This window comes from Populus trichocarpa, chromosome 1 (genome assembly GCF_000002775.5).
Source record: "Populus trichocarpa isolate Nisqually-1 chromosome 1, P.trichocarpa_v4.1, whole genome shotgun sequence".
Classification (NCBI taxonomy): Eukaryota; Viridiplantae; Streptophyta; class Magnoliopsida; order Malpighiales; family Salicaceae; genus Populus; species Populus trichocarpa.
Window position 1 is genome coordinate 46,423,188 of NC_037285.2, and position 133,642 is coordinate 46,556,829.

At 34.5% G+C, this 133,642-nt stretch overlaps 13 protein-coding genes across 16 annotated transcripts; 8 read left to right on the top strand and 5 right to left on the bottom strand.

Moving 5' to 3' along the window:
• Positions 1-4,209: 4,209 nt before the first annotated feature.
• On the bottom strand, positions 4,210-5,534 carry LOC18095756 (uncharacterized protein At4g26485). The gene is made up of 3 exons (XM_006370399.3): positions 5,108-5,534; positions 4,830-5,028; positions 4,210-4,648 (listed from the first exon to the last, which is right to left on the bottom strand). Exons 1-3 carry the CDS (start codon positions 5,289-5,291, stop codon positions 4,369-4,371), a joined length of 663 nt encoding a protein of 220 aa, XP_006370461.1. The 5' UTR covers positions 5,292-5,534; the 3' UTR covers positions 4,210-4,368.
• A 1,880-nt stretch (positions 5,535-7,414) lies between these two features.
• On the bottom strand, positions 7,415-9,513 carry LOC18095757 (uncharacterized protein At4g26485). Its single transcript, XM_024607650.1, has 3 exons — positions 8,465-9,513; positions 8,100-8,304; positions 7,415-7,812 (listed from the first exon to the last, which is right to left on the bottom strand). The coding sequence occupies exons 1-3, from the start codon at positions 9,006-9,008 to the stop codon at positions 7,656-7,658; spliced, it is 906 nt and encodes a 301-aa protein (XP_024463418.1). The 5' UTR covers positions 9,009-9,513; the 3' UTR covers positions 7,415-7,655.
• A 24,239-nt stretch (positions 9,514-33,752) lies between these two features.
• LOC18095758 (uncharacterized) lies at positions 33,753-41,425 on the top strand. Its single transcript, XM_006370401.3, has 9 exons — positions 33,753-35,082; positions 36,416-36,545; positions 36,633-37,120; positions 37,867-37,947; positions 38,069-38,173; positions 39,246-39,359; positions 39,435-39,518; positions 39,704-39,775; positions 40,781-41,425. Exons 1-9 carry the CDS (start codon positions 34,762-34,764, stop codon positions 41,048-41,050), a joined length of 1,665 nt encoding a protein of 554 aa, XP_006370463.3. The 5' UTR covers positions 33,753-34,761; the 3' UTR covers positions 41,051-41,425.
• Positions 41,426-41,956: 531 nt separating this feature from the next.
• On the bottom strand, positions 41,957-45,470 carry LOC18095759 (cold-responsive protein kinase 1). Its single transcript, XM_024593748.2, has 7 exons — positions 45,283-45,470; positions 44,446-44,605; positions 44,123-44,238; positions 43,795-44,005; positions 43,275-43,518; positions 42,756-42,906; positions 41,957-42,517 (listed from the first exon to the last, which is right to left on the bottom strand). The coding sequence occupies exons 2-7, from the start codon at positions 44,522-44,524 to the stop codon at positions 42,128-42,130; spliced, it is 1,191 nt and encodes a 396-aa protein (XP_024449516.1). The 5' UTR covers positions 44,525-44,605; positions 45,283-45,470; the 3' UTR covers positions 41,957-42,127.
• A 2,538-nt stretch (positions 45,471-48,008) lies between these two features.
• Positions 48,009-54,816, top strand: LOC18095760 (uncharacterized). Of its 2 annotated transcripts, XM_052456411.1 has the most exons (10): positions 48,009-48,217; positions 48,324-48,423; positions 48,811-48,991; positions 49,522-49,594; positions 49,693-49,869; positions 50,180-50,277; positions 50,489-50,577; positions 50,678-50,851; positions 52,638-52,747; positions 54,551-54,816. In XM_052456411.1, exons 1-10 carry the CDS (start codon positions 48,097-48,099, stop codon positions 54,586-54,588), a joined length of 1,161 nt encoding a protein of 386 aa, XP_052312371.1. In that variant the 5' UTR covers positions 48,009-48,096; the 3' UTR covers positions 54,589-54,816. The 2 variants fall into 2 exon arrangements, with proteins under 2 accessions (XP_052312371.1, XP_024449518.1); XM_024593750.2 differs by lacking the exon at positions 54,551-54,816 and having other exon boundaries at positions 48,011-48,217; positions 52,638-53,007.
• On the top strand, positions 54,686-56,980 carry LOC18095761 (photosystem II 10 kDa polypeptide, chloroplastic). The gene is made up of 4 exons (XM_006370404.3): positions 54,686-54,985; positions 55,690-55,748; positions 56,465-56,573; positions 56,716-56,980. The coding sequence occupies exons 1-4, from the start codon at positions 54,835-54,837 to the stop codon at positions 56,808-56,810; spliced, it is 414 nt and encodes a 137-aa protein (XP_006370466.1). The 5' UTR covers positions 54,686-54,834; the 3' UTR covers positions 56,811-56,980.
• A 501-nt stretch (positions 56,981-57,481) lies between these two features.
• LOC18095762 (photosystem II 10 kDa polypeptide, chloroplastic) lies at positions 57,482-59,476 on the top strand. The gene is made up of 5 exons (XM_006370405.3): positions 57,482-57,772; positions 58,274-58,332; positions 58,846-58,901; positions 59,036-59,088; positions 59,230-59,476. Exons 1-5 carry the CDS (start codon positions 57,610-57,612, stop codon positions 59,322-59,324), a joined length of 426 nt encoding a protein of 141 aa, XP_006370467.1. The 5' UTR covers positions 57,482-57,609; the 3' UTR covers positions 59,325-59,476.
• Positions 59,382-63,808, bottom strand: LOC18095763 (DNA repair protein recA homolog 1, chloroplastic). Its single transcript, XM_006370406.3, has 13 exons — positions 63,414-63,808; positions 62,899-62,990; positions 62,583-62,658; positions 62,013-62,075; positions 61,739-61,868; positions 61,509-61,594; positions 61,295-61,420; positions 61,062-61,166; positions 60,891-60,947; positions 60,519-60,581; positions 60,360-60,436; positions 60,155-60,227; positions 59,382-59,916 (listed from the first exon to the last, which is right to left on the bottom strand). The coding sequence occupies exons 1-13, from the start codon at positions 63,642-63,644 to the stop codon at positions 59,812-59,814; spliced, it is 1,284 nt and encodes a 427-aa protein (XP_006370468.1). The 5' UTR covers positions 63,645-63,808; the 3' UTR covers positions 59,382-59,811.
• Positions 63,809-64,296: 488 nt separating this feature from the next.
• Positions 64,297-66,698, top strand: LOC18095764 (DNA polymerase zeta processivity subunit). 2 transcript variants are annotated; one of them, XM_024605932.2, is made up of 6 exons: positions 64,297-64,516; positions 64,675-64,724; positions 64,832-64,903; positions 65,000-65,112; positions 65,815-66,004; positions 66,182-66,698. In XM_024605932.2, the coding sequence occupies exons 2-6, from the start codon at positions 64,694-64,696 to the stop codon at positions 66,397-66,399; spliced, it is 624 nt and encodes a 207-aa protein (XP_024461700.1). In that variant the 5' UTR covers positions 64,297-64,516; positions 64,675-64,693; the 3' UTR covers positions 66,400-66,698. The 2 variants fall into 2 exon arrangements, with proteins under 2 accessions (XP_024461700.1, XP_006370469.1); XM_006370407.3 differs by having other exon boundaries at positions 64,300-64,516; positions 64,690-64,724.
• A 1,529-nt stretch (positions 66,699-68,227) lies between these two features.
• Positions 68,228-69,677, top strand: LOC18095765 (protein WHAT'S THIS FACTOR 1 homolog, chloroplastic). Its single transcript, XM_006370408.3, has one exon. The coding sequence runs from the start codon at positions 68,384-68,386 to the stop codon at positions 69,617-69,619; it is 1,236 nt and encodes a 411-aa protein (XP_006370470.2). The 5' UTR covers positions 68,228-68,383; the 3' UTR covers positions 69,620-69,677.
• A 19,020-nt stretch (positions 69,678-88,697) lies between these two features.
• LOC18095766 (probable BOI-related E3 ubiquitin-protein ligase 3) lies at positions 88,698-90,360 on the bottom strand. Its single transcript, XM_006370409.3, has 3 exons — positions 89,935-90,360; positions 89,492-89,843; positions 88,698-89,362 (listed from the first exon to the last, which is right to left on the bottom strand). Exons 1-3 carry the CDS (start codon positions 89,988-89,990, stop codon positions 88,757-88,759), a joined length of 1,014 nt encoding a protein of 337 aa, XP_006370471.1. The 5' UTR covers positions 89,991-90,360; the 3' UTR covers positions 88,698-88,756.
• A 9,885-nt stretch (positions 90,361-100,245) lies between these two features.
• LOC112328660 (protein CYSTEINE-RICH TRANSMEMBRANE MODULE 6) lies at positions 100,246-101,480 on the top strand. The gene is made up of 3 exons (XM_024608567.2): positions 100,246-100,452; positions 100,561-100,717; positions 101,161-101,480. The coding sequence occupies exons 1-3, from the start codon at positions 100,422-100,424 to the stop codon at positions 101,204-101,206; spliced, it is 234 nt and encodes a 77-aa protein (XP_024464335.1). The 5' UTR covers positions 100,246-100,421; the 3' UTR covers positions 101,207-101,480.
• A 20,232-nt stretch (positions 101,481-121,712) lies between these two features.
• LOC18095768 (protein CYSTEINE-RICH TRANSMEMBRANE MODULE 6) lies at positions 121,713-123,099 on the top strand. Of its 2 annotated transcripts, XM_052449988.1 has the most exons (4): positions 121,713-121,920; positions 122,027-122,089; positions 122,159-122,252; positions 122,799-123,099. In XM_052449988.1, exons 1-4 carry the CDS (start codon positions 121,890-121,892, stop codon positions 122,839-122,841), a joined length of 231 nt encoding a protein of 76 aa, XP_052305948.1. In that variant the 5' UTR covers positions 121,713-121,889; the 3' UTR covers positions 122,842-123,099. The 2 variants fall into 2 exon arrangements, with proteins under 2 accessions (XP_052305948.1, XP_006370473.2); XM_006370411.3 differs by having other exon boundaries at positions 121,715-121,920; positions 122,027-122,252.
• Positions 123,100-133,642: the final 10,543 nt, after the last annotated feature.

Consider the following 133,642-nt stretch of genomic DNA (forward strand, 5'->3'; position numbering starts at 1 on the left):
ATAGGAGTTTTTAATGTTGATTGGAAAGAAGTTTGTTTGAGTGCCAATACTATTGTAGAAAATGATTATGTTCTGTGGCATAAAAGGTTGGGGCATTTTAATTATGCAACCTTGAAAAGGATGGCTGATTTGCAAATGGCCTCTGGTTTATCAAAAATACAACGAAATGACATTTGTGAAGCCTGTCAGTTAGGAAAGTAGACCAGAAGTGTTTTTCCTGAAAATACTTTTAGATCTTCATTAAAACTCTAGTTAGTACACACAGATGTGTGTGGCCCTATGCAAAATAAAGCTTTAAATGGTTCAAAGTACTTTCTACTATTTATTGATGACTATAGTAGGTTTAGTTGGGTTTATTTTCTTAAATTTGAGGTTAATGTGTTTGCTAAGTTTGTGAAATTTAAGACAGCAGTTGAGCTAGAAACAAGAAACAAACTAAAGATGTTGAGGTCTAACAATGGGACTGAGTATACCTCTAGACAATTTGAGGGTTATTTGGTGAAGAAAAGGATCAAACATCAACTGACAGTGCCTTATACTCCACAATAGAATGGGGTTAGTGAGAGGAGAAACAGAACATTAATAGAGATGGAAAGATGTTTGTTGTATGAGAAGAAAATGCCATTAAAATTCTAGGCTAATGCAATGAACACAACATCCTACCTTCTAAATCGCATGGCCACAATAGTTTTGGCAGATTAAACTCCCTATAAAATATGGTATGGTTTTAAACTCAATGTTAATCATTTAAAAGTTTTTGGTAACCCTTGTTATGTTTTGAAACCTGAAGTAAAGAGGAGAAAACTAGGTCAAAAAGTAAATGTAGGAATTCTTATAAGATGTAGCACTCAATCTAAGACCTATAAAATCTATGATCTGAAATTTAACAAGGTGGTGATTGCTAGAAATGGAAAAGTTGTAGAAAATGTTACATGGAACTAGGAAAATGCTTTAATCGAAGGGCCAAAACAGAAGCAATAAATTGAAATGGATGTTGTAGAGGATGATGATGTCAATGAAAAACCAGCGAAGGGGACAAGGTCTTTAGCTAATAATTATAATACGTGTTGCTGAAATAAAACCAGCATATTTTGAAGAAATAATCAATTCACAAGTTTGGAAAGCAGCAATGAAGGAGGAGCTCACTATGATCGAAAAAAATGAAACCTAGATATTGATAGACAGACCAATTCACAAGAAGGTAATAGGTGTGAAGTGGATTTTTAAAACTAAAATTAAATGGAAATGGAAATATCAACAAATACAAAGCAAGGCTTGTAGTAAAATGGTATTCACGGGAACCAGGTATTGATTTCATTGACACTTTTGCTCCAATGTCTAGGCTTAATACAATAAAACTTTTACTTGCTTTAGCAGCTCAAAGTGGTTGGATGTCAAATCTGCATTTTTGAATGGCATTTTAAATGAAGAAATATATGATGAACAACCTAATGGTTTTGAAAAAAAGATTACAACAAATAATGTGTATTTGCTAAAGGTTTTGTATGGACTTAAACAGGCTCCTAGCCTGGTATAGTAGATTAGATAGTCACCTCTTAAGCTTAGGCTTTGAAAGGAGTATGAATAAAGGAACTTTGTATGTGAAGTATGTTGGTAAACATAAACCGATTGTGTTAGTATATATAGATGATTTATTTATCACAAGTGACAAGGAGTAACTTGTAGAAGAGTTTAAAAGGCAACATGAAGGATAAGTTTGAGATGAATGAACTTGGTTTGTTGACATATTTTTTAGGCATGGAGATAACTCGGTCTATATATGATTATTTTTATGTCAAAAGATGTTCACTTTGAAGCTACTAAATAAGTTTGCTATGGAAAATTGCAAACTAGTTAATACTCCTATGGCATTAGGAGAGAAGTTAAAAAAGGACTCTAGAGCTTAAAAACAAATGGTAAAGTCTATAGAAGTTTAGTTGGCAGCTTGTTATATTTAATTCCTACACATCCAGATATTGTGTTTGTTGTCAATTACCTCTCTAGATTCATACAAAGTCCAAGTCAAATTCACTTTGTGGCAGTCAAGAGGGTTTTAAGATATCTGAAAGGGATCGTGGAGTTTGGCATACATTTTGTGAAATCTAGTTCTATTAAACTTGTTGATTTTCCTAGCAGTGACTGGGCTGGAATTGATGATGAAATGATAAGCAATTAAAGATATTGTTTTACTATAGGAGGAAGTGTTTTTTATTAGAACTCAAAGAAGCAATCAATGAGTGCATTTTCTATTACAGAGGTAGAGTGCATAGCAGGATATGTGACAGCAAAGCAATTAGTAGACTTGGCTTTTAGCTAATGATAGATTTGAAGCTACGAGGAAAAGGATTGAAATGTGTAGCTCAACCATAAGACATTGTGGAATTTCTCCAGTCATGTAATTATAACAAAGACCCAAAATTGTTAGACTGCTCACGTTGCAGAATGACACAGGAATCTCTCCGGTGAGCCTGTTGATGGCAAGTGAGAGAAATTTGATGGAGGATGGTAGAACTGGGATTGACCCTTCTAACAAGTTGGATGTGAGATCAAGGAAGATCAATGAATCCAATGGTTGACTAGAAACTGGAACTTCAATTCCATTAAGAGAATTGTTGGACAAATTCAAGTGAACCAAACTTTGTAATTGCCAAATCCATTTCGGCACTTGGCCATGGATTTTGTTGTTAGAAAGGTCTAGCTCAACCAACCCACCTAGGTTTCGGAGAAAACTCGGGATTTCTCTAATATTGCAATTGACAAGATTTAGTCTTTTAAGGTAGGAGAGGTCAAGGATGTCACTCGAATTAACAAGATCAGAAAAGCTGTAACCACTGATGTTAAGGGCCAATCACATGTGCTGTGACTTCATGGAAGGTAACACCTTCCCAGGTGCAACAAGCAGTGTGAGGCTTCCATGAGGGAATCCAAGGGACTGACACGAACAGTGGATTCTGGTATTGCTGCAGATAAATCCCTTTTCAGTTGGAGCAAGGCTGTTTTCTCAATATTGAAGCATTGTTGGCTTAAAAGAGGGTAAAAAGAAGCTTGTGACAAGGATGTAAAAGTAGAATTTTGTGGAGATAAAAAGAACAAGAATAGAAGACAGCATGCTATTCTGCAATATCTCTTCATTTTGGGGGATGAAATTATATCCTGGCGTCTGAAGTAATGAATCAGCTTAGACTTTAGCATTAAAATAACTGAAATAAACAAATTAATGGTAAATAAAGTAGCTTCCCAAGAGTATAACATGTACCTGAAGAGTTCTCAATCATGCCCTTAATTACTGCATCCCTTTATCCCAAGATGTTACCAATGGAAACTCCCACAGGCCCCCCACATCCATATCCAACAGCTTGGAATTGCCTAGCAATAACAACTCTGGTCCTTCTGATTGATTTTGCACAGCTTGGAATTGCCTAGCAATGGCAACTCTGGTCCTTTTTGCAGTACGTAGGTTTCTATTTTCTTTCTATATAGAACCAAAATTTTGTCAGTGAGTTCCAAACTTCCAATATAAAGATGTTTATTTTGTTTCCCTTCGGTAGTAGCTCAAAGACCTTTATTTTCTAACTTTAGTTCCAACTCATCTTGATTTTCAAGTCAAGTACAATCAAGATTACAGTATCTAGCATGAACTTTATGGTTCATGTCCATTATCCAGTACGCTAGAAATGGACAAAATGTTTGATAAATACAAGGTTTGAAATAATTAGAAGCAACCCCGCGAAAGAGCATGCATATATGCTATGACCATAATGTCCCTGACCCTCTTTTATTAATGTATATCCAAATATGTTTGCATATTCCAAGCCTTCCACGGTATAGCTCAGAAAAACCTTGCTCATGAATCAACATTAAACGAGAGCTACCGGACAGCAGAGGACGTTCATGATGTTGTTTGTATCATTGTCGGTGGGTGTAGTACTCAGCAATCAGAGAAGCTTGAAATTTAATTACCAAGTAAATCAGCCTATTCATTTGTATGAAGCTTGGCATAGAAATCTTGAAAGACTTTCTGACCGTCCCCAGTTGTTCAGCTTTGATTACAATAGTTAGGTTCTGTTCTGGGATTCTGGTTTCAGTTGGTAGCTTGGTATATACCCTGTACCTGGGACTTGCAACGATTCCAAAGAAAATAGAAATTAGGGTTACTAAGTCTAACATCAAAGACCACCCTGCCGTGGAGTATTCAAATATTCAGCATGCTAGATAGAAACAAAATATTTCATTGATGCCATATCATTACATGTATAGGAGAATATCATGCAGTTTGGTCATTAACACCAGGAATGTCGGTAGCTTCTCTGCCATGCAGGCAGGGGACAGGGCATGAATTTGGGTTTCAGTGCCTGTTTTGGTCCTATCTCAAGTAATATTCCTGGAAAATTTGAAGGTACAGCTGTTTCCAGCTGAAAAGGTCTGATCAGCTCTAGGCCCGGATCCTCTTTTATTACTGAATCCTGGATAATCAGCTTTCTTGAACCTAACTTTCTCAACCAAGCGCAGACCAGCATCCTCTGCTAATCTCTCTATCTCCCACTTACTGTACGGCTCTGTGGTTTTATGGGTCACATGAATTTCTCCATTCACTTCCAACATGTCATGAGCACTCCCCAGGAAGCCCTTCACCAACCTTTGATGTTTTCTAAGAAGAGAAAATACATGTTATTGACACAGTTAAATCTAAGAATACTTGCCAGTCTTGCATTTAATCTAGTAGTTCACAATAACTACTATGATACAGCAGACAGGAGAGAGGTATCTCAAGTTCAAATCCTGCCACCTTGAGAACAAAAAACATCAAATGATTTTTTATCTGAACTTACTCGATTTGGCGAATATTTGATTCACTCCTTTTGAGAGCTGTAGCAGGAAAATTAAAGACTATCCTGTCAAACAATTTCTGATTCAGTAGAGGATGCTTGCTCATAGTATGTGCATCTACTTCATGCATTACGAGACATCCAAGATCCTCCAGCTCTCTTAAGTTTGTTGCAGCTTTTGAATACTTCAGCATCATGGTCTCTTTTGTTTATTTGTAACAGGATTTATCAGAACGCAAATCCAAGAAATAATAGATCATATAGACGCTAGTAAATATTACCTTTGGAGTAGAGAGAAGTGGCTACCATGTTTACAGCAGAACCAAAGGCTTTTCCCATGCAAGCAGCAAAAGAAAAATCACCTTCTCCTACCAGTAGTATTTTCTGAGAACTGCTGTAATGCTTTATCCATTTCTCTTTATTTTTTATACTGAGTACTTCCATTTGTCTCTCTAAACCATCCATAGCTATTTGGCACTAAGAGATTTTGTTTAGAGGGTTTGAGAAGAGATGAATAAACAGAGAGCAGCAACAAGAGATTAAAAGTAAATGGAAACTCCTTGCTTTGTAGCTGGAATCTATACTTCATGATGATAAAAGGGCCATGAGGGATACTTTTTCTCATGGAAATTTAGATCTCGATATTCGTTTGCAATGATACCATTACTGGTCCCTTTATGAAATCAAATCAGTAGATAGCACCAATAGCAGCCTTGAGAGTTGAATAGTAGCAGCTACCCACGCAAAAGAAAAGGAAGGAAACAAGAAAAAAGAAAAGGCAAAAGTAGGCTGCCTTGTTGTTCTGCAATGAATGGTGAAGTACAAACAGAAATAGACCTTGGATAACCTTAGATAAAGGGAAAGGGAAAACAAAAGAAGTGTGAAAACCTGTTCAACATCCCTAGAAAGATTGAGACCGAACAGAAATGTGAAATCACATTGGACGAAGTAATGTTAAAATGAAGCTTAAGCCGAGTATTTATGGAACCAACGAGCCACCTTAGAGAAAGAGGTTTACAAGCACAAGGGATGCAAAATCAGCCCAGCATCAACCTCTACAAATTTCTCAATTTCCCACTTGCTAAATGGATCTTTAGTCTTGTGGGTCACCTGAATTTCTCCTTTCTCCACCAAAATGTCAAATGCAAGAATCAGGAATCCCTTCACTAACCTTTGATAACTCCTAAAATAGATGCACAGTTATTAATTAGCACTTTAACTTATATTAATTAAAGGCCAAAAACTTGCCCATGTGCGTTGTTATGAGTACAAGAAAAAGACAGGTGTGCAGTTCTAGCCCTCTGTACATTCATTTTTTATGTTGGTAACGAAAAAGAGGCTCAAAAACCAGATCTCTCAGGGAAAATGGGGCATGGATGCCAGTTGAACTACAAGCACATTGCCTTGCCCTTCTACTTTAAAAACCAAAAGAAAAACCTGAATTGGCCTAATTAATTAAGGTATATTAGTTCTTCTAGCTCAACATAAGAATTTCAGCCATTGGAAATGATATTGAAAATTGATTCGAGAAGAATATTTTGGTAAGATTAGCAGTTTAGCACTACTCAAAAAGAATATATGGAAGTATATATCTTACTGTTGTAAAACATTGGAGCAGGTAGGAAGGGAAGCATGGTGGAAACAACTCTCGTATCATATCATATTACGCTCTTTAGAGAGGAAGTCTCATGAACTTGGACTTAGGACTTGAACTTAGATTACAATACTCTCTATGCATTTACTTGGACTGACTACCTACCTTATTTATATTACCTTCATAATATATATAGAGGAGGGGCAACCGTGTTAGCAGCGGAACCGAAGGCTTTAGCCAAACAAGCAGCAAAAGAAAAATCACCTTCTCCCATTAGAAGGAAGTATTTAATGAGCACTGCTATAATAATGCTTTGCACATTTCTCTTCTTTGTTGTTGTCTGTACTAAGCATTTCCTTCTCGCTTTCTATATTATCCATTCTTATTTGAACTTCATTCCCTTGAAAATGGCTACTTCTATATATGTGGCCTTCAATAATCTCCTCTTTTAGCATGAAAATATGCTACTACTAACTAAAACATCTTATCAGGCACCATCCTCACCCTTTGGATGATGATATTTGTGATCCATAGAGAGTTCTGTTTCAAATTGGTTTTCGTCCAGGGTAGTGTGAAGGGTTTTATTGTCGCCTAGTTTTCTGGCCTCTTCTAAAAAATGGTGATGGGACAATATATATAGTGATGTTTGCAAACAAATTTGACAGTATGATGAGATGCAATTGTATGTGAGATGATTCCTCAGAAAATGCTAAAATTGCGAGTAAGAATTTATTTGGACTTAATTAAAATTCTGGAATTTGTAGATATATTAGACTGTTTTTACACACTCAAATGTCTAACAAGAGAAATCTCAGTCACTTTGTGACCTCTTGCTTCATTATTATTTCCCTCAGAAATCAATTCAGACTACATGATTCCATATTAATGAGTAAAACCTGATTCAAGAAGATCACCTAACCATTGAAACCAGAAAACATGAGACTGCAACTGTCAAGAACATCAAGGTGATGCAGGAGCTAGAAATGCAGTAACTTTCATATAATTAGGGTAAGGGCAAGGATTTGTTTTATTTAGAATTTTGCTAGTATTTAAAAGGGATAATTTTATAAAGAGTTCATTCTACCACTCAGCTACCTTTTGTCTTTTCTCTTCTAGCCTTGTGACCTCCCAAATTTAAAAGTACAGCAATCTCCCACAGGAAAACTATCGTCCGCCCTGTCCCCTTCCCCTCTCTTATTACAATATCCTGGAAAGTCCCATCTAAAGAACTCGGACTATTCAATCAAGCACAAACCAACATCCTCTGCTAGTTTCTCAATCTCCCACCTATCAAATGGATGAGCAGTCTTGTGGGTCACGTGAGCTTCTCCATTCTTCGACAGCATATCATTTGCACTCCTCAGGAAGCCTTTCACTAACTTTTGGTGAGACCTGAAAGTCGTAGAAATACATCATTAATGACACAAGGCGTTACCAAACTCTCATGGGTATTGGATATCAACGAGGTCAGATAGTTTAAGCATACGATACATGCAATTGTGAATCCCGCTTTTGACATGCTCATGTGTTAGCACATGCTATTTAGTTAACCTAGCTAGTACGTGGACAATATCAAGTTCCCACAAGAGTTGATATCTTTTTCTATCATATTAATCGGCATTGCTAGGGACGACAAATCCCAATGGAGGCAAGCTAAAAATGCAAGGTAGCTTGCTTACTCAATCAGGCGGATATCATGTTCACGGTATAAATAGTGAAAACCCGCATGAGGAAAGTTGAAGACTATCCTGTCAAACCATTGCTCATGGAGGAGAGGATGGCAGCCCATTGTATGTGCATTTACTTCATGCAGAATTGTGCATCCAAGGTCCTTCAGCTTTTTCAGATTTTCTGCAGCTCTTGAATAGGTGGCCACTAGACATTCTTTTATTGGCATGGTCAAAACAAAACATTACAAATCAGATGCATATCTAAAATATTTCAAAGCAATGGAACATTTAAGATTAAAAGAATTCAATTTGGACTCTAGATTGGCTTGAAATATTGCAAGAACATAGCTAGTGTACCTAACTGTTACATGTACCTTTTGAGTCCAGAGAAGTTGCAACCATGCTAGCAGCAGACCCAAAGGCTTTACCTAAGCATGCAGCAAAAGAAAAATCCCCTTCTCCGACTAGTAGTATTTTTTGATGGCTGCTATAATGTGTTATCCATTTCTCTTTCTCTTCTTCTACTGTTAGCCTTTCCATTGAACCCTCTTTGCTAACTCTTTCTATTTCCCCTTCTGTGCTAACAGTTGCCATTTGGCTTTTTTGTGATATCTCCAATTGATTCTCTGCACCAACTATATTTTCCAATTGGCCCTCTGTACCGACCATTTCCAATTGGTTTTCTGAGCTAACCGCTTCCAACTGTTTTTCTGAGATAGCCATTTCCAACTGGTTTTCAGAGCTAGCCATTTCCAGCTGTTTTTCTGAGCAAGCCATTTCCACCTGGTTTTCAGAGCTAGCCATTTCCAGCTGTTTTTCTGAGCAAGCCATTTCGAACTGGTTTTCAGAGTTAGCCATTTCCAGCTGTTTTTCTGAGCAAGCCATTTCCAACTGGTTTTCTACGCCAACCATTTCCATTTGACCTTTTTTTTACCTTCGAAAATGGTTATCCTCCCCGCAGAGTAAAAGAGATCAGAGGGATGAGATACCTATCCTCACTGTTGAATGCAGGATATATACACACACACACACATAAATGAGGGATTTAGGTCTCCTTGTTTTCTGCCCCAGTAAACCATGGCTTTTCAACTTTCATCAAGGTTCATGCATGGTAGCTAGAACGTTGGACCATTTATTGGATTTGCCATTAGCTCCCAAATTTAGTGGGAGGGTATTAAGCTTGAATTGAATGCTAATTAATTCGGTACCTATAGATTCACTCAAATAAAAAATCTATTGCAATTGCATTGACTAGTAAAATCTATTGCAATTGCATTGACTCTTGTCAATTGCTAATTCATGAAAGTTAGGCCAAAAAAACATAGATTAATCCAAGGAGAAATTCATATCACTCAGAGTTAAGTTCAGTAGTCATTGATCTATATCGGAAAACATTCCTGGCAAATTGGAAGGTACAGCAGTTTCCAGCAGAAAAGGTTTGAATTTGATCAGCTCCAAGTCCAGTAGTCAGCTTTCTTGAACTAAACTTTCTCAACCACACAAATGAATTTGTCTATTGCTTTCCAACATGTCATGGGCACTCCCCACGAAATCCTGCATCTAGCTTTCCTTGAAAGGAAACAATAATCTCTCGAACTGTTCATTCCAGGTCTGTGTAGTACATTAATCAGGAGATTGCAGTTGCAATTTCTTCTTGAAGACTCCTCTGGGACAAATACAACATCCATTATAAAGTGGAAGCCAGTTGTCCATCCATATGTAAAGCTGTGCTCCATTTCCCACTGTGCGGCACATTGTTCATCATTAAACCTGTCCTTCACCATATATATGCCACTTCAGGCAAAGCTTAGACATTGACCAAATTTAGCATCCATGAAAGAGCTATTTGAGAATAACAAACTTTCAGAATTTCAGCCACCAAAGAATTTTCATTCTACAATAACCTCCAACCATGTTTTTTGAGGATTGCTTGATTGAAAGCATTGAAATTCCTGAAACCCAACACTCCTATGCTCTTTGATGCACAAAGCTTTTCCCAAGCTACCCCATTATTTTCTATTATCTTACTATTTATCCCCTCCGGAAATGGCTTGAAAGCATGTCTATCTCGGAAAAAAGACTTTGTGCCTTAACTTGTTCTATATGGAGTCAGTAAGTAGTAATTATGTAGCCTTAACTTGTTCTATGTAGAGTCACCGAAGAGTTTAATTATGACTGCTGCTATAATGCACGAAGTAGATAATCATATTAAAGAAAGCCATGGTTTACTTGGTCCTTGACATAGAACTCCATATGTTTTCGTCAAAGGTGGTGTCAGGGGCGGGCCTACAGCATGTCTTGTAGGTGATCATGGCACCCCGAAAGAGTTCAAATTTTTTTGGTTATGCTATCTTTGTTTTCAATGCCATGTTCAAGACATTGTCCCTAACGAAGGCCCAACTGGGAAAAAAGAATTTCAAGCTTGAAAAATAAAAGAAAAAAAATATTAAAATTTGTCAGAAACATCAAGCTCTCAACAAAAATATTCAAGCTTGAAATTATGCAAATCACACCATTTTAGTTCTATAAAGGAAAGAAAAATGGCATTGCAATTAGTTTGTCAGTCACGAGGCTCATGCATTCAGAAAAGTTTCCGTTGTTCTAATTCTCCAGTATAGCTATAATCAACTGCTTGTTTTCTTCCAAGTATTGCATGAATCATAAACAATCACCATCTTAAAATTATAATCAAATTTTCATTTTCATTTCTCACAGTTTTGAATTAGGCATTGGCTATTTGATGCAAGCGAAAGCTGTAAACAGCAAAACTAAAAAAAATATGGGAATTTTAATGAGCGAAAAGGGCTATTGATGTGAACCCCAAGTTTGCAGGTTTTATTTTCTCTAGAATAACAATGATAAAGTTTGTCTCCTTATGAGATATAAAAAGCCTTAAATACATCAGAAACTCTATCTCAACTAAAAAACAAGTTAAACATAGCAAAACAACAAAAGAACACGGGAATTTTAATAAGCAAAAGACACTGCTGATGTGAACCCCAAGTTCACAGGTTTTATTTTCTCTAGAATAACAATGATAAAGTCTATCTTCTTAGGAGGTTTAAAAAGCCTTGAATAAATCAGAAACCCTACCTCAATTAGAAAACAAAAATAAGAATAAGAGATTACAGAAACTGTCAAAATCAAGGCCCGTGGTGAGATTTTCAAAATCTAAAGATCTGATGTTCAGAGTAGCGATTCCATAACTATTTCAAGGAAAATGGCCTCTGTAAACTCCTGTAAAATTTGAGCATGATCAAAAGTTATGGTTCTTTTGAGCCGTTACTCTGGTTTAACATGACTAAACTTCATTTTGAACCTAGACATGTCTCACAGGTCCATAAATATCTCTGCTAGGCCATTCACATGATCTATTTGGGAAAATCATCATCTAGTTATGGCAAACTCACACATGACTGCTTAGAATCATCTGTTATCATAAGTCCAACTACATCACTATTCCATCATAAACCATCACGTGAGTTAGTAATAGCAATTAGTGCATCCATGCTGCATAATAATAAATTTTAATGGGCACATGTTTCAATGTAAGTTACTAATTCACAATTACAATGAAATCCTTTGCAAAAGATTAAAACCAGATCAAAAAAACACTCATGTTGAATTCTTATTAACGAGTTTTGTTTTTGTCCTATAGGCTTGAAGTCCAAGCTTAGGCTTGGGATAAGATTGTTAATCTCCTAGTTCTATCAATTTAATCCATCCTTTTTTAGTGGACTTGGGATAAGATTGTTAATCTCCTAGTTCTATCAATTTAATCCATCCTTTTTTAGTGGAGCGGCTCGTAGATCATGCTTGTTATTTGCAAAAGGTCTTCTTTTATACATTTAGGGAATCTTCGACGATTAAATTAGTGTCAGTTCAGAGAGAGATCAATTATACTTTTGAGAAAAAAAAACTTTTTAGAATAGATTTGTCATTGTAAAATAGAGAGAAGAAAATTGAACCTACTTGAAGGTTATCCTTTTCCCTTTTTATAGCCCCTCTGGTCCCTCTCTTTGTTTAAGGGGAAAAGGTTGGCTATTAGCAAAATATCTTCGTCTTGTCAAGATAAAAATATCTTATGTATTAGGATAAGATATTCTTGTCTAGTCAGGGTATAAATATCTCTAACTCGTCAAAATAAAATATCTTTGACTCATCAAGATAAAAATATCTCTGACTTATTAAGGTAAAATATCTCTGATACACGGTCCCATCAGGAAGCTTAAGATTCTTTTAGAGTTAAAGAGAGTATGGGTCTAGCGTCGATGGGTCTAGTAGATTATCGAACTCATAGACGCTGGAAGATGGTGGGTTTGGCAGCTCGCCATACTCATACATGTATAAGCTCAACCCTTGACCAAGCCTAGAGATAATAGGTCTAGCAACTTGTCACATCTGCATACACCTAGGCCTAGCGCTTATCCGAGCCTGGATATGGTGGGTATGGCAGCTCGCTAAAACCATACACGTTCAGGCTCAGCGCTTAGTTGAGCCCATAGTTAATGGATCTAGCAACTCCCTAGACCAATACACATTCGGGCTCAGAGCTTGGCTGAGCCCCATAGATGGTAAGTCTAGCAACTCGCCAGACTCATACATGTCTAGGCTCCATGCTTGGCTGAGCCAAGAGATGGTGGGTCCAACAACTCATTAGACTCATACATGTTTGGGCTCAGCTTTTGACTAAAACCAAAGATGATGGGTTCGGTAGCTCGCCAAACACATACATGTTTGGGCAATGTTTGAGTCATAACCCTCATTTTGGCTAAACTTTTAAAAGACAATCTCACACAAATAAAATAAAATAAAAAAATAATGTTGTCAACCCATCAATAGCCCCTCAAATCTTTGGGTACATCATACATTAAGATTTTGAAAAGCCTTTGTCAACAACAAATGATATCCTTTTTATCTTCTTCATGCTAGGTTTGGCGCTAGCCAGACCCAGTTGTGATTGGGCTTTACAATGTGCCATACTCCGGGCATGTTGGGTCTGGCGCTAGCTAGACCCATACGTGATTGGATTTAGCAGTGTGTTAAGCCCCGAGCATGCTAGGTTTAGCACTAGCCAGACCCAATCGCACTGCCAAGCCTCGGGAACGCTGGGTTTGGCACCAGACCCCGCCATAATTAGGCTTGATCCTCCTTTGGTACGCCTATGTGAATTATCATCCTTCCTTGGGCACACCCAAATGAATGACCAACCTCCTTTTGGTCTAACCTAGAACAAGAACTCAGCCTTCATGGGCTTAGCTACATTTGACATCTTAGACTCTAATCTCTCTACATCTTTTAGGTGTATAAAATTCCTCCAATGACCCACCATATTTCTATCAAACATTAATATAGATGTAATGGATATTTATCCCTCATTAAAATGTTATTATGGTAAAATTACACTCCAGACCCTCCTATTTATAAAAGAACAAGACTCATAAGCTATAAATACACCATAAGACCTTTAAAACAAAGGTTCATAATCTTCATTCTCTATTGCATTATATTTTCATAACATCTCTTTCCAAAATATATTGTATTTTCTCTCTAAAAAGATAATTATTTAAGCATCAAAGAGAGAAAAAAACATTTTGTAGCTACAAGCTACCTTAACCCACCAAACACTAATTATAAGCATCAACTACCTTGGCTAGCTAAGAAGAATAGAAGAGATTGTTAGGTCCAATTAATTAACTGATTATCCAACTCGGGAGCTCTATTCTTAGACTACTTGGATTTTTGAGATATCATCGGAAATGATTGGTTTAGAAAACCAATTGGAAATGACTAACTCATAAAACCAACTGAAAATGGTTGTACAGAGAGTCAAGCTAACAGCAAAGGATAAACCACCTTCTCCAACTAGAAGTATTTTATGACTACTGCTGCTACAATGCTTAGTCAATTTTTCTTCCCTGTGATTATATAAACTAAGCCTTTCCATTTGGCTCTCTAAAGTATCTATTGCTCAGGCCATGTATCATATAATCCTTGCTATCTAATGATGTAGGCTTTGCGATGGCAAAGACCATTATTCAAAAGAAACCCCATGTTTCCTGGCTAACAAAATTAGGGTTCCATTAATTGCAAGCCATCAAGCCATGTTAGAATTATTCACAATGGACTGTATTGTTTTTGTTTTTGGCATTATGACCTACGAATTATTCCAACTGGGCTATTTCCATGGTGCGAGTTTTGCAATGCGTCAAACTCAAGCTAAAACCCAAGATCTAATCTTAAACAAATCTTTTCTGTTCCTTTCTCTTTTTTAATAAGCTGCTAAAAAATGCTTTTTCAATCAACTTCCAATGGAATATGCATCTCAATATCATTTCTGCATTTCATTGCACATTTCATCTAATAATCAAATGCTTGCCACATGATATGATCCGAGGTCCTCCAGCTTTTTCAAGATTTCTGGAGCTCTTGAATGAATACTAGGCCACTAGAGAGACTCTTTCATTAATTTGCATGAACAAAACATTTCAATCTGAACGCGTATCCAAGAATTTCAAAGCAATATGTAAGAGATTTAAAATCAAGTCAACTAGACACGTAAAAATAATTTAATGAAGCTCGAAAACAACTTGGAATACTGCAAGAAGATATATTGGTGCACCTAATTAACAATTATATCTTTTTGAGTCCAGAGAAGTTGCAACCATATTAGCAGCAGCAGATCAGTCAAAGGCTGTACCTAAGCATGCAGCAGAACACAAATCTCCTTCGTATTCTCTTCATCTCTTAGTATACTAACCCTCTCTATTTGCCCTTCTGTGCTAACTATTCCCAGTTGACTATGTCGTGATTGTCTCTCTTTATAATTAACCATTTCCAATTGGTTTCCTGAGCTGCCCATTTCCAATTGGTTCTTTATGCCAAACATTTCCACTTGGCCTTCTTTATCTTCGGAATGGTTAACCTGCCCACAAAGTAAATTAACAGAACCTATGGGAAAAGTACTTGACTTTGTTTATTGTGTATTATAATAGTTAAATTAAGATTTTCCAATTTTCATTAAAAAATCAAAGATCTTGAAAGGTAAAAGAATCTTTTTATATTATCAATTAATTATTTTAAAATTGTTTAAGGATTTCTTAGGGTTTTTTATAATTTTTTTAAACGGTTAAATTACTTGGTTAGTGAGGTAATCTATGCATTTTTTTCTACATCAGAAAAGATTAAGACAAGCCTCCAACGTAGCATCTAAGTAGGTTTACTAATTTGAAAACATCACAATCAAATTTATTGTACTTGCTTTAACTCATTGTCAAGTGCTAATAATAATAATAACTATCCAGGGGATCTGCATTATGTTTGCGGTAGTATGTAAGAGAAAAGGGCTCCAGCATAGTAGATATGTTTTTAAATATCATAAACATTTTTAATTAAAAACCAAAAAAACAATGATGTTTGAATTTTATAAAAACTAAATTAAAAATATATATGAATTGATAAATCATAAAAAAACAAATTGTTAATGTTAGTCAGATACTAAAATAAGAAGGTTTTCATCATTGTACAAAGTAAAAAAATAGGCATACATATAAATATTTGACCTAACAAAGATTGTAACTTTTCAATTTTTTTAATTAATTGTGTGATAATAAAAATGGATATTTTTAAGAAAGATAATAATTTAAATTCTGGTGTGTGTGTATCAAAATTCTATTTTCTTATTAATTTTTTAAAAAATATATTTTTTTATTAGAAGTATGGTTTATTGAATAAAAAATGAAGATACTTTAAATAAAAATTAGAAAAAAAATTCTATTGATGTGAAAAAACATATCTATGTAATCAAAACTCTATTTTCTAAAAAAACTTAGTAATTGATATTTCATCCTTTTTTTAGACTTTTTATCAAATACTTCATTTACATAATCTAAATCATCTTCGACTAATAGTGATGAGTGCAAGGGACAAACCACCACATTCTCTTGTTATAGTTCTTGCAAGTTGACAAATATCAGGTTGAACATAAAGAGCTTAATCTCATATGTTTTTTTTCTAAAACAAATCTCAAGCATTGATTAAATGAAGTAAAGTGATTTGGAAATCTGGCAGTAGGGTTATTGATATTTTTTTTGGTTTGTTAGTGTATGTTCTTGTTCCTGATTATGGTTTGGGTTCCAAGTATTTGAAGAGTCAATTCTGAATCAAAATTTAATGTTTTTGTTAGCTGTTATTGGTGCTGCAGTTATAAAGTTGGAGTTTAATACATGTTTGTGTGATTTTATATTTTTTTTTAATTTTTTTTATTTAACTATACTTGGTATTGATAATGTAATTTATGAGGACTAAGAGCAGTGTGTTTAGAGACTTAAAATGCTAATTTTGAAGGCTTGACAGGGGCTGAGTTTTAGGTTGTGGTTGAGTTTTCTAGAGCAGTGTTCTTCGTGTTCTTAGAAAAAATATTGTCTTAACTCTTTGGTTTGGACCAGTTTTAGTCCATTCCTTTGCACGACACCATTTAGGCAACTTTACTAATAAATAATCTAGGGTTTATTTACATCAATAATAAATTTTTGGGAGGATTTTAATCCCAGAGTTTTTGTTTTGAACCCAAACTCATTTTGACAAAATCGTGATTTATGAGCGCTAATCGAAGTTAATGAACCTATAATTCTTGATCTTTTAATGATTTCCAACCTTTTTGTGCTTTTGATTTCATAAAATCTGTTATAGATTAATGTTCATATTGTTGGAATTTGTTTGAATGTTCTTCATGTTCTTTGTTTTTTTTTGTGTTTGATCCAATTTAACCAAGAAATTTTGAGTTTTTTTTGTGTTTTCTTTAATCTCTTTTTTTGCTTTGCTTTTGTTTTTAGGTCAAACCCAAACCTTTGGTTTGGTTTATAGTCGAATCAAGGATTTCGAGTCAACCTGGTCGAGTCAAAATCAGGTTAAAAGGTTTAGACCATGTTTGGCTGCCAATGTTTTTGTTGAAGTTTTTTTGGTTTAAGGTTGTGTTTGGCAAACACCCCCCTTGGCTTTAAGAAAAATGAATTTTTGCCAAACAAAGCCTATAAAAATATAAAATATATATTTTTTTTCTTTTTTCCTTGTACATGGCCAAAAATCCTAAAAATTATTTGAGCATTATTTCAAAAAAATAAAATATTTTTGCATGTTGTAAAAAATACAAAAAAATATTGCAACAATTTTACAACAATTTTGTAGAATTTCAAAGGATTTTGGACTATATTTCAAAAAATATTAAAAACTTTTTTAGCAAGAAATTATTATTCACTTTTAATATAAAGATAAAAAACCTAAAAGGGATTAGTATCCAAAATATTATTAGGGATTATAATTTATTATTACTCACTTTAATATAAAGATAAAAAAAACTTGTACGAGGTTAATGTCTACAATATTATAAGGAATAATACAAAGGATTTGGTCAATATTTCAATAACCCTAAAAATTCTAATTCCTGAAAAATAATGGTCAACATTCTGGTATAAATATTGGACTTACAAATAGGCTGGCATCTAAGTAATAAAAGTTTACTGAAAAATTCTCAGAATTATTTTGAATATTGACCAATTTTAATTAGGAGTATTTTTCACCATAATATACGAGTTGTGGGAAATACTTTCGTCTTCGAAGGTAGATGGACCTTGTCATCCACCTACATGGATTTTTCCTACAAGAATTTACTAGGCATACGAGCCCATAATAAATTTGAAACCATATCCAGACTACAAAATGCAATTTACCTCAGGTAAGGTAAGCTAGAGGTGTTAATACCTTCCCTAGCCACAACCAGTCTCTTACCCTAGAATTTCAGATAAGACTAGTCCACTCGGGTCTCCTAATAACTTTGAACTAAACAACTAGGTGGCGACTCCTTGATCCTGACACCACAACACGGCGCACGCACAGGCAACAAAAACCGAGAAATAAAGAAAGAGTCTAGCAAGACTCCTAAAAATTAGGACTCGTCAAGGTTCTAAACATAGCAATGCTCCCGTTGATTAGAATCCAGCAAGGCTTTGGCAAATAAAAACTGAGAAAGGTTCTAAGACCAACAAGGCTCTAACAGATAATAAGAAGTTGAGCATGGACAATCCAAAGAAAAATCAGAAAATGGTCCATCTTAGAAAAGGAAGGTAAATCATCTCATTAAAAAAAAATCCAAGACATCATTGTCCATCATCCGTGAAAAATCCTAGATATTTTTCACACCACGAGCTGATCACCTAAACAAAGACTATCTATGAAAAATCCAATATATTTTCTACTCCATGGGCGGGTTACCCGATTACAAACCAAGGGCCAGTCGCCCGAACAGAGATCGTATGTGAAAAATCCTAGATATTTTTCACACCACAAGCAAATTACCTGATCATGAACCATGGGTTAGTCGCCTAAACAGAAATCATGAGCAGGTTAACCGATTATAAACCATGAGCACATCACACAATCACGAACCATGGGTCAGCTGCCTAAACAAAGACCACTCGTGAAAAATCCTAGATATTTTTTCACACCACGGAAAGGTCACCCGATCAGAGTCCACGAGTAGGCTACCCGAACACAAGCCATGGGCAGGTCAACTGATCAAAGACCACATACAGGTTACCCGATCACAAACCATGGGCAAATCACCTGAACAAAGACCATTTATAGGAAATCCTTCATATATTTCACACCACGGGCAGGTCACTTGAACACAGAATATTCTATCTTCAAACTTGCCACTCTATAAAATGACCAAATCTTCGAGCTTGTCACTCTCTAAAATGACTAAATCTTTGAGATAATATCTCTAAAAGGTAAAAAATTCCAAAATTTTCCTTGAGTTCGTCACTCTCTAAAATGACTTGATCTTTGAGATGATCACTCTTGTCGCACGTGAGCGACGTCGCGGCGATCGTCCACCCACAAAAAATGTAATATGGGGGATATATATCTGGTCAATGTAGGGAGACAAGGAATTCGTTGTCTCTTAGCAGTGAAAAATGGTGTGGGAGTCGCCACCTAGTATTTTGGTCACTAGGAACCCTAACTGGTCTCAGAGATCGGGTACGGGGACTGGTTGCGTAAAGGGAAGGTATTAGCACCCCAAATACGCCCTACCTAAGGTAAGCTGCATCGTTTAATTGTCTGATAAAATTTAAGGTGTTTTCGTTGTGTTTCCTAGTTGTTGGTCCGTCTATGGTTCAAGAAAAGTCCTCCTTAATAAGGAGGTCCTTATCTTATCGGGTAAAACCTAACCGTTCTAGCGTCTATGTAAAAAAACATATTTTTAATTTCAGGAATACGTTTTACGTATAAATTCGTAATCCCATATACTAACAGAGGACAAAAAGATTTTTTAGAATTTTTGGAATATTGGCCTAGTTCTCATGGCTTGAATAAACTGGTTATTAAAGCCAAAATGCATGCTAATACATATATTGTTTTGAAATTTCTTTTGTTGTGTGAAAATATGATGTTATAATATTTATATATATATATTGGAGAGACTAGGCCGTATTTTAAAACAAAACATTTTTTAAATATGTATTTTGTACGTTTTGACGCAAATCGGGTATTTTAATACTGGGTTTGTATCCTTGCGGTATAAAAATACAACCAAATATTAAGCTACTTTGATAAAGCAAATGCAGAAAAATCAACAATATTTTCAAAGATATTTTAGAAAATTTTTGAAAGCAAAAGACATTTTTTATTTTGAAAATCTTTGATGTTTTGATGAAAACCGGGTATGTTAATACCGGATTTGTATCTTTACAGTATAAAATACCAACCAATATTAATCAAAATACAGTAATAAAATTACAACAAAATCACATATATTTTTCTATAATTTTTGCATAATTTTTATAATTTTTTCATATATATATATATATATATATATATATATATATATATATATATATAAAAATAATACAAAATATAATATATATAATATATAATATTAAATGGGCTGGGCTGGTCCGGCCCAACCGACTGGGCCGGACTCAGCCCAAAATTGTTGGGCCGATTTCGGCCCAAAATGGATTGGGCCGATCTCGGCCCAAAAAACTAATATTCTCTTCTGGGCCAGACCCGGCCCAGAAGACTGGGCTGGGCCAGGACCCGCCTGGCCCAGACCCAAAACGGGCGGGGGGAATTAATTTCCCCCCACCCCTGCATGCAGAACGCTATTCGTTCTGCATGCAGAGAAGGAAAAAAAATAAAAACCAGAGTAGGGGAGGAAGAAGAGTTACCTGGCGCGGAGGAGGCTGTGCGTCGCTGGCGATGCTGCGGCAGATGCTGGTGGCGGTGCTGGTGCTGGTGTTGCTGGAGGCGGAGGCGGTTGACTCTCGGACGGCGGCAGTGGCGCTGCTGTTAGCAGCCGAGAGGGAATTCCTTCCTCCTCCCTTGTCCTTCGTTTCCTTTCCCTTTCGTTTTCTCCCCTTTCTTCTTCTTCTTTGGTTTTCTTTCCCCCCCTTTTCCTTTCTTTCGGTTCACTCTTCTTCCTCTCCCCTTTCTCTCTCTTTCGGTTTTTTTCGTTCTCCTCCCCTCTCCTCTGTTTTTTTCCGTTTCTTTCTCCCCGTCTGTCCTCCTTCTCCCCTTCTGCTGTCGTGTTGGTTGTTATTTATAGAGCCAAGTGAGTGGCTTTTCGCTGTGGAGCATGGGGAGCAGCCGGCCGGTCGGCCATTGGGCGCGACTGCCAACGCTCGGCCCCCCTCCCCGGCTTTCTGGCAGGTACGCGCGGCGGGTAGAGGAACAGTGTCAAAACGACACTGTTCAAATTCTTTTTTTTTTATATATATATATTTTTTATATTTGTGGGGACCCAAAAATGGGTTACAACAGATGCCCCCTCTTTATAATGCTTACGAAGCAGCATGGGTTTTGCGTAGTAAGTTTTATAAAGATAAACAAAACTGAACTTCCGAAACTGATATTGTCGAAGCTTGATCTATCTAAAACTGTCTTCACAGCAGCTCGCCTTCAACCCGAAAAATGATCAAAACTTAGTCATCTTGAGATCCCAATCCGGCAATCCCCTCACCTCTAAGTTGGATTAGATTAACCTGGTATTCAATCCGAGATCCCTTCTGGCGATCTCTTTTAACTAAAAATCCATATTTGTAGTTTGGCCAAACTGAAATCCCATCTGGCGATTTCCCTTAGCTAATATCGATGTTATGGTTGGGCTAACCTGAGATCCCTTCCGGCGATCCCCTTTAACCAGAACCATTATTTTATGTGTGGTTGGGCTAACCTGAGATCCCATCTGGCGATCCCCTTTAACCAGAACCAAAATCTTGTGTGTGGTTGGGCTAACCTGAGATCCCATCTGGCGATCCCCTTTAACCAGAACCAATATCCTGTGTGTGGTCTCATTATGACGGGTGACCTGCCCGAATGGGAAAAGGAAAGAGTGGTCTCATTATTATGGGTGACCTACCCAGGGGGAAGAATGGCCTCATTATTATGGGTGACCTACCCAGGTAAAAAAAAAATGAAGAATGGTCTCATTGTATGGGTGACCTACCCAGGAAAAATGATGGTCTCATTGTATGGGTGACGAACCCAAGAAAAATGATGGTCTCATTGTATGGGTGACTAACCCAAGAAAAATGATGGTCTCATTGTATGGGTGACGAACCCAAGAAAAATAATGGTCTCATTGTATGGGTGACGAACCCAGGAAAAATAATGGTCTCATTGTATGGGTGACCTACCCAAGAAAAATAATGGTCTCATTGTATGGGTGACCTACCCAAGGGGAAGAATTCTTAATAAACTCCATGCTTTTCTAAGAAATAGTTTCAATACGAGGTCCCTTCTAGCGACCTTCCTTGATGAATGTCAAAGTACGAGATCCTTTCTGGCGATCTCAAATAACTTGGAATCCCATCGGGCAATTCCTTTTACCAAAGCTAAAACATGAAGTTCCTTCTGGCGACCTTCATCGAAATACAAGATCCCTTATGGCGATCTCCTTTATCCAAACAACTTGAAATCCCATCTGGCGATTCCTTTTAACCAACATGTAATACGAGGTCCCATCTAGCGACCTCCAAATAGCGAAACACGAGATCCCTTCTAGCGATCTCCTTTAATCAACTTGGAATCCCAATCTGGCGATTCCTTTTAACCAACATGAAATATGAGGTCCCATCTAGCGACCTTCATCAACTTGGAATCCCATCTGGCGATTCCTTTTATTCAAACAAAATATGAGGTCCCATCTGACGACCTCCAAATAGCGAAATACAAGATCCCTTCTGGCGATCTCCTTTATTCAACTTGGAATCCCATCTGGCGATTCCTTTTAACCAACATGTAATACGAGGTCCCATCTGGCGAACTCCTTTGACCAATATCGAAATACGAGATCCCTTCTGGCGATCTCAAACAACTTGGAATCCCATCTGGCGATTCCTTTTATTCAATATGAAATAAGAGGTCCCTTCTGGCGACCTCCTTTAACCAATATCGAAATACGAGATCCCTTCTGGCGATCTCAAATAACTTGGAATCCCATCTGGCGATTCCTTTTATTCGAAGCTGAAAAATGAGATCCCTTCTGGCGATCTCCTTTAATCAAAAACCAAAAAATCTATTTTGTAAATCGGTCAACCTGGAATCCCATCTGGCGATTCCCTTTAACCGATTGCTCGATGTCGTTCTTCCTGATGGCAGGGTTTGAAAATTATTATCTTCTCTTCTCGTTTTAAAATCACGTAAAACTTTTCATGAAATATAATTTATTGCCACAGTGTGGGGTGTGATCCTAGTCCGGGTTTTTATAAAGAAGAAATTCATTCCGGCTCAAATGGGACCACCAACGATATACTCTTTAGAGAGTGAAGGGATAATGAAGTTTTCTCATTTTAAAATGCACATTGTTAGGATGGATAATCTATGTTTTTATCTTGAAAGGAATTTATAGGTGATTTATCAATTCATTATGCTATCAGAGGTAAGGTCAATTTTAAAAGGAACTCCACGCTTTTTCTAAAAGTGGTCTCAATGTCGGGTGACCTGCCCGTTTTGAATCTCAAAAGAAATCATCTTACCTCAAGGAATGAAGCAGTGCTGGTTCACAACTCACCTTCGCAGTTCTTTTGACCTGAGATTCGGTATCTCAGCGGTTCCCAAAAACTTGGAACTATTTTGGCTTTCGCCACACCTTTCCTGTCAGGTTAATGTTTATGACAATATAATATGCATGTTTTTGTTGCCTATTTTGGAAACATAGGTCCCCTTTTTCGTTGTAGCCTTCTTTGAGCTCCTGTTTCCATTTATTTGTCTGTTCTGTCCTTTTCGAACCAGAATATACTCCACGCGCTATACTTCCTATTCTTTTAGTGAAGAGATCTTTGGCTCCTTATGGGGCCCTTTCTTGCTCCATTGAGTATTTGTCTTTTATTATTATTTTAAAAGGAAAACTCAAAAGGTTTGGTTTTGTTCATGAAAAATAAAAACTTTCAATGCAATTAGCAATTCTCATAAAAGATACATCTTTGGGCTTTGGTTAACTATGGACCCCTATGTGCATTTCTTGCCCCCAGTGTGGTGTGCAAAAAATATGTCAAGTTTAGATTTAATTTGATTCTCTCCAATTGATGGAGTCATCTCTTTAGTCATGTGTTAAAACAATTCTTTTAAGTAAAAGATTTCAAATGCTTTGAGATCATATGTTTTATATATATATATATATATATATATATATAAAAAAAAGGTTCCTTGCAAAGAGAATTCATGGCCGAACCTTTCTTATTGACTGGGAAGCATAGTATTTCTTTATAGAGTCATCATTCATAAGTTTAACTAGATCTTCTCCATCCATCCTAGATAACAAATAAAGCTCCTCTCGAGAATGTTTTCTTTAACATGTAAAGGCCCTCATTGTTTGGCGTCCTTTTACTTTGATCCTCTTCTGGTAAAGGCTATATTCAGTACAAAATCTCCTTCATGGAATCCTCGAGATCGGACCTTCTTATCATATGATTAGGCCATCTTTGATGATGACAGATTGCAGCTAATCTCTTTTCACTGATCATATTCAACTATTCATATCTAACTTTTAATCTTCTCTAGCATGGTCAGCTAGGTGATCGGCAATGACATTCATGGCTTTCCTTATCATATATACTATGTTGTACTCAGCTAGTATAACTTGCCATTTTGCAATTCAGCTTGATAGATAGGGGTAGATTTAGTAGGTACTGCTTGATTTTCTCGAAAGCTTTTTTCCACTCTTATTCCAAATTCCAAGATTCTTCTTCCTTAACAACTGAAAATGGGATCATAAATTGGGATATCAATCGAGCAATGTAATTCAACCTTCCCAAGAACCTCCTTATATCACTCTCAGTCTTGAGAGGTGGCATAGATTGAATAGCTTTTACTTAACCAGGATCCACTTCTACCCCTTCGTCACTCATCATAAATCCCAATAACTTTCCAGATTTCACCCCGAATGAACATTTTGTGTGGTCAAGCCTCAACTTATACTTCTTTGGTCTTTCAAGACAATTCCTTCAATATTTGGACATGATTCTCTCCGTCTCTAGGTTTAGCAATCATGTCATCCACTTATACTTCAATCTCTTTGTGCATCATGTCGTGAAATAGAGTTACCATGGCCCTTTTGGCAGGTGGCTCTAATATTCTTCAACCCAAATGACATGACCTTATAACAAAGTTTCCCCATGGTGTTGTCTTCTTCTTATCCTTTACGCTATTTTTATCTGATTGTAACCTAGAAATCCATCAAAATATGTGGAGATATATGCTGCATTGTCAACTAACATATCTATGCGCGGTAGACAAACTTTGATTTTATCTTTCTTTTTGGGTAATACCACTATATTGGACACCCATTGTGGATATTTGACTACCTCTAGAAAACCGGTGTTCCACTGCTTTTCAATTTCTACCTTTACTCTTTCTTAACCGATTTGCATCCTTCTACTAGTGGTACCATATACAAACCAGGCACATCCTTGTAGGACTAGGCAAAAACATCCATAAAATCTCAAAGTAATCAACTCTTCTCCTTCTTTAGGAGTGATCATAGTCCATATCTTCAATTTTTCTCTTATTTTTTCATTGCCCGCATCTATGGTTTCAAATTCCTCTCTGGCGGGTTTCCAAGCTTGTTCATGTTGTCCTATTTTCATCCACTTCTTCCTCTTCTATAGCTACTATGTTTTCTTAAGTTTGGCCATTCATTTTCAGTGTAAAGTGTAAATGTTTATTTTGAAAGATCCGATTTGAAAACGGAAAGTGATGTGTAAAAACATCAAGATGAACTTTTGAAAATGCATGATCTCATTAAAGGAAAAAAAAATAAATAAATTGTCTCAAAACATTTGCTTGAGCAAACCGATTAGGTGCGCAACATCATTCCAAACTCCATGAAGCTTTCTTTGGTACTGAGCTTTTGGGTGTAACCTTTCTTCATTTTCCATCCTTTTCTTTAATCGAGTGTTGTGCATTCTAGAAGGAGGATCTATGTTTCTAGGTCTGATGCGTGCATAGATGTATAAGAAAATGCATGACATAATGCATGATTGTCATAAGAATGCTTTGTATATTGGGTACGGATGCAGCTTTCTTGTGAACGAATAACAGCCACCACCTTATAAACATAGGCTCTCTTGTTACATTGCTAGGAGTACTGCCTTTCGAGTCGTTTGTTTGAATCATGTTCACCAAGAGACAGATTTTGCATAAGAAGATGGGTCAATGCCTAATGCTTGACAAGTTTGTTACCTTTCCTCCACAAACTCTCTAGCCAAAGATAAACAGGCAAAGCCGCGATTCTCAATCTTTCCTAGAAAGGCATCGGTTTTAGCTAGGCTTCGGCGCTAGCGAATGCTGTCCCCTCCCACTTTTCATGCATGGATTCTAATAATCCGATCATGCGCAACAACTTTGTCCATTTGCTCATTCGTCTTGGTCATCTTTTCTATGAGCAACATATTGGTTTTGTTCAAAGCAGCATTGCTAGCGTCTATTTGATCCTTGTATTTTTCCATTGCTGCTAGCTTATTGTCCAAATACTTCACCTTTTCGCGCTCCTTGTCAAGTTTTATCCTCATAACTTTTATCTCATTCTTAACCGCTAACTTTGCTTCAATAGCCTTAAACCTTTCCTTTTACTCTCTTCCTTTACAATCTCCATCAAATGGTCTTCCTAATCCTATCCATCCGTTCGAATTGAACTTGTGCAGATTTTTCTTGGGTATATTTTATGCTTCTTTGGCAATCTTTAAAGTCAATCTCCATTGCTTCAAGTTCAAAGCAACTTTGCATCCACTCCAAACTCATCCCTCCTAGCTCCTTCTCACTTCTTTCCTAGCAATCTTCTCTTCACCTAGCTTTAACTCAAGCTTTGTTATCCTCGCATCAATAGATTGTATTTGCTCATCCTTTCTGCTTTTGCTCAATTCTATCCGAAACTTTTCCACTAGTCTTCCTTATTGACCATTTTCCTCTTAATAGGCTCCTCTATAGTTTGGGGAGATTTGGCTTCTATTAGCTGAAGCAGCTAAGTCTCTCCATCTTGCATATCTTTCACTTGCACTTGGATCCTTTAAACCTCCTATCTCAACCAAAACCAGATGCTTCCAATCTTGTTTGATGATCTCCACAACTTCTTGTGCAATGGGATCTTCGAACAAACCAAAGAATTGAGCAATTCCTATAGTCCTTGGAACAAATTGCATGCCCCCAAGTTGCCTTACCACAAGGGTAGGAGCATAACTTACATAACTTGTGATCCTTACCAAAATCACCCAGCGTCTTTGCCCACAACTCACCAAGACATCCACTATAGTGACCCACGGGGCTCTCCACTGAAATCACTATTAGGCAAACCTTCTACTTTGTCAACCCAAACCTGGTTGCCTAGATCTTCCCATTCTTTTCTTCTACCAACTTCAGGGGTCTTTGGGTGAACCACGAAAAATTATTAAAGATAGGCCTTTTTGTTTCGATGTGGCTAACCATCTAGATATACAACAACTACATGCAGCATCTCATTGCTCCTTTTCCGGTCTTCCTACAATGGTTAAGTGTCACGATGGTTTCAGCTAAATTAAAAAAACACTGGATTGATTTGTGTATTCTCATACTCTACATAAGCAGCAGCGGCCTCCAAACTCACTACATTCGTCTGGCCTGGGAACAACACAAGGCCAAATATACTCTATTTCTGATCCTGACCTTTTTCTAGTTCAATTTCTAACATCCTCCACTTCAGACCGGTACCATTCTTTTTCCAAAAACTTTTCTAAGTTGGCAATTCTGAGCAGTTTTGACAGTTCGGGGGTGATCCTGACCATTCTTGTCAAATCTCAGAGGAAAATAAATCCTATACAAATTGTTTGGAAACTCAGTCAACATCCTATATTGGGACATAGGTTTATGCTTCCAAAAGAAAAACACCGGTAGTCTGGATCCCAAAAATGAACTAAGGCTCGCACAGTTCTGCTGAAACTTCTACCCTTGTGATTTCTACCAAACGTCTATATTTCCTAAAAAACACATCCTCATCCACATTCTGAAAGTGAGTCATTAACTTGGTCACCTCATTCATAATGCAATTCAGGTTCTTGATTGGTGACAACTTCTTAGCATCGCTTCTAAGGCAGTCTCCTTCAGTCAATTGTGACATTTCAGAATTTTTTCGTATTCTATGATGGAAAATTTAGCAATGGTGGCCATTTCATTCACAAGTCCTGGGAAAAATACCTTTAGGTTTAGACTTGTTTTGATGCAAAAGAGATTATGGAGCATAACTTAAAGGTAGGTTCTAGTTCTTTTATGTGAGACATAGGATAGGTTTGCTACTTGGTCTCTAAAAGGGGTCTCTTGCTGTCCCAGTGATTGCCCTCGTGGAGGCAATATGGGGGCTTGTAGGCAATGAGATGGCACATATACCAACTATTACCAGTCTAAGCACTTAGCGAAGAGTTGGGGTTTACACAAACTTAAACCTTGACTAACAGTCGTAAGGTAAGCTGCTAGTCCCCCACTTAACTTAAAGTTTGTGTGTGCTCTCAATAATCAAAGTATGTGATGCATGAGACAGTTCTATATAATGCATGAACAATGTGTAAAAATATTTAAAGCATATACGCATGAGACAGTTCTATATTTAACAATAAACACACGAAAACAAAAACAAATCAGACAAAAACAAAGCTTAGTCCACAAGGTCCCCAGTGGAGTCGCCATTCTGTCGCACGTGAGCGACATCGCGGCGATCGTCCACCCACAAAAAAAAATATGGGGGATATATATCTGGTCAATGTAGGGAGACAAGGAATTCGTTGTCTCTTAGCAGTGAAAAATGGTGTGGGAGTCGCCACCTAGTATTTTGGTCACTAGGAACCCTAACTGGTCTCAGAGATCGGGTACGGGGACTGGTTGCGTAAAGGGAAGGTATTAGCACCCCAAATACGCCCTACCTAAGGTAAGCTGCATCGTTTAATTGTCTGATAAAATTTAAGGTGTTTTCGTTGTGTTTCCTAGTTGTTGGTCCGTCTATGGTTCAAGAAAAGTCCTCCTTAATAAGGAGGTCCTTATCTTATCGGGTAAAACCTAACCGTTCTAGCGTCTATGTAAAAAAACATATTTTTAATTTCAGGAATACGTTTTACGTATAAATTCGTAATCCCATATACTAACAGAGGACAAAAAGATTTTTTAGAATTTTTGGAATATTGGCCTAGTTCTCATGGCTTGAATAAACTGGTTATTAAAGCCAAAATGCATGCTAATACATATATTGTTTTGAAATTTCTTTTGTTGTGTGAAAATATGATGTTATAATATTTATATATATATATTGGAGAGACTAGGCCGTATTTTAAAACAAAACATTTTTTAAATATGTATTTTGTACGTTTTGACGCAAATCGGGTATTTTAATACTGGGTTTGTATCCTTGCGGTATAAAAATACAACCAAATATTAAGCTACTTTGATAAAGCAAATGCAGAAAAATCAACAATATTTTCAAAGATATTTTAGAAAATTTTTGAAAGCAAAAGACATTTTTTATTTTGAAAATCTTTGATGTTTTGATGAAAACCGGGTATGTTAATACCGGATTTGTATCTTTACAGTATAAAATACCAACCAATATTAATCAAAATACAGTAATAAAATTACAACAAAATCACATATATTTTTCTATAATTTTTGCATAATTTTTATAATTTTTTCATATATATATATATATATATATATATATATATATATATATATAAATAATACAAAATATAATATATATAATATTCAAAATTGTTGGGCCGATTTCGGCCCAAAATGGATTGGGCCGATCTCGGCCCAAAAAACTAATATTCTCTTCTGGGCCAGACCCGGCCCAGAAGACTGGGCTGGGCCAGGACCCGCCTGGCCCAGACCCAAAACGGGCGGGGGGAATTAATTTCCCCCCACCCCTGCATGCAGAACGCTATTCGTTCTGCATGCAGAGAAGGAAAAAAAATAAAAACCAGAGTAGGGGAGGAAGAAGAGTTACCTGGCGCGGAGGAGGCTGTGCGTCGCTGGCGATGCTGCGGCAGATGCTGGTGGCGGTGCTGGTGCTGGTGCTGCTGGAGGCGGAGGCGGTTGACTCTCGGACGGCGGCAGTGGCGCTGCTGTTAGCAGCCGAGAGGGAATTCCTTCCTCCTCCCTTGTCCTTCGTTTCCTTTCCCTTTCGTTTTCTCCCCTTTCTTCTTCTTCTTTGGTTTTCTTTCCCCCCCTTTTCCTTTCTTTCGGTTCACTCTTCTTCCTCTCCCCTTTCTCTCTCTTTCGGTTTTTTTCGTTCTCCTCCCCTCTCCTCTGTTTTTTTCCGTTTCTTTCTCCCCGTCTGTCCTCCTTCTCCCCTTCTGCTGTCGTGTTGGTTGTTATTTATAGAGCCAAGTGAGTGGCTTTTCGCTGTGGAGCATGGGGAGCAGCCGGCCGGTCGGCCATTGGGCGCGACTGCCAACGCTCGGCCCCCCTCCCCGGCTTTCTGGCAGGTGCGCGCGGCGGGTAGAGGAACAGTGTCAAAACGACACTGTTCAAATTCTTTTTTTTTATATATATATATTTTTTATATTTGTGGGGACCCAAAAATGGGTTACAACAACTCTATAAAAAGTCAAAATTGTAATTTTTCTTTGAATTGATCTCTCTTTCAAAGAATTTTCTTAACAAAATGAAAACCTTTAATTTTCAAGAAAAAAAAAAGAGTTTTCAGACATCTATAAGGATAACCATCTCTTGATTTTTCTCCCAACTTGGGAAAACTCTCACACCTTTTCTTTTCTTTAACAAACTTACTTTCTAAAGTCCCTTACAAGACTTTATACCATAAATATTATAAAAAGACAGGCAATCATCATAACCTAATTTTTTACCCTTTTTTTATCTTACTATTCTCCCTCATTGTGCATCTTCTATTAGCACATGCACCATTTAAAACACAAAAAACACCACTAAAAAAAAGAACTAGCTAAACTTGATTTTCCTTGTTTGAACATTAGAATTATTAGGTTTTAACCTGATAAGATAAGGACTTCTTTACCGAAAATAACTTTTTTAAAACCTTAGACAGACAAACGGTTAGAAAATACAACAATACCTTAGTTTATATCAGACAAACAAACAATGCAGCTTATCTTAGGTAAGGTGTATGAGGGGTGATACATCCTCTTTATACGCAATCAGTTCTCTTATGGTTCCTAGTAACCAAAATATGACGACTCTATCTCTTTTTTACTAATAAGAAATAAGAATTTCATGTTCTTTCCCCATCATCACGAAGATTCCACTCCAGAAGGATGATCGCCACAATACCACATATAAGCAACAAGATTCAATTCACCATCTCTTTTATCAATTAGACCTATAAAAGAGAGCAAATAATCATAGAATAGCTGAAGATAGAGGTGAGGGATGTTGAGGTTCCTTAAAGAAAAAAAAAGTAAAGGTGTTCGGTTCTTCTTTTTTTTTGTTGGAGTAGATTGGCAGGAAAAAAAAAGTAGATGACGAATAGCCAGAAGAGAAAAGAAGATGGTACCTATGCGGAGAAGAAATAGAGCGTGTTTGGCAGTGTGGTTGTGGGTGCTTTTCAAATAACTTTTCATGCCAAAATGCATGTCAATGATGTTTTTTCATTTTTTAAAAATCATTTTTGACATCAGCACATCAAAACGATCCAAAACATACAAACCATATTAAATTTTAGTAAAAAAAAAATTTCAAATTTTTTGGAAACGCAGCCGCAGCCACGTTCCCATAGTTGTAGAGGTAGGGATGTGCTCACGCGTCACCAATGATGAGGATGGTTAGGCTGGTGGTGCTTCTTCTGTGCTTAACACAAGGCTGTCAAATTGTAAATAATGAAGGTATGTCAGCTAAAATCCTAGGTCTTTTTATGTTCTAGTGTTTCTGTTTTTGACCCGTTTATATATTGCTTCTCTTTGTATTTTTCATTTTGCTTTTTTTTTCTAGCACCGCTTTCTTACCATCAGGCCACAACAAATTATGCACCATCATCTTTACTAGATGATCAAGATCAAATCCCATCGAAAAGCCTTAACAACTCTTTTTTTACCTTAAAGAGGTAAAAACTTGTTGCCCACTCTTCTTTCAGGTTTTTGCTCTTCCCCTTCAATTCATCTTTTTAAATTATCTTAAAAAATCCTTCAAACATGGCTCAATATTTATTGTTTGGTTCGTGTAGCTCTTCATTAATCTATTGTATACTTTTTCATTGTAGTAACTTTTGCCGATGTGGTTTAAAAAAGATGGATTAAAAAAAAACACTTTTAATTGCGGTATTAAAAAATAATTTTAAAAAATATATGTTTGGTTAAAACTGCTATGAGATGGATTTTTGCGTGCAAAATAAACAATAAGAGGTTTTTATGAATAAAAAGCAAGTTATTTTAACTTTTGCAAAATTAAGGTTTGAAATACAATTATACATGGAATCAATTGCTAAAAACAAAAGTTATTTGGTTAATCAAATAAATTTTTTTCTATGGTTTGGTATAAAACAGGAGTTATCATAAAACAGGAGTTACCATAATATCTGTCTTATTATGTTTCTAACTAAATGATTTATAAATAGCATGTTGAATTGTTGAAATGATCAAATTGTGTTTTGTTTTCTTTTAGCTAGATAAAAAATGGCCACACCTTGTATTTGTTGACTTGCAAATTTTTTTCATGTTGATATAATTTATTTCCAAATGTGTAGCTAAACTTGTTGAGAAACTCAGATCTAGTATTGTTAGTGAAGCGCAGACAATGAATCTAGTAAAATTTCTATATTAAGAGTGTTTTTTTCAATTTTAGTCCTTATTTTTTAATTTATCATTTTGTTCTTATTCCTTTTATAGAAGTTTTTTTTTTCAATTTATTCCTTCAATTACAATTTCTCATATATTTGTTTTCATTTTAGTCCTTATTCTTTTGATTCTTTTTTTTTGGCCTTTTTGTTAAAGTTTTTTTGGCTTTCAATTTCATCATTCAATCAAAGTTATTTTATTTTTTACTATTTGACCCTCATTCTTTTGATTTGTTTTTCCTTTTATTAAAGCTATTTTTCAATTCAATTTAATCCTCCAATTAAAAAAATTTATTTGCCTTCTAATTAATTTTCTTTACTTTCACCCTCATTTTTAGATCCTTTTGTGTGATTGATTTTTTTTTCTGGTTTCATCTTTCGACATTTAATTTGTTAGGGATTTGGCTTCGTGTGATCTTATCATTATGCATTAGTTTTGTGATTTTCTTCAATTTATTTTCTATGAGTTTATTATGGTCTCATGACCTATGTCACGGGTTTTGCATGTCTTTTTATAATATAATTTTTTGTTTGATTTTTAAAAATATTATTCTAATTCATCTATAATTTTTTTTGTTTTATAAAAATAAACTTTAGTTTTCAAAATAAAAATATTCTTTTTAAAATAATATTTCTTATGTGTTCGACCTTACGTAATATTTTTTAGGATGTGTGCATATTTAGTCCACTTTCATTTGTGTTTATCTTTTAAGTCATAAGTTCTTTACGATGTGAATCTATCTTTTATTGATTTAAATAAACAAGTTCAGTGAACCTATCAGAAGAATATATTGTTTTGTGTAATTGAATATCTTGATCTACATTCATCTCTTAATTTTTTTCGATTTCTTTTTTGATTATTGTTAACGACTTTTATTTATTTATTTACATAGATGGTTATCGAATTATTTAATTAGATACTTGCATGAGCTTTTTTATTTACATTTTAAATTTTTTTATATAAAAAAATACATCAAAGTAGCCTACCTACCCATTATTTTTTTGAAAGAAAAAAAAACTATAATCTAAAGCAAGGTTAGATAGCTAGTATATACAAGATGCCATGGGCTGAATGAAAGCAAGCTGACAAATATCACAAGCCCTAGAGCTCAATTGCCTAAAACCCATCAAACCCTATTTGGTCTAAAATGGGTGTAAGCCAAAGCTAACCTCCCCCATTGAAGCCCAACACAAAAGTGACTAAAATCGAGCTCTCGTTGTTAGTTGTTAACTACAACAACTATCCTGCAAACGGATGCATTCTATTAAAACTATTTTATCCATTAACCATTAAAAAAAAAAGACTCAAAGTAGGTCCCACTGAATCATTATTATGCTAAGCAACACTCATCCAATTCTTCTATCCTAAACACAACACAATGCCTAAAGTAAATTCTCTCTCTGTCTCTCTCACATTCGCTTCTTGCAATCTCAATAACTCCTCTTTTCTTTCTCCACTTTAATAAAAAAACTCACTTTTTGAAACTTTTTGAAACTCATTGTCTCTTTTTCACGAGCTCTCTCTGCACTTGGTAAAAAAGAAAAAAAAGTTAGGGTTTCTCTTGTCTTTCTTCACCACCAAAGCCAAACGATCATTATCTTCTCTTCCGAATCTCTCTTTTAAAGAAACCCATTTTAGTATTTCTTGCAATAATCCCAGTTTTGTGGTCTTTTGTTAAGCTTTAGCCCTTTATTATGTGAACCCCACCAAACCCAACTGTGCCCAGTTGTTGTTTCTTCTTCTTCTGGTTAAAGTTTGAATCTTTCTTGTTATTTTCTGAGTTTTTGGGATCTAAATGGTGTTTTTATGACACCCTAATACAGTTACTGTTAGTTCCTGACTTCTTTCTCTTTTGGGTCTTTTTTTTCTTTTCTTTTTTGGCCTTGTGTTCTGTCTTGAGAGAGAGGTCATTGATAAAGACATTAGTGTCAAAAATAAAAAAGGAGAATAATTTGGGTTGATCTTGCTTTTTTGAAAACGTACATGTGAAGCAAAATTTAGTGTTGAACTTGATGGATTTTACTGTTTTTTTCATGAGTGTCTTTCTCCTTTTTCATCTCCCACTACTAGAATAGGAACCTTCACTTCACTTGTTTCTCTTTGCAACCTCGAGAAACCTGTGAAATCTCTCCGATCAAGGTTGCTTTATGGTAGTTTTGGTAGATCAAGCCTCTCTCACTATGGATAGCATTCATGTTTTAGCTTCACATTGTGTGAGAGATAGAGGATTTTGGGGTAACATCTATGGAGATATGAATAGATTGTAGTATATGAAGATCTAGATGCTTATTTAAGTTGTAGGTTGTGTTTATTTATGTGTTTGTGGAGTTAGTTATATAGTTAGAAATTTGATAATGGAGGATATTGGGCTGGTTAAGCAAGGGTGGAAATGGTTGCAAACGCAGAAACATGTCTATTCACGGGTGAAAATTGCAGTGGGGTGTTTGAGGGACAAGATCGGAGTGTTTATAGAGAGGCATTGGCCTATGGTGTGCAGTGGATGTGCAAGATTTGGGAGGTTGATGCGTTTTATGTTGATTTATTGGAAAGATTGCGCTACGAGGGGTTTTAATTCTGTTATCAAACTGGGTTCGGCAGCTTTGCTTCTTATAATGTGGAGTTGCTTCCTTAGTCTCACTTCAATGTCTTGCTTGCTTTATGTACTACTTTGTATGGTATGTTCGCTTATTTTAGCCTTTTAACTTTCTGTTGTTGTTTGCACCTGATTCTTATTCTGATCATGTCGTTATCATTTTTTATTTTTATTTATATTTAGTAATCCAATCATTTGAATATGCATTTCCCGATTTATCAATGTTTGAGTTGTATGATGGTGTTCAAATTTATATTGTGGCATATTCAAGATGTCAGTAATCGTAGATAGTCTAATAATTAGCATCTGAATATCAGGTGGAGGGTGATTAAAATCAGTGATAACAATGTGGAGTTTAATTTATGTTTTTGTACAATGCAAGGTTATTGGCTATCTGCCCTGATGATACCAATCTCGAAACTAGTTTGTCAACAAATGTGGTATAAGCTCTTGCGGGTTTTTCATGAAACCAAATTAAAAAATTAATGAATTGGATCCTGAAAGGCTAGGAACCTGACCATGAATCCTACATAGCCCAATCACCAATTTGGCATGCCACTCTAGTGATGCAGTATCCCACAACTCTCTTACTGACTGAAATTCATCAGATTAAGAGAGAGATTATAGAAGAAAAGGTTCAAGTGTAAGCTCAGATCTCAATACCTGGTTAAATAAAATAAGAACTTAATAGAACTGAAGTCTCAGAGGGGTGTTTGTGCATGTAACTGGGATTGACTAGCAATAAATTTAGTTACAGGTAAACCTAGACTAGAAGAACTCTTACCTCCTTTCCGGAAGTGCAAAATCCTTAGACTTTAAATTCAACAAATATAGAGTAATTATTATCCAAACTGAAGAGGTATTTGAAGCTTATGTTTATAGGTTTAGTGCCTGAAGCTCCTGATCTCATTTAGTTCTAAATTAGCCTCCAATTCATTTGTTCTCTTGGGGGAGAAAATGATAGAGCTTAATGCTGTGGCGATGTCTTTATGCTCGCAACCTTCTCATTTGTCTGCTTTCAGCTGCTCCCACATTTAGTTCTAAATTAGCCCACTATTCGTTTTATTTTATTTATTTTTCTGGCCAGGGGGGGAGGGAGGATGATAGATTTTAAAGCTGTGATCATGTATTTTATGTCTGCAACTTTATTACTGGACTGCTTTCAGCTTTTGATTGCTTCCATGCATTTGCAATTTTTGACATTAAGCATTTGAGTTCATTAATAATCGTGGATCTGAAACTTAGTGTAGTTTATAACAAAAATATCACTAAAAAGGTGGTCGGAGGTGATGGGTTTTCTATATACCAACAAGGCCTTTAGATACATTGGCTTTGTTGGTGATTGTGATTCAAGTGAATTTTCTAAAAAAGGAAATTTCATTAGAATGCCACTGACAGTGGGTTCAATATTTCAGGGAGCTGCAGGAGCTGCTGTTCAGTATTTGGGCTACACTCCTGGACTTTTTATTGTAGGGCTATTTGCTATTTTAATTTTATGGATGTATGCTAACTTTTGGATAACTGGAACATTATTTATAGTTGGAGGTAAGTTGAGCTCCTAGTGCAAGTAGATGATTTCCCCCCCCCCCCCCAACTTTGGGAAATTTAATTCGCTTCATTATGTAAATGCAGGCTATTTGTTCTCTCTAAATCATGCACGGCTAGTGGTCTTAATGGCGACTATATATGCTATTTATTGTGTGAAAGTTCGAGTTGGATGGCATGGTGTTTTCCTATCAATAAACCTCACCTTTTTCTCAAATGATGTATTAAACTTTCTACTTCAATGGTGTGATAATGTTAGTGAAAGCACCCAATTTGAAGAGCATAAGGAATCTGAAACAGTTCTGGAAGATGAGTTCTCTGTGGAATGTGAATTCTCAATTCCTGTTGATGAATCTGAAAAGGTGCAACCATGCAAATCATCTAGCCCAGCTGCTAGCTCATCTGTTGTGAATAACCAAAGAGAGTCTTCCACTAGAAAAGTAGTTGTAGAAGAAACAAGCTCAACCAATGAGATGAAAAGAATATTAGATAGTGTGGATCATTATGAAGCATTGGGATTTTCTCGCCACAAGCGAATTGATGTTGCCATTTTGAAAAAGGAATACCATAAAAAGGTAAGTGCCTCTTTTCTTCTAAAATTAACACCAGTAACCATTTTAGTTTTCTCACTTCTAAGAGGCCAAAGTGTATAGATAAATTGATCCTACTGGGCCATTACTCAATAGTTTAGCATCTTCTTATAGATTGTTTTGTGCAACTAAATGAGATATCACAATGGTTCACCAAGTATCCAAAATGGTCACATTAAACAAAAAAAACCCTAGTACCAGAAAATTTGCTACAATAGGACCCTAGGAATGTAGCACACAAATCCTTACATTCAGCCTGGCAGTTAAAAGGCCTGGTTAGGGTAAATGAAAGAGAACAATGTTTGGGGCAATACATGAATCCGCCATAGGCATCTGTCCTTTGATTTCCCAAGAAACCTGCTTGTTGATTTTGCATAGATGTGTCCATGGCTGGTTAAAATGTCATTGTTGTGATATGTAAGCCAGATGAGTTGCTAGTACTGCATTTGCAACCCCCCCCCAACACACACACACCCAACCCCCCCACCTAAAAAATTAAATAGTTCATTCCTTTTCAAGTTCCTCTTATAGCATTCTCATGCTGGCCCTCCTATTTCTAAAATTCTAGTTCCGCCCTGATCCTGTAAGTCATGGAGTGGTGTCAAGTTGTTCTTGATGTATAAATCGATTATCCCTTGCCATGGAAACAAAACAAAACAAATAAATGCTGGGGTCAGTCGGGAATGGGGAGTAGGCTTACTGATTTCCTTTTTATCCTGTTAAATATGCAGGCCATGCGTGTCCATCCTGATAAAAATATGGGAAGCCCTTTAGCAAGTGAATCATTTAAGAAACTTCAATGTGCTTATGAGGTAAGCATCCACACTGAAAGTCTCTCTCTCACATAGAGTAAGTAATGAGATATGAAACATACAAAGCTAAGAATGTGTTGGTTCATGTCCTTTTTGCTGACCAAAATGATACAACGTACAGGTTCTGTCAGATTCTGTGAAGAAGAGAGACTATGATGAGCAACTGAGAAGGGAAGAATCTAAGACTAGGAGCGTATGTCAGAAGTCCCATGGTACTTCATGTCAGGTAATTAATGCGGTGTTGCTTGTCATTATGTTTTTCTGCCTCATAGTCAATATTTGGAATTCTTTTTTTTTAATTGTCATTTGTGTGAAACTCATGAAAAAAAAAATGAAAAAAAAAAATGAATAAAACAACCATATGTGGAGGAGGCTAAGATTCTGTTTGGCTTAATTTTTAATTATGATTTGTGACATTGAGTCATAATTCAAAAGTTATATTCTTATAAATGACTTGCACGATAAAAATGAGTTCAAATGATTTCAAGTTAGAAGTATGTTTGGTAAAAATGACTCAAGGTATCTTTTTGAAAGGAGAATAGTGCAAGTTAGAATGCACAAGTTAAAAATTTCAACTTTTGTCTAAAGAAAAATTTTGAGTCTATTTTGTAACAAACTTTTGATTAAGTTAAAAGTTGTTTCTAATCAAACATATGAATTTTCTTTGAGTCAAAAGTTAAAAAGAAAACAACTTAAATCAATTTGCTAAAATCATACCAAACATAACCTAAGACTGTTCCCCATGTGGAATCTTGTTATCAAACTAACATTTAATTGATGCATCTTTGTCTTGTGCAATGAGTTGTGAATACTGTCTTTGGTGCAATGACTTTTCTTTAACTTGCCGCTATTGCTTCCTGAGAGCAATCACTTCTTTTAAAATGTTGAATGTCAGTTTATCCAGTTCTCCACCCTCTGAACCACACTTTGATGGAACCAGAACAGGATAATGATAAGGTATATTTGTTTGAGAAAGCATAAAGTGGGGCAACCCTTTGCAAACACGAAAATATATTTACCGGGGGATTTTATTTTTCACTTGGTATTTTTAACTTTAGGCTCATGAGTATTCATTAGTTGTAAAATGGCAAGGCATTGTAAGGTTGGTCAAAGTAGCAAGAGGTTTCTTTAATCTTGGGAACCTGCCTCCCAATTCCAAGTCTATACGATATGTATGGCAGATATGTGAAGTTGCATGCTGAATTTTGAACTAATTCATATGGTTCTGAGTTAAATCACTGATAATAAGGAATATTATCAACTACTACAATTTCTAAGCCTATTACTGTTATAAGCAGGATAATCCAGATTACTGCTCTGAGGAATCCAGGCGGATACAGTGCACCAAATGTGGCATTTCACATATATGGGTGTGCACTAATAGGACCAAGGCCAAGGCAAGATGGTGTCAGGTCAGTCTTCCGATTCTCTCTCTCCAATTCTATTTTTCATCTAAAATTATATATAATAAGTAATTTTTGCTTCAGGATTGCTGCCAATATCATCAAGCCAAAGATGGAGATGGATGGGTTGAATATAAAGGCACATTGGTCTTTGATAGGCCTCAAAAGGTACATTCCTTTGTGTTGTTTTGTCTAGGTTGCAGTAAATATGTCTGATAATTCCACAGATTCATTTGAGGTTATATTGTGAATGTTGTTTTAATGATCTGTAATCTTGTCAAAATGTTATTTTAATGATCTGTAATCTTGTCAGCTGTTCATTATGCTAAGCATTTCAATTTCCTTTCTTTTAGATGGAGATTCCGCGTGCATTTGTTTGTGCTGAGAGCAAAATCTTTGATGTGTCAGAATGGGCCATTTGTCAGGTCTGTAGCTCTTTTTCATGTGTTTGCTGAATTTGTTTTCTTTTTTTAGATATGTCATTGTAACTCTGTTGTGGAGGAAAAAAGAAGTATTACAATTTCATGATCTGTGAAATTTACAACTCCAAGCTCATTTGCCTTGCTGAACTTAGGGTTTTTTCAGACATTAATTGGGATGCAAGACAGTTCAGTGGAAGTTGTAGATGGTTGTTTTAGGGTTATGGTTGTAGAATTAGTTATCTAAAAGAAAGCAGTATAAAAAAAACTTAACTATTGTTCATAGGATTTAAAGGATCACTCCTTAATGAAAGCACCACTTACTCAACAAGTTAATCAAAGGTCTGCCCTATATTCATAATATTTATTATGCTGAAATTGAAAGAATATAAGCATATTACTAATCATAGACATGGACTCCTAAATAAGAAATACAATGTTCTTATTTTGACTGGGAAAGAAAAATCTAAGTCTTCTTAATTAGAAATTTTCATAATTCTAAAATAGCTATAAGTATTTCTCTTCATATAAAATTTACTGAAATTACAAATTGCCCTTTTGTAAATCCAAGGCTGAATCAAATACCCTTGATAAAAACAAGCTGTTGAATCTAAATCCCATGTTAATGGATTTTGAGATACCTAATTTTATCTGATTTGCTTTCTGAAAAATAAAAGGAAAGCTATCAAGGTAGCAAAAAAAACAGGCCACTTGCTGCTCTTTCCACTTTGTTAGATTCACACTTGGGAGATTGTCAGACGAGAAGATCCTATGTTCCAGCTAAAAGTGCCTTTCCATGTTGGCATATTTCAAACTATTTTTCTCACTGTCGACTTGAGGTTCACTTCATTATTTCCAACTATCATTAATGGAAATGACTGTTGACTGGATCTTTCAATTCCTCATGACAGTCTTGCATCATTGGTGCCTATGACTTGAATATTGACTGATTCAATTATAAGCAGATATTAGTCACTTTCCAGTATTTTAAATCATAAAAACTCTTTGCAGGGAATGCAATGTCGGCCCAACACCCATAGGCCAAGCTTCCATGTAAACATGGTTGGCTTGGAGAAGACTCAACGGTCCAACTCGAGCAGATATCCATGGGACTTGGATGCTGAAATGATGGATGAGGATGAAGAAGAATTCGAGCTGTGGCTTCAGCAGGCCCTGGCATCTGGCCTTTTTTGTGAGACCTCCAAACGTAGAAAGAGTTGGAGTCCTTTTAAGCTGCCTCAAAAGAAAGGGAAAAAGCAATGGCGAAGGACATCAACTTGAATAGATTCCCATCACAAGCAAAAAAATGGAACCGCATTTTCTTGCCTTTGTTGTGGGGTGATTGGTTTGGATCAAGATCACCTGTTTCAAGTTAAGGAATGTGATTTGGTGATTTGAGAATCCAGAAAACAAAAAAAGACATGGGTTTTGCCTGAGTTTTGGAGCAATTTTCAACTTTGTAACTGGCAGTTACCCTCCTTGCATCATTTGACTTTTCATTCAATGTCTGAATACCCCACCCCCAAGGAAGAAAAAAATTAATATACATTTTACACAAGCAGCACATAATGTTAGCCTTGGTGAAATGACTTTCAATCTTTTGTACATATTTTTTATCTTTTCAATAAATATCTCATTTACTTGAGGTTCTCTTTACTTGCCGCTTGGTAAGAATTACAACTCATGCCATGTATTTTTTTTCTTATATGTTTACTATATATGCAGTGTTGGGTGGTCTTGGAAAGTCATTTCACAGGAGCGTGCATTTCAAGACCTTGGCCAGGCAGAATGGTTTTAGGGTATGGTCGATAAATTGAAGGACGGAAAAGACAATTGGAAGAGTAGAAAAGTCTTGGATTGAAGGGGATCGTCGCCTGTTTCTTTAAGGAGCGAGAATGGTCTACGAAGTCTTTGCCCTCATTCCACGTTAATCAACAAAATTCTTTTCACCCATTTATCATTCAACAGCCATCTTTTTTGAGCTAGTGTGTACACATTTAGCTTCAGAAACAGAGAACTCATTTGGAACTTGAAATTTTATGAGCTGTTCATGATTTCCTCCTTGGATTTCTCATTCCCTTATCAACTTTTCTGGTAATTAATGTCATTGGAACAGACATGGAAACCAGATGTATAATTGTGTGCAAAAGGGGAGGGGGTGAATGAGGGAGACGGGAAGAGTAAAGGTGAGAACAAACCATTGCATGCTATCTTTCACATCACTGGAATTTGTCCATTTACAGGTGAGTAAGAAATTGTATGTTTATGTGTATAAGGGATGGTGGCAGAATTTACAAGCTCAAAAAATTCAAAAATAGAATAAAATAAATGTAATGGGAATTTCTCTCGCGTTGATGTTTAAATGCTCCGATTATATAATTCCGTGAAAGCCGTCATGGTTACACTTGATGAGTTTTCTGATGTCAATATTGAAGTGTCCTGGTTGTCCGACCCAGAAGATACATTAAAGGATGTTGAAGCAGATGCTTTGGTCTTGGAGGGAGCTCGTACTTTGAGGTCCATGAAATCAGAAATAAGGCCTGGCTTTGTTATCTTTCTCTCGTCAAAATTCTTCCGGCCAGTCAGCATTTTGACTACAGTAGACATGGAAGGCCGGAGATTTGGATCATCTTGGGTGCAGAGGAGACCAATTTTTAGAAACCTACAAGCCTCCTCAGCATTAAAGTCACCATTTAATGATGCATCTACCAGGGAAACCAGCTCCCTTCGCTCATAAAGTTCCCAGGTCTGCAAAGGTAGAACCAAATAATAGTCAGCTAGTGCCCCCGAGTGTGAGTTAATCGTGATTGTTGATTATTCATGTAAATGTTTTCTCTACGTAAAATGTTGGATATCAAGAAAAAGAATGGATGAAAAACAAGCATTGCAATCAGAAAATCATAGCTCAATCCATGTAATAAAGCCAGTAACTTGACATTTCAATCACTTCAAACATAGTAGCAAGGACTCAAGAAATTCATCATACCCGTTCTAAGAGGTATTGTTCTTCAACAGGTAATCGTGTATTTGTGTTATTTCTCCCACTAACAATTTCCAAAAGGAGGACACCGAAACTATAGAGATCTGCTTTCCGAGTCAATTTCCCCCTTATTGCATACTCTGGTGCCAGATAACCTCTGAAGCAACAAACAGAGAGGAAAGTTAAGCAGCTAAGCTTATAAATATAATCCATGCTTAAAATAAGATTCTTCAAAGAAGCTGAGTAGCACTAAATACAGGTTCTGTGCTCATAAAGGGCAGCATCTTGGAAATCTAATCAAGAAATACAACAACCGGATTTTCGTTCTGCGAATCAACTAATTTATAAAGCTTTCCAGAAAAAAAAGACCAACATTGTGAAAAGGCAACTGCAATGGTTCCATATGTGTTAATCACTCCATATACTGTGTTTGCAGTTTGCACAGCATAGCTACATTATAGATCCAATAACAAGTCGATTATGAATTATTCAATTTGAAACGAGTAATAACACAAGGAAACTTACAGTGTTCCAGCTACTCGTGTACTGACATGAGTCTGGTTGTCTGGTATAAGCTTAGCCAGACCAAAATCTGAAATTTTCGCAGTGAGGTCTTTGTCAAGAAGAATATTGCTTGCTTTGATATCTCTATGAACGATGTATGGTTTGACTTCCTCGTGAAGGAAAGTAAGCCCTCTTGCTACCCCAATGCATATCTTAGTCCGTGTTCTCCAACTAAACTGGATATTGCTGTGACTATGACCTCCATCTGAAAGTGAAAAAATACTTGAGCGCTCAGATGCCAATCGATTCATGGAATAAAAGCAAGCTTCGCATAAATCATATGGGTTCATATGCATATGCATGTGCATATATGTTTACTGGTACCAAGATTCTCAGTGTAATAAAAGCAGATAAGTATATTTTGAGAGGAATATATACATGAATTGTTCATGAAGTTTCAAGCTCAAAAAGGCAGAACTATTTTTCAATGGTGTAAACCAAAACATCAGTATTTCAAAAGAAGAAGATATTCAAGAATTACCAAGAAGAGTTTGCGCAAGGCTATTGTTCTCAAGGTAATTGTAAACTAAAATTCTGTGATTATCTTCTACGCAACATCCATACAGCTTAACCAAGTTTTCATGCTCTATCTCTGACATTGCTTTAATCTCTGCTAAGAACTCTTCCACCCCTTGTCTCGACTCGGCTGAAAGAACTTTTATAGCAGCTATCTTCCCATGTTTCAGCCGTCCCTGAACATCCATAATCATTTCTTAAGTACCATTCACAATTAAAAGAAATACAAAAATACCATATAAAACTACTTTGATATCATTAGTCATGTATTATAATAACAATCATACGGTTACCTTGTATACAGAACCAAAACCACCCTCCCCAATTTTGTTGGCCGCACTAAAACCTTCGGTGGCATTTCTTAATTCCCTGTAGGTGTAACATCTAACATTCTTAATGCTTCCAAGTTCTGTTACGAAATAAAACAATAAGAACCTTCATATTGACAGGAAAACAAAGATGTGAATTAAAAAGAAAACTTCATTTCATGCATATGGCAGGTTATGACCCTGTTGAAACAATTCTCTCTACAGGCTTTTCCAGACAAGATACATATAAATCTGTCTATTTATGAGCACAAGCACACTAAAACACACAAAATTTATCAGTAGTCTACCTTCATCATCTCTACCCATATGTTGAGATTCTTGAGAAGAATCTATCCGTCTACCACATAAGAAAGAAAAACAAGTCATGTCTGTTTGTTCTGCCAGTGAACAGCCCTTCTATAGCAACCTTCAAAAGCTTGAAATAAACAACTTCAACGACCAACAAACCTGAATCATCATAAACACAATTAACCTCAGGTACTTAATCCAGAATAATGAAATGAAATACCACAGCTATTAGACATGATCTGGAGACTGAGTAAGCTTTGGGAAGGATTGATGTGTTTATAAATCTTTGGACATATCAAACCCTAAATGCAAGCAACTGAAAGATAACAGCCAATATCACGCTTAGACACAGACTACTAAAGATTAAAGAGGAAAAAACGGTACTACATAAATCAACTGCAGATGGATCCTAAGAGTTTAATTACAGCTTATGTTTTGTGCGTCATTTGTCTATCAATGTCATCGAGAACTGATTTCCTCCCTACCCTTTTATTTCCTCTTATAATTATGATCATTTCAACCCTGCCCCCAACTCATAAGTAGCTAGACAGAACATCGAATGAATATTTTGGTGCTAATCTTGACTCCCTTTTTCATTTTGAAACGAAGAACATAAACTAAAATCACATCAAAATCGTGAAGAAACATAAAAAAGTTAATTGGAAATGTTGAGTAAGATCATGAAAAATAGACTAAAAAGGAAAGAAATATCAGCAAACAGAAGCATATCAGAGAAAAAGAAACCCCACAAGAAACAGATAGCCAAAAGGAAAAACAGAACGAAAACAAGAAGAAGCTGAAAAAAACACACAAGTAAGGCAAAAAGAAAAACTCACCCTGAACAAAAGAAGAGATCAGGAGACGAAACAGACAGAGAAGATTGATTATCCTGAAGAGAAAGATGTCTACAGCTCTGACCAGGAGAGAGAAGCACCTTGCTGATTAATAGGTCCATGAAGGAAAGCGCACGTTCTTTGAACTTGGTTTTTTCTACGAAAGCGAGGAGCTGGCGACTGACTTTCACAAACAAAAAACAAAAGTGATAGTGTCAAGTCTCCTTTCTCTTTTGCTTCCGCGCTCCAAAATAAAGAAAGTGTCAACGACATTTTAAAACTTTACTTTATATTTGGTAATCGTATTTGGCTATGGTAAAACCGGTTTTTCATTAATTTTTTTTTAAATTAAATTAATTTTTTTAGTTTTTTTAATTATTTTAATATGTTAATATCAAAAGATAATTTTTTTAAAAAAAATATTGTTTTGATGCATATAAAATCATTTTGAAAAACAACTTCAACTATACTTTTAAATGCTCATTTGGAAACGCGGGCCAACCCGTGTTTTCAAAAATATCAAATTTTATTTTTGCTAAAAATTAATTTTTTTTTGTATGTTTTGGATTAATTTTGATGTGCTAATCTCAAAAATAATTTTTTAAAAATAAAAAAAATATTATTTTGATGCATTTCAGCATGAAAAACATTTTGAAAAGCAACTACAATCACACTAACAAACAGACAAAATAGACCATTTAGAATTTATAAATCAACTCAAGTTGTAATTTTAAAAAATAAAGTTATTTTATAGGTTTTTTAATAAAACAATTGATTTAAAGTAAGACTCAACTCAAGTTATGTTTTAAATTAACAATTGATAATTTTACCGACTAATTTACGAATAGGAATATTCTATATCAGTAAATCTTTCGGTATTTTTAATTTTTAATGGTAAAAAAAAAAACCCATTACTTTTTTAACTTCACGTGTAAACTCTAGCTAATATAATTCTAAAAAAAAAAAAAGAGTAGTAATTACAATTCATCTGCTTTCAAAAAAAAATCAAGAAAATAAAAAAAGTAAGAAATCTTTTTGATTGCTGTTTTAGTTCTTTAGGGCTGACCCAAATAAAATATGATATTCATGGAGCCTTGATCATAATACGTCAACGTTTTTGTTGTTTAATCCAAGTCGCATGCAGTGCCAGGGGAGGTGAAGGTGGACAATCCGTACAAAAAGTGTTGTGTTCACATTACAACTGGGCAAGAACGGAGGAGCATTGTCGTATTGAAAAATAATATTCAATGAGACTAGCTGGAAGTTTCCATGGAGATTTGGCTGCTTGGAGCTTATTATAATCATTTCTATAATTATTATTATCCACAATATCAAGGTTTCATGTCTTAGGTTTCAAGGATTCGGAGAAATACAAGTTTCTCAATATTGGAAAATTTAATTACAACAACGACAACAACAACATCAATAAACAGAAGCAGCAATGATACGTGTTTGAGATTATGATGTGGAATGTTTTTTAAAATTGTTTTTTTTAATATTAGAATATTAAAATCACAAAAAAATCATTAATTTAATATTTTTTTAAAGAAAATACATTTTAAAATGTAATTTTAAAATTATTATATTTTCAAACATGACAAAAAAAAAAAAAAGAAGAAGAAGAAGGGATGACCAAGAATATCTTTTAAAAAAAGATTAATAATTCACTACTAATTTTCATTTTAAATTCTTTTAGTTATTATTCATTTTTTATCACAAGATTTGAAAAACTTGTTTGGGATTTATATTCATAATAAAAAGACTCGAGATAACCATGATCATTATTAAAATTAATAAAAAATCTTATATAAAGCAAATAAAAAATAACAAGCTCAACCTTCAATCACATAAATATTGAGGGATGGAACTGAAAAACACGAGCTTTAAAAAAATAGAGGGAAAACCTAGTAAATCAGGACAAATCTCTTAAGCCCGGGTTAATCTCCCAAGCACATCTCATATTTCTATCCAATCAATTCACTTAATCTAATCCAAAAATAAAATTCATTTTAAACAAGCTAATTTTTTTTTAAATGACAAATAAAAATATTTGAGATAACTCAAACCATTCTTAAAATTAGCGAGAAATCCTATAGAAAACAAATAAAAAAATAACAGAGCTCAATATCCAATCGAATAAATATTGGGGGATGAAATTAAAAAAAAAATGAGCTTAAAAAGAGAAAACAAAATCAAACAAACCCTGGTAAATCTCCTGAACCTGAGTTAATCTCTCAAACTCGTTTCATGTTTATATTTAATCAAATAATTTAATCTAAATAAAAAAACAAATATTATTTTAAAAACAACAAATAAAAAGATTCGAAATAAACCAGGTCATTCTCAAAATTAATGAAAAATCTTATATGTAAAAAATAAATAATTGAGCCTAATCTCTAATCGAATGAATATTGATGGATGAAACTAAAAATACATGAGCTTAAAAAAAAAAAAGAGCAAACCCATGTATTTTCTAAACTCGAATTAATTTTTCAAACTTGTGATCTTTCGAACTCGTAACCCATAAAATCCGAAGAAGGACTCAAGTAAAAAACTCAATTCCTATTAAATCTAATTTTAAAGTATGAAATCAGAAAAAAAAAAAAAATCAACCCTATCCCATATTTTTAAATATAAAAACAAATAACCTTATGAAACTTAGGCAAGAGCCGAGTCAACCCTATCCCAGATCGTCGACCTATTAGGCGGGTTTAGTAACGATGCACTTGCCTATGCTCACAATTCTAAAAATATCTTGAAAACTTGTCGAACCCACATTAAACCGAACCAAAGCCAGTGGTCCAGGGAGGGCAGGAAATGACCATAACTACCATTAACTACAAGCTCCTGCCTTTTTGTCTCTGCAAATCCGATCCATCCATCGACACCACCACCATGAGCAACGTTGCAACTAAAGTCGCAGTTGTTGGAGGTGGAAGTAAGTATATGTCTCTCTCCTCCGTCTTTGTTTCTACTGTTTGTGACATGCACTATATGTTTAGATATTGAGAATATTGCTGAAAGAAATGGAATGAATGTGGCAGTATCAGGAGCAGTATGTGCATCAACACTAGCAAAGAATGGAATCTCTGTGACGCTCTTCGAGTCTGCTCGAGGCCCTGGTGGCCGCATGTCTCAAAGAAGGTGATCTCTTCTTTATATCTTCTCCTTTCTCTTTCATTTGGTTTATTTTTGGTAGTTTTTACATTTTCTTGAATTGAAAAAGAAAAAAAAAGTAATTAGCTTACCTATAATGAACTTTCTTTAATTATGATCTCTTAAGTTATTTGCAACAATGTATGAAATGGGTTTTTGTTTTTGGGTCTTATTGGTGGCTTAAACATTGTAAGGAGACATTAGAACTTGATCATAGCATACCAAGATCATTATATTTTGCGTAATGTGAGAAGAAAGAAGTGCCCTTTTGGAGTAATTATATTATGTTACTAGAATTTATAGTGCTAATCAAGAAGATGTAGTGTATGGTTTGGCATGTGTTAAAAAAATATAACCTGTTACTCTTTCTAATAGAGAAATATCTGAAGATGGGAAGGAGCTATTGTTCGATCATGGTGCTCCATTTTTTAGTGCGAGCAACAGTGATGTCTTGAGGCTTGTTCATGAATGGGAATCTAAAGGTCTTGTTGAAGAATGGAAAGAGAATTGTGGCTCTTTTGATTGCATCTCCAAGAAATTTCTTGACATTGAACAGGTTTATGACCATCCCTATCCCTGTATATATAACATGCTTTTCTTGTTCAAGCACATGCCTGGTACCATCAATTGCATGTTCGCTGATTACTGATCATAGATTTTGGGCCTCGGCATTATACATCCTTGATGCTGGTGTCCCATATGATTAGTAAATGCTGGTGCCTGTATTCAAGTTAAGGCTTTTGACGTCATCCCTTTAGAAAATTTCTTTTCATATAAACTTAGCTTTCATTCATCTTGAATTCTTCATCTTTTCTGCTAGATTTTGTAACGTGAATGACATTTTTCATTTGTATTCACTTGTTCTCAACCATAATACAATCCACTGGGCTCTATCTATCCTGCAACTGAATATATAATTTGGAGACAAATGAAAATGTCATTTAACTTTGGGGAGGTTTGTTTTGTTTAACGTTTTACAAATACATGCAGAAATTGGATGCATGATTGTAAACAAAAGAGATTGATACTTTCACTTGTCATATCTTCTTATTCATATGAAGTATCTTTAATGCCAATTTCATGTAGGAAGCACCAAACAAGAAATATGTTGGTATACCGGGCATGAATTCTATCTGTAAAGCATTATGCAATGAGACTGGTATGTAGTATCTTGCCACATTTTGCTGGGAATATTTCATGGCTGAGGTTAAAAATAAGTCTTGAAAAATTGCTGCCTTCCCTTTTACATATTTTCAGGAGTGGAAAGTAAGTTTGGTGTTAGTATTGGGAGGTTGGAGTGTTTAGATGATGAAAAATGGTCTCTGACGGGTTTGGATGGTCAAAATCTTGGTCGTTTTAGTGGAGTGGTTGTGTCTGACAAAGGCATAGCTTCTCCAAGATTTACAGATGTGACAGGACGTCCACCACCTCTTGGTATGATGAACCTATCCCTCTCCTCCCCAGGCCTCTCAATAAACTTACTCTTATGTCTTTTAGAGTACATAAAACAAACACATTTTTATCACTGCTTTCTTTCCTGTCCCCTCATTTTATTGGTTCCATTCTGTGGCATAGAACAAAAAAAATCTGTTCCTTTGTTACAAATATTTGCATAAAGCATTTGATGTTACATAAATCATGCAGTGGTTATCTTTCCTTCCTTTCTCTATCTTATTGGAGCCATTGTCTGTGCAGAACAGCCTGAGTTAATATCTCAACCATTAGTTGTTTTTCATTGATTCAGATTTGAGTTTGACTCCAGAGTTGGCATTGAAGTTACAGGATATTCCTGTTAGTCCATGCTTTGCTCTTATGCTAGCATTTTCGGAGCCCTTGTCTTCAGTAAGTCACCGATCATGTATCTCTTAACCAAGCTTGTTAATGCTTTGAAAACCTTTTCATATGCACTTTCCTCTTTTGCTGTCCTTCCTTATTTTGCTCTCACACCTCTGCTTTCTAGTTGCACCACAATTTCTATTGGATGTTTTCTTCCATCACAGCTATTCACGCAGCTTACATGTGTTCCTGATGGAATTTTGGTATCATGATTCAGATATCTGTAAAGGGCTTCTCATTTAAAAATTCTGAAATTTTAAGCTGGAGTCATTGTGACAGCAGCAAGCCTGGTCGTTCAACTGCGAGGCATGCATCTGTGTTTCCTTATTAGTGAATAACTGGAAGAGTAATCAAATTTCTGTTTCAGGTTGCTCAGTTATATTTACTATTTTGCTTTGCTGTGCAGTGAACGATGGGTATTACATTCAACAGCAAATTATGCAAGAGGCATAATTGCTCAAACTGGCCTTCAGAAGCCTTCAAGCGCAACATTAACAAAAGTAGCTGAAGAATTGTTTCAAGAATTCCAAAGCATTGGGCTCAATATCCCTCGGCCATTTTTTATGAAAGCTCATAGATGGTTGGTACTTAGATTAATGCCCTATATTTTCATTATTATTACTTCTATTTGTTGAATTTCTTGATGAAACTAGCTCTGGGATCTCTGCATTGTTCTAGTCCTATGAGGCTTTGAAAATCAATGCAGTTTCCATTTTTACCGTCCCTTTTCTCCAATAGGCCTGAGAAGAAAACTTTCTGGCTAGTTAAGTTAGCCTTTCAAAGCCCTTTAAAAGAGACTTTAATGGTCCATGACACACTCTCTCTCTCAGCTTCATTGAAGAAATTTTGGGAGTGAGGGTATGACTTTGTTGGAATTAGAAAGTAAACTGGGAATTTGAAAGGAAGATGCACTATCTGGCCAGATCAGTTAGCTTGTTCGAAGGCCTTTAAAATGGTCCATACCACTACATCTCTCAGGTTTATTTAAGAAACTGGGGATGAGGGTATGACTTTGCTGGAATTACAAAGTAAACTGGGAATTTTGATTAGTTGGTCGGCATACTTGCAACTTTCTTAATGGCCAAAATTCATGAAGGATAGTAGAGAGAAGAACAAAGAAGAGAAATGCTAGGGATTTTTGAAGCAAGTAGCAAGGAGAAGCAAAATTATTTATACTTAATAATCAATTGTTAATCAACAACATATAACAGGCATAAGAAACATCAAGAACCGCAAACCCAATATCAAAATAGGGATAGGAATTCCTGAACAGGAAAACTAACAGAATAGGAAATGGAACAACTTTCTACCTGAAAACTACTTTAACTGCTGAATTGGGAATTTGTTTTTGCTAAACGTCATTAGAAGAAATAAAAATTCCAAATAATCAAGTCAGATAATAATTTCACAAGTCTTGTTCTGTTCTCCATTCTCCTCTTTTGTTTCTATGATGTATCTCGCTTCTTCCATTTATCTAATTAATTGACCAGCATGAATATAGGATTTCTCTCTTGAGATGTTATCTACTCATTTTGAGATGTTGTATACTCATTTCACTATAGGATTTCTCTCTTCTCTTTCCGGAGTCTTGAAAACGTTTATTCTTGCATGCAGAATGCTGAGATTATCCAGAATGATAAAATTAATGATTAGCACCAGCTTATCAATTTAACTCTTGAACTCAACTCTTTGTAATCAACATTCTGTTCATCCGAATCCTTTAATTTGCGCTCTTCTATCTTAAACATTCTGCAGTTTCTACTGGTTGTCTCATGTTATTCATTGCTGCTAGTTGCCTGTTATCTTCACAATGTTCATGACAAGATTGACCATCAAGACTACATACTTGCATTAAAACTAAATTATAGATTGATTGTTAGAACTAGGGGTTAGGATTCAGTTTGTTTGGAATTGAAAATCCAGTTCTGCTGTCCCCTATGTCAAAATTCATGATTCATGACGGCATTCAACTTCTTATATATATAAGAAGTTGAATGCCGTCATGAATCATGAATTTTTACATTAGCACAAGTGTAAGACTTGCATGTCTGTGTTCTCTCTTTTTTAACTGTTCCTTATAGATTGATTGTTAGAACTAGGGGTTAGGATTCAGTTTGTTTGGAATTGAAAATCCAGTTCTGCTGTCCCCTATGTAAAAATTCATGATTCATGACGGCATTCTACTTCTTATATATATAAGAAGTTGAATGCCGTCATGAATCATGAATTTTTACATTAGCACAAGTGTAAGACTTGCATGTCTGTGTTCTCTCTTTTTTAACTGTTCCTTCTGTCAACTATTTTCATTCAATCTTACCGCTCTATACTGTTCACTTCATTGTTTCCATCGCTTGGTATGTTTCCAGGGGAAGTGCTTTCCCAACTGCGAGCATAGCGAGGGAGCAGAAATGTCTTTGGGATAGGAAGAAGAGATTGGCCATCTGTGGAGATTTTTGTGTGAGTCCAAATGTCGAAGGTGCGATTCTTAGTGGCCTGGCTGCTGCTTCAAAGCTTACGGAAATGCTTAGTTGCTTATAAGTTCTGCCCTGTTCCTTTTTTGCTTTTGTTTCTTTCTGTTCTTTCCCCTTTCAGGTAGTTTTCTGATCATTTCATGGTCATGTAAAATGCTCAACTGCAATTCAATCCCACTATAATGCACGCTCTTGAAACCCAAGAAAGCAAATAGTGCTGAGTTCACAGCTTTACGAGTCCAATAACACTTATACAAGACTCAAAGCTCTCTCTTTTCCCTCTTTTCTCCTCAGCCATGCATATCCTTTTACAATAATAACCAATACAGACACAGCGAGAAAAATAAAAGCAAAAAGAAATAAACAAAACGAAATACAAAATCACAATTCAACAGTGAGATATTAAGATCCAAAAGGCTGTTAATTAGGGGCAGTTAGGTATTTGTTTATTTTCATTTGAATAGTGTATAAACTTTATTATCCTTGCAAGCAAAATTGTTAGAAGGCTAATGTTTCATCATTATTTTTCTGTTGATGCTGCGCGTGTACGCAGAAGAATAATAATTGAGTTTTGGTAGATTTTTTTCTTCTTCTCTCCCTTTTCTCTCTATTGGCATTGCCAAAAATATAAAAGGTTTCATTTCATTGTTCTTTTTATTAAAATTAGTCTTTATTTTTTTTATATATCTATTTGTTTTGTTTTGTTTTTTTTATCTTTTTTTAATTGATTTTTTCTTTAATTTTATTCGTTATCATTTGATTTCTTTTAATTTTTATATCAAATTTGGTTATCATTTTTTTGATTTATGTTTGTTTTTTCTAATTGAATTTTGTTTTTAATTTTATCCATCAACATTTAATTTTATATTATTTTTATATCATATTTAGTAGCCATTTTTTTTATTATAAATTTTTTTGTTTTGGATCTTTTTATTGTATTTTTTTTTCAATTTTATTCTTTAATATTTTATTAATTTAGAACTTTATTGTGCTATGTTTTAGGGTTTGCTTTTAATGAGGTTGATCTTGGACTTATGACAAAAGTTATAAATTTCGAAGGTTAATATAAGTTGATTTTTGTTTTTTTTAAGTCTTTTAAGTTTTTTAATTTTTTTTATTTCTTCCTTCAACATTTGATTTATTGAAAATTGACTTTATGTTTTTTTTTTTCACTTTTCTTTCCATGAGGTTATCTCAACCTCTTGTTTAGGGTCACGGGGTTAGCGGGTTAACTTATGTTGACTCAGATTTTTTTTTTCATTGGTTTTTTTTTCCACCTATTAACATTAAGTTTTTTTATAATTGAGCTTCAATGTATTATTCACTTTGCTTTCAACGAGTTTTATATTTTTTTTATGTTTTTAATATTTTTCAATTTATTTATTGTTGTTGTATTTTTTTATTCATATTAATTAAATTAACCAAATTAATTAAACCCAATCAAATTAATAATCAAAATCTCATTTTGTTTTTGTTTCTTTTAGAAACATCTGCATCGCTTTAGCATTCTTAATTTTTTTCCATTGAAAAAAATTTATGCATTTGACGTCCTATCTTAGTATAATTGAATGTTAATAGTTGAGAATATTTATATTACTGTTAGGTGAAAATGAATTAGATTCGATATCAGTACACCCAAAAACCTTCCAATTAATAGGGACAGTGCAGATTCAAGTCTACTTGCCTATATATATATATATATATATATATATATATATATATATATATATATATATATATATATAATTCTATTATTTATTATTTATTTATACATTTTGTCTGACCTGATCTAAAGAATCCATTCTTAGGGCTATGCATGGGCAGTTATCCTCCACGTCTCCTGTAAGAAGATGAGGTACTGAGGATCTGCATGCTTCGAAACCACCTGTTTAAAGGCTTCTTGCCTTCCTGATAATGTTTCCATATCATATCTAGAACTCAGCCACGCAGTTCATTCCACGTGGAAACGTGAAATCACCACCCATTATTATTATCTAGGGTTTTAGTAGCCAGACCACATAGTTAAGAAGAAAAAACGAGAGATTGTGGAAAAAAAAGAAAAAAAAAGAGAGAAGCAGAAGCTAAGTCAGCAATGGCAGCCTCAGTAATGGCTTCATTGAGCCTGAAACCATCTCCTTTCACAGTAGAGAAATCTTCAGTAAGAGGCCTCCCAACACTTTCAAGGAGGACTTTCAAGATTGAAGCCAGTGGTGTCAAGAAGATCAAGACCGATACGCCTTATGGTCTGTTTCTTCATCCTCATAAATACATATTACTCTTACAGTCATACCCTTTTCATGTGATGGACATGCATGCACAAACATAAATGCAGATGTTGAACATGCAAGATTTTAATGCATTTTCTCTGATTTGGGTGCGCGCCCTCTAGTCGAAGCTGATCAGGGAGAGATAATTAACTAGTATAAATGGAAAGTTTCTCAGAAGGGCCCGAACTGATCTTCCTCTCCAATTCTGGAAAAAAGTTTGTGATAAGTGCATGAACAGAAAGTGAAATGAAAAGTAACAAAACAACAAATTAATTAATCATTGATTAATAGTAGAGTAATTTAAAATAATGGTATGATAGCAATTTGATCTCAATAATTTTGTTTCCTTGTTCCTTATCCTGTTTACAGACAAGTACGAGTCCCTTTCCTTCTCCTCTCGCTCTCTCACCCCACACTAATATAATTTACAAAAATGTAGTAATTAATTAATATTTTCTCTTCATGGATCTTTTATTCTCTTGATTTTCATTTCCTTAACTATTTTCTTCATTACTTTAGACTATCATAGAGTTGGATCTTGTCTAGACTGCTGCTTATTGTAGCATTTAAACTGCTCATGTTACATGTTGAACAATCCAAGAAGCTAAATTATTTTCTTGTTGATTTTAGAAGGAAAAGAGATTTTGTGAAGAAGTTAGAGTTTCATTTTTGTTATACAGGAACTGGTGGTGGCATGAACCTCAGGGATGGGTTAGATGCATCTGGAAGGAAGCCCAAGGTGAGTGTGTAGTGCTTTAATTTGCTTGCAAGTTTATGTTGGCTTGTTTTATTTACTCTTTTATATATATATAGTCTCCGAATAAAAGAGACAAAAATAGTTGAAATATCCTTCATTTTTTGAAAAGACAGAAATTCATATTGCTGAGACATATTTATTTATATAACTCCGTGTCTGTTCTTTTAACTAAACACGATTTTCATCTCTAATGTATTTGTTTCTTACGTTCTAGAACATTAACCAAACGTAACATGTAATAGCAGCCTAAGAAATCATATAGCATATATGAATGTGTTGATATCTTCACTGTGCTACTAAATAATGTAAAATTTTGCATAACACAAGGGAATATATCTAGGAATGAAAAGCGTCGGAGATTTTTTTTTTTTTAGATTAACGTGGGTGTCCGGGCCAGCTTGCATACACCTCGATTAATCCCACGGACGCTGAAGTTAACGACCATGTAAGCCTCAAGTGACCCCAAGGTTTGTGGGACTCGAACTAGTGACTTCTAGGAAGCAAACTTAGGGCCTGACCAGTTGAAATACACCCTTCAGGGTTATTCATGGAGGATATATGCCATTACCGAATCACTTGGACTGATGAAATGATTTTTTGAAAATCTCTTTAGGCATCCTCTGCAGTTGCGCGTTGTATTGTTTTTACTGAAAGCTTACAAGCGATTAGCATCATAATCTTTAAACTTGATCCTGCAGGGAAAGGGTGTGTACCAATATGTCGACAAATATGGTGCTAATGTGGATGGCTACAGCCCTATCTACAACACTGATGAATGGTCCCCAACTGGCGATGTCTATGCTGGGGGTAAGTTACTCTATGCATTTTCAGAACTATATATCCATGCTGCAAGAAAAAAGAACATCAATTTCTGTATTAGATATTGATTTCCCTGTCTCTGAGTTCGATGTAATTGTTAATGAAATGAATAATGTAATAATATTTGCAGGTAAGACTGGCTTGCTAATCTGGGCTGTTACCCTAGCTGGCATTCTTGCCGGAGGTGCACTTCTTGTTTACAGCACAAGTGCTTTGGCACAGTAGACTTCTGCTTTTCTAATTTATAGCAGTGTATCATATAGCCTGTCCCATTCACTGTCCAGAAACAAAAAATTCTCCCCCCTTGTGAATCCCTATGTGTAATTTTGTTCTCCCTTGGATTTGAATTTCAATGGAGTACAACTAGTAGTAAATTTTCATATGAGTTTCCCTTATTATTATTATTATTATTATTATTATTATTATTTCCTGTTGTTGTTTGTTCCTTTGAGATCATATTGGTTCATTCTTTGATCACACCCCACCAAGCCCTAGGTTCCAATTTAGGACCTCTTGTATTGAAATGCATAGCAGTGATGATGTGCTGATAGCAGCAGCTGCTGCTGCTGCAGTCGTGATAGTGGCTGTGATGGTGGCAGTGATGATGCCTTGATTTAGCTGACAGGTCCTGCTATAATATTCGAAAGTATATTCTCATTCTGGGATACTACACCATACAATATATTCTTAAATACAGTAACATGGAAGATTGTAGATAATCTCTGAATGATCCATTCTAAGCCAATGGTCCTACTCCAGCAGTCCTGTAATCAGGTGGGGCAGAGGATTTGAACTCCTAGACCACCTAGTTTGCAGCACCTGGCCATCTTGATAATGTTAGCAATATCATATCCAGATTTCATCCACATAAGCAATGCCAGGTGGGAACATACACGATAATGATCATGCTATCACTTTCAATATCCAGGAAGTAAGTATTTTATTTGAAACAGACCAGCAAGTTGGAGAGCACAAGAAGCAGGCAGAGAGGAGATTAAGCAAAGTAAAACACTAGTAATTAATTATGGCAACCAGCTCGGTTATGGCTCCATCAATCAGCCTGAAACCAGCTCCTTTTACAGTCAAGAAACCTTCTTCAGTGAGAGGGCTCCCGACTCTTGCAAGGAGATCATCTTTCAAAGTTGAGGCTAGTCGTACGAGGAAGACCAACACTGATCAGCCTTATGGTCTGTTGCTTCATTGATAAATATTTGTCCATAGAAATACATACATAATTTTCGAGATTCACCGAAAATTTTCTTCATTTTTGCTATGTGATTTAGTTGCTGTCTGGGAAAAAAAAGAAACAGATAATAACATCGATGAATCATGTTTATATATTTATATTTTAAATTTTAAAAAGATAGAGATTCAATCCAGAACAATCATAAAAACAAATTTATTTTATGTTTTTTTCTCTATCTTTTAAACCAAATATATTTCTGTTTTAATTATTTTTGTTTTTTCTATCCCAAGATAATCAAACGCTAAATATTTTCTTCAAATTTATTCAACGAAAAGGCATACCCAGAGATAAAAATAGGATCTTTATTAATTTATAGAATGAAATACATGCATGCTACTAATCTTTCTATATTATTCAATAACAATTCTTTCATCAAATCAGTCTCTTAAGAAATAGTAATGTATTATTTGTTGAGTTGATGAGTTTTGGATTTGTTATACAGGAATCAATGGTGGCATGGACTTGAGGGAAGGGGTTGATGCCTCTGGGAGGAAGGGCAAGGTAATTCAATGTTCTTTCAAGTTAAAATGCTTGAAATAAACGTTAATACATGACAATTGATATTGCTATTTGCTAGGGTAAGTTAATTTGGCCTCTTCTGTTATTGTTTTCTTTTTTAGAAATTGTTTTCTCTTGAAATAGATTACAATAGATATTACAAATAAAAGTTTTCCTATATTTTATTATATTTATTATTTATCAGATATATATATATATATATATATATATATATATAAAAGGTTTGGTTTCAAATTCAAGTCGAATTTGATAATATTTATATTTATGTCTGGTAAAATAAGTTTTTTTTTTTAAAAAAAAAGTTATGTGTAAATAATTTGACAATATTCATTAAATTTAAAAGTTAATCTGACTAGAGGCATTTATTGCATGGAATTATCATGAATTTAATGCATGGAACTGCTTTTAAAAGGGATTATTATACCATTCTTTATGGATAATTTGGTACCAACAGAGATTAGTTTATTAGTAACACAAATTTTAGGGTTGATTCAGGGAAAGGGAGTGTACCAATTTGTCGACAAATATGGTGCTAATGTTGATGGATACAGGTAGGCTATCAATTTCTGATCAATTCCCTGATTATTTTTTTAAAATATTTTTTTCTGATGATAAATTATTTGAAAATGGGCATAAATTATATGACCTGAGTTTCCTAATTTCTTCTGTGATGTTTGATGTACAGTCCTATTTACAACACTAATGATTGGTCTCCAAGTGGTGATGTTTATGTTGGGGGTAAGCAACTCAAATTACTGTAATTTTTTTTTTTTTTGACAATTTCTTGATGCAAAAGAACATTTCTTTTGAAGAGAATTATCTCATATAATTCCCTGTTAAGAGCTCAGTTTATTTGATTGAATAATGTGATATTTGCAGGTAAGACTGGCTTGCTAATCTGGGCTGTTACCCTAGCTGGCCTTCTTGCAGGGGGAGCCCTTCTTGTTTACAGTACAAGTGCTTTGGCACAGTAGAGTTCTGCTGCTCTGATTTGCCTATCCCAAGTTCCCAACTACTGTTTCTAGCAGCGATAATAATAATAATGTGCTGCTCCAATTTATATAATCAGTTCCCTCTTCAATTCAACAGTACAAGTATTTTTTAAAATAATTGCTGTTAACATTAATTTCTCAGAACTTGTAAGAAAAACCTCCAACCCTTTCTCCCCCCTCCAGCACCAACATTTGCATGGATGATGCGTCTGCAACCAAGTGCAAGACAACACCGTGCCATTTCAGTTTCTACGAGACCATGGTACAGATAAATGAAAACCGATGTCAGCCAGTTTAACCCTTTGAACTGAATGGACCAACATATTTGTGGATGCACCACCACTCTGCCTAGGCTTGACCTGGCAAGAAAGAATATATGTTCTGTTGTGCCTTCGACTAGCCTCCCAGCCTCAGTGCAATGAGACAGACAAAATTTTATAACCAGTCAAGAAATTCTGTTACATCCGCATCAAATATCATCGTAAACATTTTCATCTTGAAGAGGCACTGGCATGTTCCTCGCTTGTGGAGTGCCCATATTTACTGTTCCATCAGTCATAGTGGATCGAACTTTCTGCAAATGCAAAAAAAAGGAAAAAAATTACCATAATCTTCCCAATAATGGCACTGTAGAGACTATGAAAAATGATAAATAAAGCTCCAAGCACTTCTAAAGAGGCTTTGTTCCATTTTTTTCTCTCACGTGATTGAAAATGACAGATAGACAAGCAAAAAATCCTGCTGCTTCACTTAAGGCAGCTTCAGACCATACTAATGGATTTAAGCTGTTCAAAATGCATAAACAACCAAACCTTCTCTATTTCTTCCTGAAGATGAGGATTGTCTCTCAAGTACTGTAATGCTTTGTCTCTTCCTTGTCCCAACCTTTTTGAAAACATAAACACAAAATGATGAGGCGGTGGTATTAAAGTTCCGAATAAATAAATTGATATATAAACCAACAGTACTGAACTGAAATCAACACCAAGAACCAAAAATAGAAGTTCAGAGGCCAACCTATGATCCCCATAGCTATACCAAGAACCTTTCTTTACCACAACATCCATCATTTCAGCACAGTCCAAAATGCAACCCTGACAGTAAAATAAAATTCAGAATAGATAAAACAGCTTGCAATATTGGTGGAAATGACAATCATTATATTGCAATACCAACCAGTTGACTCACTCCCTCTCCAAATATAATTTCAAACTCGGCTTGCTTGTACGGTCTTGAGACCTGTCAAAACAGCTAACCACAATAAAAGTTCTGTGGAAATATACTGACGATGGATGATCAAATGGTATGGCGGGAAATCAGAGTTGGGGCAGTGTAATTGATTTACTGAAGCATGACATTTCTTGGCAAATAATGATTTCATATTGTGAAGTCTTCCCAGTGAGAAGGTACAGCTCAAGGTAAACTAGTTACCCAACAGTCATGTACATGCTTACATGGACATAACCTTCATATTCATCTATAAACCAATTCTAATCTGCAGATAATGATGCCAGTCTTCAAACATATCTTGCAACCAGCCATACGTACCTTACTCTTCTGCACTCTTACACGAACACGAACCCCTACATCTTCATCTCCTTTAACCTAAAATAATGTTAATTTCTACTCAAAAGGTGTTCAAGTGTTCATATAGAATTATAGATATTCAATAAATCATCCTTCTTTATTTCTTTACAGGCTTAAATTGGCTGAGCTTACTGATTTTATCTTCCCAGTAGAACGTATTTCAAGACGAACTGAGGCAAAAAATTTTAAGGCTATTCCTCCACTTGTCACTTCTGGATTCCCATAATATACACCAATCTAAATAAAAAATCCACAATTCATCAGTCACTGGGAGACAAATATAAGATATATTGATACAGAGAATAGAAGGGTGTAAAAATGCCATATGAACAAAGACAATATTAATACTATTCAATCCATAGTACCTTATATCTTATTTGATTAAGGAAAATGAGTGTACAGCCAGCTTTGGAAGCATTTCCTGACATTTTACGCAATGCCTGACTCATAAGGCGTGCTTGCAAACCTATTTGCTGCATCCCAATCTCACCCTGAATGTTAAGAATACAGCAAGGAATCAAACATGGGTAAGCTCATCATTTTAATTGAAGCTATGGCAAAGAAAAAAAAAACACACACTTCAATCTCTGCTCTTGGAGTGAGAGCTGATACAGAATCAACACAGATAAGATCTACAGCACCAGACCTGCACATACGATCTGCAACTGAGATATGCAAAGATGTTAGTCCTTATACACTGAGCATAGGTGCTTAAATTTCATAAGAATCAAAATTGTCCATTGGCCCTACTGCTATGATCATCATGTCAATTCTCTATAAAACCACATATCCAAGAGAAGCTATATTACTTTCAAGTGCCATCTCGCCATTATCAGGTTGACAGACAATCAAATTTTCTACATCCACTCCCAATGCTTTTGAATATGCTGGATCAAATGCGTGCTCTGCATCAACAAGCATAGCATGGCCTCCAAACTTCTGTATATTTAGCACAGAAAAACTGCATCTTAGTCCCCATACAGACATGAGATACAAAAGGATGAAGAGAACAGGTAATAAAGTGCCTGCAAATCTATTGAACAGAGACTAAAAATAAGAACAAAACAACAGGCAGTAAAGAACCTGCACTTCTGCAATTGCATGGAGTGCAAGGGTGGTTTTTCCACTACTTTCTGGACCAAATATCTACACAAGAAAAATATCACACATTTATCAGCCTAATAGCATACAAAATTTAATAAAAATATGTTTAGAGAATTTCTTTCAGAGTAAACATAGTTCATCACTGGAAAAAACCCCAGCAATTTAAAAGTTAGAATTTCCCCTTTCCCAAATTAATTCATATTCAACTCTCTCTCTCTCCTATTCACTATGAAAATGATAGAGCAGTTCTAATTTACAAGGGCCTACCAAACATTTTCAGCATTATTAGACTTCCCTGATCCTTATCAAAAGGTTATTTAGGCAGTCCATTTGGGTCAGGTCAAAATATACTATAAACGATATTGTGCTCTCATTACTAAGATCCAGGCACACCAGATCAATTATCAAACAATCAAGTGATTGCTTCATGCACACCATGGCAAGTTTTAGCTTCACATTGAAGCTAAAGCGTGTTCAAGTCAAGAAACGTGAAGCAAATCATCGGAAAAGAGAGCAAAGATAAACTCAAAACAAACAAAGAGTGGATACCTCTACAATTCTCCCTTTGGGGAGACCACCACCTAACGCAAAATCAAGTGTCAAACAGCCACTGGGAAAAGTCTCACTGCAAGAAATATGTTATAAGGTGAAGTCTACCTTCAAGTCAATATCCTAAATACAGCATGTTGGATTGCCTGATGCATCTGGCTAAAACCCATAATAAGCAATCAAACATAAATAGAACCCTCCATTCATTTTATCTGACACTCCACAAAATGAAGGGGAATATTTCTCCAGGGAGGAAAAAATCCAAAAACACAGAAATAAAACAAATGGAATGTTATGGTAGGATGAGAACACTTACACCAATGCTCCACCAGCACTCCCCAATCTTGTAACACTCCCCTTTCCAAACGAGTTATTTATGTCATTCATCGCTGCTTCCAATGCCTTTTGCTGCACCAAACACAAATACAATACTTCCATAATCAATTCTCTACTTCATTGACCATGTAGTGCTATTTAATACCATCCAACAAATAAGCCTCAAAGCTGAACTCACCCCACCCACTATAACCAATAGAACTGAGAATAAACAACAAAATCACAAGTTCATATTGTCAGAACTACAAAATAAGATGCTAATTTTGGCACCAAAAGTTAGTAACCTTTTACGGACTAATAAGTTCTAATCCAAAGAACCCTTTTAAAATAACTCAAGAATCCATTAAATAAACCAACTATCTCTGCAAGAAAACAAAAGGGTTACTTAAAATATTAACAAAAAAATAAACCCAACTTTAATGCCATTTAAGCAAATAAAAAGGACTGCAAGCAATAATAACCAAAACCCAGTTGCAAAAATAACATGAAAATTACCTTGTCAAGGAAACGAGCGTCCAAGTCTGAAGAAAGAGGAGAGCCATTAACTTTGCTATCAAATTCACAGCGAATTTCCTTAGGTTTCTTTTTAACTGCAGCAAAATGTGAGGTTTTGAAACAAACGCGAGAGAACTGGAAGTAGAGAGGGAGGGAAGGGTGAAAAGGTGTGGACTTTGAAGGGAAATGGTGGATTGTAGTGATGGGTTTTAGAATTGCCAATGAATCCATTGGAAGAAACAGTAGAATGAAAGTTCAGAAATTTTGTTGAAATGAAGACAATAAGTTAGCAGAAGTAGTGAGGTTTTCTTTGCTTGTGGGTTTCTTACTTGTAACGCTGCTGTTCTCTCTACTATTGAATATGATTGCAACTGATGTTGTCTGTTGTTTTTTGACCTTTTGTTTTCTGTCATTGGGTTTAGGCTTTGAGTTTTGGATTTTTTAACAAAGTACAATCCAACCCATAACAATTTTTTTTTTCTGATGAAAATATTCTTCAAGGATAACTAGCATCCTGAATATTCCTTTTTTAAATAATAATAATAATAATAATTTATTGTTATTAAACTGGATTGAGATCTCGAGTTGAAAATCTATCTTAATTGAATCCTATCTAAATTCATTGATTTTAAAAAAAAAAATTAGTAGAATTTAAAAAAATTGTTAAATGAAAAAAATAATAAATGGATTAAAAACAGATGATTCCAAAGAAATCCATCCTTCACCCCAAAAAGAAAAAGGAAAAATTCAAAATGCCAAAGTATTCCATGCTTTTCTTTTTACAAAGGGAATTTTATGCAAGAGAGCTAGCTAGAGGCAAGAATTGCAAACACTTAGAAGCCCACAAATATAAGGGTCCAAAGAATCTAGCCTCAAAAGGCCACTAAGGCCTACAAAATTAGGAGGCAGTCAATCCAACATAGAGGCAATTCTTGGCAATGGGGATCCTTCCTTGGCAATTCTTGGATGCATGAGAAAGGCTTCAGCCTATCCTCTGACCAGAAAGAGAGCCATTGTCTACCAGCAATTGAGCCTCCCTCTGATCAACACAATAACACTCATGTTATTTCAGTTCACCTGTCATCTTATCATGGTTTAAAACTGTAAGTAAGGCCATCGATAGATAAGTTTTGGATTAAATTAGTGTTATCTTCCAATTTTCTGTTTTGGATTAAAAATTCTATCTTTCTGGGGTTTTTTCTTGTTAGATTGTTGAGACATATATTTTCTTAGTGGATTTTGAATATTTTTCAACTATCAGTTTTGGTTTCTGCAGATAAATGGACAGTAAGAATAATCAATCTCCTACATGTTAGCCTTCCTCGCTGTAATTCTTTCTTTATTTATGACATATAGATTCTTGAATTCACTCTCTATAATATATCTAGAATAATTTTTTTTTTTTTCTGATGAAACAGCTAGAATTTTAGTTGAGTTCTTGGAAGTGGCAATTACTTCAGTAGTTTTCCTCAAAGGAGTTTATCCTTCTGGTACTGAAACTAAAAAACACACTTTTTTATATAAAGTTTTGTACTTTATAATAATTAGCATGTTGGTTCATTGAGTTTTGGATTTGATTGGTGAAGATGCATTTGAGAGGAGGAGGTATATGAACGTTGTAGTGCAGAGAGCTAGGCATCCACAGCTTAGAGATTATATTCACTCTGCTGTTTCTGGGCTTCTTCCTTTTATCCAAAAGGTTGCTTATTGATCTTTCTCCCTTATCCTTTAGTGTATGTCAATGTGCTTGAATGTATGAAAAGAGAACTTTTTACTGGTTTCTTTTTTTAATGCAGTACTGAATACTGATAATAGGAAAAAATCTTTTCTGGTATTTTGTAGAAATCCGGTATGTGGATGTGCTTGAAGTATACACTGAGTCCTTTTGCTGATTGATTTTATTTTGCAACTACTTTCTAATGCTAGTGGAATGGTTTTGTTAATAACTGCTTGGATTTGATCATTTTTGTCTCCGTGCCTGCAATTGTGAGTGTGTTACAATGTTCCTGCTTTAGTGTACTTCTTGGTTTTCTTTCATCAACTCTTTGGCAAAAATATATTTTGAAACATTCAAATTTTATCAGGTGAACTTGTTCAGTTGTGTTCTTATTAAATTATGTTATAGCTGTTTGAGTACCATCCTGTTGTGTTGCAAAGTTATACATGTGGTGTTGTGGATTCTATCCTCTATTAGACCGGCTGAATTGGAGTGTGTATTTGATGCAGTACGTTCAAATTATATACAGCCCTAACTGTTGAGCCATTTACAATGGTGAATTGATCCCCTTTTCAGCTGATTTTACCCTGACCTTTGGATACAATCAAGCAAATTTTTGCATGTGTGACAATCTAGTCTATGTTTTAATTTTTCTTTTGAAATATGGATTCTGCTTCAAAATAGGGACTGGTGGAGAGAGTAGCTGTAATTTTCTTTAACACTGATAACATCCCACTGGAGAGATTCATTTTCAAGCTCGCAATGGACCAGTCTTATGGCTCAAAAGTGGAAGAAGGTGACTTGGAGTTTTCTCTTAGATCATTCTTGGTCAAACTCTCTGTCTCAGAAGGTCTTACCAAGGTTCTTCCCCGAGGTAAGTGGTCAATGTGGCAGTAATTTGGCATGCAGTATCTGCACTTGGTTGGTCGGAGTTGCTTGTTCCACAACATCCAAGCAAAGGCTCATGCTGTTTGCTGTCCCACTTAGTTTTTGTGAGTTATTCAGCACTTTCAGAGATTAGAGCCGAGTATTAACTTCTCTCTTTTACCAGATTGCAGGTGGGAGATAACTGCTTATTTTCGCTCCCTCCCTCATGTTAGCACAAGCAAGGTTGCAGATTTATGGATACCAACAGACACAAAACAGTGGCAGCAACCTTCACTAATAACACCAATCAAATCCATGAGTAGTGAACCTCTGTCTGTGCAGTTATATTTGGAACATCCTAGCTTATCTGAACCAAAGCCTCAAGAGAAGAAGATTTTATAGCCTGCCGGTTCACATCTACAAATTTACTCTCAACTTGTTTTACACATCCTCTAAACTTCTGTTTCTTGTTTAGATAAAACCACCTTGCAGTAACATATCAGTAAGAACCTTTTTTGTTTTTCTTACACAGTTTAGAGTAACATTTATCCACAACAGTTTAGAGTTCCAGTAATACAAGGTCTATCCGTGGTGTTATAGAATGGTATACTCCATTTGATACAGTACACCATGCATACTTAGTAGTTAGTTGTGTGCTTCTTCTTTTTTCATTCAAGTTGAGCTCCTTGCTTGTTTATTGAGTTAGAAATGAGTAGATTGAGTAAATACGCATGATAAATGTTGGCAAAGCAATCCCATGAGTTGCAGATATGTTTGACAGGACTTCTTGTCTTGCTTGTTTAGTCAAATGAAGAGCAATTTATTTAAAAACTCAAGAAGTTTTTCCAAGTTAATGGACTTCATGATGCTTTCGTTTTTTTCCTTCATTTTGATAAATGTTTTTTTCTGAGTTAATTGCATTTTGCAAGAATGCTACAGAAAGCATGAAGCACAAGGCAGCCTAGGTAGGTAGTGGCGTTTTTAAGCAATTGAAGAGCAAAACCAAGGTATCCCTCCATGATTATCGTATGGATGCAGTGCATGATTATTCAGATCTTTTGTTTTTGATTTAATGGTTGGATTATCCCTAAACTATTATTTCACCTTGCTTGTAAATCTTGGTTTTAGACACGAAATGATTTCAAATGCTTATAGTCCACTTTAGTTAACAAAATGCAATGATTTTCCATGATTGATATATTGTCATAAATTTGATCATAATTGTAAGAGGTCAACACATTGACCTGTCAACCTAGGTTTTTTAAGATCTAAACGATATTACTTTAAAGGTTTTTTTTTTAAAAAAAAAAATTCAGGTTGATTTAAGTTAATTCACCATATCGGTAATCTAAACCTTGAATGAAGTTAACCATGTTCATGTTTTATACTATAAATTGATAATGATATTGCTTTTGAGAGTGTTCAGGAGTGTGATAATTATTGTTTTTAAAGTGTTTTTTATTTAAAAATGCATTAAAATAATTTTTTAAAATTTTTTTTAAATTATTTTTGTCATCAATATATCGAAACAATAAAAAAAATATAAAAATTAATTTTAAATAAAAAATTTAAACTTTTAAAAAACATATTTTCAGTCGCCCTTTTCAAACACAATTTTTATTAAAAAGTAAAAATCACTTGCAAATTCAAATAGCATGGTTTTAAAATCACAGCCATGTACTACTATTCCCATGCCAATTTGCCACAAAGGCAATTAGTTATGTCACTCTAGTCCGATCAAAGCTTACAAAGTACACAAATTAGTTATTTTCTTCTACGTAATGTTAAAATGCTAAAATATAGTTATGCTAAATAGGATTAAAAAGCTAAAAGCTTTCATATTAAAACTTAGGTTTCAAAATATCTTTGAATTTTACCATAAACAACTAATCAGACCAATGCTCGGTTTTTAAAATAATCAACTTAAAATTAATCCGATTTGATTATCTAAATTTGATGGTTAACTTACAATTCAGTTAAAATTTAATTTGATTTTTTTTAAAAAAAATCAAAACAATTTGCTTTCAACTTTTAAAAGTTGAAACTGATATTTTTATTGTTCCGGATAAACCTAAATTAATATATATTTGGATTTAAATTAGATTGGATTTAATAATTTTAATACAAACGTTTTTTTTATTATTGGATTAAAAAAAATAGCTCGAAGACTAAGAAAAACAAAAAACCCATGTTTGCCAAACTTTGCTCTGAGAATCTATTTGACATAGCAGAAGGTTATAAGGGCCAACTCCAAATGCATAGTCAGTCCACAATAACCAAATGATCCAAGCCCATTTGTGGACTTCTCTCCCCAACACAACAAAGCACCTTTACACAACATCTGCACTCCAACTGTTTGATTTCCCCCCCCAAAGAGACCTCCAAAATGCGTAGAAGTTCCATTTTTAATGGCCTACACAAATCTTTAAAATCCTGTCTTTGTCACAAAAAAAACTCTTATGCACTGTCACCTCCAACCCCATTTCAAAAACCAGGCTCAATATGGATTCCATCGAGGCAAAAATCAAGTGGAGGAAGAAGACCTAAGAGGAAAATATACCACAGAGTCCAAGACCTTGACAGAGCCATGGACTTACAAAAGAAGCCATCTTTAATACTACAGCTCAAGTCAATTCTCCAATCACAAAAAAATCAGTCTCTCCTTCTCAGAGACCTCGAAAAGGAAGTTGGGTTTGTTCAAAAATGGAACTTTATGTCTGTCATTGAAAAGTATCCTGCAATTTTTCGTGTTGGTGGTGGTAGTAATACTAGGACACCTCCTTTTGTTGCTTTCACTGCGAAGGCTGAAAAGATTGCAAGAGAAGAGGCTGAAGCAAGAGAGCTAATGGAGCCCATTTTGGTTAAGAACTTGAGGAAGTTGTTGATGTTGTCAGTTGATTGTAGGGTGCCATTAGAAAAGATTGAATTCATTCAAAATGAATTGGGTTTGCCTCAAGATTTCAAGAGCTCGTTGATTCCAAAGTACCCAGATTTTTTTTCAGTGAAAGATGTTAATGGGAAAGCTTATCTTCTTTTGGAGAATTGGGATTCTGCTTTGGCAGTTACTTCTCGCGAGGAAAGATTGAGAGTTGAAGGTGTTCCTTCTATCAATCCGTTGAAAAGGAATGCTAGAATATCAAAAGATGGTAACTTTTTTGGTCCATTTGCTTTTAAAATGTGTTTTGCTGCTGGTTTTAGGCCAAACATGAGTTATCTTGAGGAACTTGAGAAGTGGCAAAGAATGGAATTCCCTTCTCCATATTTGAATGCAAGGAGATTTGAAATTGCTGATCCTAAGGCGCGAAAGCGTGTGGCCGCAGTGCTTCATGAGCTCCTTAGTTTGACTATGGAGAAGAGGATGACATCTGCTCAACTGGATGCTTTTCATTCTGAGTATATGTTGCCATCTAGATTACTGCTTTGTCTGATAAAGCATCATGGTATATTTTACATCACTAATAAAGGTGCTAGGAGTACTGTGTTCCTTAAGGATTGTTATAATGGTTCTAATTTGATCGAAAAATGCCCTTTACTTTCGTTTCATGATAAGTTCGTAGCTCTGAGTGGCCGTGCACCGATTGATTCATGTACTGTGATGCCATCTTCACAATTATTTACCTGAAACTGTGATTTGTTTATTTCTAGAATAAAATTCAAATGCCGGTTCTTGTGCGATAGAATTTGAGATCTGACAGGTTTATGCCTTTTATTTTAGTCCATCTCCTGGAATGCTTAAAATGTTGAAAGAATATCAACCACGTAATTAGAATTTGTTTGCGTTGACGAGCTTATGCACTTGTTTTCGAAAGAGCCTTTATGTTAAGGGGCAGAGGCTCCAGGGTTGTTACATTTGAGCAAATGATCTCAGTAGCCTTCCTAGATAAACTTGCAACATTTGAGCAAATGATCTTCGTAGCTATACACACACACACACACTCCTATACGAGATTTACGGGTGGATAGCCCCTCTTAATAGCCAAATCACAGGAAGAGCTTGTCAACTTGACATCTTCAATCAATTATATATTTACATGTGGGTTGGAAAATGCAAGTGATAGGAATCGAATTAGGGATATCCTTTCTTGTAGTTAAGTCCTTACCACTTAACCATTGAGAGTTGAGCTATTAGCTCTCTTGCTTCTTTTAGATATTCTGGCACTACACTTTCATTCTAGTGCTGCAACTTACCTTAGATGTCTTGCTATTCCATTACACGCAATTGAATGATGTAGCTATTTTTGTTCTTTATTAGTACGACAACGAGAGAACGAAGGCAATATTACTCTAGAACAAGAGGAATAGCAACCTACGAACACATTAGGATAACGACAAAGAACAAAAATAACTCCTTTTCCTCCTTAAATAAGATCTACCTGTGCCTATGGAACAGTGGCTGTTGTTGTCATGATAAAATGATTCAAGAAAATGGCAAATTTGTGGTGTTGGTTTACTTGTCTCATCTATTGATGATGATGGCATCTATACTGGGAGAGTATTTGACATCTGAAGCAGTAATGCAATTCGTGCCTTATCTTTCGAAAAGCTGGATAGTTAACTTGTATTTTCAGGCGCTTGCTTCTGTTACCTATTGAAAATGATAGTGATGCAGACCCTGGGGGTTAGATTCCTTGCCATCATGTTATTGTCATGCTCACAAGTCCATTTGGCTTGGCGACTGGAGGAGTATATATGAGCTATTTGTTAGTTCTGGGGTCTACCCCGAACATCTATTTGATTGTGATTGCTTCTGTGGAAATATTCCATCTCATTGTATGTTCTGGTAGGTTTGCATGCCAAGTATTCTTGTCATTTCAAGTTCTGCTACCTATTGTGAGGATGATGAATCAGTATTATAGTAGATCATGATTATGCATGCATGAACTGTGTCTAAAATGTCCAAAACATTCATCTTCAGTAGATGGTTAATGCAAATTAAAACATATGAATTGAGGTTCAAGAAATGCACCCATAACTTTCTATTTTTTGTTGCTGACTATCTTCTATGATCGATATCCATCATGAAGTGTCATGTTTAATTACTCAAACAACAGTCCTCTCTCTAAATGCTCGAGATAAATGCTTTTCCCAGGTCAAAATCTTCTACAGACCTCGCTCCAAGCCCTCTCTCATACTTTGCATCTCTTTCCTGAACAATCCTGCTAGCTTGCCCTTTCTTGGGCCTAACACTAGAACCGATCTCCCCATCCCAACTGTCCCCATTCCCAAGCCCATTCTTCCGCTTACCGTTCAACAAAGTCCACTTTAAGAACAAACATAATTATGGCAAAGATATTGTAAATTACGATAAGTATAGTTGGTTAAATTTTATATTTATTTTTTAGAAATTATTAATTTTTATAAATCTTAAGGTTATTGGAGATTTATATGGTTGTTAATTTCAGGGTTCATGGGATTAGTCGAGGTGCGCGCAAGCTAACCCAGACACCCACGTTAATAATAATATAAAAAAAAATATCAGTAAATTGAAATTTGGTATGCATCTCTTCTTTTTGCCATTTTTGGTCCTAAGCTTGTGCTCCATGATGGTGGCTCATGCTACCTCTCTCTGATAGTAACTAAAATCTCTTCGGACAGCATCATAGTATTAACTAGACTAACTGATACCTGATTTACATTAATTGATGTAAATACAACAGAATAGTAGTAAAAAAAAACTCTTCTTCACATGCAAATAATGAACCAAACAAATATATTCCAAATCTCCTCCACACTAGATTGATTTTGAACGACCCTCTACCAACCCTCTTAAGGCAAACAGCTCTCTAGGGAAAATTTGGCACAAGAAAAGAGCAACAGACCGGACCAACCCAAAAAAACGAAACGATCCCTCTATAGTCTATAACTAGTCATCCAGCTCTAGCGAATAGAACAAAACTACTACTATTCAAATAAATCTGCACATGAGAATTGTGTCTATAAAAGGTTCATATCTATCTATGAGGTGCATGTAAAGGGCTATGCTGGGGTCAGTCCCAGCTGCCTGTGTGATCTGAATCATCTCCATCATCATCATCATCATCAACTTTTGGTTTGTTTTCTTCCCTGATTAATGGTTTAGTGTCCATATCATTGCATTGTAAACCGCAGAAAGTCATTATACTAGTAGATTAAAAAAAAGGAAACCCTTTGGTTGATTGGCGGGGAAGATTTATCACTAGTTCGTGGTGGAACCCTTAATCAGCCCAATGATTTTTATTCAGTCCTATCATGTTTGTATCAAGTGGCCTGTTTTGCTGGTTCTTAGCTAGTTTCTACTCTGATAATTTTCCGTGAAGAAAGGCTTTTAAACACTAAAATAACAATAAAAGAACTCGTGTTTGAGATGACTAGATAGCGTTAGGTTTTTATTATTATTTTTATTAGTATTATTGGAAGGCTCATTAGATCTTAAATTATAGATTGGGCAGTAATCCTACGCTGCTTCTCATGATCCTTCCATATGTTGTACAAGCAAGCTCCAAAGTCCAATTTACTTGATTTAACATATGGTAATTTTATTAGCTAGATAAACTAATAAACACGGCATGGATCAAAGATTGGATTAATATGTTATCCGAATGATTAACCAGATCAAATCGAGTTTAATAATACGGTAAAAAAAAGCTTCACGCAGCTCACAAGCAACTAACTAATTCTATTAGCTAAATAAACTAGCTAGTGCTCATATATTAAATTGCGATATATTGCTGCAAAGAATTTACCAGGCATAAGAGAATATATAGCAGGATTTTCTTCTCTTTTTGTTGGAAAATGTGGTTTCAGCAACAAAATGTGATCTAGAGCAAAAGGGAAAATTATGATTTTCTTCTTTCTTCATTTTATGTTGAAAGAGTGCGATCAATTCGTCTGCCAAACGTTGTAAAGAAGATGGGATGAGTGGCCTTCTACGATGATTAGCCAATCACATAACTAAAAGATTAAATGCGAGAAAAAAGAAAAAAAGAAAAAGAAAAAGATAGTCAAGATCTAATGATCATTTGGGCTAGAGTAACATACGTACAATATCAACAAAAAATACAGAGAATGAATACTCGATATTCTTACAATATGATCGTGCACAACAAATTGAAATGACATCTAACTAATCTCTTTCATTTAGTTTTGTCCTTGCTGTGTCAATTGAAAACATTTGGCACTTGCTACTACAATGGATCATAAAGCATCCAAATCTCATAGCCCTATCATCAAAATAAAGCCACCAAAGTGGAAGCATTAACAATTCCAAAGTAATATGAGCCGTAAAATAGGATTGATTAATCCCTTCTTGTTTCATGATGATATTACATTTTGATGTAATCTTTTCGATTTGCTTTGATCCTCCATTAATTTCTTGAGTTGTGGACAGATTAGACATGACACTAAGAGTGCTTGAGAACTAGTTAGTCAATTTTGTATGTGGGAGTGTATGTTTAGATATATCACCTTCAGTTGAGGTCGGTCCATTTTGGGACTAGTTTGGCGCACTTCGAAAAACTAGAATAATAGTACTTGATATATATGCCCTATGGTCTATAGAATAAACTAATCCACAGACTAATTTAGGACCATGATCATGGGCATGGGATCGGATTTTTGTAGACGACAAGTTTTAATGGTTCATTGTTGGTAGGCCCAATGTATACCCTCGGATCTGTGCAATGAATTGGCGTTGGCACAGTATGATCATGGACTCCCGATACCGGTAATATTACCAAAAAATTCATACATTTATTCGGTCCAATGTGTTGGCTGATTCTTTGAAATGTCACCTTCAATTCAGAAACAAATTAAGATCATTTCATTATCAACTATGAGAATGTGAAGCTTTGAGAGATTGGGATGGAGAAATATGAGAAAAGATTCAAAACATATCAAAAGCCATAGGCCATCTCTCTTTGTTCATGGCATATATATTAAGAATCATTTTTTTTATTATCTTGAGTCTATACTTAGTCCAATCCAATGTCTCTTCACTCCTATCCAACCACATGGAAAATAAATTCAATGTTAGTTATCATATTTGCGCACTTCCCTTAGGCAAGCTAGCATGAAATTAGATTTTAGTGGTTAGCTTTTGATTGGTGGTGCTTAATGTCGACAAGAAGGAACTATTTGCAGCACTTTAGATAAAGTGAACTATTGAGATGAGAGAGGGGAAGAGAGAGCATAATGATTTTACCAAAGATGGGGGAGTTGGATATGCAACCACAATCTCCAAGGCCCCATTAATGGGATGAGGGAGACTTGATGGTCATAGCACATGGATATTTTGTGCTAGTGGGAGAAGCTGATGTTTACACTTCCACAGCAAATCTGTCAAACCTAGCCAGAAAAAATAATTAAAAAATATAGTTGCAGCAGTTTCCTCGCTTGCTCCTTTACTTTATGGGGTATATATGAGTACATGTTCCTTTAATTTCTCTTTTCAATGTTTCGTCCATGTAGTGGTGTTTTCTGGATTCAAAATTGCAATAAATAATGTCTTTATCTTTTGCCTCACTCCACCACCTATCACACCAAATCCATCCACGTAAAGTAGACTCATGGCAGGTCATTGAAATTCCCACATAAAGGAAAAAAATATTCACTCGTTCATTCATTGTGTAAGATATGATTTCTAGGTGAATAATGGTTTATGCCCTCTTTCTTTTGGGGTGTTGTGGATTCTTATCTTGACCCCACCATGCCTTTTTCAAAAGAAAATGATCAGAGCATCGCCCATTACCCTTTAACCTCGTAGCTATAATGAGAATGTGCATGATTAATTGGAGTAAATTAAGATGCATTAGCAGAACCCTAGCTAGCTTTCCAGTCAGTCTAGGTTTGTGTGTTGTAAACTCCAAAAAAATGGTTCCTCTCGATCTTTATTTTAAGCAAGGTCTCCCCATCGGTCTCGAGAAAATAGGGGTGCACTTAGCATTACAACAGTCTCATTAAGCAGCACCATGTCGACATGATCAAACCCTAAAAATTCTTTTATTTTTCAACAGTTTTCACCGCATCGTTTTGTTGGATTGGGATAGTCGTGATGCACGGTTGTTAAGAAATGCTACTTTCGAGCCATCTAATTCTGATTTGACCTTGCCCTCCTCGATGGCTTGTGCTATGTGTGTGTGGACCCTCAGGTACACAGAGAAAATGTAGTTTTAGGAGAGAAGAAAAGGAAAAGTAGAAAAGGGAAGCAACAAAATCAATTCTAAGATGATGGACAGGTACATGAGTGATCCCTTTCACAAGGTAAGAAAGTTAGGGTTCCCATCATGGTCCCATGCCTGCCTTCTCTTGATTGGGATCCATATTCTATGCTTTGTACTGTCCATTACTTTGGCAAACCCCACCTCGACTGAAAATATGGAATAATATTATATGGTTTATATCACCAAAGTGGTCAACTTACATGACACACATTTCCATCTCTTCTTTTACATCAACCCTCAAACCCTAAGGCACAACACATTGCATGGACCCCTAGATACTTATTAGGGTTGGTTTCTCTTTTTCTGTCCTCAGAAAAACCCCAGATTTTTTTTCTCATGAAAAAAAAAGTCATTGGCTCAAGTGTCATTGTCCTCATCGTCGGCATTTAGTTGGCCTTGTGCGTAGAGTGTACGTGACGATGAATCCGAGCTTGCTATTATAATAAATTCACTCGTACAATTTCGGTATATTATTCATTGTTGTGACATGAAATGGTGGTAGAGGATGAGACGGTAGTGGAGGAATATGACCCACATGAAAGGGATGTGTGATTCTATAGCACAAGGGGACCAAAATTAAGCATTGAAGTTGGCTAGCTAGCTCTTGTTTTAGTTTATTCACCTATCTTTTTCGAAGGATGGTGGTGGTGGTGTGTGTATTTTCATAATATATTTTGGCTGTTGATTTCGGCAAAGAAAATGCCATCGAGAAATTCTGGGTTTAGGGGATTCCAATGTGCTGTGCTCAACAACAACAACAACTCAGCCAAAACCAAATCGCACATCGATCATGAAGCATGCCATTTGACAACAATTAGTAGTGTAATTAGCTCATTAATTAATAATTAATTAACCCTCCCTTTGACAATCCCAATTATCTCTAAAGATACCATTTTTTAACACCCTTTTCTTCTTTATTATTATTAGGACGCCATCTATAGCCTATAAAATTATCAAATGTTACACTGTCACCATCGAATAAATTTCTTGAGGGTACAAAAAATGGGACCCGGCATCCTAACTAAGCACTAGGACTCCGTCCATTTTTGTGGCATAATCTACAAATTGACTTTCTCTTGTTGGTATTTAATTAATAATCCAAGATTTCTTTTAATTAATAATTCATTCATCTTTTAAATAAGAAATTCCTTTAATCAATGAATTATAATGTAGATGTTTGTATCGTGTTTATGTCAACAAAACCTATAATAACAAGGAGAAGAGATAATTTTTGAAATTGACAACCAAACTAATGCTTTGAAAACGATATCATCTAAAGTCGAGATATTCAAATAATTTTCTACCGTGTGATTACAAAACAAAATTAAGAATAATCAAAACAAGAAGAAATAAACATGGAAATAATTAATACTTTTAAACAATCGTTAATTAGCCGATGATCACTACCAGAACATTGGTTGTCATAGACGGAATATTTCATTGGTGTTTAAACACTTATTTAATTGGAAAAAAAACTTTACCGATGAAATCTTGAATGAAAAAAATCATCAAAAAACATATTGTCTGTGATCCATATTATATTTGTTATTCTATCAGTAATATAATCACTGATAGATTTACATATGGAAATAGTGCATCAAACAAAAAATAATTTTGGCATTAATTCTGTTGGTAAATTCATTAGTGATTATGACATATTACCAACAAAATAAATCGTTGGTAAGTCCATTAGTGATCATATGCATATTATCAACAGAATTAAACCATTAGAGAATTATATCTAAGGTGGCAAGTCTTATTTTTTTTTTCCAACTCTCTGAAACTCTTTGAGGGACTTTGTTTATCAGTGTTTAAAGTTCTATCAGTAATTTCATTAGTATTGTATTTAATATTTAAAAAAAAAGAATTAAAATAAAAAAACAAAATTTTATTATTCATTTAAAAAACATTGGTGAATACATCGTCTCTCGCGGTTACTTCATCATTACCTTCTTGAATAACTTGGACACGACCTCTAGGTTTGGTTTGGTTTTCACTACGAATAACCAATCAACCCTAGAACAATCCTTTCTAAAGGAAGTAGTATATGTATAATAAATTTGTTAGTATTGCTTAGAAAAAAACGAGGATATCATTGACGTTGTGAAGTCTAGCTTTTGTATTAATTTTGACCAAACCAACGTAAGAATCTACTATGATTCCTCTATCATAAAAATATAATTTGAATAAAAAAACTTTATTATTCTCGCTATGATATTGCAATTCAATCACCTCTTCTAAATTTCTATAATAATCAACTTCAAACTCATTAGAAGTTGATCCTTTAACTCAAACTCCACTACTATAGGTCTTTCTAACTTACCCATACTCTTCATTGTAAAAGACATATTCATCGATAAAATATTCATTATAGTACTTAACCTTTTTTTTAGGACCCAAACATAATAATTTCAAACTACCACTAGCTTGTTCTCTCATTTGATAAACCTAGTACATGATTATAACTATTAATAGTTAAAGAGAAAGATGTAATGAGATTAAATATTATAAGAGTTAATAGATCCCCGATGGCAAGTTGTAAAATATGAGTATCACCGGCCAATAAAAATAGGGTGCAACAAATGACTCAAATGAATTGAACCCATCTGTACATAACCCAACACATACATTATATAGTTCCTTTGAAAGCCAAGGATGCACCCTATTAACCCGCTTCTAGGCTTCATTGTCAGAAGAGTGTACCATGACTTCATTCCATCCATCGTATCACATGAATGATACCATATCATTGTGCTCAATAATATTTGGAGACATGAATAAACATTGCAGTCTAGGAGTGATTGAAAAGTATCTCAGTTTTCTATGTGCGATAAAAATCCTTCCCTTACCAATTATGGATTTATACCAAGCATGCCCATGGGTTTTGCACTCGATCAAATCTATAATTTCATGGTAGTACAACATGTAAAAGTTTGGACACGTGTCAATTTTCTAGTATCTTAGACCATATGGTTTCATCATGGATTTAGCAGCATAAAAGTTCTCTTTCAGCCTATTCTCTTCAGGTAAAATATTTCTCACTCATTTGATGATTATATCATAATTAATCGGCCTCACTCAACCCATGATCTAACTTGATGGTGAATTCCTATGCAATGACCAATAATTTATTGTGATTGTGCACCCATCCTATAATAGTTTGTTGAAATATTTTAAAAAATCAAAAAACTTAGTTGCATCTACATTCAGTTCTTCATCTACAATTGAATATTCATCTACAGAACCCTGATTCATTCTCATTGCATCTATAACCATACTCCTATAACAATTACTATTATCATCTACAACTATATGCACATTGCTAGAACTAGAAATTAACTCAACCATCATTTCTACCATGGTATCGTAAGGAACATAGGGTTCTCTGAGTGCAAATCAACACAAGTATTTTTTTATGAACCTTTTTTGTAGAAGATATATTGTAACAACATCTTGATCAATAAACTTTTTAATCATACAAATCGATAATAACTCGATTTCATCAAATGACAAACAAATATAATTTTTCAAAATCTCAAACAAACCCTAACATGTACAAATCATACGTTCATACAATAAATTTTCATAGGAAAAAGATATAAAATAAATAAACACACAAACAAACTACATATATTATATAAAAATGCCAGAAAAACTAACGTAAAAAAATGGGTTACAACAAAAAAAAATAGATAGGTATGCTTACTTGATGTTGCTAGTCTTAAAAAAAATTAAACTAGAACACTAATACTAACAAACTAAGTGTTGGGGTGACCAGATTTGTTGTGATGATAGGAGCTTAGTTTGTAACAAGATAAAGAGGGAATGGTGTTGTTTTCTATAGAAAAAAAACACTAGAAGAAGAATAAATTAGGGAGGGGGAGGGGGGATCCGGTAGGTGATAATATAAATATTACAGAAAAAATGATTGTCTCTATATTTTTTATTTATTTTTTTAGCTTTGATTAACCACAGATTTGGCTGAGAACATGGTGTATGCATTGAAAATCATTCTCAAATTAAGGTTACACTCGAGGACTTGAATGTATATAAAGAATTGAGAGCAATTATCGTGCCATAGAATGAGTCTAGTGAAGAAAGCACTAATTAAAATAGATGTATGATGAGAATATTAAATTTCAAGCCAACCTCCACGCTTGATGGTGCATGACAAAGGTGTGATGGTGACCAAATGTTTTTATTGATGACAATTAATCGGGTTCCCCTTGTCTTGACATTTCATTGAAGTGGGACTTTAGCACCACCTAGCTAGCTATCTCTTCGCATGATCTTCTTTTGGGGAATAAAAAATACACACGACAAATGAATTTGATTATAAATTGAAGGAAAAGACAATTTAGAGACGTGATATCAAACAAATTGGTCAATTCCATGGCCCTAGCTCGTATGGATAATTCATTGAATAACTTGGACAGAAATTATTGCATTTATATTGATATATATTACTTGTGATGCATAATTAAGATTGCAATCAAGATAGATGAGTTTAACTACGCCAATCAGTGGGTGGGAAATGACAAAATAAATCATGCACCCTATAATTAATATTGAATATAATCTATGATCAAGAAAGAATTCAATTTTTGTTGAGATAACCAAGAAATGCCATTTTTATCAAGGAAAACAACAAAAAGATATTTGGCCGAAAATCTTCTAAAATCAATATGGTATGAATTTTTTTATATATATTCCATTAGATATCCTTATTAAACTTGTTTTAGTTTGATGAATTAGCTTAAAAAACTCACAATTCAAAATTGGATCAAACTTAGTTTAATACTAGATCTGATTAATAAAACAATAATTTAAAAAACAAAATAAAATAAAATAATTTTGATTAAAAAAACAATTTTCTTATAAAATGAGCTGTTTACCGGGTCCCACCCAATTACAGGTCTTACAATTATAAGATTAGCTTAAAAAATTTGAACTTCATTAGAGGAATCTTTTCGTTTTCTAATTTTTTTTTTTAAATGGTGTCCGACTTTTGATTGTGTTCCTAGGCTAAAACATATCTTTTGTAATTAGCAGGAGCAGTAGCATTTCCATTAATCTAATCTGCACACCCACCATTATCACACCCTAGCTAGTAGTTAATAATTAAACATTTTCCATTTCTGTATGGATTGTCCGTCCAAACCAACGGCTTTAAATTAATTAGTTAATTCATTCATTCATTAATTAATTATACCAAAATATAAAATAACTCATTCTTGCACCATGTGCACACGTTTCACTGTGAAATTAATTTTACAATGAAATAATTATAAATTTACCTATTGAAAGTTGAATTTTCTTAACTATAAAGGCGAAGACTATCCGGTTTTTTTTGTTCTTATTGGCACAATATAGTTACTAGCTAAAATGTTGAGCAGAGTTTTGGTCTTTTTATTATGTTTTTCTGTTAATATTATCTAGGGTGGTTATGAGTACTTTGATATTTCCATAAATTAAATTTTTAAAAAAAAAGATCTAACTTGTTGGCAAGTGGGAGGCGCTCATATCTTTTGATAACACGTGCGGCGTCTCTTAGTGGCTGAAAACCACATTTCAAGGTGGCGTTTGATGCGTCTCGCAGCTCCCTTCACAGTAGTAAAGTGCATGTAGCCTTCCATGTACGATGAAGCTTCAACAATGTCCCCCTCTCTTTTTTCTCTCTTAAATCTTGAAAAACATATTGCCCTTGTAAAAAAAATCAAAAAATAGCATGTTATTTATTAATTTTATCATATTTGAACCTCATTCTTTTAATTGTATCAAATTTGATTTATTTTGTTTTTCAATTTCATCTTTTGACATTTGATTTTTATATCAAGATTGTCCTTTTATTTTATGATATTTTAGGTTTGACTCTCAATATTTTGATTTCTAATTTTGATTCTTGGCTTTTTATCAAATTTTAATTTCGTTTCAACTTCATTCTTGGATCCATGATCTTATTTTTATTTTTTTTCATATTTGGTCTTCATTCTCTTAGTTTTTATTTTTATTTTGAATTCTTTTGTGAATTTAATTTTTCTTTTTAATTTTGCTGTTCAATTCAAAATTTGATGATATTTAAGGTTTGACCCTTAATGTTTGATTTTTAATTTTGATTCTTAGCCCTTTATTAAATTTTATTTTTTTTAATTTCATCCTTAGATCCATAATCTTGATTTTTTTTTTTAATTTGTCCTCATTCTCTTGATTATTTTTTCATTTCTTAATTTGGTCCCTTTTTTTTTCAATCCTGCCCTTCAATTCAAAATTTAGGTTGCTCTCTCTCTCTCTCTCTCTTCAAATGAGGTCCTTATTCTCTTAATTACTATTTTTTTATCCTTATTTTTTTAATTTCATCATTTGACATTTGATTTATTTAGGATTTGGTCTCCTTAATTTTTCTCATTGTTTTTAAGCCCTACCCGAAAGTCAATATGAGACAAGTACCATGTCACGGATTGAGTGGGTTGGCCCAAGTTAACCAAGTCATTTTGTTTTATAAAAAAGTAAAAACAATACCATTTTGATAAAAGGGGAAAATAGTCAACGGGTTTTAACCCAGTTTTGACTGATTTTGCCCCGGGTTAACCGAGATATGGGTTAACCCGGGTTTTTGGTCGTCTTACACTGGATCAATTCTCTCTCAATTTCTATTGAAACCCAGTCTGGTCTAAGCTTCGGGTGGGTTTTTGTCGATTTTATCCTTCTACATTTTTATTTTTGAAAATTAACCATGGTTATTTTTTTCAATTCTATTTCTATGACATCAAGTTATAAATTTATTTTTTTTCTTTAAGATATACTGACAATGTTTGAGCATTATTTTTATACACTATATATATATATAAAAAAAATATCATGCCGGACCATGAGAAAGCATGAGCCAACCATCAAAGTATTAGCTATAAGGGAGGCAATAAATGATTAATTAAACCAAGTTGATTAATCAGGCTAATTAAGAGGAGAAAACTGGGAATCAGATTCACGTGTTAATGAGGGGATGCCGGTCATAAAGGGACAGATGGTCCTCATCTGGTGGAGGGACCCACAAGAAGGGCTCAGAGATCCTACAGACAAAATCTCCTATTATTTTTGTGTTGTCCTTGTTACTTTTTTCCTTATTAAATGCTAAGTTTGGATTTTTTGAAGGTGTTTAGGTGGGCCCTCTGAAAGGTTTTTGTCTCTAAAATCAAACAAATTTTTCCACCATTGGTCCATTAATTCGTCGGACAATTTTGAAGGTTTGACAGAAGAGAAATGCTATTGAAGATGACTTGTAAACAACTTGGAGAAAAGGGACCTCTTCTTGCGGAGAGATGGAAGGACGGAGCTACGATTATTATTATTATTATTATTATTATTATTATTATTATTATTTCCAAGTGAAGTAGACCATTATTGGAGTTGATTCCAGTGTTATTTTAAAGTATTTTTCATACCGAAATACATTAAAATAATATTTTTTATTTTTTAAAAAATTATTTTTAAAATCATCGCATCAAAATGATCTAAGATATACCAAAAAATTAATTTTTAACAAAATAAAATTTGAATTTAGAGGAAACGCGGTTTGCACGTGTTTTCAAACGCTCTTTAAATATAATTCATTGGGACTTGTCCCTTGAAAATCCCAACTTTTTTTTAATTTTTTATTTTTTATTTGGTTCATTGAAGGGCAAAATACCCTCTCAATATTAACAATTTCAGGAAAAAAAATCATGATTTATTGAATTTAACAAGTTTCATTTCAATCCTTAATTTTTACGTGAAAGAAAAAATAATCTACTCAATTTCAAGCAAGTTAAATAATAACTAAAAGAAAAAAAAAATTGTAAAAGCTAGTAGTGATAACAAAAATCAATTATGATAAGTGATTTTTTTTATTATATTGGTATTAAAATTATATTTTTAAAAAAGCTTAATCTTAAAAGATTGAAGCCATCTATCATTAAAAGTTGTATTTGATATTCAATTAAAAAAAAAAGGTTTATTGAATGTCAACAAATAAAAGTTTAAAGGTGAAAATAAAATTAATAGCGTGGATTAATAAATAAATAGGCAATATTGGTGTGTACTTCACTTTATTCATGAGTCCCTGTTGACAATGACAAAGAGAGCAGAAAGGGGGCACGTAATGACGTGATGGTACGCGCCTCCTTGGAATCTTGCCATTCAGTGGTCACCACTCACCAGTCACCAGTCGTCCCCGCCACCACCCCGCCACCACCTTACTTACCTGGCAACTCTCGGACAAATCATACACGTCAACCTGTACCTGCCTCTGCCCTTCCCTGCCATGCCTGCCACCCCATTCAATTCAATTCAATTCAACATGCCTTCGTCATCGTCATATCATTTCTGATATTTTTCCCATTAAAGTAAGAGAAGAACACTACGAGAAATTATTATCATGCGAGTAGTTGTGGTAGATTTTTTGTCCTTCTGCTTGTCATCTTCTTGCTTCTTTTTTTGGGTCTTGTCTGGTACACTCTCTCTTTTACCCATTTAGGGGGTGGCTGGCTGAGCTTTTTCCAACCATTCATTATGTTTCTCTCTCTTTCTCTTTTTTTTTTTAAAAAAATAAATTTAATCTTCCAAATGGAAATATTAGTAGTAATTTTTATGGTAGTTACATGTGTAAATTGATTTTTTTGTCAATAATAATATATAAATCTTGATGAGGTTTGTTTTATTAAATCCAAAAACTTTTACATAATGGATGTAATTTTAAAATATTGTTGTATAATTTTAACAATTCTTGAGAGATATATCTAGCTATCTTTAAATTGAGTGAATGCCGGTTCATATGTTAAACTAATAATGATAATTTTATTCTGTTTTTAAATCTACTTGTTGCATATACGAGGCATCGTATCTATAATCCTTTTATATATGGATCATTGAGAATAATATAGGTAGAAATAACAAGAAATTATTGTTCTTTCTCAGTAAAATAAATAAATAGAAATCGTTACCTAATATTTTGATCGTTAGAAACCTTAATTGATCTTAGAGTCTAAGTAAAGGGATTGATTGCATAAAAGAAATGTATTAACATCCCTAATATACATTACCTGAAGTAAGCTATATTATTTATTTGTCTAATATAAACTAAGAAAATGTTGTGATTTCTAACCCATTTTGTACATGAATAAGCCTAACATAACAAACCCAGGATAAACATTTTTGCTTTAACATACATAACTTAAATTAAACAAAAACTAAAACAACAATATTTACAAAAAAAAAAACTTAAATAAAAACTTTAATGTATCAAAAACATCAAAATAACTTCATTAAATAAAAATCACAGGAACAAATAAATGAATGCAACATCATTTGTTAAATATTCTAAACCTCTTTTCTATGCTTGTAAACATATATATATATATATATATATATATATATATATATATATATATATATAAAATCAAAAGCAGGCCACATATGACTTACTTTTGAATAAGCAATGTATACCTAAAACAACTACTCTCTCTTGGCTTTTCTTTGAAAAATTTTACCTCTCACAAACTTGTAAGAAAACTTTTGTTTAAACTTTTGGACCTATACACATATGTTTCTTATTAATATTTTTCTTCATTTTCTTATCTTATCATATCTTTTTTATTTATTTATTTATTTTCAGCCTTTTTTTTTTTTTATCTCAAGAGGGGTATTATAGGATTTTGCTAGGGTTTTGCGAGGTATTGAATTCATTTCTGACCTCTTAATCTTGAGGGAAGTATTGTAAACCCTTGATAAGAATATATTAAGAAGCTTTTATGTGTAAACACACGAAAAACAAATCGGTTTTTACATGATGCTTGCGATGTTAGGGCCAACTAAGTTACCCATTTTCGAGGCCCCGCTGAAAAAATTCTAATATCATTTTCACCCGAGACCACCTAAAGCTGGTAGAGAAGGTGTATACCATTTATTTAGACCCAACTTTACTCAATTTAAAGATCAGTAGCTTCTCATTCATTCGTTTGAAATTGCTTACTCGATCAGTCAAAACTGTTAAAGATCAACCCCAATGTTGATTGCTATTTTCATTTTAGTCATTGGTTCTAAATTTGTGCATTTTGACCCTCAATTGATCAATAAACTTCTAATTTTTTTTAATTTGATCCCTAATTTGGTCAACGTTAGCCCTTATATTCACGAGTCTTTTTCAATTTGGTCCTTAGTTTTGGATTTCTTTAATAAAATTCTTAATTATCCATTAAACTTTAATATATAGGCAATTAAGCCCCTAATTTGACTAGATTAACTCTTAAAAATTGCAATTAGACCCTTAAACTTTAATTATTTTCAAATAAAGCCTAAATTGACTTCAATTTTTTTTTTTTTGCAATTAAGACCTCAGTAAATTCAATTAAACCTTGAAAAAATCTAATTAAGTCCTTAAACATCCAATTTAAAATTTTCCTTCTTAAATTGATTTTTCTTTAGCAATAGGACTTTTATCTATTGAAAATACACTAACAAATTTTTCAATCTTATATATTTTGATCTTTCTTAACTAGTATTCGGCAATTTCCTAAACGTTTTGGTATATTCTCTTCTCACTGACATATTGTTTTTATTTTCTTTCAATATCCATTTTTCAATTTTTTTTGTTGTATTCTCACTTTTGTTCTTTTTTTTTTTGTTTATTTAGAGCTCTAAAATAAGTAACAACACTACTTTTATTAATGTTGTTGTATTTTTTTAAAATCTATGATTATTATTAACATAAAATAAGAAAACAAATTTCCAAATATGCATACAAAGATTACACTTTGAAGTAATTAATAGTGTAGTAATGAAATTTAGTATGGTTTATAATCTAGGTCATTAATTAACTAAATTAATTTAAATCAGTTAAAATAATAATATTTTAATTTTTTGAAAGATAAAAAATATTTCTTTTAATGTTTTTTTTTTAAATCAACCCAAATTCAACTCTCAAATATATATTTTTAACCTCAATCAAAGCCAAACGTTGATTGGATCATCAACCCACCGACCAGGGTTAATAACTACCAATGAAAGTTATAATTTTCAGGGGGGATAATAAATCTTTTTAAAATATCTTCGAATTAAAAAAGAAAAAGAAAAGAAAAAAAAGGAGTTTGTGTGCACGAGAGAGATCGGAAAAGAAAAGAGAGGGAGCAGAGCATAATTTACAGCGACATTTGCGCGCGTCCTACGTGTCAGCCTTTGCCTCACACCTGTCGCTTTCACTTTGTCGTTGACCTCACACTTTTTTCTTCGAGCGTGGTACCCACGCTCAACGTAAACCTGGCTGAGTGGATGGATGGCCTGCTCTGGTGTGGTCTGGTCTACTTACTATTTGGTAGATGCGTAGCCTACGTGGCTGGGACCCACCTCACGTCCCCACCTCTTTCTCCCTGTTCTTGTAGCCTCCTCCATCTCCAAAACTGCTTCTTTATCTTGCGCCTTTAAGGGGTTGTTTGGCTACATACTTTAACTAGAGTTTTGAGTTTTTTTTTAAAAAAAATTATTATTTTTTATTTTTAGATTGTTTTAATATGTTAATATTAAAAATAAATTTTTAAAAATAAAAAATATTTTAATATATTTTCAAATAAGAAATACTTTGAAAAACAATTTTTATCACTATTCCAAACACCCTCTTATTTTTTTTTCAATTAATTAATTTAAAAAATTATTGTTATCAAAACATACAAAGAATTAATAACCATGTAATGGTAGTATCAAAGATATTAAACCCAACTCAAAAGAATACTTAATGTAAGGTCAGGATTATAGGTTTAATATATTAATCTAAATTTTTAATCAGTCACGAGTCAATTTAAATTTTTGAATAATAAATCATACTTGATCAATTACTTTTTTATATTTTATGAAACACATACCAATTTAGACCCCAAGCTCTAAGCCTACTTTCTTAGTTAGAGTTTAATAACAATGAATAATATATTATAAAAGCTAGGTATTACCATTATTTATTTTTTTAGTTTCACAACCACAAAGGATCAGCTAATTCTTTGAAGTTATGAGAATATTAACTCGTAAATAATGTTAAAAAGAGAAATAAATATCTTCTTAACCATTTTGATTAACCTCTTAGGTTTTGACACACTTATTTGAGTGAGAAAACATTATCTTCCAAGTGCATTTAATCTAATCTAATTAAAGATGGACAAAATCCACAAATTGGTCAAATTAATGCCGACATTACTCTTGCTACATATGAATGTATATTTTTCATTTATCGAATTTTTGGAAAGATTATCACCAAAGAAATTCCCACAAAAACTTAATTATTGAACAATAAATAGCATCTTGATAATGACATGAATAAAATCATTAATTTATATAAGCACTAACTTGGTCGGAAGGATCCAAAATGAAATGAAATTGGAAAAAAGAAAGGTTGCTATCTACCCTTATAAGAATTCTTGGGTGTTATCTCATTACTATATATTTTCTAATTATTTCCGATTTAAAAGTTAGCCCCCAAGTAATTTAATTTGTCCACCTTGTGTGAAAAATTGACAAGAGGAGTGTGCTAGCAACCTTCTCTCTTTTACCTTCCCTATAGTCTACACTTTTTTATAAAAAATAAATAAATTTTTTTATATTATTTATTGACATCAAATTAAAATTAATAAAAAATTAATTTTTTTTTAATAATTGTAAGAACATGGGCATGAGCATATGACGTTTTTGTTTTGAAATATTGTTGGTATCTTTTTTCTATTCTCAATTTTCTTTTTCAAAATATTATAGCAAAATATTTTACATAATAAAATAGTATGCTTTACCTTAATTGTAAATGTTTGGTATATTAATTTTTTTAAAATGGTAAAAAGAATTCGGGTTTTGCTTAGGCAAAAAAAAAAAAAAAAACAAAGAGATCGGTAAAAAGAAAATATTTTGGATATAGTTAGTCGAAACGAAAAATTTTCATTCAAATTACTTGAATGTTCACCCCTACCTATATTATTGCATGTACAAGATTATTTTCTTACGATCTCTTAAAATTTAATCCTTAAATGCTAAAATGCATTACAAAATAATGAAATAAAACCTAAAAGAATATTATTAAATTACCACACATTAAAGAAGAAGAAGAAGGAGGAGGAGGAGTGAAACTAAAATCATAAAGTTACTTGATCTATTTTTACTTAAAAAATATACCACAAATATATATTATCTAATCATTAGATTATCCTTAAAAATGACAAATGCTTGTTATCCACGAATTTTACCAAAATTATACTATTGCCATATATACAACTTGTTTATCGGACAAGTTGCAAGTATGAATGCTTGAAAAATTAGCCATGGGTGACCATGAGAAGGAGAAGGTAAAAGGAAGAACGAAATGGAGAAGAGGCAGCTAGCACTCCTCAATTGACAATTAAGGCAAGAGATGAATGTGGTAACCAAAAAAAAAGAGAAAAAAATTCCAAGTAAAATCCAATAAAAGAGAATTAGTAGCAATAGATAAACCAGGAAAGGAAAAGATTAAACAAATTAATTTCTTTCATCTTGAGAGATGTTATCATTGGGTATTTTAGTGTTTCTCATGACAAGTTAACATGGACGCTAGCATTCTTGGTGGCTCTACAGATGGGGCAAGTATGGAGGCTTGACCCACAAACAGTACACAAGCACAGATGCCTGCAAGGCAACAGCAACACACATGACTCTTCCTTGTTACAATTCCTGCACATCCAACTACCTGCTCCTGTACCTTTATTATCCTGCGCCCCATTGGCTAACGTGCATCTCTCCGACACTCTTTCTTCCCATCCATCGTCGCCAACAGGTCCATCACCACCGCTGCTGCCGCAGCATGATTGCGCATCGTCCATTAATGCTGCTGCCTGATTATCTAATCCTGCACCAAGGGTGCGTTCTTCGTTAACCTGGGCTGCGAGGACTTGTTCAAGATTGGAACGTAGAGCATTGGCTGTTGCTTCATTGGATTGCGCTAGGTCTCTCCATATTTGATTCTCCATGCATAAAGACTTGACTTTCTCTTCAAGGGCCCAGTTTAATTTGCCTATCTTTTCGATTTCTTCTTCTTTTGCTCTTAGTCGCTTCACCATCCCTGTCTCTAATGCCTCGAGTAACCTTCTTGCCTGCCTCTTCCTTTTCTCTTCTATCTCCATCCTTACTTTCTCCATCTAAACAAAACAACCATAAACATTAAAATTAATACCATTCCCTAAATAGGACAATGCGATATATATGCTAATCATTGAAAAAAAAAAGACAATAACAGAATTATGAATTTAATGAAGTGATGGACTTACATGTTGAGAAATAAGGCAATCTGTGTCTAATTGCTGTTGTTGGATCTGAAAAGAGAGGTCCTGGCCAAGAAAGGAGAAGGGAGTGCAAGTCTTAGTGGACTGTACTGGAATTGGATATGAGAGGAGAGGATTGATGGTGTCTCTTGGGCGCTTCCTCTGTACAGGGAGATTGTAAGTGAGACCACTTTCTGATTTGATTTGCGTTTTATGAGGGATTGAATCAGTGATCACAGAGCTATACATAGGAAGCACTGTCTCTGCTGTTGTTGTAGTTCCTGATAATGGCACACCATATCCCATCTGGGTGTTGTACATATATGTATCTGCTTCAATGGGGTTCATCATCATTTCCCTGCAAATTCATCACCAAAAACAACATTAGACGGCTAAACACTCATGAAAAGAAGAGTACGCCAAAGGGGTAGCAATAGTGCAACACCAACCTGTTGCTTAAGAGTTGAGGAGGGAAGAGATTGAGGTGCCTGGCTTCAACGGCCATATGATGGTGTTGAGAGATTTGCTTGCTTTCCCTGCTCTATATAAAAAAGGCAGAGTCTTTCTATGTAATCAGTTTTGGTTTCTTGTTCTTTTTGGCTAGAGGGTTGGTTTGTAGGAAGTATTGTTTTGGTTGGTTTTTAGAGAGGAGAAGGAGAGTACACCAAGACAGAGAGAGATGGATGGGAGAGAAATGAGCAAATGGGCATGCAATAGAGGTGGCAAGGCTGTATGGTGGGGTTTATTTAGGGTTTGGTTTGGTCTAGTGATAGAGAGAGAGAGAGAGAGGTAGAGAATCGAAGAGATAAAAAAAGAATCAAATCCACACACTAATCTATTGCATTTCTAGAGGTCTAGAAAGAGAGAGAGATTTATAGTGAGAGATTAGATTTGATTTGTTTTTGTTGGTTTTGGTTCTCTTGTCTATTTTAGGATTCGGTTACCATGAAAAGAAAATAGATAAAAGAAAAAAAAACCCATTCTCCTACTTGACTCCAATAGAGGTCATGGTCAATCCATTTTTCCAGCAATTTACCGGGGGTAATTCCGGAGTATTATCCGGTATCCACATTAACTAGAGATATTGGTGTTATTCTTTTACTATTTCTCCCTTATCATTTTGTGTGGTTGAAAAAGAAAATCTAAAAAAAAAACCCCTAACTATATGGGTATTTGTTATTTAGTTTCCGAGATGTTTTTTACTTTCAATTGAGTCCTTAAATTTGATTAGTTTCTCATGATAGAAAAGATAAATATAAAAGAACCATTGAAGAGATAAGAACATAAAAACAGAAAGTACATGAAGATATATCCTTATTATTTTTATTATTTTTTATTTTTTCTGTCTCGATATAGTAAACAATTGATATTTTTTAAGGTTATGTTTGATTAGTTTTTAAGGTAAAAGAGATAAATATAAAAGAAATAGAAAAATATTTGGTTGAAAAGATAAAAACACAAAATATATAAATATATGTTTTTTTTTTTGTCCGATACAATAATCAATCGCTATTTAACAGTAAACTGTATACCCTTCTTATCACAAATCCTGGGAGCCTAATTAACAAAAAAAAATCTTGAGGACTCAATAGAGATCTGGGTTATAGATTGAGGACTAGTTTGAGGTTTTCCGTTAATAATAAAAAAGCAAAAAAAGGTGAGTTGTGGAGATTTTAATACACTCCTAAAACACGCATCTGGGCATCTGCCACGTAACTAGCCGACTGAGCCTGCGAGGTAGGAAGAAAGTAGGGCCCACAAAATACACGAGTGGGGGCAGAGTTCAAGGAGGGTCCATTTCCCACAAGAGAAAGGAAAGAGACAAAAAAAAAAAATAGAGAGAGTGGGACCATGCATGAGTGCCAGCTTGGCTTTAGTGGGACCCAATGAGAGTATGGATTTTTGTCAAAAAAGAGGGGAGCTTTAATGAGCGGCCGGTGTGTGGTGGGGACTAACGTTAGGGGTACGTACGGTGTTTACACAGAAGCCAAGACGGTATCCTTTGGCAGTTTCTTTTCTTTGTTTTAATTTTTTCTGATAATACTGATTTTTTTTATGGCATAGATTTTTAAGACATGATGTTAAATTCATGCGGGTCGCATGGGAAACGTTGGCCAAGATTTGGCAGTGTCTGCCATGATGACCACGTTGTTGTTGTTCGGACAATTAATGGAGTTGTTTGTTTTGTTTAGTTTACCAGCTGGTTTTACCATATAGTTTATTGAATCTTGATGATGATACGACGACGATCACCATTTGACCCAGATTTCTTATCTTGGATGATTTGTTTCCAATCTTGGAGTCCCACGAAATCAATTATCTTGCGTGCCATGTACTCACCAGGCTCACCACATCAATGTGTTAGAAATGAGATGTAAATCTTATCTAATTTTTTTTTTTTTATATATTGGAACAGTTTTTCAAGAAAATCTCAGCAGAATGAATGAGTACATGCTTTGGAAAATTCTCAAAAAGTGATTTGGAGAGGGAAGTTTTTCTTTGTTCAATCTAATATCATTTATCATCTTTTAATATATGATATCTGAAAGTTTTTTTTTTATATATAATTTTTTGTATCTTGTGCTATATTTATCATCTTTTGATATATAATAAAGGAGATTCATGTTATTTTTATCTATCCCGTGTTAGATTATAATTATTAAATTCAGTATTGTTTATTGTTTGATAAATTAACTTAAAAAATTCATGACCTGAAATATAATCTAGACTAAATTTTAATTTGAATTGATTAATTTTAACAAGAGAAATATATTAAAAAAAAGAATTTTATATGATTCCTAATTTAAATGACTTTTTTTTCTACTTGTTAATAAAAAAGAATTTAATTTCAAAATAAAAGAAATATTTGTCATCACTAGTGATGAATGCTACAAGATAATCAATATTACATGATCGAATTATATGTAATTAAGGATGTCAAACCCGAGTATTCCTTAGAAATACAGAGAAGACAACTGATGGAAAGAGATTCCCTCCATTCATGGGTGGATAAGCCACCTGGTTTCTATTTTATATGGAATCATCCTTATCATGATAGATCGGCAAGACATTTACATATGCTTCACACTCAAGGCCAATTCTTTATGAATTTGTTAGAACAACAATGATCGTCAATTATAATCGAAAATAATCTTGAAATTTGACATCAACGAATACGTTCAAGTGGAAGAATTTATCTGCTAGCTCCTAACCAAATGCAAGTGTCATTCATGCACATAGTTCCAAAGTCGGCAACCGATTTGTATGATCTTCATGTCCTGACCAAATTATCTGCTAGTAAATGTTGAAGGCATATACAACTACGTACTATGTTTCCAAATATGTTTCATAGGACTTTGCAATTGTTTTCTGCCATCGATCGTATGCCGGCAAGGAGCAAGACAATTTCGAGGAAATATTGGTAGATATGATCATGAAAATTCCTGGACAAAATGTATGATTTGATGATTCTTTGTACTCTAAATTAGAATTTAGTGTGTGTCCCTTTTGACTGTCTTAGTAATCACTGGCCACAGAACAAACTTTTCAATTCTTCGATCCATGATCAACGAAATGAAATTCGTGTTTGATGTGCATGCACAACTTTTCTCAGTCAAGAGTTCGGGTTTCCACATCTAGGGCCTAATTTCATGGAATTGAATTCTATTTCAATTTGACACTAGCACCTTGACCAAAGATGTTGCTTGGCAAGGCATGCATGCAATCAAATATTCTCTAACTAAATGCAAGTTTTCAAAATCATGACCTAAAATTTAGTTGAATAATTCATCTTTGATTAGATGAAATTTCAACTATCTAGAGTTTGTTGCGGTGTAGTGTTTTCTTCCATAAATTTAAGCCGGGAGGGACCATGAGAGACTAACGTACGTAGTTCACAATATTTGACAACTTGCTTGCTCTGGCAAAGGCTAAAAGTAAGGAAATGGTTTTCGAGGGACCAGGCAATATCGCTAAATAGTCAACAACTAATCAGTAAAACAACACGGTTAAGCAATGAATCAAGTTTTATAAATCGAATCCATTCACATTTCTCAACTCAAAATTTCCATGAATTCAACTCAAAACAACACGGCGAGTCCCATCCATTATATGGTCAAGAAACTTATAATTTTTTTAAAATAGGATAATTTTTCTTTGTTAATAGTGGGTATCCGGGTCAGTTTACGCGTACCTTGACTAATCCTCCGAGACCATGAAGTTAACGACCATGTAAGTCTCCAATGATTCTGAAGTTTGTAATACTCGAATTAATGATCTCTGGAAAGCAAATTTAGAGTTTGATGAATTGAAATATATTTTTAAAATTTAAATAGGATAATTCATTTGTGTGGTGGAGGTGATTAATTCTTGAAGAATTTCACAAAGAGCAGTTGTTACTCGTCTCTCGTTGATAACTCCATCGTGCCATGCCCTCCACGGCTACTCTTGTTTAGATGTTATCATAATAAATAGACATTATTCAGCCGGACCATTCTTTAATACATATAGATTCGAGCTTGTGTTTAATTTTTTGAGGCATAACGACACGAATATGGCGATTTTACACACTAGGCAGTAGAATATTCGACATGATGTTAATTTCTAATAAGTCTCCTATCAAGTAATTAAAGGAGAAATGATTTTACATGTTTTTATATCTTAGAAGTTGTATTTAATTTATGATTATATATTTAAGTTTATTATTATATCTCTGATATATATCATTTTATCATACTATTTTTTAAAAAAACTAACACATCACGTAATTAATTTGTATATTATCAACCCCAGATTTTATATGCCTAAAGTACCTGTCACTAAAAGATATAAAACAAGAGAAGAAAATATAGTAGTTTAACCTAAGGTTCGATAAATTAGAATTTAATACTTAATTTTAATAAGCTATACGCATGATTAAACTATATCACATATGATAAGCTTTGAAAACAAATCCAGCATTTCTTCTTCATTTTATTTTAAATTTTTTAGTGAGAGGTGATTTGAACATATATAACTTAAACTTGGATATATGCAAGTCGCATGATGTACTCTTATAAGTTTTGATATGGTCAAAATCCTGCTGAAAGGTAAATATATGAAAAAATAATTAAGAGGATTGATTGGATACAATTTGTAGATATATTTAGCCATATCTCCTTAGTTAAAATCTCAAGCAATTTCTTGTTTACTCAATCCCCTTGCTGATCTAACCCCCTTTGTATATTTTTTTGATGGGGCAAGAATAAGCAGATTAGCTTCGTTTGAGGGAACAAAACGACAAGCATTTAAACATTTGATTATAACTGTAGAATCACTTGGCAATAGTTAATTACGCTGCCAACTAAGGTCTGCATACAATTTGATACTACTCAATATATATTCCCTGTCTACGGACCACTTGAGGAGGCATAATCCTTGATTACTAATAATTAAACCTGTTTAGTCGTTTCAATATACTAATACTGTCTTGATATCATATGTCCACATGGGTAACATCATTAAACTAATGCCCGATCACAAGATAAAACGCCTCTTGAGGCAGGCCGTACAGACACAGCAAGGCCATGCTGCTTTGCATTGGTATTTCACTAATCATTATATAATGCTTGAACGAGTAGCCTTAATTAAGCTAAGGGCACCCTTTTTCTTTTTTTCTTTTTATATATATATATGGTAGATATTAATGAAGATTGAGGAGTAGTCAATTTCCTTTTGATGAACTTGCAATTGGTGCTATATATTGAAAAAACTTTGAGTGGAAAGGACTCTAAGAACATATAGGTTGGACCATACTTTTCCCATATTCCCAAATATTTATAATTCTTGAGTAAAGTCTATAAACTAAGCTATAGTGTGAAGTTCAAGAACAATCTGACACAATAAACTAAGAAACTCGAGTTCAATAATTGTTAAACCATCTTGAAACTTCGTAAATTATAAAGGGGAAAGGAAGAAAGTGATGGAGAAAAGCAAGCCCACAACAACAAGATTAGATAAAGTAGATAGATAGATAGATATATGGATGGATGGATGCTATATTCACCTTCCTTCACCTTTCCTTTTCGTTCTACCCTCCATTATTGCATGCTTCAAGCCAACCCATATATATCAACTATACACTTTCGTTTAACCACCACCGAAATTAAAAACGAAAAAGCAAAGTGAAAAAACAAAAGTCGGGGGGAAAAGTAGCTAAGATATTGGGTCACAACCCATTCTACATTTTGATGGTTGGAAAAAGAAAAAAAGAAACTATATTGGACGGTTATGATTGCCTAATGCATGTTGTCATGATAAATTAGGACAGTAGTAGAATATAGTAAGAAAAAAGGGAATTGGTGAAGATGTAAGAGGTATCATGTGTGTTTGTTCTTTCCCTCTTTTCAGGGCAAATGTATTGCATCTTGACTCAGTTTGTTCTTCATGTAGTTTCTCTCTTTCCTTCATCTCTTCTTCTATTCAACTTAAAGTAGTTGTTTTATTATTCTAGATGTGATCTCTCCACTCCTTTTTAACCCTCGCACATTATGAGAATCTCATTTTCTCTCTCACACTCACGTACACTCGTATATAGCTTTGTTTTTGCCTTTTGGGAATCTCATTCATCACCCCCACAAACAAATAAAACCAACCCTCTGAACGTGTTAGCCTCACTACTCTTCTCTCTGTAAATGTATGTATATGTATATAATATTTCATAAGAGAGAGACCTTGTGCTTGATAATTGATTAGATGGGAGTTTTTCTTAGGAAGCAAAAGCATCAACTTTTCTCTTTTTTTTATTTGATGGGGCTGCCAGAGTTTGGTTGTGATGGCAATGTACTGTTATGTTTCCTGCTAGGGTCAGTTGGACTATCATTATTTCTTGTATTGGAAACATACCTTACCTCTTCTCTCAAGGATACTTACAAAAGGGCTAGCTTTGTCTCTCTGCTTGAAATTTGACCGTTAAGTTAGGACTAGCTAGAAAATGTGAGAGGGACACATACAAGTATGCATTGATCATGGATATGTGTGGACCCAATTGGTAAAGAGTGTGTAGGTACATGATTCTCTCTATCTTTACTCTTGTATTACATTTAAATTATTCACCTCCAAAAACCTCCATGCTTTTTATATAAAAAAGTAATTGAAGGAAATGTGATTTCACTGTCAGGAAATTGAATGAGACATGTAAAGAAAGAAAGAAAGAAAGATGAGGAGGAGACATCAATATGACTAGTTGGGTTGAATATGGTGTCTGTAAGTGATCATAGAATTCTACACATTTCTCAATGCACTTTTCTCTTGTGATTTTTCCCTTTCTTTCTCTTTTGTTTTCCTCTTGTTTGGTTAGCCTGCTCCTACTGTTTTCAGCCTTTATGTTTCCATGTGCCTCCATATGCCTTCTCCACAGACATGGACAAATCAATGCACATTCATTTTCTACATACTTGTTTGATTGGAAGAATTAAGATGCTTGTTTCAGCAAAACTCCACACAGGTAGCCATTAATTAGACCTGAAATCTAGAAGGACAAGATTGTTATTACAGCGCAGTGCATGGAGGGTGTACTCTTGTCCTTTTCCTTTTTTTCCCCACCACTTCTATACAAAGGTTGTGATAACTAATGCAAACATCAGTAATTGTTTGTTAAAATCTAGAGGAGGAGCATTAACTATCAAGAAAGAAATTAGATGAGCATTAAATTGCTTTGCCGGTATGCATCCAAGAGCTTGCTGCCGTTTAAGATTTGGGAGACTCGTGACTTCCTATCCCATTTGAAAGACAGTGCGATGACTCTAGTACGGGTGGGCCAAATTGCAAAATTGTTTCGTAGACGTGCTTCCTTCTTTACATTATGATGGTTAAGAGTTGTTGAGTGACATTAAAAATTCAATTCTATTCTCATGATCAGACCTACCATTCTGCCATAGTCTTGAGAGTTTGATGGCTGGCTTGAGGTCGACAACCATGGTGGTTGGCTGATAGCATGTCATGGGGCATCGTTATTTATTTTTCCCCAAAACAAGCTTCAACAGCTCGGAAGACCCAAGAGTTTTGCATCGACTTCATAGCCCAATTGAGAAAGATTAGGATGTAGCGGTGGTCGATTTGGATACAAGTTAGAAGCCGTATATAATACAAACCAAGGACTAAGCTTACTTAGCCTTCCAAAGAGTTACAATTCAGCCCAGCCCAACTTACCTAGGAGGAAGCTTACATTTACATTTCCATTTATTAGTGAATGAAATATTTTAGAACAATAACTAGTTTTTGTCCCACTCTGTGATATGGGTAGATAAAAAATTTTTCAACTTGAAAAAAAGTGAAAGTTGAAAGAAACTATTTAGTATTTTTGTTAATTTTTAATTCTTTAGTCTTAATTTTTTGTCTAGTTCCAGTTTTAAATTAACTCGCGTGAAAGTTGTTTTAACATGACCCACTAAACTTGATGAGTTTAAAGGCCACCGGGACTCGACTGAGTTTAATAAAAAATTTTTTAACTATCTTTTTACTTAATAATATGATAACAAAAATAGACACTCGTAAAATTAAAAATGAATCACATGCCGAGATATTTATTTGAGATTGTAATAATATCATAAAAAACAAAGCAAAATAAATTATGAAGATCAATTTAGAATCAATCAAATATTGAAAGATGAAATCGAAAATAAAAAAATAAGAAAGAATTCACTTGGAAGAAAAAAAATTGAAAGATGGAATTTGAAAACAAAGAAACTATTTGACATTGTTTTTAAACCCAACTCAGCGGGTCAATCTTAAAATCTCTTGACCTAACTCTTTGCCTAACATGGAATATTTTTTTTTAAAAAAAATTCAAGATGACATTTTTTTTATATTGAGAGAAAGACATATTATAACAACTTGATTTTCGTGATATAACTTGACAATCCCGAAACCCAAATCATAAACTTCGTTGGGATTTTTTTTAAATATTTTTTAAAGCTATTTTTTATTTAATGATATAATAAAAAAATCGTTTAATAAAATTGAGCATTAACCATATATCAAGATATTTGTTTGAGATTACGATAATTTCAAATAAAATAAATTAAAATAAATAAAATGTAAAAAAATAAAATTTAAAAAAACCGAAAAGCATTTCTTCAAAAGAAGAAAAAAAATTGAAAAATAGAATTAAAAAAAAAAAGGTCTATCTTGTATGAACAGTGAAGCATGTGGGGAAAACCATTTTTTTTTTTTTAAGTATAGTAGTTAACAACTTTTTTAGTATAGTAAATTTCTAATTAAATTATAAAATTTATCTCATACAATCAGACACAAGAAGAATCAAATGAAAAAAAGAATCTAAGAATCAATTTGTAAAAAAATGAAAAAGAGAGAAAAAGAGTGGCCACCTCATATGAACAGTGAAGAACGCGGGGGGATAACCTCAACTTTTTTAGTTAGTAGTTTACAACTTTTTAATATATTAGTTAATCTCTAATTAAGTGGAGGAAAAACATACTAATTAAACATACTTAAATACTATGTGAGTAGCTCAGAAGGAATTCAGAGGTGGTGCAATCCTATTGAAACAGACCCTTATACCTTGAATAGAACCGAATCATGGAGTTTTGAACTGAAACCGGGTAGATCAAGACCCGAATTCATCACTATATTAGTGAGCTTTGATGGCATAATTTTACCCTTTTTTGATATTAATATTTTTTTTAGCACGATTAATAAAACAAATCCAATAGATATTTAAATTCTTGACTCTATTTTTTTAGAATGTGATTTTGTAATGTGCTAGGAGATCAAGTTTTTTAACCATTGATTAAAAAAAAAAACCCCCCTCCATCTCATAAGACCTACAAGGTTTATATGTTAGTTTTTTTTACAATAAATCTTTTATTGTTTAAGTTATGTTTCCATTATTTATATTTTCTTTCAATTTAGTTCTTTAATTGATCTTTTAATTTAGTCCTTGGTTTTCACATTTCTGCAATTTCAACCAAATTTATCCTAAATCCTCTTTTGCTTTTCAATTGTATATCTAATTGAATCAATTTAGAATTCCAGATTTAGATCACTTATTGTAAATGTATCCTTGATTTCTAAAATTGTACAATTTTAACTAATCTAATTCCTAATTTTTATTTTCCTCTTCCAACCAGTTTTTAATTGATTTCTTAATTTAGTCAAATGTTTCAAATTCATCATTGACTCTTTAATTTTTCTAATTTAAACCAAATTAAGGTCAAACAATTTCTCTTCAATTGAATCCTTGTTTATGATCCAAATCTTGTAAACTTAATTTTTTACCTTTGACACTCGGCTATAGTCCAATTTTAACCCCAACTATATATTTTTATATTTTTTTTGTATTTTTTGTACTTCTTATGATTACTTCTAAGAACATAAAAATTAATAAAAAAAATGAAAATAAAAAATGATTAAAATTAACTAGATTTACAGAAGATGTACATTTTTTTCTGGAATTTTTTCTACGAAGAGAATAAATAAGCTCAAGCATTTGCCACCAAATAAATGGGATAAATTTTGGTGTAGTAAAAAACCCAACTCTTTAATTAGTTCATTAGATAAAGGTAATGTTAATTTTCCATTGTATAAAACAGTGACGATCTTAATTAATTTTTAAGTCATGATCAGAAACCAATAATTTTCTTATGATTTCATAAAAAAATTCGACAACTTTGACTAATTAGATCGATCCAAAAAAAAAGAAAAAAGAAACAAGCACGAAGGTGCTTCTAACTATTAACAACCTTGGAGTCTCTTCGTTTACGCGTTATAAAGCTGACTTCTAGCTAGAAATGCTCGTATAGACCAAGAAGCTAAAGTCAACTTCATCTTCTACAAGTGCCCTTGAAAATTATCCTCCTCTGTATTCTTCCCTCTTAACTCTTCAAGACCTATCTTGTCTTGTAAACCTAAAATCTTGTTTAACCAAAATTAACTTGTCATGGCTCAAACCGATCAACAACAAGCTCCAGGTAATTATTACGTATAAAACCAACTCAATTTCCTTTTAAAATATGAGTTTTTTTTTTGTTAGGAATTCATTAGTTTTTCATATAAGTGATGCATGCTGCCTTTTGCAGAAATATATGAACCGGCTTGTCAGGTGAATCCACCACCTGCACCACCGATAGGGTACCCTCAAGGTCACTATGTTGCACCACCACCAATTGGTTATCCCACTATGGATGATTCAGGTTACCCTTCCAAGCATACTCCAGAGACCAAAATGAGAGGATCGTAAGTGCCACATGCATATATTTGATGAGCACGTATAATCAATGTTATTAAACATGATCTTGGATGAATCTAGTTACTTGATGGCCTGATTTCTGGCTCGGGTTGAATTTTAAATTAAACGAGTTTGAGTTGACTTAGTATAACTCAATTAATTTGATAGGTCAATTAACAATGTTGTCAAAAATCAATTTAAATCAATTCATCTAATTTATAATCCATGTCTTGAGCCAGTTCATAAACTGAACCGGGTTTAATAATTTTAAATATAATATAGAAAAACACAACAATTATATACATATAAAAAAAAATGAACATGCATCATATTTTAGGACAAAATAAAAATAAATTACTCTTTGGGATAATTAGACGACAGATTTAAGCATCATTTGTCAAAAGATGCTGATTAATTCTTGTTTTGAATTCTTATCTGCTTCCCTTTGCAGCATTGAAATTCAGTGTTGCTGCTTTGTCTGGAGCAAGTCGTCCTAGCTTGTGCTACGTACTAGATATCATATGGACATCTCGATTTGCATTTCGTGGGTATAAATGTTCCCTTTCATTTGAATAAAGAAAAAAGAAAAGATAATTGTGCTGTTCTAGTATCATATGCTTAATAGCATATAAATACATGCAAGGCTGTGTTTTTTCAGTATGGTGATTGACTTTGCAAAAAACTGATTTTGTCTCCTTTAATGACCTTTAAAAAGGGAGGTCTTTCCATTCCTGATTATTGAATTTATGAAGGGTTTGATTGCAAGAAAAATTGATTTTTAAGTCAATTTAGACTTTAATTTGAAGAAATTAAAGTTTTGGGGTCAAATTATATTTTTTGAGAGTTGATTTGGTCAAATCAGAGGCTTAATTGCAAAAATATTGAAGTTTGATGGTCAATTAGGGACTTAATTGAAGAAATCAAAAACCAAGGACCAAACTGGAAAAGGCGTGTAAATGGAGGGGCTGAAATTGACTGAATTAGGGACTAAATTGAAGAAATTGGAAGTTTATTGATCAATTGAGGGTCAAATTGCATAAATTAGAGACCAAGGACCAAAGTGGAAAAGGCGGCCAACTTCAGGGTCGACGATTGAATTTGGCAGGGATGTAATTGATTTGATTTTTAAAATCAAAATTGCAATTGAGGACTTGATTGAATAAATCATAAATTGAGGACTGATTTGGAATATGACGCGTTTTGGCGCCAATTTCCGTTTAAATGAAACGGCGCGTTTTGGTCAAAACGATGCCGTTTCATGCATTTGAAAAAGAAAAAGAAAAAAAAAAGCAAATGGTGCCCTTTTGAACGGCACCATAGATCTTCTTCTTCCCCTGGACGTGCAAAGGACAGGAGAAGAAGAAGCTATTATGTTCCCCTGCAACGCCACTATTTCCATCTCTCTCTGCCTTCATTTGCCCAAAAATACACGACACAACCCATACCCACACTCACCTGTTATCATGATGAAGAAAAGAGAAGGGATGCCACACCCTGCAGCGGCTGGGGTGGCTGTGCAGAAGCCACCCCACGCCACCCTGCCCTGCACCTTGACGAGACAGGGCAGAGTGGCCTCTTTCTCTTCCTGCTTATTGTCGCACATCCCTACGCGGCGTATGTTGGCGATTTTCGTTTGTTTTTTGCTATTTTTGGATTTTTCAAAAATTTATCAAAAAGATGGGTCAAATTTGGGTAGCAACAGATGCCCCCTCTTTACAATGCTTACGAAGCAAAACTCCTCAATGTTTTGCATAATAAGCTTTGTAAAGAAAAGAAAAAGAAAATGATCTCATTATCTTGGGCGACTTGCCCACATATGCTCACAATGGTCTATTTTAACGGGCGACCTGCCCATACACACTCATACTGGTTTATTTTCACGGGCGACCTGCCCACACACGCTCCTGCCCACACAAACTCATACTAATCTATTTTCAAGGGCGACCTGCCCACACACGCTTACACTGGTCTATTTTTAGGGGCGACCACCCACACACACTTACCCTGGTGTATTTTTGTGGGCGACCTGCCTAAGTGGAAAAAATGAAGAGTGGTCTCATTGTAATGGGTGACCTACCCAGGTGGAAGAATGGTCTCATTGTAATGGGTGACCTACCTAGAAAAAAGGATGGTCTCATTGTAATGGGTGACCTACCCAGGTGGAAGAATGGTCTCATTGTAATGGGTGACCTACCTAGAAAAAAGGATGGTCTCATTGTAATGGGTGACCTACCCAGGTGGAAAAAGGAAAGAGTGATCTCATTGTATTGGGTGACCTACCCAGGTGGAAGAATGACCTCATTGTAATGGATGACCTACCCATGTAAAAAAACATGGAGAATGGTCTCATTGTAATGAGTGATCGACCCAGAAAAAAAAATGATGGTCTCATTATAATGGGTGACCTACCCAAGTGGAAAAAAGAAAAGAGTGGTCTCATTGTAATGAGTGACCTACTCAAGTGGAAGAATGGCCTCATTGTAATGGGTGACCTACCCAGGTAAAACAAATACAGAGAATTGGTCTCATTGTAATGGGTGACCTACCCAGGTAAAACAAATACAGAGAATTGGTCTCATTGTAATGAGTGATCGACCCAGAAAAAAAAATGATGGTCTCATTATAATGGGTGACCTACCCAAGTGGAAAAAAGAAAAGAGTGGTCTCATTGTAATGAGTGACCTACTCAAGTGGAAGAATGGCCTCATTGTAATGGGTGACCTACCCAGGTAAAACAAATACAGAGAATTGGTCTCATTGTAATGGGTGACCTACCCAGGTAAAACAAATACAGAGAATTGGTCTCATTGTAATGGGTGACCTACCTAGAAAAAAAAATGATGGTCTCATTGTAATGGGTGACCTACCTAGGTAAAAAAATACGGAGAATTGGTCTCATTGTAATGGGTGACCTACCTAGGTAAAAAAATACGAAAAATTGGTCTCATTGTAATGGGTAACCTACCAAAAAAAAAATGATGGTCTCATTCTAATGGGTGACCTACCCAAGTGGAAAAAGGGAAGAGTGATGGCTCAAAGGTGCACTTGAAATGAGGTAGGGTTAGAAAACGCACTACCTAAGAGATGGTGGCTCAAAGGCACACTTGAAAGGAGGTAGGGTTAGAAAACGCACTACCTGAGAAGTGAGGGCTCAAAGGCGCACTCAAAAGGAAGCTAGGGCACAAAGGCACACTCGAAATGAAGTAGGGTTAGAAAACGCACTACCTAAGAGATGGTGGCTCAAAGGCGCACTCGAAAGGAGGTAGGGTTAGAAAAATGCACTACCTGAGAAGTGAGGGCTCCAAGGTGCACTCGAAAGGAAGTGAGGGCTCAAAGGTGCACTCGAAAGGAAGTGAGGGCACAAAAGCTCAGGTAGGGTTAGAAAACGCACTACCTGAGAAGTGAGGGCTCAAAGGCGCACTCGAAAGGAAGCTAGGGCATAAAGGCACACTCGAAATTAAGTAGGGTTAGAAAATGCACTACCTAAGAGATGGTGGCTCAAAGGCGCACTTGAAAGGAGGTAGGGTTAGAAAAATGCACTACCTGAGAAGTGAGGGCTCAAAGGCGCACTCGAAAGGAAGTGAGGGCTCCAAGGTGCACTTGAAAGGAAGTGAGGGCACAAAAGCTCACTTGAAATGAGGTAGAGTTGAAAAACGCATTACCCAAAAGGTGATGATGAAACACCGATCTGACAATGTTGAAAGCAATGCATTATGATCAATATGCATGTATACTTACCTGAGAAATATAGGTTCCCATTTCTTCATGGTGTCTTTTTTCTCAAAAGTTGGAGTGTTAGTAGTAAACTTCGATGGCTTTTTTGCTCTTGCTTACTCGAGTTATATCTTGTGATCTTGACCTCTAGAAAGGGCTTCATATCATCATACTTCTTTGTCTTCCACCCTTTATCTCAAGGGTTGCCAATTTTGCCTGACATTTTTCTTAGGAAGGGAATCATAGAGCCAACCCTACCAAGAGTTTTTGATTGCCCATAGCTTGATCATGCCCCCAAGTATTCAATTCGGGTTTCGGGATGAGGCTATGTGAAGGAAGGTTTGACAAGCAGTTGTTTTCATGCAAAATTTTTGGAATTTCAAAGCTATTCTAGACACAGAAATCATTTTGATGTCAATTCAAAACAAACTCATTCTGAAGAAATTCAAGTGATTCCTATGGAGAGGTTTTTAGAAGTGATGAAAACCTTTTGTTTTGCTTTTGGTGAAAAATATGAAGTGACTCTTGGTTGGTCAAAAAGGTTTAAGATTTAATTTGAGGGTTTCAAAGAACCAGTGTTCAAAGCATTCATTTTATTTGCATGAATAATGATTTGGTTCGCATGTGAAAGCACTGCTTGTCGATCCAGATTGCTTGCCTTTGATCAGAAAGGGCTTGATTAGGCACGTAATGTAGGCTTAGGCTCTTGGTTATGAAGAAAAATATATTTGTAGGCTTAAAAGGTGTTTAAGGGATTTCAAGACTAAGGATCACTTGTGCTTGTTTCATGACCTTTTGTCATTTAAATGTATTTCCAAAATGGTTTATCGTGCCCCCAAGTGTTGGGTTAGGACGTTTTCTCTTTGTTTTTGTTTTCTTCATTTGGTTTTGAGCATCATTGTATTGGTTTTTTTTTTTGCTCAAAATTTTTGGATCCTTTGGATTTTTCTTCATACCCCCCAGCTTTGTTGGGGCACCTTTGATCATTGAGGATTTTTTTTTTTGCACTTGCCCCCCAATGTTGTTTGGTCACTTCTAATTATTAAGGATTTTTGTATATCTCTCGCACTTGCCTCCTAGTGTGGGGGTGTGATCCTAGCCAAGGTTATTTCCAAAATTGTTATCAGGCTCAAAAGGGGACTGCAAAAGGATATATTTTAGCCTCGTGAATGGATTATTAAAGAAGGCCTTTCCTTATCTCAAACACATGCACTTAGGATCGATAAGCTTTGATTTCATGGGAGTATGCAAAATGATTTCTTATTATTCATTCATTTAAAACTCGGCTTTCAGAGTTACTTCATGGTGTTTTTTGTTTTTGTTTTTTTTTTTCCAGGTTTTCTAGGTGTATGGTTACCTTTCTAGGGAATCATTTGAATTTCCAGAACTCGGTTGTTTTGGACAAACACAAACATGTTTTCTGTTTTTGTACTAAACTTTGAATTCTCAAAAATCCTTGTGAACATTGTCATAACCCATTTTTGGGTTACTCCCAATTTTGTTTTCTTCCAAATTACATTTCTTTTCAAAAAAAAAAAAAAAAAACAACAGAACACTGAAACAGTGCCGTTTTGAACGACACTGTTCTCCTTCTTCCCTGCGCATGCAAAGGCAGGGAAGAAGATGATTTTAAATCATTTTTCGCATCCTCTTTCCCCTCCTACTTGTACAAAACCCATACCTATAAACCCATACCCTGCCAAGAAAGGGACACCATGCCCTGCAAACACAGCCGGCCACCTTACCCTGCAGAGGTAAGGCAGCCCGTTCCCCCCCTGCACCACGATGGGACAGAGCAGGGGGGGACACCTTCTCTTCCTGCTTATAAAGAGAAGGAGGGAAGAATAGGAAAGGGAGGGACGATTTTTTTGAGAAGGAGAGGAACACCAGGGAGGGCAAAATTTTGGAGGAGAGAAGGAGAACAGAGAGAGAGGAGTGAACGAACTGAAACAGGAAGAGGAAGATTTATTTGAGATACAGAGGAGAGAAAGCGGAAACAGACGTGGGGAGGGAAAAACAGAGACTGTGGTCTCTGCACAGAGGAGAAGAAGGACCGTTCCTCACCACCTGGGCACCACCGCTGTGCTTCCTCTCCACTGCCACCACAGCACCGTCATCCTGCCACCATCAACGCTGCCAACGCCAGCAGAACTGAAGAGGAACAAGAGGAGCAGAACCGAGAGAGGGAACAACGAAAGACAGAGAAGGGATTGAAGAGAGAAACAGAGGAGAGAAGGAAAGAACAGTCGCCGTTTACACCACCACCCCTACCACAGCTGCCACCGTGCTTCCTCTCCACCGCCACAGCGCACCACCTGACCGCAGCTGACAGCCCCGAAGAGACAGAGGAGAAAAGGAGAAGATAACAGAAAAAAACACAGAGGAGAGGGGGCTGAGAAGAGAAACAGAGGAGAGAAGAGAAGGAAGGAAAACGCCGCTGCTGTCACCGCCGCCTTCCACCACCGTTGACGACCACAACCGTGCTTTCCCGCTCCAGGTAAATTTCTTCCCTCTCCCTGTCGTTTTTAGCTGTTCATCTTCATTTTGCATGCAGAACGTGAGCAATTCACGTTCTGCAGCAAAATGAAGATTAATTAGCTAGTTACTGTGCTGGGCACAGTAACTAGCTAATTATATTTTGCTGGTTACTGTGTGCAGCACAGTAACCAGCCCTCTAATTGCTTATGGGCTGGAACATCGGCCCAGCCCACGCGGCTGGGCTGAGTCTAGCCCACAGTATATGGGCCGGGTCAGGCCCAGCCCAGCCCAGGATGGTTGGGCCAGATCCGGCCCATTTTTTTTATTTTTTTTAATTTTTTGTTAAAAGAAAAATTCAAAAATATTTGTTTGCAATTTTACAAGTTTCCGCGTATTTTTTTTGATGTCATTTTTATCAAGCAATATTTTTTATGTTGTTAAAAATGCAAAAATCTGATATTAAAATATCCGGTTTTCGTCAAAACTTCAAAAATACAAAAAAATTTGAAAAAAAGAAGAAAATATTTTATGCATACGGCCAAATCTCTCAAAGCTGAAAAACTCATATTCTATTTTCATACAACAAAGAAAACTTCAAAAAAAAAATATTTTATCATGCATTTTGGCTTTAATAACTAGTTTATTAAAGTCACGAGAATTTGGCCAATATTTCAAAAAAATCCAAAAAAAATATTTTGTTTCTTTTTATATCAGGGATTACGAATTTACACGTAAAGCGTATTCCCGATATTAAAACAATAGTTCTTTTATAGACATTAGAACGGTTAGGTCTTACCCCAGAAGATAAGAACCTCCTTATTGAGGAGGGCTTTTCTTGAATCTTAGACAGACAATGACCAACAATTAGAAAACGCTACCAAACCTTAGATTTTGATCAGACAAATAAAACAATGCAGCTTACCTTAGGTAGGGCGTATTTGGGGTGCTAATACCTTCCCTTTACGCAACCAGTCTCCGTACCCGATCTCTGAGACCAGTTAGGGTTCCTAGTGACCAAAATACTAGGTGGCGACTCCCATTCCCATTTTTTTCACCGCTAAGAGACAAAGAATTCCTTGTCTCCCCATATTTTTCCAGATCCACACATCCATGGAGTGTGGAGGACGATCGCCGCGACGCATTTCACGTGCGACAAACATGTGCGATCATGCATAGTTTTGAAAGAAAAGGGAAACATACCAAAAGATTCTTGGCGCAATGGTTTCATGCTTAAAGGTTATGCTCAATGTGTCATTTGCATGAAACAACAAAAATGAAAGCACGTCATGAACATAGGAAAACACATGATCTTATTAACAAGAAAAGCTCATTTGACAGAGAAAGTCTTGTGATATTATAAGCTTACCCACAAGACTAAAACAGGTTGAAACAAAAAATCAAGAAGCTTTGAAGGCATGATCAACCAGAGGTAGTTATTTTTGGACAGAACAAGAACAAACTCCATTCTGCAACTATGGTGCAATTCCCCTTCGGTTAGCCTTCCCACAAAAGCTTTTGCAGAAATGTTGGATTGTGTTGAAGCCCTTGACCATGTTTGCCCCCAATTTCTTCGGGCTGAGTCATTGTCGGGGTTTGAAAAAAAATGATAGGTCGGTTGGAAGGAACTTCCAAGAGTTACTTTTCAGTATTTGCTCGAGTAAGCTAGAGGCGAGTCATGCTCGTCTTCAGAGACTCCAACTCCTCTTGAAAATGGACGTTCCTGTGAGCACGCTCTTCATCTTCCATGTCTCTCGCTCGTAGTCTGGTGTTGTAGACTCGTAAGGAACCTACTTTTCATCTCGGTGCATGGATGAAAAATGTATGAACATGTAATCTATATGATGAACTCGCCCTTCGAGGGGTGACATATGGTCATAACTCTTGTATGATGAAACAAGAATCTTGATTCTTGCTCAAACTCTATAATAAAGATTTCTTGAGTGATGATCATTATATCACCCACAAGTCTTGAGTTCAAGATGCTTTAAGAAGGGTTTTCCCTAATGCAAATAAAGATAGCACATACAGCCTAAGGACAAGTTCTATTCATTATGTGAACATGGGTAGGTTTTCTACCTGGTCTCAAAAGGGTCTCATATCTGCCTAGTGATGATCTTCGTAAAGACAGTATAGGGGCGTTGCGAGAAATGGTTAAGGCACGTATACCCACCATTAACAAGCAGGCACTCAGATATGAGTTGGGTGTTTCACGCATCTGAATCCTGACCAATAGTCATAGGGTAGATCGCTAGTTCCCCACCTAACTTAGAAGCTTGTGTGTGCTTTCAAAAATAAAAACATGTGATGCATGAGACAATTCTATACAATACATAAATAAAACATTAACACAAAAACTTAAACACATCAAATACACAAAGTTTAGTCCAATAATGTCAGAAACAATACCTTCCCCAGTGGAGTCGCCATTCTGACGCACGTCCCCCCGCGACGTCTGTTGGTGATTTTTGTTTGTTTTCTTGATTTGATCTTGAGAGTCGCCACCTAGTATTTCATTGAAGGGTTACAAGGAAACCCGAGTGTACTGGTTGTTGTCAGAGATTCGAGGGTAAGGGACTGGTTGTGGCTAGGGAAGGTATTAACATCTCTAGCGCACCCTACCTGATGTAAGTTGCTTCATGGTTTTGATGTGTTAAAGAAGTTTTAAAATTTTTATCTTTTCATCGGATATTAGAAATACGACTTACATGTAAGTTCATAATCTTTAACCGTGTGCAAATCAAAACATAAAATTCTTCTTTTGTCTTTGTGGCTTTATCATAAAAACAAACATTCATAAAATACAATTACAAGCACACACATTCACTTTTACTATATTTTACACGTACAACCATGTTCCAAAATAACAAAATTCAAAATAAATCAAATACAATTAAAAAAATTACAAAATAAATCCTAAAAAATCCAAAGCCTTCTGGAATCTGCAGGAACAGTGCTAAGGAAGGTTTCTGGACATTTGAACAGTGGCGGCGTGTCTTCTCCACGCGCCCCCACCACTAGCGGAGCGTGAACCCACGTGCCGCGAGAACAGACCAGGAAATAAGGTGGTCGGGATTGGCTTCCTCCCTTTTTCCATCCCTCGTCGACAGTGACCTGCCAAACACTTAAAAACGCAACAAAGCAGTCGATTTTGAGTTTTCTTTCCTTTTCAGATCTATTTCAGTTTTATTTTTTTAGATATGTCCAGTTTCTCTGCCTTCTCCCTTCTCTGTTTGTTTTTCTTCTGTCGATGGCAGATTTGGTGGTTGCTGTCATCCGTGGCAGCTGAAGTTGCAGTGGAGATGTGAGTGGTTGTTCGGTCGGAGGGGAAAGAAGAAATGGCGCCTACGGCTGAAGAGGGAGACCATGGGTCTATGGGCACCGTTGCTGGAGAAGGGTTGCTGTTGATCTGTTGAAGGAGATGTCGGTCTGTGATGGAGAAGAAGCTAAAACGGCCAACGAGAGGGAAGAGTGAAGGGGTATGGCTCTGCCCTCTTTTGGTCTTGGCGAGCTGGTTCAGGAGAAAAGGAAAATGAGGGCTGGTGTTTGTGGTGTGCTGGGAGGCTGAGAGAGGTGTAGTAGCTGGGGAAGAAGGGAAGGTCAGGCGGAGTGGAGATAGTGAGAAGGAAGTGAGCTCGCCCGGGGATGGGCGGCTGCTTTGCTTAGAGAAGATGCCCAAAATTCAAAAACCCAAAGCATGGTTTCTCTAGTTTTTCCTTCTTCAGAGAGGGGGCGGCCGAAAGATCAAATGGGTTTAGGTTTAGGGTTTTTTTTTTGTTGCCTCCCAGATATGCAAAACTGCCCCCTAGTTTGTGTGTTAGAGACTCATATTTATAGGCAAAATATTGTTTGGTCCTCAAATATGGTCCCTCAACTTCGTTTTATTTTTTTATATTTTGATTTTTTATATTTTTTTGTATTTTTTTAAAACAAGCAATATCAACGTCGACTCAATGAGGAAAATGAATGATTTTAAAAATGACGCGTGAAAAGTCGAACGCATTCAAAAGACCTTTAAAACTTTAAATTCTTTTGAGACGATACAAAAAAATAGCGAAAAACAACGAAAATCTAAAAAAATATGTTTTTTTTAAATATATTTGCATCGTTTTTAGCATTTTAGAGGAAGAAAATACAATGAGGAATTACTTAAACCAGCTACTGGAAAAGAAGGATAAACAGTTAACATATTTGACAAATGGCAGAAAAGGGCTGAGATAGGGGAAGAAATAGCTAAAAGGGTTCAAGATGAGTTAAGGAATCGAATAACTGAGTATGACTAGCTGGCTAACAAGAATGGACTAACATAAAAAGAGTTGGCCAAAGTCAAGAGATCAACAAAAGGCAAGATGAATGTTGATAGGGAGATGATGGATTCCTTAAAGAAAGAAAGGGGGAAGTCTTACGAAGAAGTTAGAAGCTGAGAAGGAGAAGAATCGACAAGCCATATTGATATAGAAGAGGAAAGAAGGATCTGATCCCAATATATGATATAGTCCGGGGAAGAGAGAAGCGCAAGGAAAGCTGCTGAGTCTGATATGAGAGATTACCAGAAGAGAGCTGAGTCTTCAAAGGGACGGATAATGACTTTATAATTTGAGCTAAAAATCCAAGAGGAGGAACTAAGGGAGTTAAGAAGCCATTATTTTCAGATAGAGGAAGAGTTGATTAAGATTAAGCAAGAGCATCAAGAATGTCAGGACTATATTGACAACTTTGTAGTTCAAATTAACTCCAAATAGCTGAGCTAGATATTAAGAGAGAAGAGCTACAAAGGGAGCTCCATTAAAAGGAGATACATCCAAGGTCACTGGCCAACTTGTTGATACATGCTTTGCACTTCCGGTTTCGGTAATCCAAAGCCACATTATAATCCTGGATGCTCATAGGGATCTTGTCACTGCTAGATGCTGCCAGTTTCATTTACAGAGATTAAACTTGCAAAATAAAGAAGATAAATTAGTAAGTACTATTATCTATCAGGATAGAATGATAAAATTACTAAGATTATTTTAGGTACTTTGTAATAGCTTTATGTAGGTAATGGCAAGGATGCAAGAAAATCTGAGAGGTCAATACTAACTTTGTATTGAATTCTTGTAACAATAGAATATACACTTGAATGATTTTCTGACTAATCTATCAGAAATTATCTTGTACTTCTATGTTTTATGTTTCCATATTAATCCAATTTACGAAATGAAAAAACTGAAAATATTAAAATAAGAATATAAACTTAGCTGCCTTGAAGAAATTAAAATAATAATTATCACATTAATATTTTAGATAATTATAGTGAAAAGCGTGTGTATGTATAACACACTCTCTCTCTTTTCTTTCTTTTTTTTTTTTAAAAAAAGAAAGTATGTTTTAAAATAGATCACAACCCTTTTGAGGATAAATATGAGGAGAATTTGGTTACAATTCATTACATCTCATTTATTTTTTCAGAAATGTACCAAATAAAAATAATAAATATGAGGAGCGAATGCCCTGTCTTGCATAACTTCATACATAACTAAAAACAAATTTTGGGCATATAATAACACAATTATTTAATTTGGAAAATGTTGATTTTTTTTTCTAAGTTATATGGTATTAGAAATTAATGTTTTGTCAATCATTTAATTTCATGGTTAAAATTATTATGCTAAGTATACCTTACAACAGATATACCATTACCATACACACCGACAGCTCCATTCATTTTGTTTCACATGCGAAGTGAATGGTAGGATTTTTTTATTACATTTATTTTTTTATTAGTTATTTTTTATAGAAATATTTAACTAATAATATTTTTTTCTTGCAGGCTACGGTTATTGGATACGAGCCGAGCCTGATAAAGTTTTTTGTTGAAACATATGCGCAAAGTGATTACCACATAATTTTTTTCTTAAATTTGATGATTTTTTTTTTTCGGGATATATGTAACAGCTAGTTGAAGAAGAGATATGAGGATGATCCTTCAACTCATTCAGATCGAGATCCAAATTTATGGTTAAATGCAACGAACCCTATAGATAAGTTTCTCTGATAAAATCTCTTTGCTTTCAATCGGCATTATCTGTATTTGTGGTTTAAATTGGCATTACTCTTGCCTTAATTAGTGCCATGGAAATTATTAGCATGCCCTATGCGGTGTGAAAATCCTATCGAAAAGGCAAAATAATGCAAAATAAGGCAAGAAATCCCTACTGGTAGGTGGTATAAAAAAACCTAACCCTGTAGGAGAAGGAATATGAGTATCCTTATGTGTATAATTCAGCAAACATTCGGTCATAAAAATGGGTGAAATACGAACTGCTGTATGCCTGCAAGGGCGGAGAGAAGAGGTTTGCAGGGGTCCGGGCCATGCAAAAAGAAAAACCATTAAAAAAGAAAAACCATTAATATTACGCTCTCGAAAAAGGAACAATCTTAAAATTAATGTAAATCAGAATGGTATTCTGGATGAAGAGCTTTATAGCTAAGGAATAATTTAATTTCATGAAATGTAAATCAGATTATATGCGGTTACTGTTAAGTACTTTTTGTAGGAATAGAGCCACGATTCTTTTTAAAAGCTCTATATAGGTAATGGCAACGATGCAGGAAAATCTGAGCGGTAAATTTAAAGCAATATTGTTCATAGAATTTTTTGAAGATACTCTGTCAATTCATGTAAACATGTTAATTACTTTGTGTATGTTGAATGATTATTCATATTGTAACAATTCGAATTTTTATTTAATAGAAATATTCGATTTATATTTCATGAAAAAAAGATTATCTATATTTTATCCAATTAAGTAAAATTTCTTGTTTTTTCTTTTTAAGAAAAATAGTTTTTCTATTTTTTTATATACAGTATTAAAAGAGTTTTCTAGTTTTTTCTATATAAAAAATTTTAATAGTCTTTTATCAAGTAAGATAAATAAAATTAAATATTAAGTTCTTCTTCTATGATTGGAAATTTACTGACATTACCTTCATTCATTCTCATTGCATCCATAACCATATTCTTGTAAGGATTACAGTTGTCATTTCCAACTTCATGCACGTTGCTAGCACTAGAAGTTGACCCAGTCACCCTTTCTACCATATTTTCATTAGGAACAAATAGTTCTCCGTGTGCATACCAACATAGGTAATCCTCCATAAACCCATTGGTTAGAAGATGCATCGTTACAACATCTTGATGTATAAATTTTTTATTTTTACACTTCCTGCATGGACACCTAATATCGCTATCAGTAAAATTCCTCGGAATAGATGCAAAATTAATAATACCCTAAACCCCGTTACAATAATCCATCCTCCGCAATCCTTGAGGTAAGTCCTGATACATCCATTAACGATCATTCATGACTTCTATCGAACCTTTATAAAATTATGACGAAAACATGTATTAATTAACTATGTTACGTAAATAAATTTGCAAAAATATTGGTTTGCCCTGACATTATCCAACAAATTAAAAAAAAAACTTATATTAAATATTCATTATCAATTATCAACATCCATACAAATTTATACATATATAAATTTACAAAAATCACAACTCCGCAATAGAATTGATAAAAATTAAAACGGACCCGTTAAACGAGCTATTATTTATTTCATCACAACACATCTAATTCAGTGTAATTCAAGTTTAAATAATTTACGAACAAATACAATTTGACAAAATCTAAAACAAACTATAACTACAAATTATACATTCATACTACAAGTTTCTTTGACAAATAACAATCAAACAAGTACATACATTAACAAAATACATATACTAAAAACAATAATAAAATTAACATTTAAATGTTAAAACTAAAAAGGATAGATTTACTTATAAAAAATGATAAAATCCACAATAATTGCTCGGAGACAGATGTTGTGACCTCGTACAAAAGTATAAGAAACTTGAGTGCTTATGTTGAGAAGAGGGGGAGAGTTGGGATGAGTGGTAGGCTGCAGTTTGGGGGGGAGTTGGGATGGGTGGTTGGCTACAGTTTGGGGGGGAAAGTTGGGATAGGTGGTTGGCTGTAGTTTGGAAGGGAAGAGTTGGGATGCGGAAGAAGAAGGGGAAATAGAGGAAGAGAAAGTTGGCAGGTGGGTATATATTGGCTTTTACCGACGGAATCATCAACGGATATGTTTCGTTGGTATACCCGTCTGTAAGTCCACCGACGACTCTACCACATCACTATATGGAGATCCTAGTTTGAATTTCTTTGTCATTCCGTCGATAAAATCATATGAAAAAATCCACTTCATCACACAGTTGCAACTTTTCAAAAATCTATATAATCCGTCGGCAATATAGTCGATATATACCGATGGAATACGTTCGTCGGTATATATCGACCGTATTGCCGATGGGAATGGTCTGTCGGTATATACCAACAAACTTAGAGATGGAATTATGTCCGTCGGTAAAAATCACTGACAAAAAATTCAATTGGTAATTCCGTTGGTTTTCGGCGATTTTCTAGTAGTGTTTTTTTATCTAACATTTTCCTATGCATGGTCTCTTGCATGACTTGGGTTTCAAATCCAACTATGTAAGAGTTGGCTCAGTATGGTCTATTTAACCTAGTAGGTCCAAATGTAACTTGGTTGCCATGTTCAAAACCAGCTTACATTTCCATTTAGTGAATGAAATATCATAGATGAGGGTAAGTCACATATCAAGATGTTAATTTAAAATTATAATAATATCACATAAAATAAATTATGATGATTGAAATCAATAAAAGGATAAAATTAGAAGAAAAAAAAATCCTAAAACATTTAATCAAAAGAAAAAAAATAGAAGATATAATTAAAAAAAAAAAGGAAAAAAAGAGGTCCATCTTATATGAATAATGAGGTGGGGAAAACCATCCTTTTTTTTTTCTTTTATAGTAGTTAACAAATTTTTTAGTATAGTAAATATCTAATTAAATTGTAAAATTTATCTCATATAATCACACAAAAAAAATCAAATTAAAAGGGGATAAATGTCTAAGGATCAATTTGAAAAAATAAAATAAAATAAAATAAAAGAAAGAGAAAAAGGGGGCCCACCTCTTATGAACAGTGAAGTACACGGGGATAACCTCAACTTTTTTAGTATAGTAGTTTACAACTTTTTAGTATATTAATTAATCTCTAATCAAGTGGAAAATTTTATCTCATATAATCATGCAAAAAAATCAAATAAAAAAAAGTCTAAAGTCCAATTTGTAAGAAAAAGAAAAACAAGAAGAAAAAAAGCACCAAATAAAAAAGAGATAAAAATATAAGGGCCAATTAAAAAATAAAAAAGAAAAAAAATGGAAAAAAGGGTAGGCATCATCACATAGTCCAAGTTTTTTTAGTTTGTTTAGCTATTTGGTTTTTAGCAATGAAATAATGTATTATAATTTTAATTTATACCAATATTTCAAAGAAATAAATAAAATCAACAGCTAAAATCAAACTACATGGTTAACATATATAATCAGTTTAAAGCTTAAGAAATTTATAAAGTCCTCTCAAATTAGCTCAAGTCTACAGATAAGTTCTTCATGGTTATTGACACTACTTTAATTATGGAACTTGAAGATATTATAGATTGGTCTAACACCAAATCAAGGCTTTAAACATTGCGTATCAACTTCTTCAATCTTGATTGTCGCACGTGTGCGGCGTCGCGGCGATCGCCCTCCACACTCAAATGTGTGTGTGTGTGGAAAATATGAGGAGACAAGGAATTCTTTGTCTCTTAGCGGTGGAAAAAATAGAATGGGAGTCGCCACCTAGTATTATGGTCACTAGGAACCCTAACTGGTCTCAGAGATCGGGTACGGAGACTGGTTGCGTAAAGGGAAGGTATTAGCACCCCAAATACGCCCTACCTAAGGTAAACAACATTATTTTATTTGTCTGATCAAAATCTAAGGTTTGGTCGTGTTTTCTAATTATTGGTCCTGTCTATTTAAGATTCAAAAAAAGCCCTCCTAAAAAAGGAGGTTCTTATCTTAATGAGGTAAAACCTAACCGTTATATTGTCAAATAAAAAAACTATCTTTTTAATATCAGGAGTACGTTTTACATATAAATTCGTAATCTCGGATATTAAAAGAAAACAAAATAATTTTTTTGGATTTTTTGAAATATTGGCCAAGTTCTCGTGACTTTAATAAACTGGTTATTAAAGCCAAATGCATACTAAAAACTTTTCTTTTTGAAGTTTTCTTTGTTGTATGAAAATACAATATGAGTTTTTTTATTTTTAGAGACTTGGCCGTATGCATGAAAACAAAAACATGATTTTTTTTTAATGTTTTGACGAAAACCGGGTATTTTAATACCGGATGTATATTTTTACGATGTAAAAATACAAATCAATATTAAGCAGAATTTAGTAGAAAAATACGCGGGGGAGTTACAAATTTTCGAAAATATTTTTTTTGAATTTTTTTTTGGGACCGGGCTAGACCGGGCTAGACCCGGCCCACTCATTTTGGACTGGGCCGGACTTGTCCGACCCAGTGAACAGTGGAGCACTCTCCACTGTTCATGCAGAATAGTGGAGACAGTGCAGCGAGGAAGAAGAAGAAAAAGGAAGAGGGGCGGACCTGCGGTGGCTTCGAGGTTGTGCTGCTGGCGGTTGCTGACTGGAGAACGGCTTGGACGGTGGTCAGCTTTTCTTCTTCTTCTCTGCGTTTTTTTTTCTTCTGCTCTGTTCTCCTCTGTTTCAGTTTTTTCAGTGTTTCTTCTTCTGTTTCTCACGGTGCAGGGGCTGTTATCAATGACGGGGAGGATGGTGGCAGCTGGCGATGGCTCTGGGGTGGCGCTGGTGGCGGCTATGCTGACAGCAGCCGGTGGTTCTTCCTCCTTTCTCTCCTTTTTTGTTTTCACTTCCAAGACTTGGCAATGGCGTTGGTGGTGCTGTTGCTGCTCTTCTTGTCCGTGTAGAGGCGCATGCTTCTTCTTCTTGTTCACGGGTGTTACAGCAAGGAGAGGAAGGTGGTGAGAGGCTGGCGGTGGCGCTGCTCCAAACGGTGGAGAGAGAGGAGCAGCTGCTGGGAACCCGAAAATCCTCCCTTGTTTCTGCTTCTTTCCCTCTTACTTCCCTCTTTTCTCAAAAAATCTCCCCCCTCTCTATTTTCTCTCCTCTGTTCTATTTCTCTTATCTCTCCTTTTCTTTTCTGTTTTTCTTCTCTTCTATTTTGCCTCTGTTTTCTATTCCTTTCTCCCTTCTCTCGTCTCGCTTCACTCTCTGTCACTGCTCTTCCTCTATTTTTGGACGATGATGGTGTTGTCGGTGGTGGCTGGGAGGAGCGATGGAGGCGCTGGTGGAGGTGCAATGGTGGCTCTTCTCCTCCCTCTTCGGTCTTGCTCTTTCACTCTCCTTTCCCCCTTCTCTTCCTTTTTCTTCTGTTTTGCCCGAGCTCCTCTCCTCTCAAATAAACTCCCCCCTGTTTTCTGTTCTCCCTCCTCTGTTTTCTGTTCTTCTCCAAAATTTTGCCCCCCGGTTCGTTCCTCTCTTTCTCAAAAAAAATCATCCCCCCTCTTGTTTTCTGTTCTCTCCCCTGTATTTATAGGCAGCCGGGGGAGAGGTTCACCATACCCTGTCCAAGTGCAGGGCATGGTGGCGTGGGAGTTGCAGGGTATGTTTGTGTAGGTGTGGGTATGGGTCATGCGAGATTTTTGGGCAAGTGGGGTGGAGAGAGAGAGGGGAAGAATAGCGGGAAAATTTTTCAAAAATCTCCTTCTCCCCTGTCTCTGCATTTGCAGGGGAGAAGAAGCTGCACAGTGCCGTTCAAAACGGCACCGTGCAGGTTTTTTTTTTTTTTTGAAGAAAAGGAAAACAAAATTTAGGAGTGACCCAAAATTGGGTTATGACATTGATGTTCTTTTTCGGTTATGTATCTGTTGATTTTTTTCCTTTCCTTTTTCCTTTTGTGTTTGCTTTTTGTTTTTGTAATTCTCTTTTCTTTTTTTATGTTTCTTTTTTCATGTTTCTCGTTTTAAATTAGCTCAAGTCTATAGATAAGTTCTTCATGGTTATTGACACTACTTTAATTATGGGACTTGAAGATATTATAGATTGGTCTAACACCAAATCAAGACTTTAAACATTGCGTATCAACTTCTTCAATCTTGATGTTCTTTTTCGGTTATGTATCTGTTGATTTTTTTCCTTTCCTTTTTTTCCTTTTGTGTTTGCTTTTTGTTTTTGTAATTCTCTTTTATTTTTTTATGTTTCTTTTTTCATGTTTCTCGTTTTTGACTACCTTCTGGTTACCTCTTTCAATATATCAACTTATTCCAAGAAAACTTAATTAATAAAGCAATTTTATACATGGAAAAAGTCAATTGTCATTCAATATTTATGGTGGTTGGTTGCCCATCATCTAATCCATATATCCAATCTTATATATATATATATAAACTGATAAAAACAACTCAGCATTCATCATCCAGTTTTTATTTTATTACCAATGTTATTTTATAATTAAAAGTTTAAGAATACATAAAACTATTACAAGCTCCATAGAAAGAATAAATTAGTATCCAAGTCTTGCTCTAGCTTAATTACTTTATAAACACGAATATATATTGTAAGAAATAACGCGAAGTATGTTTAATGTTAAATCCAGCAGTCCAATTCTGGATTCTATTTCATTATCCAGAAACTCTCCATCCCACTCCACTATTTTCTTGTATGATTCTATTATGGCTAGCAGTTCTTGACAAGAGGAACACAAGGGACTTTCCTAGTAGGAGGCAAATCACAGATGAGTCCGCGCTATGCTCTCTTTGTTCTTCTAAGCATGAAAAGATAGTTCACCTGCTTTTGCCTTGTAATTATGCATGGGCAACCTTAGTTTGATGTTAAAAAAAAATAAAAAAAATATGCTCTCTGGGTTCAAACCCAAGAACTCACACTAGACCGATAATAAGTGTATACTTTTATGATTGCCCGGCAAGGATTTTAATCTCAGTTGATGCACAAATTGACCCAAAAATACTTTACTGTAAAAATAAATAAATTACATATGGGTTTCATGATATTGGGTGATAGGGCTTGGAGTGGATGATTCCCAGTGCTGTTGATGGGTTTTTTTTTGTGTGAAGGGAATGATGCAAAGGGTTAGGTTTTTAGTTAGCCTGGCGCCTAGCAAGGACTAATTGTGTTTTCAATGGTATAAATCTTAAGTGGGACAACATTTTTAACCTCAATATCTTTCATACAATGGCATACAGGGAAAAATATTTTGATAATCACTTTATATAATCAGCAACTGAGCTTATAACCTGTAGCTTAGAATTAGGAATTCAGAGGTGCTGCAATCCTATTGAAACAGACCCTTTATAAGTACCTCGAATAGAGTCGAATCATGGAGTTTTGAACTGAAACCGGGTAGATCAAGACCCGAATTCAGCACTGTATTAGTGAGGTTTGATGGCATAATTTTACCCTTTTTTGATATTAATATTTGTTTTTAGTACTATTAATAAAGCAAATCCTATCGATATTTAAACTTCTTGACTCTAAATTTTTAGAATGTGATTTTGTAATGTGCTCCATCAAACTCATGGAGATCAATTTAGTCCCTTAATTGATCTTTCTAATTGAACCACTTTTAATTTAGTTCTTGGTTTCAAAGTTTCTGCATTTTCAACCAAATTTATCCTAAATCTTATTTTGTTTTTCAATTATATCCCTAATTGAATTAATTTAGACCTCAGATTTAACCATTTGTTGCAAATTCATCATTGATTTCTAAAATTATATAATTTTGAACAATCTAACTCTTAATTTTTATTTTCCTCTTCCAATAAGTCCTTAATTGACTTTTTAATTTGGCCAAGTTTTTCATATTCATCCTTAGCTCTTTGATTTTTCAAATCTAAACCAAAATAATGTCAAACAATTTCTCTTTAATTGAATTCTCATTTCTGACCCAAATCTTTCAAACTCAATTTTTTACCCTTGATACTCGATTATTGATCCAGTTTTAACTCCAACTATATTTTTTATATTTTATATTTTTTTTGTATTTTTTGTACTTTTTATAATTACTTTCTAAGAACACAAAAATTAATAAAAAAGGTGAAAATAAAAAATAATTAAAATTAACTAGATTTACTGAAAAAATATATTTTTTAGGTAATTTTTTCTAGTTTTTTAAAATATACAAAAAATGTTGGTAAAAAAACTAGGTTATAAAAATATATAAAAACACAAAGTCCTTGAGAATTTTTAATAGATTATTATACCCTTAATAAATACTAATAAGTAATTTACTCCACCACCTAAATAATAAAACAAACAACCTATTAAAATTCTTAAGATATACCACAATATTAATTCCTAAATTGTAGGCTAATCTCAAATACCATCGTAAACCATAAATAGCACATAATAAACTTCTTAAATGATCCAAAATCAACATAATACCCTATTAAAACTCCAACAATGTTTTAAAACAAGCAAATAAAAACTAAAAAAACGAGAAGATAGTACAAATATTGTTAGTACCATATAATAAATGAGACTTCCAATATCGGCGATTAAAAATCTAGAAACTTTGATTTTTATTGGACTATATTCAATAAGAACCGTTCTTATCCAAACCAATTTTGTACACATAGCGGATTGGAAGCCGCCGGAAGTTATTGACGACAGATCACATGGAAAATTCGAACTGGTTTGAACCACGACATTGAATAAGTACGAAGAGAATAAATAAGCTTGAGTACGACAACTTTGACTAATTAGATAGATCCAGAAAAAAAAAAAAAAACAAGCAAGAAGGTGCGTCTAACTATTAACAATCTTGGAGTCTCTTCTTTTACGCTTTATAAAGCTGACTTCTAGCTAGAAATATTGCTCGTAAAGACCAAGAAGCTCAAGTCATCTTCATCTGCTACAAGTGCCCTTGAAAATTATCCTCCTCTGTATTCTTCCCTCTTAACTCTTCAAGACCTATCTTGTTTTCTAAACCTTAAATCTTGTTTAACCAAAATTAACTTGTCATGGCTCAAACCAATCAAAAACAAGCTCCAGGTAATTATTATGTATAAAACCAACTCAATTTCCTTTTAAAATATGAGTTTTTTTTGTTAGGAGTTCATTAGTTTTTCATATAAGTGATGCATGCTGCCTTTTGCAGAGATATATGAACCGGCTTGTCAGGTGAATCCACCACCTGCACCACCGATAGGGTACCCTCAAGGTCACTATGTTGCACCACCACCAATTGATTATCCCACTATGGATGCACCACCGATAGGGTACCCTCAAGGTCACTATGTTGCACCACCACCAATTGGTCATCCCACTATGGATGATTCAGGTTACCCTTCCCAGCATACTCCAGAGACCAAAATGACAGGATCGTAAGTGCCACATGCATATATTTAGCTAAATCAAGCTATGCAATTTCGATACCCTGCATTGCATATATTTTCCAGTTTTTCTTCTCACTTATTTTTTTTTAATGAGTAATTATAGGTGCAAAACTTAATTAATATTTGATGAGCATGTATAATCAATGTTATTAAACATAATCTTGCTCGATGGATTAATCTGGTTACTTGATGGCCTGATTTCTAGCTTGGATTGAATTTTAAATTATACAAAGTTAGGAGTTGACTTAGTATAACCAGTCAACTAATATTGTAAAAAATCAACTCAAATCAATTCATTCAATTTATGATTTAGGTCTTGAACTAGATCATAAATTGAAACGGGTTTAATAATTTTAAATATAATATAGAAAAACATAACAATTATATACATATAAAGAAAACGAACATGCATCATATTTTAGGACAAAATAAAAAAGTTACTCTTTGGGATAATTAGACGACAGATTTAAGCATCATTTGTCAAATGATGCTGATTAATTCTTGTGTTGAATTCTTATCTGCTTCCCTTTGCAGCATTGAAATTCAGTGTTGCTGCTTTGTCTGGAGGAAGTCCTAGGTTGTGCTACGTACTAGATATCATATGGACATCTCGATTTGCATTTCGTGGGTATAAATGTTCCCTTTCATTTGAATAAAGAAAAAAGAAAAGAAAATTGTGCTGTTATAATATCATATGCTTAATAGCATATAAATACATGCAAGGCTGTGTTTTTTCAGTATATATCATATGGACATCTCGATTTGCATTTCGTGGGTATAAATGTTCCCTTTCATTTGAATAAAGAAAAAAGAAAAGAAAATTGTGCTGTTCTAATATCATATGCTTAATAGCATATAAATACATGCAAGGCTGTGTTTTTTCAGTATGGTGATTGACTTAAAGGGAATCGTTGGATTAAGATCTCAAGTTAGCTGAACTGTTTTTCAGATTAGGATCTCAGGATAACCAATTATACATAGTTTTGATCGTAGTTCTAGTTGAAGAGGATTTCTGTAAAGACAGAGTTTCAAGTCAATCAAACTAAAAGCTTTAAAATGTTTAATTTTGCAAAACAGTTTGTTTGTCTTTATAAAACTTACTATGCAAAGCGCTTAACCAGTCTTTACTTCATAAGTATTGTAAAGAGGGAACATCTGTTGTTACCTTTTTTTTTTGTGTCCCTACACAAAAAGAGAAGGGCTGGGGGGGATACAAAAAAATCAAAAAATTATTAGAAGAAAACAAAAAAAATATATCAATGAGAAACATATACCGTAACTCCTAGAAAATAGTCAAAGATTGGTTGATGAGGATCAAATATACAAAGATTAAAATTTAACACTATATTTTTTTACTGATGAAGGCCCTATTAGCAAAGAAAATTTAAATTGATGAAGAGAAATTCAAAATTGGATATTTAAGAACTTAATTAGATTTTGTTGAAGGTTTAATTTAATTTATAAAGGGCTTAATTGCAAAAAAAAATGATTTTTAAGTCAATTTAGGCTTTAATTGGAAGAAATTAAAGTTTAGGGATTGAAATGCAATTTTTAAGAGTTAATTTAGTCAAATTAGGGACTTAATTGCATAAATATTGAAGTTTGAGGGGTAATTAGGGACTTGATTGAAGAAATCCAAAATCAAGAACCAAACTGGAAAAGACGCTTGAATGTAGGGCCTGGAATTGATCGAATGAGGAGCCAAATTGAAGAAATGTTGTTGGTTAATTGATGGTCAAAATACATAAATTCAGAACTAAGAACTAAAATAAAAAAGATGGCAAACTTTAAGGCTAACATTTGAACTTGACAATAATGAAATTGAATTAATTTTTAAAATCAAAATCTTAATCAAGTACCTGATAGATAAAATAAAAAATTAACTAATTTAGAGATAGGGATTTCTGAAGGCTATTTTGTTCTTTAATTGCCAAAATAACACCATTTTAGTTAAATGAAACGACACATTTAAAACGATACTGTTTTGATGGTACTGTGTAACATCTTTTCCCCTTGGACTGGTTATATAGGCGGGGGAGGATGATTATTTCACCCTCCTTTGCAGCGTGCTTCAGCTCCCTCTCTATCCTCCATATACCCACACCACGACACAATCCACGTCCCTTTTATGGCTTGCCATTGTGCCTAAGGTGAATAGAGAAAACAGGTCTTGTGGCCAGCCCTAGAGCGGCTGTAAAGTGGCCACCTAGCCACCGTACCCTTCAACATGTTATGGACAACAATAGGGTGGTGTAAGCTCCTTCTTGCCCCTATAAATACCTTCTGCACGGACTATATTTGGGTTTGTGTTGGTTGATTTGATTTTGAATGTGATTTGAATGAAGTTCATGGTTAATAAGATTCGTGTAGATTTTTAGTATTATTTAGTTTTCAGTTAATATTGTAGTTAAAATTACTTGATTAAAATGGTTTTTTTTATTTTATTTTGTCAAACATCATCTTAATTAGTCTAAGTTAAATAAATTTTCAAAATTTTGACAGATTATCTTATAATTAATTTTGAGTTCCCTATATCTTTTTACCCCTTTATATTTTATATTTGGAATTTTCAAAATATTTTTTTAGTATTAAATTAAGAAATCATCTTATTTCCATAAAAGCAACAAAAATCTTTTTTATATAAAAAAATCAACTTTATTTTAAATTGTATATCACCAAAAATTCTAAAAAAAAAATATTAGAACATTAATTCTTTCTTTTTTAACCAATTTCTTTTCCTTTCAATAATAAATTATTATTCACTCTGTTTTGTAGTGACAACTCTATTTTGAAACGCCGACGCAAATTATAATGTATATAACACCACTGAGCACATATATAAATATAGAATTACATTTCAGAAATGAAATATTTGTCTTGTCTGTACAAATTAAATTTAAACTCTAATTTTAGTTAGTTTTTTAAATTAAACGGGATAAGATAAAGAAAATATCCAAAACATTTAGATAAGATAAGAAAATTTTAAAATAACTGGATTTAATTAAACCTAATCCTATTCAATTGGATAAAGCTATAATAATAAAAAAAAAAAATAGATAAGAAATTTCAAAACAAACTTTGATGGTGGGATAGGATTAAACCATACCATATTCGTACTTGTAAATGAGCCCTTAAGTTATTAGTAATATTATTTATCATATTGATTGGATTTAGCTATAACTTTTTTTAAAATTGGTAATTATTTTCTTATAGAAAAAAATAAAATGATTAATTTCAAAATAGATTATATTACTGTATTATGACAAGAATGGAGTCAAACCATCAATTTAAAAATAATAGTTGGATTGGATTTAACCTAACCCTAACCCTATCCACATTTTTTGATGGGATGCTGACAATTTTGATGCTGTGACAACATAAGTTTCCATTGGAGTCATTACTCTTATGCTTATCCAACACTAGCAATCGCGTGGTACAAGGAAACTACAAAAGTGTACGCAAATTTCGATAATTCTTAAGTTGGCAATCCCACGTATACTTAGAAAAGAGAGAGTATGTGAACCCGTGTATCAAGGAAAACCCTGATGAGAGGATGAATCCGGCCTATATAATCTCTCATATACATTAAAAAAAAATCCCAACTCTAATTAGAAGCGTTGTTTTTAACAAAAAAAAAAATGGAGATAGTTAGAAAAGAAGAAGATGGAGATGATGAGGAAGAAGAGCTTAAAACAATTCTCTTTTATCAATTTGAGTATATACCAAATCAAACTCCAAAGGTTTGTGCCTGTTTCTTATTGTTCTCTTTATTTCTTTTTTGTTCTGGTAAATAAAGATTTAAAAAGGAATAATACTTTACTTTCTTCAGATTTTGGAGCTAAAGAGAATGGAGAGCAAATGGACATCCATCATTTTGCACCGCGCTTCAGGTTGACTTGGATCAAGCGTAGGTATTGCATCTGGCTTTGTATTGGTTAATTTCTTTTCTTCTTTTTTTGTTTTTGTTTTTGTTAATTATTTGTAATTAACTACAGAGTTTAAAAACTAGCTTGTCTAATTTTGAATTCTTCAAAATTTGCACTTTTGAAAATTGATTTTTCCATGAATTTAAAATAAAATTACAAGAACTAAGAGTTTTGTTAGAGTACTGTTGTTAAATTGAGAATTAATCTTTTATTTTCATGTCTAATTGGAACATGTGTGAATGATACTTTTGTATGATGAATGACTTAATATGCCTTGTAGACCCTAAGAAAAGGGGCTTTTATGAGTCCAATCTTGCAATTTTATCACTTAGCATATATAAATTTCTAATATATACTATTTGTTTCAAAGGTCAATTATGCATAAATTTATTTATTTATGTAAATTCACAATTTAACAAGGGAGTTTAATTTGAGGATATTAATGTAGCAGATATATTTACTGTGTTTGAAATATAGTGAATTTCAGTTAAAGTTAATCAGCTCTCTCTTGCAGTACCAGAATGAGGCTTGGGATGGCAAGGTGGAAGTGGAGTGGCATATTCAATCCGATTGTGCCTCTCAGTAGCGTAATTGATATGATGCCTTCTTCGTAGGTTCTAATGTGGGAGACATTATTTCTTTGCAAGAAATTGACCAGGCATCGATCATTTTCATCTATCCATTCATCCATCTGGTTGGTTTGTTGCCCTTTTTGTTCGAGTAATTTGGTCGGCATTTTCTTGCACATCCTTGAATTGCTCTTCTAGAACCCCAACTTCTAGTTCATCAGAAGTGGAAATCTCTCATTGTTCTCCTTGTTCACTGAGCATCCTCTGAAACCTTGGCGAGCTGGCAAGCTTAACATATTCAATCCCCATTTCAAGGAAGAATTCGGCAACTTCCTTGGAAACTGTTGCATGTGAGTTTCCAGCACCTCCAGTTACCAGCAAACCTCCTGTTTATGGATTAACTGCAGCTGCAGTTTTCATTACTAGCAACTCGCTCAGGATGTCTAGTTCTTGAGCAAGACTCTTGCCTTTGGCTTCAACAATTTGCGTCCTGAATAGTTTCCCTTACATTAAATGGAGCTCCATTAAAAGGAGATACATCCAAGGTCACTGGCCACCTTGTTGATACATGCTTTGCACTTCCGGTTTCGGTAATCCAAAGCCACATCATAATCATGGATGCTCATAGAGATCTTGTCACTGCTAGATGCTGCCAATTTCATTTACAGAGATTAAACTTGCAAAATAAAGAAGATAAATTAGTAAGTACTATTATCTATCAGGATAGAATGATAAAATTACTAAGATTATTTTAGGTACTTTGTAATAGCTTTATGTAGGTAATGGCAAGGATGCAAGAAAATCTGAGAGGTCAATACTAACTTTGTATTGAATTCTTGTAACAATAGAATATACACTTGAATGATTTTCTGACTAATCTATCAGAAATTATCTTGTACTTCTATGTTTTATGTTTCCATATTAATCCAATTTACAAAATGAAAAAATTGAATATAGTAAAATAAGAATATAAACTTAGCAGGCTTCAAGAAATTAAAATAATAATTATCAAATTGATATTTTAGATAATTATAGTGAAAAGTGTGTATGTAACACAAACTCTCTCTCTCTCTTTCTTTTTTCTAAATATTTTTGAAAATAGATCACAACGATTTTGAGGATGAATTAATATAAATAAAAATAAAAATATTAATGACATTATATATGATTTTCGTATTGATAATATGTTAAATTTACCAATAAAGATATCACCAATGAAATAAAACAGGTAATATTTTTATTTTTTTGCGCGCTTTATGCTTCTGGAAATTAATCCTTTTTGATTTGGCATTCTCTCTTTTACAATGACAACACAATTTTCATTGCACTTGTAATCACAAATGCAACGAACCCTATAGATAGTTTCTCTGATAAAATCTCTTTGCTTTCAATTGGCATTATCTGTATTTTTTGTTTAAATTGGCATTACTCTTGCCTTAATTAGTGCCATGGAAATTATTAGCATACCCTATGCGGTATGAAAATCCTATCGAAAAGGAAAATGATGCAAAATAAGGCAAGAAATCCCTACGGGTTGGTGGTATAAAAAAACCAAACCCTGTAGGAGAAGGAATATGAGTATCCTTATGTGTATAATTCAGCAAACATTCGGTCACAAAAATGGGTGAAATACGAACTGCTGTCTTCAAGGGCGGAGAGAGGAGGTTTGCAGGGGTCCGGGCCATGCAAAATGAAAAACCATTAATATTATGCTCTCGAAAAAGGAACAATCTTAAAATTAATGTAAATCAGAATGGTATTCTGGATGAAGAGCTTTATAGCTAAGGAATAATTTAATTTCGTGAAATGTAAATCAGATTATATGCGGTTACTGTTAAGTACTTTTCGTAGGAATAGAGCTCTAAATAGGTTTAGTGAAGATATCTGCAAGCTGTTCCTGAAAGAAAATAAAACGAATATGAATCTTTTTCTTTGTAATCATATCTTATACAAAATGATAGTCAACCTCAACATGTTTTGTGACCAAAAAAAACAAGATAACCACCCATAGATTTGCGATCATCAACATTGCTTGTCCAATTTGCATTTGTAAAACCATGTAACACGAAAGAAGAGCTATGAGTAATATGTAGGTCATATGTTGTCGTACCCTGAAGATAACGCAAAATGTGTTTAACGGCATCCCAATGAGAATCTGTAGGAGCATGTATAAACTAACAGATTCTGTTAACAACAAAGAAAATATTTGGTTTTGTAAAGGTGAGATATTGAAGAGCACCCATGATTTGATAAAAACGTGTTGGGCCGACATTGGCCCAACACTCTTTTGGGCCAACATCGACCCAACCCCTATCTTGTGCTGATGTTGGCCCAATTTATTCTGGGTCGATCTCGGCCCAGCCAAGATGGGCTTAGCCCATATAATTGGGCCAGGCCCATCCCATTATATTATTATAATATAATAATATTATATTATATAATATATTAATTAAAAACAAAAAATTCAAAAACAATTCAAAAAATTTGTGATTTTCTCGCAAAGTTTTCTACCTTTTTTGCTTAATAATGGTTTGTATTTTTATACTATAGGATACAAATCCAGTATTAAAATACCTGATTTTCTCCGAAATATTACAAAATAATATATAGAAAAACAACAAAAAAAATATTTTGTTTTCATGCATACGATTAGGTCTCTCAAAAATATAAAAATCATGCATATCTTACTTTAATACAAAAAAAGCTTAAAAAAGGTACATATTAGCATGCATTTTGAGCTTTAATAACCAGTTTATTAAAACTATGAGAACTAGGCTCATATTTCAAAAATACCAAAAAACTTATTTTGTTTTCGTTTAGTATCTGGGATTATGAACTTTTACGTAAGATCTATTCTCGATATTAAATAAAGATAGTTCTTTTTTATATTGGTATTAGAACGGTTAGGTTTTTTACCTGATAAGATAAGGATCTTCTTATTAAGGAGGACTTTTCTTAAACTTTAGACAAACCAACGATTAGAAAAATACAACAATGCCTTAGCTTATACCAGCCAATTAAACAATATAGGTTACCTTAGGTAAGGCGTATTAGAAGTGTTAATATCTTTCCTTTACGCAACCAATCCCCGTACTCGATCTCTAAGACTGGTTAGAATTTCTAGTAGCCAAAATACTAGGTAGCGACTCTCGTTCCCTCTTTCCATTAATAAAAGATAAGAATTTCTTATCCTGTCTATTTTCCCACACCATATACAATTGAATATTTTATAAAAATATTCATTGCGATGTCGCACCATGTGCAAAGGTTCTATGTTTGAGATTGAAAAAAGCATCATTAGAAGATGAGAGGCCAGTATAAGCCATCAACATTGTAGCCTTATTATTATTATTATTATTATTTGATAAAAACACTGTAGTCTTACTAATTTCTGGTTTTCAATTTGTTTCACTGTAAAAACAGGAAAAGAAAACACCTACTAGTTCTTGCCCCTAAACCCTAATTACAAAGTTTTATCAATGTCAAAAATAAAAAATAAAATTTACTTAGTAATGCATCACGAAAACCGATTGAAATATCTTTCTTTTTTTTTCTTTTATGACCACGAAACGCTGAGGAGCACAGCAATACAAAGCAACAATATTTATTTTTTTTTCCTTTTTCGTATGTACTAAAATTAAAATTTGGAAAGTAAAATTATTTATTGTCAGATAAACATTTACAGGCCACATGATTTGAACCAAATCCATTTCCTTCCATACCACATTCTTTTCTGGCATCATTATTTTTCTTCTAATAAACCGAACCTAATAACAATGTGGTTTTGAAATTCTGCGTGCCATGCAAAATAAGGCAATAAATCCAACGACCAGGCGGTATAAGGAAACCACTACTGAGTAATGAAATTTTTCGATATTTTTTAGGCTCTGGCCACCAAAGATAAAAAACCACACCACGCACAGAAAGGGAGAGGAACGGCAGATCTTATCATGTAAAGACACGTCCATGCCCTATATAATCCACCATATTCATTCACCAAAATCACAACTCTAATTAGATGTGCCGTCTTTTACAAATAATGGAAAATGTCTGTGAAGAAGAAGATGAAGGTGATAATGAGAATAAGCTGAAAGCGATTCTCTTTTATCAGTTTGAGGATATACCAAAACAAGTTTCCAAGGTTAGTGCTTCTTTCCTATTTCTCTCTCTGTTTTTTTCCTTCTTCGCTAGGGTTAGGGTTAACAACGTTTTATATACTTGGAGTTTGCTAGCTAGGTTAAAAATGAACTAAATTGTGATGAGCAATCTTTAAACTATGCGCCACCTTATTTATAGCAATAGCTGATCCTTATTTTGTTTTTTGGGCACAGAAAACATACGTGTTTGGCGGTCAAAATGGGGCTCTTGACGATGGAATACCATGCCATGCCCATACTTGTCCATTTTACCAAGGATTGTATGGGGGAGTCAGAGGAGGATTCCTTGTATCACTCTCTCAGGTAAGCTCCTGGGAGAGTGATGGGATTATATATAAGATGTTGAACTCAAATCAGATGATTAGATGTTCAACATCCAGGTGTGCCTGCATATATTATTCTTGGATGGAGAGAAGTTCTTGGGGGAATTAATTTTGCAAGGGAATCAACAACTTGTAGCTTGTTGCATAACTTTTTTAATTATGTTAAAAACAAGCAATAATATTTTGATATTTGTAAATCAGCATCGATTCATTTTATAGTTGAATACAATTGAAAAAAACTTTTTGTACACAGGTTTGGATTTGTTTAGAGGCCTAGAAAGCCAGGGGCGGAGTGAAGGGGGCAAGTAGGGGCCCGGGCCCTATAAGACTTTTTTATATATATATATAATTAATTGTAAGGTGCTGTAATAGGCTACAAAGTGATAAAAAAAAAAAGTGCCTATGTGGAAAGTAATAGGCTACAGAGTGCCTACGTGGAAAGAAAAAAACATATAAAGTGATCAATGTGTTTCTTTGTCTTTTCTCTCCCTATAGGCTACAAAGTACAACCCTAATATAAATGCTTGAAAGTTGCAACGCAGCCGGTCACAACAAAAATGCAGATCACAAACAGAATTTTTGTGCGGAAAGATTGAAGCAGAGTATTGTTTAATTTATCTTCCAGTAAACAAAACAAGGTAATTGGATATCGATAACTCAAATTTAAAATATATTTTTATTTTATTTTGAGATGTTTATTAAGAATTTGATGAGATTTTTTTATAATTTTATAATTTTTCCTTTTATTTTTCAAATTTGCTAGTTCTAACAATTGTTTTTTGAATTCTTGTTATAGTGATTTTTTTTCTAATTAATTAGATATATTTTATTGGTTTGTTTTGATTATGCATGGATTTTTTTTATGTTTTGTTTTCAGCAGAGCCACCAAAATTATCAATTTTTTCTCACAATATATGTTTTGATTTTAGGTTAAACCATGAACAAAATAAAAAGAATTGATTTTTTTTTGAAAAAAAAAAGGAAAAATATTGATAACTCACAGTCTAGTGAACCAACTCCAAGTAATGTTGAAGTTATGGTTGAGCAGCCTCAATATGCTTCAGTTTACAAAGAACCTGCGTTGATTAGTGAGCAGCCTCTTACTACAATCGACATTGCTCATTTAATTAGAGATTCAAGCAATCGTCCTCAAATTTGAAAATACCCGGTTAATTAACAAGATGAAATTCAAAGGGCATACATTAATTTGGGGCCATATCAACCTTTGATGTCTGAATATCCGCTGACTGGAAAAAAACATCCTCGTCGATTTCAATCTCATTGGTTCAAATTTTATCCGTGGCTTGAATATTCAGAGAAAAATACTGCATTTTGTTTCCCTTGCTATTTATTTCCAAGTAAGTCATCTGGAAAGCCAGGATCAGACACATTTATTGTTAAAGGATTTAATTATTGGAAGAAGGTTAATGATGGGGAACGATGTGCTTTTTTGACTCATATGGGAAAATGTCCAAATTTAGCTCATAGATTTGCTACCAGGTGCTTGGAAAATTTGAAAAACCAGTCATGTCATATTGAGAAGGTAGTTAAGAGGCAAACTACTCAAGAAATTCAGAATAATCAATTGCGTATTAAAGCTTCAATAGATATTGTTCGTTGGCTCACATTTCAAGCATGTGCTTTTAGAGCATAATCAAAAAACCGAGGTAATTTTCTTGAAATGATGGAACTTTTAGCATCATACAATGAACAAGTATGTGCTCTTGTTTTGGGTAATGCTCCATAAAATGCTAAATACACCTTGTCGCACGTGCGCGACGTCGCGGCGATCGTCCACCCTCGAATGTGTGATGGGATATATATATCTGGTAAATAAGGGGAGACAAGGAATTCTTTGTCTCTTAGCAGTGAGAGATGGTGTGGGAGTCGCCACCTAGTATTTTGGTCACTAGGAACCCTAACTGGTCTCAGAGATCGGGTACGGGGACTGGTTGTGTAAAGGGAAGGTATTAGCACCCCAAATACGCCCTACCTAAGGTAAGCTGCATTGTTTATTTGTCTGATAAAATTCAAGGTCTCGTTGTGTTTCCTAGTTGTTGGGCCGTCCATGGTTCAAGAAAAGTCCTCCTCAATAAGGAGGTCCTTATCTTATCGAGTAAAACCTAACCGTTCTAATGTCTATGTATGTTGGTTTGTCTATGGTTCAAGCAAAGTCCTCCTCAATAAGGAGGTCCTTATCTTATCGGGTAAAAACCTAACCGTTCTAATGTCTATGTAAAAAAGCTATATTTTTAATATCAGGAATACATTTTACGTATAAATTCTTAATCCCAAATACTAAAAGAAGACAAAAAGATTTTTTTAGAATTTTTGAAATATTGGCCTAGTTCTCATGGCTTGAATAAACTGGTTATTAAAGCCAAAATGCATGCTAATACATAT

Excerpts from the sequence above, each read along its gene's own strand:
- LOC18095756 (XM_006370399.3), bottom strand. The coding sequence starts at position 5,291 with ATGGATGGTTTAGAGAGACAAATGGAAGTACTCAGTATAAAAAATAAA. Across the intron at positions 5,029-5,107 it reads CACTTCTCTCTACTCCAAAG|AGACCATGATGCTGAAGTAT; the intron begins GTAATATTTACT and ends AATAAACAAAAG. Across the intron at positions 4,649-4,829 it reads TCAAATATTCGCCAAATCGA|AAAACATCAAAGGTTGGTGA; the intron begins GTAAGTTCAGAT and ends TTCTCTTCTTAG.
- LOC18095757 (XM_024607650.1), bottom strand. The coding sequence starts at position 9,008 with ATGGAAATGGTTGGCGTAGAAAACCAGTTGGAAATGGCTTGCTCAGAA. Across the intron at positions 8,305-8,464 it reads AACTTCTCTGGACTCAAAAG|AATGTCTAGTGGCCACCTAT; the intron begins GTACATGTAACA and ends TGCCAATAAAAG. Across the intron at positions 7,813-8,099 it reads CATGATATCCGCCTGATTGA|GTCTCACCAAAAGTTAGTGA; the intron begins GTAAGCAAGCTA and ends TACGACTTTCAG.
- LOC18095758 (XM_006370401.3), top strand. The coding sequence starts at position 34,762 with ATGGAGGATATTGGGCTGGTTAAGCAAGGGTGGAAATGGTTGCAAACG. Across the intron at positions 37,948-38,068 it reads AACTTCAATGTGCTTATGAG|GTTCTGTCAGATTCTGTGAA; the intron begins GTAAGCATCCAC and ends TACAACGTACAG. Across the intron at positions 38,174-39,245 it reads CCCATGGTACTTCATGTCAG|GATAATCCAGATTACTGCTC; the intron begins GTAATTAATGCG and ends TGTTATAAGCAG.
- LOC18095759 (XM_024593748.2), bottom strand. The coding sequence starts at position 44,524 with ATGACTTGTTTTTCTTTCTTATGTGGTAGACGGATAGATTCTTCTCAA. Across the intron at positions 44,239-44,445 it reads TATGGGTAGAGATGATGAAG|AACTTGGAAGCATTAAGAAT; the intron begins GTAGACTACTGA and ends ATTTCGTAACAG. Across the intron at positions 42,907-43,274 it reads ACACGAGTAGCTGGAACACT|AGGTTATCTGGCACCAGAGT; the intron begins GTAAGTTTCCTT and ends TTGTTGCTTCAG.
- LOC18095760 (XM_024593750.2), top strand. The coding sequence starts at position 48,097 with ATGACCATAACTACCATTAACTACAAGCTCCTGCCTTTTTGTCTCTGC. Across the intron at positions 48,218-48,323 it reads CGCAGTTGTTGGAGGTGGAA|TATCAGGAGCAGTATGTGCA; the intron begins GTAAGTATATGT and ends TGAATGTGGCAG. Across the intron at positions 49,595-49,692 it reads AGCATTATGCAATGAGACTG|GAGTGGAAAGTAAGTTTGGT; the intron begins GTATGTAGTATC and ends ACATATTTTCAG.
- LOC18095761 (XM_006370404.3), top strand. The coding sequence starts at position 54,835 with ATGGCAGCCTCAGTAATGGCTTCATTGAGCCTGAAACCATCTCCTTTC. Across the intron at positions 54,986-55,689 it reads CAAGACCGATACGCCTTATG|GAACTGGTGGTGGCATGAAC; the intron begins GTCTGTTTCTTC and ends TTTGTTATACAG. Across the intron at positions 55,749-56,464 it reads CATCTGGAAGGAAGCCCAAG|GGAAAGGGTGTGTACCAATA; the intron begins GTGAGTGTGTAG and ends TTGATCCTGCAG.
- LOC18095762 (XM_006370405.3), top strand. The coding sequence starts at position 57,610 with ATGGCAACCAGCTCGGTTATGGCTCCATCAATCAGCCTGAAACCAGCT. Across the intron at positions 57,773-58,273 it reads CAACACTGATCAGCCTTATG|GAATCAATGGTGGCATGGAC; the intron begins GTCTGTTGCTTC and ends TTTGTTATACAG. Across the intron at positions 58,902-59,035 it reads GCTAATGTTGATGGATACAG|TCCTATTTACAACACTAATG; the intron begins GTAGGCTATCAA and ends TTTGATGTACAG.
- LOC18095763 (XM_006370406.3), bottom strand. The coding sequence starts at position 63,644 with ATGGATTCATTGGCAATTCTAAAACCCATCACTACAATCCACCATTTC. Across the intron at positions 61,167-61,294 it reads TTAATCAAATAAGATATAAG|ATTGGTGTATATTATGGGAA; the intron begins GTACTATGGATT and ends TTTTTTATTTAG. Across the intron at positions 59,917-60,154 it reads TTCAGGAAGAAATAGAGAAG|AAAGTTCGATCCACTATGAC; the intron begins GTTTGGTTGTTT and ends TTGCATTTGCAG.
- LOC18095764 (XM_024605932.2), top strand. The coding sequence starts at position 64,694 with ATGGACAGTAAGAATAATCAATCTCCTACAT. Across the intron at positions 65,113-65,814 it reads TTCTTCCTTTTATCCAAAAG|GGACTGGTGGAGAGAGTAGC; the intron begins GTTGCTTATTGA and ends GCTTCAAAATAG. Across the intron at positions 66,005-66,181 it reads TACCAAGGTTCTTCCCCGAG|ATTGCAGGTGGGAGATAACT; the intron begins GTAAGTGGTCAA and ends CTCTTTTACCAG.
- LOC18095765 (XM_006370408.3), top strand. The coding sequence starts at position 68,384 with ATGCGTAGAAGTTCCATTTTTAATGGCCTACACAAATCTTTAAAATCC.
- LOC18095766 (XM_006370409.3), bottom strand. The coding sequence starts at position 89,990 with ATGGCCGTTGAAGCCAGGCACCTCAATCTCTTCCCTCCTCAACTCTTA. Across the intron at positions 89,844-89,934 it reads CCTCAACTCTTAAGCAACAG|GGAAATGATGATGAACCCCA; the intron begins GTTGGTGTTGCA and ends ATGAATTTGCAG. Across the intron at positions 89,363-89,491 it reads ATTGCCTTATTTCTCAACAT|ATGGAGAAAGTAAGGATGGA; the intron begins GTAAGTCCATCA and ends TGTTTTGTTTAG.
- LOC112328660 (XM_024608567.2), top strand. The coding sequence starts at position 100,422 with ATGGCTCAAACCGATCAACAACAAGCTCCAG. Across the intron at positions 100,453-100,560 it reads CGATCAACAACAAGCTCCAG|AAATATATGAACCGGCTTGT; the intron begins GTAATTATTACG and ends TGCCTTTTGCAG. Across the intron at positions 100,718-101,160 it reads GAGACCAAAATGAGAGGATC|CATTGAAATTCAGTGTTGCT; the intron begins GTAAGTGCCACA and ends TTCCCTTTGCAG.
- LOC18095768 (XM_006370411.3), top strand. The coding sequence starts at position 121,890 with ATGGCTCAAACCAATCAAAAACAAGCTCCAG. Across the intron at positions 121,921-122,026 it reads CAATCAAAAACAAGCTCCAG|AGATATATGAACCGGCTTGT; the intron begins GTAATTATTATG and ends TGCCTTTTGCAG. Across the intron at positions 122,253-122,798 it reads GAGACCAAAATGACAGGATC|CATTGAAATTCAGTGTTGCT; the intron begins GTAAGTGCCACA and ends TTCCCTTTGCAG.